The 144,179-nt window shown below is 35.1% G+C and overlaps 1 pseudogene; it reads right to left on the minus strand.

The window, feature by feature from the left end:
- Positions 1–12,159: 12,159 nt before the first annotated feature.
- LOC143400468 (heterogeneous nuclear ribonucleoprotein A1-like) lies at positions 12,160–113,619 on the minus strand (annotated as a pseudogene).
- Between the last annotated feature and the right edge of the window lie 30,560 nt (positions 113,620–144,179).

Below are 144,179 nucleotides of genomic sequence, written 5' to 3' on the forward strand. Positions count from 1 at the left end.
GCTTATGTGCCAGATCTTGGAAAATTACTTTTTCTTTGCCATAGTGGTAAGTTTCACTTTGAGCTAGAAATAAAATGCCCTCCTTTTTTTTTCCAGGCTTATTAAATATTTTATCGTAATTGTTGTATTAGTCAGTTTTTCCTCACTGTGACTGAAATACCTGACATGAACAACTTAAAGGAGGAAAGAATTATTTTGGCTCACAGACCCAGAGATATCAGTTTATGGTCCAGTAGATCATTGCTTTGGGTCTAGGTGAGGCAGAATATCATGGGAAAAGGGTGGGTCAGAGGAAAGCTACTCAGTTTATAATAGCCAGGAAGCAGGGAAAGAGGGCCAGGGACAAGATATAGTCCTCAAGGGCACACCGCCTCCCCAAGGAGGATCCACTCATTCAACCAGGTCCCATCTTTTACAGTTAAAATGCCCTCCTTTATCTCCGTGAGCTTAAATTAACCTCAAATTAATCTTTTCTATTATTATTTTATTTTCTATGCTAACAATATTACAGAAGGTATTTGGCTATTTATTTCTCCCAGGACACTGAATCACATCCCAAACATCTGAGATAGATGTATGTCTGGTGTAAAAAGAACTCTCTTCTCCTAGAGAGATCATTACAACTCTGCAGTAATTGTTCTCCAGTACTGTGAGTAAGAATCACCTGGGTAGCTTATTAAGAATTCAGATTCTGGGCCTCTTCCTTTTTGATTCTGATTCAATAGGTCAGTGGTGGACTTCAGGTATATATATATATATATTTTTCTCAGTCACCCCTTGCCATTCTGATGCAAGAGAGCAGGTCAAGGCTTACACTTCAAGAATGCTGTTAGAAGCCAAAATCTAAAATAGATTCAGTGAAAATATTTGTAACAAAACTGAAAGTTTTCTTTCTTCCCTACTCTCTTTATAATACTCCTTCTCTTTACTTCAAACGTCATGCATCAGTTCCACTACCAGTATGTTTACCCTCAAATCAATTAAACTATACATCAGATATCTTCCTTCAGTCCATATTTTTCTCATGGAAAATATTACTTTATTCTTTTGTGTTCCTCTAGTAAAGTTTGTGCAGAAATAACTGATAGTGTTTATGAATAGGGCTAGGGCTCTGTAGATTGTATTTTTCTTCTGAATGTTTTCTCTCTTAATTGCTCTGCCTTCATGAAAAAGTGATAAGGAATTAATAGCTCTATTAGTAGCCCTGCTTTATAAAGAGCTAGTTTTCAGAATGATTGATTTTTCAGCAGATGATATTGTTACTATTATAAGGGCTCTTTTCTTTGGTGGATAAACCATCTTCGTCCTTTCATTCTGGGTGTTTCTGTTTGGAGAGCCGTGCTCTTGTTTTCTCTTTATTTCAAGTATGAATTTGAAAATTAAGCATTCAGTTTTCATTGCACAAGTACTTATTCAGTGTCTTTTAACTTTCAAATTCTATCCTCAGCCCTAGGAACTTCTATGAGCAAAACAGAACTAGTCTTTGTCTTCCTGAAGCTTTCAGTCAAAATTATGGCTTAAAATAAATGGTGGTTTTAGGAAGTGATTCTGGTTGGTGAGTAAACTTGAAGTTGAAAGCCATATTAGTAAAACATGCTTGGTGAGGATTTTTAGATCTGGAAACGTATATACAAAGATGCTTTATTTTAGTCTTCTTATTTTAAAACTGACAAAACTGAGATCAGAGGAGGTCAAAAGACTTTTTGAGAAAGAAGGCAGGAAGTGGTTCAAACAGAATTTGAATTTAGCTTTATTTTAAAATGCTAGAATTTTAAAGAGCTGCACCTCATCGATCATTGATTGAGCTCTTCATTGTAAAACTGAGGATTCTGAGCCAGGTCCCAAAGCCATGTGGTTGCTCTGTGGCACAGTCAGAATCTATGGTTGAGTGTCCTTTATGCCAGATAGATTTCTTGACAGAAAACTTTGGTATTAACTCTGAGTTCAGGAGTTTTCTAACAATACCATCCTGCCAGTCTCAGGGAAAAAACATTTGGCTGAAATTACTAATCACTTAAAAACAATAAACGTTAGATTTTTAGAATAATTATAGCTTTACATAAAAATGGTGAAGGTAATACAAAGAGTCTCCATAGACTCCACAGTTTCCCTTATTATTAATATTTCAGACTATTACCATATGTAATATATTGTACTATTACTATGATGCATTCATCAAAATTAATAAACCAATAGTGACACATTATTATTAACTGAAGTCCATAGTTGATCAGCTTCTCTAAGTTCTTACCAGAATACAGGATCCCATTCAGGATACCACATTACATTCTGTTTTCTTAGGCTTTCCTTAGCTGTGACAATTTTTTAGACTTGTTTGTTTGTTTGAGGAACTCCACAGTTTTGAAAAGTATTTATTAGGTATCTTGTAGCATATTTCTTGATTGGGATTGTTTTGATTTTTTTTATCATTAGATTATAGTTATGGATTTGGGAAGAATTATCACAGGGGCTCGGATTGTGGCTCAATGGTAGAGAGCTTGTCTTGCATGTGTGAGGCACTGGGTTCGATCCTTAGCACCACCTAAAAAAAATCAATAAAACAGTATGCATGTGAGCTCTGAGCTCATTAAAAAAAAGAATGATCACAAAGGCTTTCTCATCATATTATATCAAGGATACATACTATCAATGTGATCTATCATTGTGGACTTTAATCTCAATCACCTGGCTGGGGTAGTGTTCATCAGGTTTCTTCACTGTAAAATTAAGCTTTTTCTTTTCTTTCCATATTGTTCCATTTGAAAGATAGTGACAATGTGCATCTCACACGTAGAGGGTGGGAAATTATGCTTCATGTCTTTGCAGTTGGAGTATCTACATAAATAATTTGGAATTTTTCTGCATGGGAGAATTGTTTATATTTCCCATTTTTCATTTTTTCTATAATTTCAATAATTTATACATAATCTAAATGTATGCATATTGTAAATATATAAACATTTGTGTATATATATTATTGGAAATTACTGAATAAATGAATAGATAGAACATTTTGATAGTATTTTAGTAAATGAGAGAAGCATAATTCAATAGAACTTTATTTGTTGTACTTTATTTTGTTGCTCAAATTGTTCCAGCTTTGGCCATGGTGGCTCTTTCACTTGTCTTCTGTTTCCCTTGACATACCTCATCTGTGTGTGTGTGTGTGTGGGTGGGGGGGGGGGTGTATGTATGTATTGTATAGTTTAATTATCAGCACTCCCTGATGATCTAGGGTCATCTTTTTTTCTGCCTGAGTTCTAGATTCAAACATTCCTCCAAGGAGCTGAGATTCCTTTTATTGGAAGATGGTATTAGAAACCAAAATTTAGGGACCAGTTGTGCTTATTGTTACTAAAATGTCATTGCTTCTAGGCTCTCTTAGCTAAAAATGTAAGACAATATATGTGTGTATGTTAACCTCTATATTTCCACATATTTATAAATTTTTGTATGTTTCCATCAGTATCTGTATTAAGCTAACAGAAAGTCCTACTAATGTCTTCAGTTTTGATCCTTTGCTACAAAGATCATTTTAGTCATTTCCCTTTGCTTATCTGTAATTTCCTATCCCAATGTGAGAAATGTGCCTTCTCCTATTTGTCAGCCATTTATTTAATTTTTCAATTCCAGTATGTGTGTATAATATCTGTACCACTTTACCAAGTAGAGTGCAGTATTTATGTTCAATTCCTTTGCCTTTGGTCTGATAGATTCCATTCCTAAGTAACTTAGGTCAACACCTTTTCTCCCATCACTTTCAGTGAGGTTGTTTCTTGCATTTGTAATATAGTTAGATTATTTTGCCACACTCTGCATTCCTTCCAAATGATTTTTAAAAAATGTTTGCATATATTAATGCCCATTTTTGGTTCTGTAATGTTCTATAGGTTTTGACATTGTGTAATATCATGGATTCATCATTTCAATATTATCACCACCTCCTAAAACATTCCCTGTTCTTAATAAACTCTCCCCTTTGGCCGAAATCTCTGACAATTATGTATTATTTCTATACATTATGTATTATTTCTATATTTTGTCTTTTGCATAATGTGTTATGAATGGAATGACAAAGCATGTAACCTTTTCAGATTGGATTCTTTCACTTGGCAATTTACTTTTTAATCAAATAGGATATTAGAATATATTTCATTGTTTGTGATTTCAGTTGCATTGTAATTAGCATATACTAATTGTATAATAGAAGTAAAGAAAGAATAATACTTGTAGATGAAAGTGATTCATTTTGTTGAGGGGAAAAGACAGATTCAACTTTATATTTTATCCATGTTCAATGTAAGCAATATTAGATATATATGTAAACATAAAATCTTACTTTAACACAAAAGGGTGTGGTCATTTTGGTGTATAGATTACCATGGAGATGAATAAGTTATTTTATTTATTTATTTATTTATTTATTTATTTATTTGTGTGTGTGTGTGTGTGGTGCTGGGGATCGAATCCAGAACCTTGTGCATGTGAGGCAAGAATTCTACCAACTGAGCTATGTTCCCAGCCCGTGGAGATGAATAAGTATCTTCAGGAATTGTTAGTAAAAATCTATACTTTTTTAGTTGCTAATATTGCTGAAATATTTCTGAAGTGTTTCCATATACGCTTCAAAATTATAATCTTGAAAATGTTTTTAGCTTATTTTTATAAAAACCATATATATCATTATAGGTAATTATGTTAATTCAAAAAAGCATAAACAACAAAAAAATTTATAATACTATTACACATCTACAAAGACTACATTTTAGTATATTTCCCACTAGACTTTAAATGGATTTTAAAATATTTTGAATTTTAATTTTAGTTAACATTATGACATCCTATGTTAAGATAGTTCAGAGCATAAATTTAATGGCTGCAAAACCACTTGGATAGTCTCTTATATTCATATGTTTTGTTTTCCACTATTGTAAGTAATTGTGATAATACAGTAACAAACACTTTCATAAATAAATTTTTCTACATATATCAATTTTCTTCAGAAAGGTTTTTAGGAGGAAAAATAAAGCCAAAATCTTGCATCAGTTAGGGTAATTTCAGCTGTAAATGACAATAATCTGCAACTAAAGAGACTTAAATGATAAGAAATTTGCTCTCATAGAAAAAGCAACCCAGCATTAGAGTTCAGAGCTGCTTCACTCACTGACACAGTGATATGATATAATCAAGAGTCTTTGTGTTCTTATTTCAGCCATATATTCTTTTTTTGTATCAGACCTTATGCCTTCATTGGTTGTAATACAGTGGCTATAGTTCCAGGTATCATGCCATCACCCACTGCCACTAGAAGCATGAAGTTTTCCTTTTGTCAGTTTTTATCAAAAAGTAAAATATTCTCAGAAATCCCCAGTATATACTCCTTGTATTTCATTGTCTAGATTTCCGCTCATGTCTGGCAAATGGGGATGGTATTATCATGATTGACTCAACCCACATAAATAATCCCCTGTAACTGGTGAATGATCTAGGCTGATTTATATCAGAGTTTTTGTTGGCAAGAAGAAAATGGCAGTTGGTTTACAACAAAAAATGTCTTACATATATATTTATAGTTATTGAGATCTTTGTTTTGATACAATTTTTAATCATCTAGAGAACAATTTCAGGTAAGTTTTTAGAGAAATACAGAAATTTTCATTTCATTTCAAGAATATCTTTGTGTTTCACACATGAAAAGATAATACCATTGAATACAATATTCATGGATCATAGATATTTTGCCTCAAAATATATAGATGTTGCTTCACTGGCTTCTGGATATTAATGGGGGAAAATACAACACACAGACAATGAAAACTCTGAGACCAAATTGATCATTTATTGTTAAGTAAGTCTTTTCCTTTCTGAAGGCTTGTAGGAATTTTTCTTTTTGCCTACATTTAAGTAAATTTCTTCTTATGTTTCTCCTGATCTTGTTGTGTATTAATTGATTTCTTCTGAATACCACAAATCCATTTTATTTGCATGGTCAGACTTCTCTTTTTTTTTAAGAGAGAGAGAGAGAGAAAGAGAAAGAGAGAGAGAGAGAGAGAGAGAGAGAGAGAGAGAGAGAGAGAGAGAATTTTAATATTTATTTCTTAGTTTTCAGCGGACACAATACCTTTGTTTGCATGTGGTGCTGAGGATCGAACCTGGGCCGCACGCATGCCAGGCGAGCGCGCTACCGCTTGAACCACATCCCCAGCCCCAGACTTCTCTTTTTAAATTTAACAATTTTTTTCCTATAGATAATCTTTTGTTCAGGTTTTGGTTCTTTATTCTATTTCAAATATTGTGTTTCCTTCCCTAGAAGCACTTAGTTTTATTGTGTTGGATCTTTATTTTCTATTTTCAATTTCCATATTTTATTTTTCCTATTTCTTATTGTCTCAATATTTTTCTATTTGATTGAGGTATAACTGAAAAAAATGGTTTGCATTCAAGTGGTACAAGGTGATCTTATAGTACATGTATAATACACATACACACACACACATTATAAAATGATTGCCACAATCAGACAAACATTTATAGTGGTGATGAGTACATTTTGTGGCAAGATTACTTAAGATATACTCTCAACACATTTCCTGCACATCTATGTTGTACAGTAGGTTTCCAGTCTTATTGATTTTAAAGCTGAAAATTTGTATCTTTTGACTAACATTCTCCGAAATTTCCTTCATCCTTAACATTTCTTAGGCTGGACTCTGTTTTCTGCTATATTTTTATTTCTCATATTTTTCTCTATATTCTTTCCCCCATGAAAACAGGGCAATCAAATTTACATTTTACTTTTATTAATTTATTCATTGAAAAAATATTTATTTAACACTGTACTATTATCCAATGCCACCAGAAACAGACAGATATTCTTCTGTTTGTCAGTTGTTATCAAGAGGGAAAATGTTTCTCAGACATCTTCAGTGATATAAGATTTGAGACCTCCTATGTGCTAAATATTATTTCAGTTGCTGGAGATATATTCATGAAAAAAGAAGACAAAGTGCTAATTCCACTGAAGAGACAGAATATAAATAGGTGCATAATGTCAAGTAATAAGTGTTATAAATAAAAAATAAAGCTGAATTGGAAAATAGAGAGTAATGGAAAGTGCTATTGTAGTTGTAGTGCTCAGAAAAGTCCCACCAAAAGAGGTGAGGTTTACACAGGAAATAAAGAAAGGTAGTCTCACAGAACATGGGTAAGAGCTTTCTGGGAGGAAAAAAGTTGAAAGGCATGGAGAAAGAACATGCTTGTTGAGTTGGAAGACTGGCAAGGAAACTGGAATGTCTGGGAGCACTAAGAAAAGATACAAGAAGATGAGGGTTAGGCACCAGGTATCAAATGACCATACCTTTATAAGGGCTTTGGATTTCCCTTCTGTCATCCCCTTTCTGTTTAATTTTTTTCTTTAGTCATTATTTTAGAACAGGTATGCCAGTGAAAAATTCTTGGATTCATTCTGAGAACATCTTTTTATTTCATCTTCATTTCTGAAGAAAGTTTTGATTGATATAGAGTTCTGGATTGATTTTTTTTTTCTTTCCTCATGTAATAAATGTTGTACCATTTTCTTCTGAACTTCATAGTTTCTGGTGTGAAATCCTTTGTCAGTCCAATAATTTGCTGACTATAAGCAATATATCATCTTTCTCTAACTGCCTTCAAGATTTCTTCTAAGTATTTAGTTTTCAAAAATTTAAGCATGATGTACTTGGACCTGGGTTTCCCTGAGTTCATTGTGTTAGGACTTTGCTTACTTTCTTGAATCTGTAGGTTTGTGTCTTTGGACAAATTTGGAAAGTTTTTAACCATTATTTATACAATTTTTAAAAGTCTTGCTCTCTTCTGTACTCTCTCTCTTTCCTTCTAGAACTTAGAAGATATAAATATTATATCTTTTTATTATTTTTCTGTGGGTCTCTGTGCTCTGTTCATTTTATTTTAATCTATATTTTCTATAGTTCAGATTGGATAGTTTTTACCAATATATCTTCAAATGCACTGATTTTTAACTCTGTCATCTCCTTTCTGCTCTTAACTACTATGCCATATCTTCAGCCCTTTTTTAAAAATTTTATTTAGAGATAGGGTCTCACTGAGTTGTTTAGGGACTAAGCTCAGTTGCTGAGGCTGGCTTTGAACTTGATATTCCCCTGCCCAGCCTCCTGAGCCACTGGGATTATATATGTGCACCACTGCACCCTGCAGTTTATGATTTCTTTTTCTTTATTTTATTTTAAGTTGTAGGTGAACACAGTGTCTTTACTTATTTATTTTTATGTGGTGCTGAGGATGGAACCCAGTGCTTCACATATGCCAGGTGAGTGTTCTACCACTGAGCCACAACCTCAGCCCTGTTTATGATTTCTTATTGAGACACTTTACAGTAGCTGCTTCACACTTTTTTTTTTTTTTTTTTTTTGCAGTGCTGGGGACTGAACTCAGGGACTTGCACATGCTAAGCAAGCACTCTACCACTGAGCTACTCCCCCAGGCTGCTTCAAACTTGACAGATAATTCCCATATCTGTGTCTTCTCAGCATAGAAGTGTTTTAATTTTCCTTTTCTTATTCAAGTTGAGATATTTATTTTTTAACCATAATTAATAATTTTATATTGTATTTTCAACATTATAATACTAGGTATGAGATTCTGATTCCTATTTAAATATTTTATTTTATCAGGGATTTAGTCTGTTTATATTAAAAATGCACATCCTAGCCTGCATTTGTGGGTTGTGGTTCAAATGTCAATATAGATTTCAAAACTCTTTGCAGTTTTATTCAGAGCTGCCCCTCATGTGTGGTTCCCAGAGACCAAGCTAATTCTAGTGTTTCAAAACAGAACACTTAATTTGCAAACACTTTGCTGTGTTGTTCCTGGAGTTACATGGATGGGCTTCTCAGATGCCTTCTCAGGATTCTGTAGCTTCTTCTTCTACTTGGACGAAGGAGGAACGTCATTTCAATATTGTACAGCAGAGATAGAAGACAAGGCACTACCAACAGTCTCAGGATGCAGCATCTGGTGATGAGGAGAAGGTGCATGTGTATGGTTTTCACACAGAGACATTGTGGTCAAAATGTTTATGTCTTGCTAGATAGACTTTCTTTTCCTCTATCCTTTGGCTACAGAGAGTGGATCTTTTTGAGGAGATTGTGTGTGTATGTGTGCACATGTGCATGTGCTTGTTGGTGTTTTGGTTTTGGCCTCTTCAGAGCCCATTCTTGGATACATAGGACACAAAATGAAACAAAGTCTAAGAGATTCACAGCTGGGTCATTCTTCAAATCTTCAGGTCTCTGCTTTCTTTTCTCTAGCTTTCTCTCATTTTGATCATTTTTATGAATTTTGTTAAGTGTTTTTTGTTTGTTTTGTACATAGTGATAGAGATAGAATGGATGGATATATTGATACCATGTAGTCCAGACTGGAGGCTCAGGAGGTTAGATTATATTCTTTGGGTAATGGAACACATCTAAATGAATTTGGATAAGGGTGGGGCATCATCTAACTTACATGTTAGAAACATTAGGATGATTATTGTATAGAGAATAGATGGCAGAGAAATACTAAAATCAAAGAAACTAGTTAGGAGACTGATACAATGATCCATGTGGAGAAGATAGTGGATAGGGATAGAGAAGGAACAATGGAAGTGGAAATGGGAGGAACTGACAGAATCTTGAGAGAATTTGCTGATGAGAGAGGAATCATAGTCTTTCTAAGTTTTTGACTAGAGAAATTGAATGAATGATTGTGTCATTGACTAAAATAGGGAAACCAGGGAAGAAGCAGGTGTGGGATTAGGCATGAAAAACAAGAACCCAAACTTTACATGTTGAACTCAAGATGCTTGCTAAGTATCCAAATGTAGATGTTGAATAAGGAGTTGGCTGTTCAAGTCAAGAGATTAGAGGAGAGGTCAGGAGTGGTTATATGTAAGTTTAGAAGAAGGCCTAATTTAGAAGAAGGCATTGAAAACAAACAAAAAAAGATGAGATCATCTAGGAAATGAGTAGAAATTGAAAGGAAAACAGGTCTAAAATTTACAAAGTCCTTTGGTTTTCCTAATTTCAAATTTCTAATGGAATTTGATGTAGCTCAATTCCATTAGAAATTTCGAATTTTCTAATTCCAAATTAGAAAAATTTGTCTTAAAATATTTGTCTTAAAATACTCTCTCCCCCTCATTTTTTGACATCATATGTTCTCTTGGTTTTGCTCCAGTCTCACGATATCCTTTCTCATTCTTATTTCGTTGTTGTCACCCTGCCTTCATGACCCATCCCTTAAAGATTGTTTTGTTTTGTGTTTTTTCTCCTATTGATTGTGTTCTCTACATGCCATTTTCCACTGGGACTTAAATTTATATCATACAAATAAAAAATGTCTTCCAACTAATAAACAGGGAAGTTATGATGTTTTCCAGTTCTATCCATATTCCAGCAAATGAAATAATTTTGTTCTTCTTTGAGGCTGAATAAAACCCCATTGTGTACATATGACATATTTTCTTTTATTCATTAATCTGTTGACAGACACCTGGACTGGTTCAATAACTTGACTATTGTGAGTTTTGCTGCTACAAACATGAGTATGTATGTATTGCTGCCATATGCTAAAACATTCTTTTGAATAAATACTGTGGAATGGTATAGCTGGATCATATGGTGATTCCATTCCTAATCTTTTGAGGAACCTCCATACTGACTTCCATAGTGGCTGTACTAATTTATATTCCCACCAACAGTGTATAAGTGTACCCCCTCCATACCACATACTTGCCAGCATTTATTGCTATTTGAATTCTTAATGATTGGCATTCTAACTGGAGCAAGAGGAAAGCTCAGTGTGATTTTATTTGTATTTCCCTGATGGCTAACAATGTTGAAAATTTTCTCATGTATTTGTTTGCCATTTGTACTTTTTCTCTTGAAAAGTGTCTGTTTAGTTCACTTGCCCATTTATTGATTGAGTTCTTTGTTGTCGTTTTTTTTTTTTTTTTTTTTTTGGTAGTAAGTTTTTCCCAGTTCTTTATATATTCTGGATGTTAATCATCTGTGGAAGAGTAGCTGGCAAAGATTTTTCTTCCATTCTGTCGGCTCTCTTTTTTATGCTATTGTTTCCTTTTCTGTGCAGAAGCATTTTAGTTTGATGCCAGCCTACTTATTGATTTGGGGTATTATTGAGCTATAGGAGTCCTATTGAGGGAACCATTGCCTGCACCTATATGTTTATTTCCCCTGTGTCTTCTAGCAGAGGCAGTTTATGGTCTTATTCTTTAGATAATTTTTCCTTAACCCAATCAACTCTGTCTTAGTCTGTTTCAGCTGCTATAAGAAGCTACCACAGGGTGGGTGGCATGGCTTATAGATAACAAATACCTATTTCTCACAGTTCTGGAGTCTAGAAAGTTCTCAGATCAAAGTACCATTTAGTTCAGTGTCTGCTGAGTGCCTGCTTCCTGGTTTATGGAAAATCACCTTCTTTTTTTATGGTTTTCATTCTATTCAAGAGAATTGAATTGTTTATTGATTATACATGATAATGGATGATACACAAGCTTTAGTCCCATTTTAACTTATCAGATTCCATTATTCAATGCAGATATTGCATAGGATGTACCAACAGTCATTTTTATAACCAAATAATTCTACAGGGGTGCTTGGGTGACCCTTTCAGTAGTGAACTTCAGAAAGTCACAACAACCATACCAAGATTTTTGAACCTGGCATCATCCTGAATAAATTCTATCTTCACACCATCTTTTACAAAGATGGCTTCAGAGTAGACTAACTTTACACAGCACATTTTTAAAAAGGCACATTTATTCAGTCTCATGATCAGACTATTACATTTAGCAATCAACAGCATGGGTGAAAAAAAGTCTATATTAAAACACTTTATTGGAATGCTTTACAATTTCCACAGAACAGAAACTAAAACAACCTGTTATCCTGTCATACAATTAGTCACAAATATAGTCCTCAAGTTTTTTGCCTGTACATATGAGTATTGTTTAAATCATATCTTCTTTGTAACAGCTAGACCCTGCCACTACTGTGCTTGGCTGAGTTCACAAATCTGTTGTAAACTTCCTTGTCACTTCTTTGGCTCTCCTCTCCTGTGAAGCTTTGTTTCCTGGTAGTATTAAAACCTTCTGCCACTGCCATAGCTATTGCTGCTGTGGGAACTACCATAGCCACCTTGGTTTTGTGGTTTGGCAAAATATTGGCCTCCACCATCATAAGGTCCAGAGCTTCTGCCTCCAAACTTTCCACCCTTCATGGGTCCAAAATTTCATGATTGATTGTTGTAATTGCCAAAATCATTGTAGCTCCCACCACCTCCAAAATTGCTTCCATCATTACCAAATCCATTGTAGCCATCCCTGCTGCTACCATATCCACCACCACCATGGGCTGCCACCAAAGCCACCACGACCACTAAAGTTTCCTCCATGACCAAAATTGTCATTTCCACCAAAACCATTTCCAAGACCACCACCAAAGTTTCCAGAACCACCTTGGCCTCTTTGGCTAGATGAAGTACTAGCCATCTCTAGCTTTGACAACACTTTCCTCACTTCATAATTGTGGCCATTCACAGTATGGTATTTCTGAATGAAAGTCTTGTCTACAGAGTCATGGTCATCAAAACTTACAAAAGCAAAGCCCCTCTTCTTTCCACTGCCTTGGTCAGTCATGATTTCAATAATTTCAATTTTCCTGTATTGTTCAAAATAATTTCAGAGGTAGTGTTCTTCAGGGTTTTCTTTAATGCCCAACAAAGATCTTTTTCACAGTTTAGTAGGCCCCTTGTCTTTGAGCATTCTCTCTTAAGACAGCTGTCTTTGGTTCCACAACTCTTCCATCCACCTTATGTAGTGCTGCATTCATGGCTGCATCCACTGCCTCCACAGTGGCAGACGTGACAAACCAAAGCCCCAGGAGAGCTTGGTGTTTGAGTCTTCATTACCACACAGTCTGTGAGTGTTCCCCATTGCTCAGAATGGCTTCTCAGATTCTCATCAGTTGTTTCAAAGCTCAGTCCCCAATGAGTAACTTCCGTACCTGTTCGGGTTCTTTAGGGGACTCTGATTTAGACAGGACAGCAGTAGGAAGAGAGACTTTAATGATGCTTTCTTGGCAGTACCCATGGGCAGAAAAAGGAACACCCCCCTTCTTGCTGTGTCCTCACATGGCACAAAGACTGAGGGAGTTCTCTGGTGTCTCTTTCATAAAGACACAATCACATTTACGAGTGCTCTACCCTCATGGCCTCATCATATTCCATGTTTTTTAACACCTTCCCAGTAGAGGAGAGGATTTCAACATATGAATTTGGGAAGGACTCAAACATTCAGTTTGTAGCACTCTCTTTTCCCCAAATTAAAAGCTTAATCATTAGAATTTTTCTTGTGTTAATTATTTAATAAAATATTATGATTGACCAGAGCAGGTTTTGAAGACATTTACTGATAGTAGCCACACTTTAATACCTACATGTAATCTAAAGCCTATTAAAAGATTTTCTAATTCTTAGTGCTTAAAAAGCTCAGTTTATTGATAATATGAGATATAAATGGTAATTTCATTAATGTAGCATTTATCATATTTTAGATTTTTTTAAAAAAAGATTTAAGAGATATTCTCAAGAGAATAGAGCAGGTAGCTGGAAGATTTTTGAGAAAGGAGCCAAGGGGTGAGAGATGTGTGTGGATCACCTATTACGCAGCACATTCTCACATTCAGTAAATATTAATCCTTTTAGTGTGACTGTCAATGATTTCTTAGAAAAGTTTAGCATTCATAAAATAGGATATAGTCTTTGGAATATAAATATAAAGTTGTATTACAAAAACATTTTACATTATCCATCTTCTTGTTTTTTCTGCAGAACTCAAAACGTTCCCCCTCTTTTCTTACATGGCAATTCTCAAAAGTTTGCCTCAGGAACTCAGCTAGATAATTAACTAATCCTCAAATCAATTGAAGTTTATATTATATATATAGGGAGTAATTTTTTTATTTTATAGGGGTCTTTAAACACAGTTGTTTCCTGTGAAGCAGCATATTACTGCCAAATTATTATTGGTAAGAGGTAATTTGGACTGCCTTACATTTCATTCCCGATGTTTATAGGCACTGGTGTTTAGACTGTCCCATGTCTAGTTGCCCCAGGGCTGTCTTCATCTGCTTACATCAGGTGCACATGCAAGAAAACAACTACAATTGCATAAACTTGACTCCAGAGTTTATAATGAGCTCTCTTGCAGCACCTGTGTATATTTGAGTATAGTATCCTAGTTCTGTGGTCTGATTGCTTGGATTTTAATCTGGGGCAGAGTACTTACCCTTCGTGTGACACTGGGTAAATTATTTCACTGCTTTGGACTTGTTTCTTCTTCTATAAAACTGATAAAATTGTGCATCCATCTCAAAAGAGATTCAGCACGTTAATGACTGTCAAGTGCTTAGAATAGTTCCAGGTCTTTGGTAAGTATTTTGTAGTATTTGTTATTATTATATGACAAATATTAATATAATATGTCTGGACTTTTTATGTGGGTAACCTCAGATCTAATTCATCCATTTAGTTCTGCCATATTATAGTCAACTTAGAAGCAATTTTAAACTTGACCTAAATTAAGTATTACATTATCAATGTTGGTTAGATATTTAATTATGGTTTTTCATATTATGCTATGGAGTTGAAATATAGGACATGATATCTGGGTTATAATAATGTAAAGGTATTACAAATTATAATTGTTAAAAATAATCAATTTTAAGGATAAATTTTGTAAAAATTTCCTCTATGAATTTTAGCACTAGAATATGTGAGATTATGTTGCACAAAACAAAACCACTCTCACTATTTCTATAATAAAAAAGAATATAAATAAAAACTTAATATTTATTGTATACAATTATGCTTTTTATGAATCAAGATATTTAGTATAGTTCCACCTTTTTGAGTTTCTTGCCTCAGAGATACCTGGGTTACTTAGTTATAAATTTAAGTGTGTGAGTCAGGACTCTGAGTTTTCAGCAACCAAGACATAAGACAGAAAGGCAATCCGAAAAGAAATGACTAGTTCATGTGCAACTCAGAAATCTAAGGGACTGGCTTCAAGTATGGCCATTATATTCTTTCAATTCCTTTTTCCTCTTTATATACCCATGTTCAAGTAGATTTCTAAGTTCTGATTAAATATTTTTTAGCTTACATTCTCACACCTAAAAAGTCATAGCTAAAAGGTCACTGAAGTGATTTACTTTGAGTAAACTGACTGACTTCACATACCCATATTTGAAAATTCACTATGGCCAACAGATGAATTCACCTGAAGGATCAGGCCTGGGTCACATTTTTGTCTTTGGAATGTGGGAGAAACTGAGACAACAGGAACAGTGCACAGACACTGCTGTAAAAGCAACACAAATTCCTGAGCAACATCATCATTAATATCATAAATCTGAAAAGCCAGTTAAGACCTGAGCCATCAGAGAGATGGTTGCAACACAGGTGAAAATAGTTAAAGGATACTTCCCAAAACATCCCTAATAAATCTGAGTGACATTTTGTTCATGCAAATAATAGCAAAATCCTGGGCTAGGGCTGTAGCTCAGTGGCAGCATGCATGAGGCATCCATCCTTAGCACCACATAAAAATAAACAAATAAAATAAAGCCATGCTGTCCGTCTACAATTACCTAAAATAAAATAAAATAAAAAGAATAGCAAAAGCACCAAGCTAAGCATGGATGGCAAGTGGGATAAACTCCGATGAAATAAGCAAAATAGTATCTTAACAGTAGCATTTATGTTAGACTGAAGAGAGGTAGAAAACACATTCAGAGTGGTTACATGAGTTATTTAAGATCAGTGATAAAGACTAGATTAAAAACTGATGAAAATATACCTAGTGTGAGCTCAGTGCCTGTCACTGTGAAAGAGAGCAAAACTGTGCCGCCTCTCCTGTCCTCAAGTTTGATGTTTGTCAGGACAAACTTGTAGTTCACCTTAGCTTGGCAATTCAGGTGCCCAAAATGGAGGGAAAGGAAATTATCTAGCCTCTTAATGTTTACATGTTCTTTACAAACTCTACTTCTTTCTGAACTATGTCCAGAAATAGAAATAGATGACCTCAAAAGTGTTGGGGATTGATAGGTATACTTAGAATTTTGAGTGTTAATTATTTTTTTTTCCCTTTATGGATTCTTTTGGGCCCAGAAGTCAAATCCATCTCTCTCTCTCTCTCTCTCTCTCTCTCTCTCTCTCTCTCTCTCTCTCTCACACACACACACACACACACACACACACACACACACACACACACACCAGTGTCCCAAATTGAAATTTTCAGCCTGACTCTTACTTGAGAAATATAGTAAGTTTGAAGCTATGTTAATGATGGTCAGTGAATTTTTAAATTGGGAACATGGGCAGAAGGATCATCTATGAATATTTGTGAAGAAAGAGAAAAGATCTCTGGTTTGGGAAGCCAGTAATTTATACATGTTTTTATGATGTGAGAAAATTTTAAATGCTTTGAAAATTTGATTTACTAGAGTTCATTTATTTATTCTTTCATTTACAAATATTTATTAAGGCTATGCATTTTTCTAGAAGCCAAGAACCTAGCAGTGAACCCAACAGACATAAAGATCTTCCTTTAGTCAGTTCATATTCTAGTTAAGGTAGGAGACAGAGTAGACAAAGAAATTAAACATGCAAGTGCTATAGAGCAAAGGGATCAGGGCTTGCTATTTTAAATCATGTATGAGAAGTTGACATTAAGGGAAAATGAAAGGAGGCCAGCTCTGTAGCTGTTTGGGGAAGCAATGTACCTGGTGGAATAGGAAACAGCAAGTGCAAAGGTCCTGATTTGGAATATGCCAATGTAGCTAGAGCTGAATGGGTTTGGGATAGAACTGGAGATAAGGTCAAAGGAGAAATGGAGACTCACATCATATAGACCTTTAAGTTTTTGAGGATTTTGACTTCTATCAAGGTTTTGATGAGAAGTTATTGGAAGGTTTTGAGCAGGATAGTGTCATTGTCTGGCATATACATTAAAAAAATAATTGTGGTTGCTGTGCTGAGAATGCCCTGTGCTGGTCTGGGGAAGAGGTGGGACACCAGTTAGGAGGCTATTGCAGTAAGTTAAGAAAGGACAGTGGCTGGAAACCGACTGGTAGCAACTGAGATATGGAGAGGTTGTCAGACCTGTATTTGCTCTGTAAGTAGAGCTGAACCGTCTTGTTAATGGGTTAGGTAGGAGAAGTGAGCAAAAGAGAGAACCCAGGATGACTTTGAGATCTTTGCCTTGAATAACTGTAAGGCTGGATTTGCCATTTACTTTGTTGGGGGCACTGGGAGGGGCAGTAGGTGGGGACAGAAGGCTAGAAGTTTGGCTATCAACTTAATTCACTGCTATTTTTAATATGATTTGAGATTTACTGTATGTGTAATTATGTGAAAAATCAGCAATCTTAAAGAATTGAAATAAATTAACTTCTTATCAATTTTGGTCAAAACAACAACCAAAAGCTTTTATTTATTTATTCAATTTTTTATGACTGCATATTAATTACACATAATAATGGAATGCAGTGTAAGTTTTCCAGACACAGGCAGTACACACTGATGAAATCCAGCCACCCTTTTTCCAGGCTGTTCCCACTGATCCCTCTCAATCTTTTGTAAGTCACCGTTTTACTTCTAGGTTCACTTTTTAAGAGAAATTTTTATTTTTTGATCTGGAAAATGTAACGAAGTACTTGGTAAACATTTCTTTACAATGTTTAGTATATATTTAAATTGAAAGATTTATACTTTATGCAAATCAATGACATCTTTTTACCTAGAATTCCAGGAGACTTTTCACAATGTACCAGATTCAGTTGAATGTTAATAGATTTAATGATTGATTAATTTTTAATGCATGATTTTAAAGCAAATCCAGATAGTATATATTTTCACTCATAAATGCTTCTGTGAAAATGCTTATGACTAAAGGATATGTTTTCTTTTTTTTCCATTATAAAAAAAGATGTAAAAATTTTATTTTATGAAATCCAGCAATACATAAAACAAATAATTTCTTTTTTATTCTAATTTGTTATATATGACAGCAGAATGCATTACAATTCATATTACACATATAGAGCACAATTTTTAATCTGGTTATATATAAAGTATATTCACTCCAATTTGTGTCTTCATACATGTACTTTGAATAATAATGACCATCACATTCCACCATCGTTTCTAACCCCATGCCTCCTCCCTTTCCTTCCAATACCTCTGCCCTATCTAGAGTTTGTCTAATCTTCACAGGCTTCTCCTCCCAACCCTGATATGAATCAGCCTCCTTATATCAGAGAAAACATTGAGCATTTGGTTTTTTGGGATTGGCTAACTTAGAGTATCTTCCATTATCATCCATCTACCTGCAAATGCCATGACTTTATTCTCTTTTATGGCTGAGTAATATTCCATTGTGTATATATGCTACATTTTTTTTATCCATTCATCTATTGAATGGGCATTTAGGTTGGTTCCACAGTTTACCTATTGTGAATTGTGCTGCTATAAACATTGATTTGGCTGTGTCCCTGTAGTATGCTGTTTTTAAGTCCTTTGGGTATAGACTGAGGAGAAGCTGGGTCAAATGGTGGTTCCATTACTAATTTTCCAAGAACTCTCCATACTGCTTTCCAGATTGGTTGCACCAATTTGCAGTCCCACCAGCAGTGTATGAGTGTACCTTTTCCCGCACATCCTTGCCAACACTTATTGTTGTTTGTATTCATAATAGGTGCCATTCTGACTGGACTTAGATGAAGTCTTAGAGTGGTTTTGATTTGCATTTCTGTAATTGCTAGCAATGATGAACATTTTTTCCTATATTTGTTGATTGATTGTATATCATCTTCTGAGAAGTGTCTGTTCAGGTCCTTGGCTCATTTATTGATTGGGTTATTTTTTTTTTTTTTTTGGTGTTTAGCTTTTTGAGTTCTTTACATATCCTAGAGTTTAGTGCTCTATCTGATGTGCAAGTGGAAAAAATTTGCTCCCAAGCTGTAAGCTCTCTATTCACCTCACTGATTTTTTTTTTCTGAGACTTTTAGTTTGACTTGTTGTATCCACTTATTTATAAAGCTTTAGTTTCCACTTATAATCCACGCACTATATCACACGGAAGGTCTCTCCTGTCACAGTATAGGTATGAGCTCAAAGTGGTCCAGGTGCAGTGGCACACACATAGCTCGGGAGCTTGAGACAGGAGGATCTAGAGTTCAAAGCTAGCCTCAGGAAGAATGAGGCACTAAGCAACTCAGTGAGACCCTGTCTCTAAATAAATAAAATTCAAAATAGGGCTGGGATGTGGCTTAGTGGTTGAGTGCCCCTGAATTCAATCCCTGGTACCGAAAAAAAAAAAAAAAAAGTTGCTCAAAGTGACAGTAGTAAAGTTAAATAAAATTCCTCAGTGACTTACACTATGCATATTAAGCAGAACATTTTCTTTTCTTCATTCAACCTTGTGAGAAGTGTTTCTATAGAATCATTTATATGTAAACAAAAGTTACATACCTCTTTGATAAAGTATAGTTTCTGCACACTTAACTGATATGCAGCTCAGCCTATGTCTGCAAATGAACTGAACTGATAACTTTCCTGGGAGATTAAAAACATTTTAATATTCTGTGTAAAAAAGCAAGAGATTTAAAGGATCTGAAGGGAAGTTTCTAGATGAATTATATTTTGAAAGTATTTAAGTATACATGAACTTTACACTATTTATAACATTGGGATATTTAAGGGATTAAATACCTAAGAAATATTTTGATTAATAGATTTATTAATGTGTATTTGTCTCTCAGCTACCTCCAGAATTCAACCTCACAGATTATCATTACGTTTTATAAAGCTTACAGTAAAAATTTATTTTAGCCAAAAATATTCTGCAAGATACTGAAAGAAGGGCACAGATTTCAGCTGTTCTCAGATACTTCAAACTGGTCTTTGTGGTGTATCAAGGATTCATTTTGGAAAGGACATCATAGGCTTCCAGGTCTGGAAGTGCCTGTAAGGGTTCATCTGGTTCATCATGCACCCTAAGGATTATTAAAATCGCCAGATGCAAAACCAGTTATAATGGCTGGTTTTCCAACCTGTGAACTCTGGAGAACTCTTCTAAAGGCAGAATCTCCTTTTCAAAGGTATTAAAAATAGGGTTCCTCCTCATTTCACTTTTGCTGAGTTCCCAACAGTGGTGGTGTGTTTTAAAGGGTCTCCTCATAATACTTTAAACCCTTAAAAGAGTTTAGAACTTAAACTTCAAATAATCTTCTCTTTGTCACAGTCTTTTGGTGTTCTTCAAATAATAGTCCTTTGTTTAAAGAAAATCAGACTTAAACTTGTGTATTAAGTGATTAAAGTAAAAGCTCATTATGATGTTTTCCCTGTTCCTTCACCTCTGATCTTTCAACTATGACCTCTGCTTTTGATCCATTTCCAAAGTATTAAAATATAACCTCTATAAAGAACTAGCCTTTATAATAGCACAATCACCAACATGGCCCTTGGTTATTTCCAATTATTCAGGCCTTGTTCTTCAGTTTTGATTCTACCTAGTGGGTTTTTTTTTTTTTTTGGTTCGCTTTGTATCAGTGATTACCCAACATGCTCTTTCAAAAGTCTCTATCAACAACTAATTACTTTGACTATTAAAAATCATTAAAAGGTTAAAAACATTATTTGGAAAACTATTTTTGTTACTATAAGTATAGAAGGAAATAAGCAAAAAATGAAAAACTGTGTTAGGGTAGAGCATGATAGGTGATGATTTCCAAAATATTCTTGAATACTGTTGCTATATTATTTATACTAATATATACATATATGATGGGCTTACACATAAACATATAAGATGGGCTAAAATATCAAGTATGTTCAAATCTCTGTTAATAATAGTATTTTTAAAGCATAGCTCTTTGGTCACTTTTGGGAACCAAGTCATTATTCTGAAAACTGATCAATAAAGTTAAAAATATTTTTGAGAACAATTTTTAAATCCCAGACATTTAAAAATATCTTTTGTTATTTGTCCAGACAGTGAAAATTTTTCTTTCTCTTCATCCTTAGCATTCCAGATGCATTTTATATTTGCCACTATTGTAATATACTGGGGTCCCAAGTTTTACAAAAGTCAATTTTGGAACATTTAGGAACTTAGTAAGTAATATTCTTTTCGGTGATAGGTTTCAATAAAAAATTAGTGGTGCTGTTTAAACAAAATAAAGAAATGTTTGTTTGTTTGTTTGTTTTAATAACCATTAGTGGATAAAAAGTCGAGTCAAGATTTCACTGGTGCTTTCTACCAGAACTCATGAGGCTCTCTGAAGGCCTTCTTCATCCCATGGAGCCTGGAGCTATCTCAAAATATCTCAAGAGCTCCTTAGCATCTTGTGGAGGAATGTGGTTTTAAATTCAGTTTCTAACAGAATGTGACACATTAATTAGTGGTTCCAGGTCATTGCTCTGATTGCTTTGTACGTTTTCACTTTTATACTTGGGTAATGAGTGAGGGTGACACCTCCTACCTCAAAGTCAAATTCTCCCTAGGATGAATTCCAACCCAAACGTTTCTCTGCCCTGACCCACCTGCTACCAATACTTTCTCTATATTGTTCTCTTTGCTGGTTTTGGCTCTTATTTCAACAGGATTCTATGACAAACTTTTTCTAGGATACTTTTTTTTTTTCCTAGAAGGAAAAGACAAGTTCCTACCTTTCTCTTCTTGATGGTGAACACATTCACTTATATTCAGCAAGCATATTTGTTCAAAACAGTCACTTCTACAAACATGCAGATGAAGCTAAAATGTTCCTATCTTCAAGGAATCTTCCTCCAACCTCCCAGATGGAATTAACTGCTCCATTCTCTTGTATGTTCATGGAACTTGCTTTATAACTTTATTGTAGCACTGACTGTGTTTTATAGTCACTTACTCACTTAATGGTGTGGATCTCCCTGGATATGAGCATTACAGGAGAAGAGGCTATGTCTTATTTATCCTTCTCTCTAACATAGTTTCTGGTCCTTGGTAAATATTCAATAAAAATTTGTTGAAAAGTAAAAAAAGAAAAAAAAAAAGAAAGAATAAACAAATATTCTTGTGTACTTTTTTGTCCCTCTACCAAACAATTTCTTGCTTGTGCTTATGGAATTTTTTGTTTATTTGTTTTCAAGGATACTGTGCTTTTACATACATTAAGTGGAAATTTGATTTTTAACTAAGTAATCTTAATTCTTAATTTTCCTTTAAATTCAACTTGAATAACCCATGCATTAGTGAAACACTGTGGGAACTTCATTTTATATTTGAAGTGAAACACTGGAAAATCCTGACTGAATTATTTCAAAAAAGCAAAAATTTTGGTTAGTCCAATCATTTGAATTACCCTGTTAGGACCTGCCATCAACACACAACACTTGCCATCAATGATTTCTAATATTTTGGCAGCAGTATTCTTTCCTTTGGCAACCTTCTCTTTACTCTGCTTCACCACCCTGCTGTCCTGGCTCTGCTTTATCTAGCACTCCACTCCCCACCCCCCCTCACTTCAAAGGGCCTTGTTTTGGTTTAGGGATAGTGTGGATTAAGAGGTTTCCTGGGTAAGTCACAGTTTCTTCATTTTTAGAGAGGGATAATAAGGTCTAGGTTCTTTGCAAAAATCAAATACATAATACAGGTGAAAATTGCCTGTGAACTCTAAGAAGCTATGTAAAAGATTGTTACTTTTAATTTATGAGTGGTGTTATGTGTAGTACCAGAATTCAGTACTTTTACTTATGTCTCTATGTCCTGTATGATAACAAGTAAGTAAAACAATAATCCAGTCTTCTTGTAATTTGGACGTACTTAGGTCATCCCCAGGGGCCATTTTAACAATAGCCATTTAAGAGAATGTCCCTTTTTCTGTTGACTAATCCTGCAAAGCTGGGCCCCAGGTAGAACCTGGAGGGCAGGTGGATGAGAAAGAGCATGGATCTGGGAAGACTGGCAGTGAGGGACAAGGACACTGAGTAGGAAACCATAGAATACATGGTTGCATTATAGAGATGACCCTATAATCAGAGTACCAAAGTAGCAATTATAAATTATAAAATTTTCTTTTAAACAAAATTATATTTAAATATGGATTTAAAAGAAAATCTGTGATGTAAACAGAGTCATTTAAAAACCATTAGGTGGTGAAAATTTTCCAAATTAACAAAACAGAGGTTTTAACTCTCACTTTGTTAATAAGTCTGGCTGGGCATAGTGATACATGCCTGTAATCCCAGTGACTTGGGAAGCTGAGGCAGAAGGATAGCAAAGTCAAGGCCAGCCTCAGCAACATTAGTGAGACCCTGTCTTAAAATAAAAAATAAAAAAAGAATTGGGATGTAGTTCAGTGGAGCTTAGAGCACTCAGAGCACTCCTAGATTCAATCCTCAGTACCTTGCCTGCCCCCCCACCAAAAGCATTCCAAACCAGTATATCTGAAGAAAGATGTTACTGTAGGTTACCTATCAAGACATAAGAAACCAAGGTCAAAGTTTGATATACCAAGTTGTTAGCCTACTTGTATTTATAGTGATGTTTTCACTCTTAGGGGAGAAACTGCATAAAGATAAATGTTAAACAAACCTATGGTGAACACCTGCACACATACTCACATATATAACATCCTTGTTTAAGGATATGGAGTGACTGAAATTTCATGTTAATCAAACTTGTCTTTTATGGTCTTCCAGGTAACTTTGATTATTTATGTACTACAAAATTCATAATATTTCTAATGTTAATTTAAAAACAAGTATGCTGTAAAAAACTTAAGAAGGTTACAGAATATCATGAAAAAGACATTAATTAAACCTCAGTATCACACAGTTCCAGAGAGGTGAAATAGCAAGATGATGTGGGTGATAAATACAAATAGGGAATGGGGAAATTGGAGGAATCTTGTCTAAATTGTCAAGAAACAGTTTACCTGTAGAAACTCCCCTGGGATGATTCATATGCTACCATTATGTTTTCTAGCACATTTACTTTAGCTTTACCATCTTCAAAAATAAGTGCTATATGTTTTTCCAAAATTAAAGGCAAGTGGAAAAGCAGGAAGAATAACTTAAACAAATTTCCTGGTTTCCAGGTAAGATCCAGGAGAAGTTGCTTACTCCAGTGTTGTCCTTTGTTCACTTTATTGCATTGCAGTTAGGTGTCTTGCTAAATAATTTTGTTTCTAGATTCTAGCTCTTGGATGATAAATGGTTAGACATTATTCAGTCATTATCTGAGATGAGAGTTCTGACTAAAATTAGTTCAGGTTAACCCCAGAGTAGGCTGTTGTTTGGTCTCAGAGGAGACAGACACATCTTCTGTGGGCCATCTCAGCCACCCTTCCTTTCTCTCTTCCTGTGGTCTGACCTCCCCTGCCCCCAATTCCTTTTTTTTAATATATGTTTTTAATATTTATTTTTTAGTTTTAGGTGGACACAGTATCTTTATATTTATGTGGTGCTCAGGATCAAACCCAGTGCCTCATGCGTGCTAGGCGAGCAATCTACCACTGAGCCACAATTTCCCACCCCCCAATTCCTTTTTGAGCTCACCTTCTTCAACTATTCCTCTTTATCACACAGTTCCACCTACACTGGCCTCCTGGCTGTTCCTGAAACAATACACGTATGCTCTGCATTTTGACCTTTGCATTAGCTGCTTCTCCTGCCTGGGACATTCTTGTTATAGATATATACTTAATTAACTCTCTCAGTGATCATTTTCTCAACCTAACAGTCTAGTAGACATCATTATCAATCACCCAAAGCCAGGTCTCTACCACAGGACTGATCACATTTCCGTCCTCCCCTGAAGTTAGACATGGCCATATGACTTGTTCTAGCCAAAGAAATATTAGCAGAAGTGACATGTTTTACTTCCAGGTAGCTAGGTTTATCTTAATTTATTGGAGAACAAATACTTCTTTCTTCTCTGATCTTCAGCTGTTTGGGGATAACAACATGAGCAATATTTATTATGGCCTGTTACATGGGAGGATTTAAAAAAATTATTGGTACATTACAATTATACCTAATAGTAGGATTCACTGTTATATATAAAGTCCTGTGTGAAATTTTTCATGTTCCCTTCCCTATGTCACTGCAAATGGGAACTTTTGTCATTCTGGATCTCTGAGTGAGGACAGCATGGACAGAATGTCCAACAACTATAATGGACATGTTGTATGAGCCATAAGTAAGCCTTTGCTGTTTTAGAGCAACTGCTGAGATGTGGAAGTCATTATTACTGCAAAATAACATACCCAATCCTGAACATTACAGCTATTACTATTCAGTACTGGAACCTATCCACCACCCCTACTCCTGAGCACCCCTTTTTCTTTGCTCTATGTTACCTTTCATAGCACTTATCATCTTCTAACCAGACACTACATAATTTGCTTACTATGTTTATTTTCTATTTTCTTTATCACCCTATTTGCTTCCCTCCACTAGAATGTAACTGCATGGTCAGGGTTTTTGTTTTGTTTAATTATGTGAACATAAGAATGTTGATAAATATTTATTGAAATAATGAGTGAACAAATGAATACTAAGTACCACCATACACATTCTGTGTGTTGGGGATGCAGAGATGAATAGACTATCCCTGCTCTGACCGATTCTATGACTGACATATAGTTATTTGAGGAAGGTGTTGAAAGAGCAGAGGGACAGCCATAGTACTATAGAGATTCTGTATTCATAGTCCAGGATTAAGAAGGAGAACCACAGAGAATGAATCTGCAAAAGCCAAGAGAGGAGTGTGTGGCAAGGGTTCAATATGTCAAATTCTGCATGGAAGTTAAGAACTTGAAACGAGCCCACTGGATTTGACTTGTGCGACATTGGGGACTTCAGGGAAAGTAGCTTGTAAACTTGGTTTTGCTTACCAATGTGCAAACAAATCCTTAAATCCTGCTTCAATGATTTGGGTTCTCTGAAGGTGCCGATGAAACCAGAGTGACTTGCTCAGGATCACACACACAGATAATTTGTAGCAAAATGGAGCTCAAATGCTCTCTACATTTCTTGTTCATTCTTTGCCTCAGGACTGTTTTTAGGTATATGAAAGGTCCTGGTAAACCAGGCCTAATAGATCAGCAATAAGATACATCCTTGTTTCCCTTCTTTTCCTCCCCTGTCCTCAGTTAATTCATTAGCCAGTCCTCCTAATTCTTTTTCCAAAATGTATCTCCTTTCTATTCTGTCACCCCCTCCACGTCCACCACTGCCGCTCAATCCAGCCATCATCTTCTGCCCATGCTACTGCAGGAGCCTTGTGCCCTGATGCTTCCACCAACTCCCCCACTACAGTCCATTTTTCGCAGCACAATTTCAACTCTCTTTAAAAATCAGATCATGTCATTATCTTGCTTGGACATTCCAAAACTGTTTCCCATAACACTGATAATGACATCCAGCACATTCCTATAAGGCCCATGTACTATAAATGTTGCCCACATTTTGGATTGAGCCACCCTCTACCTTCTGCATCATTACTGGTTTGGGCACTGTCCTTTCTTTCCTTAGAGAAGTCAGCACACTCTTGCCTTGTGGTCTTTGCACTTCTGTATCCTTTTCCTAGATGATTTCTCCCCTGATTTTCACTTGGCTAGCTCTTCCTTCTCACTCAGCTCTCAGCTCAAATGCCAGCTCCTTAGAGGTCTTCCTTCCCATTCTAACCAAAGGACCTTCCCTCATTCTGTCTTTATTACCACAAAACCTATAGTGTTGGCGGTGGGCACTGGGGATGGAACCTAGTGCTTCATATGTTAAGAAAGTTCTCTGGGGCTGGGGCTGGGGCTCAGCTGTAGGGGGCTTGTCTTGCATGTGTGAGGCCCTGGGTTTTATCCTTAGCACCACATAAAAATAAATAAGATAAAGGTATTGTGTCCATCTACAACTAAAAAAAAAAAAAGAAAGTCCTCTGCCACTGAACTACAATGCCAATGACATTAATTATCACTTTTTGAAATTGTATTGCTTATTTATGTGTCTATTATGTCCTTGAGAATAAGGACGTCTTGTTTTCCTTAATATTTCCAGGGCCTAGAAGAGTGTTTGGATCAAGAATAGTAGCTCTTATATGCAACACTTGTGTGACACCGTTCTAAGCACTTTACAGATATTAATTAATTTAATCTTCACATGTATTCTTTGAGCCAGGGACAGAGCAAATCTTCATTTACAGGTGAGGAAATCAAGGCCAAGACATAGATCATTAAAGTTCTTCTTAAGCCAGTAAACAGGCAATGTTTCAGAACAGAACTGCTCAAACTTCGACACCCGTCAGAACCACATGCCCAAATTCAACATTTCTCTTTCAGTAGATCTGGGATGGGTCCTAAGAATTTTCATTTTCAAAGTTTTCAAAGGTGGCTGTTGCTGCTTTGAGAACTAATGCAGTAGAATTAACAAAGCATTTTCCTATATTATGCATATTAATGCTCATATTCCCATGAAAAATTATTATGCCCATTTTGTGGATGAGGAAACAGAAGCTCAGAGAAGTTCATCGGTTTTCCAACAACCACAGAGGCAGTGAGTGGAAAAGTTGCTTAGACCCAAGTCTTTTGGCTGTAAATCAAGAGCTCTTGGCATTGCCCTAAGAGGCTTCTGCCTGGTATTGAATTTTTCATAGTGATGCTTCAGTAGGTAAATTGTAAAGACTTCATGGAGTTGGCAGATAAACAAAGGAAGCTCATGGGAACAGAGGGAATTTACATCTTCTGCTCTGTTTTGACTTAATTAATTTGAATGACCAAGATGGTTTCTAAACAAGCTGACTTGATTGTAATTTATTTTTTGTCTAATTTAGACATGCCATAAATATGATCCAACCATTTTTCCTTTGTGTTTGCTATAATATGAGGTGTATGATAACATTGCAAATGAGGCCTTCCTCGATTTTTTTGCTATTAAAGAAGCTTTGGTGCAGAAAGAAAGTAGAAATTCAAGAGTACTTATTGGAAAATTTACAATATTTTAACACATTTAATCCTTTTTTTATAAATAAAAATTGTTCTGAAAGGATTTTTAAAAAATCTTACACAAGACAATTTTTGCTAAAATTTCCTAAAAAGTACTGAATTTTTTTTTTCTTGGATAGTGACTCAACTGCACAACAGAGATTTGAAGCTACAAAACTTGGTTTTCCTCAGGTTCTCTCTGGCATTAACATTCTGATGCCATATTCTTATGACAAAGACTAATAAGAAGAGAAAATGGCACACCCTGGAACTATTTTAGTGATAAAGATAGGAGTGGGAAATGGTAAAAACCTACCTTGTTCTCATTACTACTGTGCTAAAACTGTCATCAATTATAATCACTCACCACATCCCTTGCGGGAGACTTTGTTGCTAACTTCTCTTCAATACAAACTCAGTCTCCTTTAATCCAGTCTGGATGTGAAATATATATGGAAATATATTGATAGTGCTTACATCAAGGGCATTTTCTCCACTTATAAAAGCATGTGTTGAGAAAGCAGTGATGTCAGCACATAATAGCCGGGTTTCTAGAAGACAGTTATTTCTGTTTTATTGCCCATCATCTTATAGGCAAAATAGAAAACGTTTCAAGCATTTACCTTGACCTATATTTCATAGTCATAGTTATGCAGAACATTTCTTTTGTCTTTGCCCAGTGCACAAAAGTATCAGTTCACTTTCCCCACCTTTGCCCATGGCCTTATGCTCCCCCTGCTTCCTTTTCTTTTATTCAACAAAGAATTATTGGGTCCATGATTCTCCATAGTTTGAATGGTAAGACATTGACAGTCATGCTGGAGATGAAACCATGAACATGTGAGAACACCTATGATTCAAGATGATACATTATATGAAGAAGCAAGAAAATAGTATCCAGGAGGTGACACAAGTATGCAGTGGGGATAGAGATCTCTGTGGAACTGTTATTTTTGAGGATGGCTTCATAAAAACGTTTTGAGTATCTATGGCTGCATGATAACTGTCTCAAAATGTAGTAGCCTAAAACAATAGTAACCTATTATTTATCTTAATTATACCATCTGGGCCAGGCTCAGCTGTCTTCTGCTTCATCTGTTGTCTGCTAGTGTTGGATGTCCAGGATGGCTTCTTTATTCGCATGTCTGGCACCTCCTCTAAATGGCTGGAACAGGTGGCAGCTGGCTGAGCAACACCCCCACTCCTCACCCGCCTTCTGCAGTCTCCTGAATAGTTTTTTGCATGGTGGCTCAGGCTCCAAGACAGCACATCTCAAGAACACAAGTCTCAGTGTGCAAGCACTTACCAAGACTGCTTGTTACCCTAGCTCATGTCCAGCTGGTCAAAGCGAGTCAGTGTGGGAACATGGTTCTTTGTGGCCACCAATCCGAATGGAGCATTTGGAGGGCCTGATGATACATGGGCATGAAGAAATGTTCTCTCCTTTCAGATATGGAGAACTGGGGCTTGAGTGATTAGAAAACATGTAGTAACACTAGCCAGGAGAGAAGAGGTTACAACGTAGGAGGGTCAGTTTCTGATATGAGGAGTTTGAGATCATGAAAATGTTCACTGGGTAGGTAGAGAAAACTTACTCGAGCAAGAATGTGAGCAGAAGACTGGAGTACTAAACTCTGGAGTCACGTATAGAACATAAGTTGTGTGAGTGGAAGAGTTCTGAGAGACAGAAGTTGCATAAATGAACTTTGAACTATGTTCCAGTTAGAAGTTGGGAAGAGGAAGACAGCCAGATTAGGAGACACAAATAGTGCATAATTTCTATATTTTGTGATACTGTTACAATTTCTTTATTTCTAGTTGAATTTGGCTCTCATTCATTCACATATGTGGATCGAGTTAAAAAAATTCAGTTTTATTTTAGTAACTTTTACTGTGGAACATCTTTAGTGCTTAAGATTACTGATTTTCAAATATGTATTTACTAATAATAACATTTCTTTTTTATATATCATGCTTACCATCCTTTTAAAAATACCTTTATTTTATTTATTTTTATGTGGTGCTGAGGATCGAACCCAGGGCCTTGCACATACTAGGTGAGTGCTCTACTGCTGAGCCACAGCCCCAACTTCTGATAATAACATTTCTTTGAGATTTTCTCATAGTTCTGAAGTAGGGTGGAATCATTATTTTTTTTTAAAAAAAGGTAACTATACAGTTTGACAGAATTAAACTTTACTTTGTTTATCAATCTACCTACATACTGTCCTGCCTTTTTTTTTTTTTTTTGGTGGTGCTGGGTATTGAACCCAGGGCCTTGTGCATGTGAGATAAGCACTCTACCAACTGAGCTATATATCTCCAACCCAACTGTCCTGCTTTTGGAAACATTAAAAAAAAAATGGTATAAAAGCTTGGTTTCAATGATTAGTCAATTTTATTCTTATGCAACGAACTTGATGTTAAGACTAGATCAACACAAGCCCAGGAGATTAAAAGTTTATTGCAGAGATATTTTCTTGGTATCCACCAAAAGAACAAAGTCAGTTTCCAGAGGAAATTAATAGTTTTCTATGAACACATTGTACACTAAATGAGAACTGTTGATTGAGGAACTAAAATCAGAAATTCCCTGGAAAGCGTTCAGGAAGTTTTGAATTGTAAAGTTTGTATAATCACTCTCTCATGTCACCAGGGTGCTCAGGGAGGCCTCAGGGAGCTCTTAAAGGTAGATTGCTGCCCAATTCAATGTGACACCAGCCCAAACCACTGTGGGCAGGCCATAGAGACCTCCCCCACAGTGACCAGAGGAATTAGACTAAACCACAGAAAGCGAGTGGAGTGCATTATCTTTACTCAGTCCTCTGCTTTTAAAGCAAAATGTGGAAGCTAAGAACTCAGTCCATTCTATTTTCTTCTTCACTTTTAAATCATTTTGGAACTATTATATGGAAAACACCTGTACAAGCTTGCTTGTCTCCAAGAATACAATGAGAAAGATATAAAATGTGATTGTAATTTTATATGTGCTGTATAACGATTTTATTAAGTACGTTACTTGGCTGACTCCACTTTTTTTTTTTTACTTTAATGGTAACATAGATACGTGTTATATAGGCCATATTTCCCCTGCATTGTGACCCAATAAAAATAGGTGACATTTATTGAGCTCCTACTATGTCTTAACTTCTTTATGTGTATTCTTTCATTTGATCCTTACCACAGTTCTATGAGGTAGGCACTATTATTATCCTTATTTTGTAGGTTAGGAAACTGAGACACAGAGAGGTTATATAAGCTGTCCAAAGTAACACAGCAAGATTTAAACATGAATTTCTGAATTTGCAGTCAGAACTTTCAACTACAATCCAGGCATCAGACATTTATGATCTTTCTCCTACTGTGTTGTAATTCCTTTATTTTCAACCTTTTAAAATCTTGAACTGTGAAACTGAGGACAAATTTGTTCAATAGAGAAAGGGAACTCATTATAATATTTTCTTGATGTTTTCTCATCATAACCTAAGTGGATACATCTGAAATCAGGTAGTTATTAGTAATAATAAATACAGGCCATTTGCTATATATCAGTACTGTTAACAACAGTGCATATTAGTTTTAGTTCATTTAATTCTCATGAGACCCTATGAAATAAGCATTCTTACTAACTTCCTTTTGGAACTATTATATGGAAAACATCTATACAAGCTTTCTTGTCTCCAAGAATAACAAAGAAAACAGAGAGAGGTTAAGTTATATGTCTGGAATCACCCAGCTATTAAGTGGCACAGTCAAGGTTCAGATCTGGCAGTCTAACCCCAGAATTCATGTGTTTAACCACTACATATATTGCCTATTTATTTTTAGTTTTTTTTTAAAAAAACAACATCTTTATTACATAATGATTTTGATAACTAACTTAACCTATGTAAAGGCTAAGATGTATTTCATCCCTCTCCCCTAATTTCTGTTAAAAAACTGATTGGTTTAGACTAGGATAATGAAGTTATTCTTTGTATTAAACAATCTTTGCAGTTTATCTTACCCTTCTAAAGTAATTTTGTTTATTAGAGGTCTACTTATTCAATCGACTATATATTCAGGGCCAGGAAACGTGAATCTTCACCCATCATTGGCACAGAAGAATATTGAACTTAGATTAAATATTGTTTAAATAAAATAAACTCCTGATCCCGTTTGAAAACAAAACTAACATTAGAATATTCCATTATCATCTCATTCACAAGTATAGAAATAGACGCATCCCTTGATATTTGCAAGTTCTTCTGCGCTAGAGGGCTTCTGTAAGGACCCACAGCAGCTGTTTCATGCTCACAAGTGAGCCTATTGATGCAATACTGACAAGTCTTTTATGGTATACCATCTAACACTATGCATTCTTGGAGAAAAGATAGCTTACTGACTATTTTACTCCAGAAAAGCAATTATCAAAATGATTGTTGGGAATAATTCTCAAAATTACACCAAGGTCCCTTCTGCAAAGCTATAGTGATACTGTTGAGAGAGAAAATGACAACAGAATAGGTCCAGGTAACTCTGTGTTGCTAGTGTTTACTAAGCAAACATTCTGATGCCTGAAACCCAGAGTCAGAGAATGTGTGAGTCTGGGGATGTCACCTTTCTATGGAACATGTTAAACACCAATCTGTTGAAAGGAACCTTACTTGATGGAGGCAGAAATTCTTTACTTCTCTCATGGCGTCCCATGACAAGCAGAATGACTAAATATTATGCCTAAAACACCGAGCATTCTTCTTAATGTTGAAATGCAAAAGAAAAGAGTTTTTGAGCAAGTTACTTAACAAATAACAAGAGCAATGTACTTACTATGCCATACTATGAGATCATCTCCTTTCTATTTATTATGTTATGAGATTTAAAAATTTTCAGTTTTCAAAATTGTTTCTTACAACACTTTGCTGATCAGTAAAATGAAGACACTTGTAAAAATTTATCTTAAAGCCACTGGAATACTTTTTAAATCCATAGGATCTAAAAAATAATGGAATACAATAGTGTCACTTATAGAATTAATGCTTATAAAGTTTTCTCTAGTCCAACTAAATTAGACCTTCCAGTGAACTTTTAATGTGAAAATAATTTTTACTGTTTCTTTAATTTTAGCCTTTTAAGTGATTTTTTTTATTTTAAAAGCATTCAAAATTGTGAAATACAGAATCACTGAGAGTATATACATAGTGACTACATATCATTCTAATACTTTTCAGGATGTGAGTATAATTATATATATTATACTGGTAGATTTGTTGTCTCATTGAAGAGTTATAATACAGCTTTAACATCATAACTGAGAATTCTTTGGGATTTTTGTTATACATGAACAACTGAATTAATATCCTTTAGTTATAGTCATTCATTCAGTGAACACAGAGTTTAGGAAATATTCTATATAGGAATATGAATCATAAAGCAGAAAGATTTTTATGTAGCTACTTGTATCCCCACAACGATAGTAAGTATTAAACCAAAGCTAGAAGGAGATTCCTTACTTTCATATGGCCTTCAAATAAACCAACTAAATTCTTTTTGAGTTTGAATTTCATGTATTTCAATAACCACAGGCTCTTTTTTTGAATCTTGTTATCACAGGATGGGTGATTTTAGAAATGTTTTTATTTAAGCCATAAAATAAAATGTACCCCTGCTATTGCATGGATATTGCATGACTTTGGATTTAACAGGAGTCAGTCTTTTCTTTGCAAACACGAAAGTCAGAATAAAAAAGGCAATACTTCTATTTTATATGAAACATTACTAACTATTCTTGCACTGGAGAAAAAGTTTTGCTGTTTCACAGTGAATTCCAAGAGAGCAGGACCCAGTAGATACCATCAACTCAAGTTCAGTAGCTGGCTATGGACTGGAAGATTAATGACAGACTTGAACTGTGGGCTGTGCCTACATTATAAAAAAAAGCCAACAAGGTTATTTGAAGATTTGATCAATATAAGCGCAGTTTTATTCTGAATTAATGACTCAGCTCTTCACTGAAGTTAATGTATTAGTTCAGTGTACATATAATCTTGTTTTTTTAATTAGCTTTAAAGCAATAGTCCATCAATAGTAATTATTTAGCTTTACTAGAATGACAGAAAGGGTTAGAAGAGAATTGTATGTAAATATATTCATTCATCCATTCATTTATTCTCTCTCATTCATTCATCCAACAAACATTTGTTACCTTCTTGGTATGTGTTAGGCCCATTCTGGCCTTCAACATACTTCAGTGTGCCCTAAATCCAATGACATGTCCCTCATATAGATAAAAGAAGAGAAGAACTACCAAGGGGAGTCCATGTGCAGATGGACCCAGGGACGGGGGGAGAAGCCATAGCCAGGGAATGCAGAGGGCCATTAGAAGCTTCAAGTGCAATCAACAGTTCCTCCCTAGAGCCTCTGGAAGAAGCCCAGACCTGGGGTACCTTGATTTTAGACTTTGACCTCCAGAACCATGAGAAAATAAACTTCTGTTGTTTTAAACCATCACGTTTGTAGCAATTGGTCATGATACTAATTCTGGGATAACAGTTAGACTCTGATTCCTGGGGTCTTATTTTGTCATGGACATTCATTCAGCAGCAGCATGTGGATATCTGACCCAAGTCAGGAAAGAGAGGACTGGAAGAAGGGACCAGGAGAGTAAGTTTTCACTTTCTTTGAAGTTAAGAATTTAGTGAGTTTCTTGATCCAGAGGATGGTGGTGGAAACAGGTTGAAGAACTAGTTAGGAGGAAAAGGTGAGAGGACTTGGTGATGGACTATATACCTGAGTGAAGAAGAGAAGCAGGTATCACTTTTAAGATTCATGTTTCCTTGTGTTTGGCAGAAATGTTATCTTTTATTCATCAAGGATTATTTACTGACCAGTATGGTCTAGCACTGTCCTAACTCTTGGAATGTTGGTCAATAACAGAATTGTGCCCCGTCAGAGATTACAGGTAAAAGAAGATGAAGACAAATTATAATTCATGAATGTGTTCATAAAGCCAAATAGAAAAACTCAGTAATTTATTAAGAACATTGACTTAGTTTATGTTGGAACCTGAGTGGTCATTATATCACAATTATGTCAGACAGAGCTGAACCAGCAGACCTCATGGGACAAGCAGACACCCTTTTAGTGTAATAAAATTTTGATAAGAGAATTCCCAACACAGTGTCCTTTTTCTGGGTTGAGATGAGAACACTGATAGTTAGATGTCATGGTAATATTCTTATATCTAAACAAAAGAATAATTATTTTCTTCTCTGAGGAGATTAGACAAACAAATTCCCTAAGGTCCTTTTTAGCTCAAAACTTTTTTGACTACACATTATGAAATTCATTGTCAAGAAATCATCTTTAGAAAGAACTAATTAAATACGACTTAAGGACAGGCAATCATTTATAAATATATCTTAATTGGAAGAAAGTGTGAAGTTTCATAGATGATAATTTTTCCCCCCTGCAATGTTGTCAGGCCAGGAATTGGGGATTCCAGTATTATCTTTGGTCTTCTCTATAGATTTTATGTATTCATAAGCAAATGTCTATCTTAGCATTTTGAAGAAAAGTTCTGAGCATTAACTTTTAACTTATGAGAACCTGAGTCTAATTTTAGGAATCATTTCTTAAAACTTCATTTCTAAAATCTTATTTCATCAGCCCCTGGTTTGATAATTTTTAATTGGCTTTCTAGCGTCAGCTAAATTTAAAACTTATGCTGACATGGCCCCATTATGTGGTATTTTTCTAAACAGGGGCAGGATATCTACTTTGTGACATTTAGAGGGAATAGAGGGACCTTAAGAGAATAGATAGAACAGAGCCCACAGCTAGAGGAGGCTGATGGTGCCTGTGTGGGAATCCTGATTTACCACTCATGCACTATAATCTGACTTCTGCATTTTTTTTCTGTTTTACAACCTATAAAATACCCACAAAATTAATTTGAGGATTAGCAAATCTGCTCGGAAATTATGTAGCACAGCTCTTAGATTGGAGTAAGGGCTGAATAAAAGGTATCGATTATCATGATTATTGCAAACGTGTTGGGAAAAATCACCTTACATCTCTGCAAAACAGTTGCCATTGTGTAGCCATCTTAATGCTCTAGATTCAAGTTTTGGTGGCTCCCCTCATCTGAAGACATGAGCTGTAGATTCTCTGAAGAAGAATGTGAGGCTTATATCCAAGAGAATGCAGAAAGGTGGAGATCTTCAGAAATTTCAAAAAGCTCTATTCAAATATGCTTAGGGAAGGAAAAATCAACAATGTGCTTAAAATAGCATTTTACTAAAGCTTCAGTATGTCATCATACATATCTATTTATTTTATCATTCTTATTTTAAGCACTGGTTTCATTACAATTTTATATGTAAAAGACAAAGATATTCTTCCAGGTTATCAACTTCCTAGATGTTCCTTGGGTGCTTCTTAAAGTTGCATTTTATTCTTTGCCTTCCTAAAAGTATTAGTTAGCAAAGCATTATTTTCTCAGCTATAACTAAATATTACCTGAGTGAAATTGAAGAGATGCCTTGTCAGATTTCCTCTGAATGGCCAAGTACAGTTGGCTCTCTGAATCCTTGGGTTCCACATCTGCAGATTCAATAATTCTGAATTGAAATATTTGGAAAGAAGAAGAAGAAATTCCAGAAAGTTCTAAAAAGCAAAACTGAAATTTTGTTAAGATGAGCACTATGTTGAATGCTCTTGAATGAAGTGATTAGCAGACACATCCTGCCCTAGCTTCTGCTGTTCCACAGACCCTGGGTTTCGTCGTCTATCTCACATCTCATGTTCTATGCTCGGTTAGGCCTCTGATGTTTGCATCTGTGCTAAACATGCACAAACTTTTTCCACCTTTTAATTTTTTTCTAAACAATAAAAAACGACAACCATTTGCTTGGACTTTATATTGTATTAGGTAATCTAGAGGTGATTTAGAGTATACAGGAAGATGTATTTGGATCATTTGCAAACACCATGACCCAGAGAAGGGACTGGAGCATCTGTGGATTTTAGTGTTGGTGGAGGTCCTAGAACCAATCTGCTGTGGATGTAGATGGACAACTGTATTTCAGTACAGATCCATTTATTTTAAAATCACCTCGATTCATATTTTCTCCCATTTTATCTGGGAAGTGCACAATGTTTATTTGTAAAATGGGAATGAATTTCAATATTGCACTTCTTACTGCTGTGGGGTGTAGAGTTGACTTCCTATCATTAAATGCATGGGTGAATTAGTGTATTTATTTGCATGTATGATATATCTGTATTTCAAAGCAAACATTTCAAAGGATCACCAAAATATGTATGTAAAGTTTGTATTTGCCTCCTAGTAATATTAATAGAGAGGGTATGCACTACACATATCGGGTTTTATAAGAAAAAATTGGACTGTTTGGAACTCTATTAACCAATTTTCATGGGCATAGATGTAGGCAGACTTATGTATGCAAATTTTGTAAGTGTTTATGACATAATTTTGAAATCTGACCATAAATAGGTAAGATCAAATTCTACCCACAGGTGACTTAATACTGGTCAAAACAGTGCCTTTGCTTTTTCATATTTGTAACACAGAGCCAAGACACACAGGGCCAAGCGAGTTTGTGAGACAGTTAACTCATACACATTTCATTTTATAACGTGGGTGCTTTACAGTAAATAATCTGAGACTGAGCACATATTGGAAATAGTGCCAGGGGGTAGGAAGCCAGTTTCGTTATCCATGGATGTAAACTCCTTTAATTAAACACAACATGGTCTCATTTTTCTCTTACACTTTCTTCTGGATTTTAGTTCTTGCTTTTTATTTTATCATGAATAGATTTTAATCATGATTTGAACATATGAGAGCCTGGTTTCACTTTGATATATGTGTATCTGATTCCCATGGAAGTTAATGGAGGTTATGAATACATACAGAGGGGAGATTGCACCCACAGCTTCCAAAACAAATTTAGAACAATTTAAAATGCCCTGGAGTAATAAAGAGCTAGTTTAAGGGGTCAATAAGAGGGTAAATATATGTTTTAAAGATTATTTTTGTGAAAACTCTCATGGCTTTGAGGCCCAAGGGAGGAATAGATGGGTGTGAACAGAAAAAAAGGGTAAACTAACAATTATGCCTAGGGTAAGAGTGTAAATTATGGTTTACCTTGGCACAAAGCACATGCATGGTAACGTTTTTTTTTTTTTTATGAGTGCTATTTATATTTCCAAGAGCCATGTAACTGTTGTTTATCCCTCAGAATGTCCTTGCGAGGTGTGCATTTTCTACCAATCAGCCTTATGTGACAGTGACACAGACAGACATTTATCATTCAGTTTCCAGGACCTAATATTTTAAGTGATGGACTAAACTACCATCACTATGACCTTGTGCAAACAAGGAAATGGAGTTAATGGGGGTTAGGAACTTTCCTCAAATATTCCAATGGCATCATATGGATTGAATTTTATAAAGAGTTCCTCTGTTGTGTTATTTAGGAGGCATGGAACATATTTGTTGCCATGTTAGTTAGCTTTTTCTCACTGTGACTAAAATACTTGACAAGAACAAGACAGAAGAGGAAAAGTTTATTTTGTGATCATAATTTCAAAGGTCTTAATCTATGGTTGACTGAATTTATTGCTCTGGGCCTGAGGTGAGGAAGAACATCACCGCAGAAGGGAAGGCAGAGGAAAGCTACTTAGCTCATGGCTCTTGGGAAGCAGAAAGAGAAAAAGCAAGACAGAAGCCAGGGACAAGACACAGTTCAAGGGCACACCCTCAGTGACAAACCTCCTCCAGCCATGCCCCACCTGCCTAAGTTGCCACACAGTAGTCCACTCCAATTACGAATTCATCAACAGATTAATGGGGTTCCAGCTCTCATAATCCAATCCATCTCTGAGCGTTGCCACTTTGCCTAATACACAAGCTCTTTGGGGGAACATTTTTAGATAATACTGCCTCCCCATTCTTTCTCTTCATTCCCTTCTTTTCTTCAGGGCTGTGAACATTGTTATTAGTTATCAAGGTGCCAGGAAAATACCTGCTTAGAAGCTCAGTCTTGAATACTACAGAAATGTTGGAAATCCTACCCTCTCTTTAAAAACCACCAGCAAATATTAATTAGCTCAGTAAAACCAAATAACAAACTTTCACCTTTACTCTCTTGAAGAAAACGTAACAAAAATAACTTATGTTAATACCACTGGTATCATATACTTTATATCACCCACGTGATTTGAGATTGCATGGTATAAAAACCATTGACTATAGTCAGAAACCTGGCTTCTGATCCAGTACTTTCAATACTGGTTGCTTATTGGAAAAATATGATGAAGTTTGGAAAACTACAGGTGATAGAGACATTCCTTATTCTAGAAGAGTCTAATTTAGGTGTTTTTAGGGTGAGGATCAGTTATCAGTATCAACAGTTATCAGATGAATCCCCTATAATGCTTTCCATTTTATAATATTTAAATTTTGTGAATTTCTCAAGAAAACATGCCCCCTCCCTTAATTAAGCTTTCATTTTTGCATCTCTAAAACTGAAGCAACATATACTAACTAGCCTATTTTTCTTAAACAGTCATGAAGACAAAATGGAGAAATGATTTTAGAACTTGTGAAAATTATGACATGTTATACAAGTGTGAGACATGATAAGATAGACAAGTTTAGCTTTCATATAATTGAAAGGAGTAAAGTTAGAAGAAAACTTCTTGAGAAAACATTTTCCCCCATTTCCAGTTTCCTTGATTTTCCATGTTGATAACTTGATAGAATTTCAGTCTATTTCTACTTGAATATATTTGGAGTATTTGTTTGTGCTTAATGTTTGCTTATTATATTTGTCAAGTCACTGGTGAAGTATAGATAGTGGGGAGTGGTAATCTGTGTGAGTATATGTGAGTGTATACAAATTTATCCACATAGATACCTGAGAAAACTCTCTTGATAGATTTAAAGAACAGATAGAAAAAACTATAAAAATGCAATCAGCCAAAGTAAGTCATAGTTTATTCATTCTTCAAAAAAAAAAAAAAAAAAAAAGAAAAGAAAAGAAAAAGCTCTTTGGAGGGATAAATACTTGCTAGGCCCTATACCAATACACAGAAATAGATGACATTGTCAATGCCCTCAAAGAATAACAAACAAATAAACCAACACTTATAATACAGTCATGAATGCTGCAGTTGAAGATTTTTCAGCATTCTTAGGAAGACTGTAGGACAGAAGAGAAGGGCATGGGAATGTGGTCAGGTTAGAAGATATAAAGTATGAATGAACTGAGTCTTCAGAGACACATAGAAGTAGGTCAGGTGGAGGAAGGGAATGGGTCTTCCAGGCAGAGATAGATATGCAGGAAAAAAAGTGAGAGAACATCACTCATTCAAGAAAGTATGTGAAGTTCATATAACTGCATGTGTGAGTACATTTTGGGAATTAGTAGTGGATGAGGGAGGAGAGGGGTAGCCATGGGCCAAAAGCAAGTGGGTTTATAATTTATTCTGAGAGTCATGGGGATACATTTTCTTTTATATAGGGCAACAACAGATTGGATTGCTTTTTGGAAAATTCACTTCAGTGACCATAAGGCGGGGGGAGAAAGAGAGAGAGAGAGAGAGAGAGAGAGAGAGAGAGAGAGAGAGAGAGAGAGAGACTAGAAGGTGGGTGACAGAACAGTATATCAGTGATGTCTTTGAGGCAAAAAAACATTGAAAGACTGAACTAAGAGCTGTGGCAGTGTGAAGAAGGGGTAATTTAGTAGACTGAGCCATTTAGGAGGGTAGAATCAATAAAATTTAGTAACATTAATAATGGCTTTAATTTCTAAAATAAAATCAACACCTGAAAAATAGGATGTTAAAATGGGACTGTGATGGGTTGATTAGTGGCTCCCAAAGATGTCTATGTCCCAATTCCTGGAACCTGTGAATATGTTACCTTATACAGAAAAAGGGACTTTGCAGATGTCATACATTAATGATTTTGAGACAGATTTTCCGGGCTCCTCAAGGTGATCCAATGTAACCACAGAGGCCTTTTAAGACAGCAGAAGGGTCAGAGTCGGTAATAGGGGATGTGACAATGGAAATGACAGGTTGCAGTGATGTGAGGAGTGGGTCATGAGCTACAGTATGAGGGTGACCTCTAGAAGCTAAGAAGGTAAAAGGTAAGACAGATCCCCCCTCAAGCCTCCAGAAGGAAATCAGCCCCACTGATACTGTGTCATTTTCTTCTATCATCAGTAAGATGCTATTCTTGTCCCCTTCATATTCTTGTTCTTCCTACTAGAAGTTTTTAAGAAATTATCTTGAAACCTTAGTGTTCAGAAAGTTTACAAGGTATGTCCAGTTGTAGGGCTTTCAAAAATTAATTCTGCTTATCTTCTTGTGATTCTTTTGTTGTAACAACTACCTTTCTCTAGCTCTGGATACACACACACACACACACACACACACACACTCCCCTCCCCCCCCCCACCCATACTGAGGATTGAATACAGGACCAATTCAACATTGAGCCACACCCAGAGTCTTATTATTTTTTTTTTTTAAATTATGGGACAGGGTCCCACTAAGTTGCTGAGATTGGCCTCAAACTTGTGGTACCCTGCCTCAGCCTCCCAAGTAGCTGGGATTATAGTTGTGCACCATCATTATGGACAAGCTACTGATATTTTGTTTTACTTGCTCCTTATTTCTCTTCCCCCTTTTTTAAAAAAATAATTGTCAGATTTAGTTGTATTAATATTAGACCTCCAAGAGTAATTTTTTTGACCTGAAAGTTTTTCCTATATTTTCATCTATTTTTTATTCTATTTTTTTGTGATATAGTCTCAACTTTCTTTTAAATTTTTATTTCAAATTTTGTATTTTAATTTTTAAATGATTATTTATTTTGCTTCTCTTTTTTTTTTTTGCAAAGCTTCATGTTTTGTTTTATATATGTTTTATGTCTTATCTCCAATCTCTCTGAGTACAAGAATTACTACTTTAAAAAATTTTTAAATAGTTGCAGATGAACATAATGTTTTATATATTTTTTTGTGGTGCTGACTATCAAACCCAGTGCCTTACACATGCTAGGCGAGTGCTCTACTACTAAGTCACACCCCAGCACCAATTACTATCAAAAACAAAATAAAAAACAACTTTTCTTCCATTTACCAAATAATCTCTTGTTGCATTGAAGTGTGTGTGGGTGTCCTTAGGATCAACATCTGGCGAAGTGGAGGGGAGGAGAAGACACAAAATGGGCAGAGGGAGAAGGTACACTGAAGTCCTGTCTCAGTGGAGCCTTCAACCAAGCTTTGGAGAGTTTGGAAGCTGGGATGTGAAGCAGTTCATTGTGTACTGGTCACAATTTATCTGAGTCCACTGAGACTGAATGTACTCATATGCAAAAAGTTACATGAAGTGAATTATTTCTTTTTCAATAAGAGCCAGTACCCCAGGACTCAGAATGCTGCATGGGGTGAATGGAGTCTTGATTGCATGTGTCCCTCCTGAACTGCAGATGAGAGACCCCAGAAAGCAACCCACCTTGGTTTTTATATCTCATGGTCACATGACTCACTGGGCTGAAGCATTTGAGGACATCCTGGCCTGGTTGGGGTGGGGAGAACTGATACAGATCCTGAACTGCCTTAGCCAGCCTGCCTCAGAATGCTACATTCCCAGTACATTTTGCACTTATTCTTGAGAACTACAAGTAAAAAGGAGAGGAGAACTGGGTCAGTTCTCTTGGAGAACTCCTGCTGACTCCTTCAGTTTCTTTAAAGGGGAGGGAAATAAATAGTTGCTGATAATGTGTTAGATGGGGACCACACTAGGAAGGGGCATGGTCATGGGTGAGGTGCATTTCTTTGGCCAGGGCAATTTCCCTGGGACTTCCTATTGGCAGCTTTCCCAGCATCTGGGGAATAAATCATTCATTTCTAAAGGGGAAGTCTATGTGGTTCATCTCCGCATCTACCATATTTCTATTTTTTTCTCCCAAGGTTTGATTTAAGTTCTACTTGTTCATTTTTTTCTTTTTCTTTGGTGCTGTTGTTTTTCTCTCAAAATATTCACTGAATTTATGTTCTCATTTATATGTAGGCATAAAAGTCTAGTGAGTTAATGCAGCCAACTCTGTATCTGTTTCTCCAAATAAGGACCATCCCTGAATGGAAGGGGGCAGCTCACAGAGGGCTGAATGTACATCGGACATGTTGGATCATACATGTTGGACTTGTATCCAGACAGGACTCACTTTCAGATGCCCAGGCAGAGAACTTTCTGGCATTTCTAAATGCCAAAATGAGGACAGACTTATTCCGGGGAGCAACTTATCTCTGCTAGTTAACCTAGACGATTTTAGAATTTCTTGACAAATTAAATATCTGATTTTTAACTGGGGGAGGGTACATGTCAATCCTGTGTGCTGCACAGATCTGTGTGGGGTGGTAGGAGTTTCTGTACAGGGAGCTCTCCATATTCCTATGTTGTTCAAACTGTTTTACCATAAAGACCACATGAAACCCTACTGCTGGACTCTCTGAACAGAGTTCTCAAGGAAAGGTCCTGAGGTTCTTTGTGTTTAACAAGAACTCCAGGTTAATCTTCAGTAAGCCAGGGTTGGCAATACTGCCTATGCACCCTTCAGTCTGTACTTCCTAATACGCTCTTACTCTCTGAATGCCTTCTCCCTTAATCTCTTTGTGTCCACAGTCAGGAAGAGTGTTTCTGTCTGTTGGTGTTATCTACTGAGTTTGTTTGTGATGGAGGCTCCCACTTTTATTTGCCTATTAATATGGGTTCAGTTGCTTCTCAAGTTAGAGAAAGTCATCAAAATCTCTGATCTTCCTGTTCTCAGGACTGTTTTGAATTTATTCCCCTTTATACTTCTGTAACTATTTTTTCAATGGGTTTTTAGTAAAGAGGGAAGGTAAACATGTGTACTCAAAATATCATCTTGAATCAAACCTCAATAATCACACTTTGGAAAAATCTCCTGAGCTAGACTATTGTTGATGTGCAAGGTAGACAGATTGGATAAGGGGATAAGGGAGATAGGGTGGTCTTGGATAATCCTCAACTATATGGCCTTACAAATTGGGAAAATTTTTATGTGAAAAGAAGAACAGAAGGAGAAGAAACCATTTTGCTGGGGAAAAATAATGAATTTAGTTTTTCACATGTCTAGTTTCATTTGAAGGCCTGTGGGGGACAGCTGACCTGAAAGCATACCTCTGTGAGTCATCCATTCATTCATTCATCAGTTTATATGAGCCACCTTTTAAATATGTGCCAGGATATGAAAATAAATATATTTTATAGGGTGTATAATAAATAAACAAGTGCAATGGTGGAGGATATAATAGTGCTACGGAAACTCCTTCAACAGGCAGAAAACCCAGACTTGGGTGATCAAAGAAGGGGCTTATTCTATTTTTTTTATTAGTTGTTCAAAACATTACATAGCTCTTGACATATCATATTTCATAATTTGATTCAAGTGGGTTATGAGCTCCCATTTTTCCCCCGTATACAGATTGCAGAATCACATCAGTTACACATCCACGTTTTTACATATTCTATTTTTTTAAAGTAGATTTCACTGATGCCCATACACAAACTTCTTAAAAAATTTTTTTCAGTTGTAGATGGACACAACACCTTTATTTTATTTATTTTTATGTGGTACTGGTGATTATACCAATGCCTCATACGTGCTAGGCAAGCACTCTACCACTGAGTTACAGTCCAGACCTAGGTTTACTCTTATAGGATGGATTGGGTGAGCTTGGACAAGAAACTTTGCTCTTTGGAGAGCAAAATTATTTTAGGAAGAATGGAAAGTTAGTAGGAAAGCTGAGAGTCACATTAGAATACTGCTAGGAATATCTGAATGACAGGTTTCTGGTAGGAAGGAAGGCAAGAGAGGAGACTGGAAAGGCAAACAAGTGTGAAGTGATGTAGGGTCTTATAAATGGGAAGCCACTGGAGAGTTTCACATACTCATCCTAAAAGTGGATTTGAAACTTTGGGAGTGGATATTTGCAGTGGTTCTCTAGCTTTGGTCTACATCAGAATCACTCAAGAAACTTGTTATGTGTGTGTGTGTGTGTGTGTGTGTGTGTATATATATATATATATATATATATATATATATATATATATATATATACTATGTGAAGCATTATGCTAAACCTTTACATGTAACATCTCATATGAAAATTATCTCTTAACCGTCACAGCCTCAGAAAATGGGTAATATTTATATTACCAAAGTCATAGAGCTATTAAATGCCCAAGCCCAAGCAATCTGGCTGTAAAGTCTCTGCCTTTTCTCTTGCTCTGTGTTGCCTTAGATACATGCAGTTTGTAAAATACACCTTGAATTTCATGGAGACATATAATGAGGCCTTGGAGATTCTTAGATTCACAATACCACCACAAGAAACAATTTATTTTCTTCCACATCCAAAAAAATTAACTCAGGAAAACAGAAATAGGTCCAGGGATCTGAATTTTAACAAGCATTAAAGATGTTGCAGATCACCCCCTGGTCCTGCTAGGAGTAACTTCAGAGAAGAGAAGTTGAGGATAGAGCCTTAGGGCAGGAAAATGAGCAAAAATGACTAGAGAAATAGGAGGTAAACTTTAGAAAAGTGTCATCAGTTCACTTATAAAACTGAGACCTTTCCCTCCAAAGCCATGATTGCTACTTGGGAAGACTTCTTACTTCTGCTTGTCTGGTTGTCTGTGTTTCAGGGAACTTAGCTTAGAGATACTGCCATATTCCTTACCATTCTCCCTTTCTTAGAGGAACAGTTAACAAGGTAGATATTGGGAAAGTTATTTCTCTATTACATGTCTTTGTAGACATTGAATTTAAATCATGGGTAGCTGTGAATGACAGATCTGCTTAAATTTCTTACAAATTCTCAGACATACTCTTGGATTTGACCATTGGTAAAATGATTATTTAATTTGTTCTATAGAAGGCTGCTCAAGCAGCAGTTGCCTTTACATTGAGGAGCCCACCACCCATGATAACTGAAGGATAGACAAACGATTTAAGAAAAACTTTGTGCCCAGTTTCAAAGGTAGGCAAACAAAATTCTAGCAATTCCAGTTTAAGCTGGAGGTATATAAGTCATTGTTCTGGAGAATTAATGCTTTCAAAATCAAAATAAACAGACTCTGCTCTAAAGCTATGTTGATTATTCAGGAACCTGATTTCTCTTCAACCTGCTGTCATGTCCGTGCCTGATTCCTGCTGGCTTTTATGGGATTCAATCTCTGTGCACAGAATTAATTAATTAAAAAAAGTGTTAGCCATACTGGGAATGTAGCTCAGCAACAGAGTATTTGAACCCTTGTTTTGCACCTTTGAGGCCCTAGGTTTCACACCAAGTACTACCAAAAATCAATCAATCAATCAATCAATCAATCAATTGATAGATCAGAAAATAGGAAAGGGGTTAAAATCTCCACATAGGGCTGGGGTTTGATCCTCTGCATCACATAAAAACAAATAAATAAAATAAAAGTATCATGCCCATCTACAACTAAAAATAATTTTCTCTTTTTAAAAAATTATTTATTTATTTTAATTAAATATATATGACAGCAGTAAAAATATTTTAAAAAAACTCCACATAACTTATTCTCAATATCTAGATGTCTATATTCTAACCTTCAACAGCTCTTATTTCTTCCTGTAACAAAAACATTTCTTCCAAACTGACTTCTAAACCTAATTTTCTGCAGCCATTCCCTTATTTTTACATTAACCAATGTGTTCTTTTAAATCAGGGTCCCAAATTCACAGCCCTAGATATTACTTAGAAATGTTATGATGAGAAAGATGAATAACAATTATCAAGTACCTGCTCTGTGTGGCATTGTGTTAAGTTCTTTATACATGTTATCTCCTTTAAGCCTCACAGTTTTGGAAAGTGAGTGATATTTATATTCCCTAGGTCATATAGCTAGTGATATTTATATCCCCCAGGTCATATAGGGGAAGACTTAAACAATCTGGCTGTAAAGTCTCTGCTCTGATTCCTGCACTGCATTATCTACTTGCATTATCTCCAGGTATAGACATTGTGTGTAAATTTCACCAAAGAAGTAGAAGAGGCCTTTGAGAATTCTAAGACTCAATGCCACCACAGGAAGCCATTGCCCTCTGAACAGCAAGTGGTTTCCTGAGAGCTTGATGACTTTTGCAGACTAGCCTCAACACACACTAAATTCAAATCTATGTCTAACAACACGGTAGGTTACACACTGTAGACCACTGAGTTCATTAGCTGTCATGTTTGATTTACTCAACAAATGTTGAACATCTGATGATTAAAACAAGATTCTTGTCTTTGCGGAGTCTCTAATACAGTGAAGGGAAACCAAGAAGGGTAAATCTATAAATATCAAGTCTAGTAGGTATTGTGGTTTTTATATACATGTGTTAGAGTCTGTAAACAAGTCTGGATGGCGCCTGGCAAAATGCCAGAGGGAGTGGTTTGTGAAGTAACAAAAGCGAGCCATTAAGTGTGGAGATTCCTTATTGGTTGACTGCTGTATCTAGTTTATGTTAATTAGATAAGCTGTGTGAAATGTATAAATACCGCTCCTGTCCTACAGTAAACAGCTCCTACTCCTGCTGTATCAATGTACACAAGTTGAAAGTTGATCGTCCCCCCCCCCACCCCCGTTATTTTGCTGCAGCTGGACTGCGGCAGGCATGTAAATGTGGTTGAGGTTGTAGAAGCCACTCAAATAAGATTTATCTGTTTTGCTTGTTTTTCCTTCCTTTTTTTCCACATTTTTATTGATGTATTTAATTGTACATGATAGTGAGATCTGTCATTATGTATTTGTACATGCACATAATATAACAATGTAATTTAGGCAATATCACTCCCCAGTACTCCCCCCAACCCACACACCCCAGTCTCTTTCCTCTACTCTTTTGGTCTCCCTTCCATTTTCATAAGACCTCTCCTCTCTACCTTTCTTTCCTTTTTTCCTCTAGCTTCCACATATGATAAGACATCTTTTGGGATGTGAAAAGAGGTTAATGAAATAGGTTGATAATGATTAAGGGATGTCTGTTTGAAAATGTCTGAGAGCAACCATTCTAATCAGGTAAAAGTACCAGGAGAAAATGTTCATAGGAAGGAAAGAAAGAAGTCTTGTCAAGGAAATGTTCTGCTATGAGTTTTGAGATACAGACATTCAGAGAGTACCATCTGGAACACCACCTTTCTTTGGCTTGCATATCCTTGTCAGATCAGAGTTAGAGCTCCCTGACAATCATTGAGCATTTCCACAGTATCTGAAGATGCTATTTCAAACTTCAGTTCTTTCTGGAACATTGCTTCTGTCTACCCTTCCTACCCTTGTCTTCCATTTCTATTCAAGTCTTCCTGTAAAGGCCTATCACTACTCCAAAAAGTTTGAGTGTTCACAGTTTTTAAATATCGAGCTCTTCAGATAAAGGACAGAAACTTATGCTTTTATGATTATTATTAGAAACCAGGCAAAAATAATTTTCTGTTCTGTTGCTTTTAATCATGGTATTGAGCTTCTAACATTAAATTACTCTGTATCCTAGATTTGGTGTAGGGATTTTGAATTTATTTCTTGCAAAATTTTCATGAGACACAAGTTGTTTTTAATAATTCACCAGAGGACCTGAATTAAAGGCCCAACAGTTATTTTTATTGTTTTATTTCCATATGTGGTATTTTGTTGAGTTCTTTACATATATTATCTCTTTTAAACCTGAAAATGCAAATGGATCAACTATTATATTAACAATCACTGTTAGCCAACCTACTAGAAGTCTTAAGATAAGTATTACCATAATATTCCTTTTCTTCTTGAAATTTGAAGCAGTATCTCTAGGTTATTTTCAAGGCAATCTATTTAGCACTGTACTTTGTTAAAATGTATAAACGGAATTATTTTTAAAGGAAGAAATTCAATTAAGGGACAGAAAAAGTAATTCAATGAAAAAAATTTTCTCAGGAACATATGCAAAAATTTCAATCATCTATATTTATGGTAGAAATATTCACCTATGTCTTCATTCACTCAAGCTGTGGAAAACAATTTTTGGGGGGCTACCAGGATTGAACTCAGGGGCATTTGACCACTGAGCCACATCCCCAGCCTTGTTTTATATTTTATTTAGAGACAGGGTCTCACTGAGTTGCTTAATGCCTCACTGTTGCTAAGGCTGGCTTTGAACTAGCAATCCTCCTGTCTCAGCCTCCCAAGCTTCTAGGATTACAAGCATGCTGGAAAAACAATTTGTCTGTACAATGCAACTTAGAAATCATTTGAGGGAAATACTACTCTAATTCTTATTAGAAGAATAGAAATGAGCTCTTCTATTAGGTTCATGTCTTATCAGTTTAAAAAGCAATGTGACTCTTGAATTTTATTCTGAATTTAAATTCTGTCTTTATTACTTACTAGACATGTGTACTTGGACAAATCCTTAACCTAGCAGAACTTTTGATTTCTTATTTACAAAATAAGGGCAAACATAACAATATCCAATTACCTAACAAATTTATCGAGAAGATCAGATGAGATAATGCATGCACTGTGGATAAGGGGTATAAACCAGGAAATCCTACACAAACTATATACACAAACAAATACTCATAAAACTTTTTTTTAAAATTTAGATTGTTTGACTGGGTTTTAAGGGAAAAACCTAGTCAGTTGATAATTATATAAAAAATATTTTATTTCCAGAAGATTACATAAGAAAGGGGAATATATTAAAATGAAAATGCACCTAGACTGAAGTTGGAATAGAGGAAAGACCTTCCAGGAGTTATCCTGGATGGCAGGAATATTTCTTCTGTGTTGGCCAGATCCACAGGTGATATCATCTTTACTTTTAAGGCCTTATAATCCAATTGAAAGAATGCACAGCAATACCTGAAACAATGGAAAACCCATTGATGGACCAACATTCCAGAAGAAGCAAATTGATAAAAAAAACTGCTGACCTAACAGAGATGACAGACCCAAACATTTTAAATTCAGATTGTTTCCTGCTTGGGGATAGTCTGTTGTGGCCACATGTGATGTGTCTGAATGGTTGTCAAAAGTGTGATCTGAAACTTTCATTTTACAACTCGTCTCTCTCTATCCCCTCTCCTGCTATCCTTGCCCTATAAATTGGACAAACTATAGTTTTGTAGAGTGATTTGTATGTTAGTCTGTGCATTTTCAGACTTACTTCAAGAAATTACATTTGCTCTCTTTAACAAAATAAAGAAAATCCACTGTCAAATCCTATCAAAAAGACAATTTATGTCTAGACTAATTACTAATAGTAGTTGCATTAGGCAGCAACTGTTCTTTTGTTATGCAACATGAAAAGTTCCATTAAATAAGTGAGTTAAGTGATGAACTGTAGCCAGACTTTTAAAGTTGTAGTTTCTATCCAGAGCTCCACAAATGACAGGGCTTAATTAGTTCTAATAAGCTATTTTCAGAGGAAACTACTATATCAGTCGGGGTAGGATAGGACAACAATTCCCAAATTTTTGGTCTTTTCGTTTCTTTACTTTAAACATTATTGAAGACTTCTAAAGAGCATTTGTTGATGTGAGTTACATTAAATTTTTATTTCAGAAACTAAAGTTAAGAATATTTAAAATTTTGTTATGCAGCATGAAAAGTTCCATTAAATTTTATTAATTTAAAGCTAATAACAACAAACCCATTATGTGCTAACATAATGACACATTTTTTTGTCTAAATTTTCTAAAACTAATGAACAAAAATTTAGTGAAGAAAGTGGCTTCTTTATTCATTTTTACAAATTATTAAATTTGGCTTAAAGAACAACCATTTATCACAGTTCTGGAGGCTGGAAGTTTTGTTTAACATGGTTGGGTTCTTGGTGAGGACCCTCTTTCTGGTTTACAGATGGCTTCCTTTTTGCTGAATCCTCAGATGGAGGAGGCAGGGGATTCTTATTTCTCTCTCTTATAAGGACAGTAATCCCATCATGGGCCTCCATCGTCATGGCCTCATCTAAACTTAATTACCTCCTCAAAAGTTAGTGTATCCAATTTATATTTTGGAAATGCCATTTAGTTTGAAATATATTGATAAAACTAGACAAATACTCAAATTATGTCATTTTATAGATTTCTATATTAGAGATGCAAATTGTCCAATACCTAAAACTTCCAAGACTCAAAAGAAAAAATAAGACAGTTTCAAAGTAATTATAAATGCAGAACTTGAAATACCTAAGCCTTGGGTATTAGGGCTTCAACATGTGGATCTGGGTACACAAATTTTCTGTCCATATGACCACTGGATTCCTATATTAGCAATGATGGTCTGTTGCAATATTACACACCATGGAGCCTTTGAAAAACTCCAGTTAACATTTGTGAGAGAATGGAATAAAAAGAGGAAATAACATTTTCATATTATTCTGAAAATAATTTTGAACACATGGATCCATTGAAAGTGCTTTAGGGACCGTGAAGTGTCCTCAAAACGCACTGTGAAAACCACTGGGCTAAGTATACCATGATAACATAAAATTCTCAAATCCTACTGACCTTAGCAGTGAAGTAGGGTTTTGTTTGTTTTGTTTTGTTTTTGCTTCTCTCTCATTCCATATCCACTGTAGATCAGTTAGATATTTTACTTCATGTCATTCCAGTCCTCACTCTGGGACCCAGTTTCTGAGATCAGAAACTATATAGAACTTTGCTGGTAACTCTAAGCACAAAAAAGGAAGAAAACATGACAAAGTATGGACAAATTCTTAAAGTTTCTTCCTACCCCTCCTACAAGATACCTATTGCCACTGCTTAAATCTCATTAGACAAAGCAATCCACATATCCTAGCCTGACTTCACTAAGGCAGAAGATCTACCCCTCTTATAGAAGAGGCACAGAATGTTAGTTAACAACATTACTGTCTGTTATCCCCACTGATATTTTTTTCCAGTGTTGGGGATTGAATCCAGGGGCACTCAACCACTGAGCTGAATCCCCAGTTCTTTTTATTTCCTCCTCAGTAGCTGGAGTTAAAGGCATGGGCCAATATGTCCCACACCACTGATATTTTTAAGCACATTGAACTGTGTTGTGTCAAGTCATTAGATGCCTTGTAGACTTCCATCCTGGTCAGAATTTGTAAGGTTACCTTTATCTTTGCCTCTAAATCTGATGCTTTTACAGGTTTTGAGAATTTAACAAGTGGCTGGCATATATTCAGTATTTAATAAATACCATTTTTGAAAAGGGAAAAAGATGGAATATTTGATAAAATACCATTTAGAATTGGGTGCTATATTTAGGTGTCTCAAATTCCAAAAATGGTCTGTCTAAATATTAGCTAGGCTAAATTTGACTCTGGAAAGAGGCTTCTTAATAATCTAGCTCAACCTCATCATTTAACAGATGACTTCATTGTAGTATCAAGAAATTAAATTACACCATTCTAATATGAAATGGAAATAGTTGTGTCCAGCTTATATTTTAAAAATGATACTGAGTTTGGGACATTTTCTAAATTAGTCTAGATAACTATTCAAATGACATAATTTTGTAGGTTTCTATATCAGAGAGGCATATTATCCAATACCTAAAATTTGTGTTACTCAAATAAAAAATTAAGATGGTTTCAGAGTAACTATAGGTACAAAACTTTTATTTACTGCTTCCCTTGAGGTTCCACGGGGAGAAGAAGTCTTTCCTGATTTCTAGTTCTGCAACAAGCTTGCAACACATTTTGAATGCCACTGTGTAGACTACTTCTATTGCAGAAGCCATTTTATAAAACCAGTTATGCTCATGGAAATATCTTGCAGGTGATAACAAGGTTATATAAAATAAATCATCAAGATGTGGTGATTGCTTCCACTTCCAAGAAATCTAATGAAACATTTGTGGTTTATTTTCATTAATTCTAAGATCAAAAGTCCCAAACTTAGGAAAAAGAGATAGGCTGGATATAGAAAAATATACAACACTGCATTTTCTCATAATATAGTAAAATTTAATCAGTGAAAAAAATGAAAGCTTGCATTTAAGATACCTTTTTCTTAGGAGTGATATTTTATCCTAATTAAACTTCACAATAACTCAGTAGGGGTAGGTAATGGACAAATATTTCCTTTCAGAGATGGAAAAAAAAAATCAAGGCACAAACAGGTTCAGGAAGACTCCAGAGGTCACACAATGAGTCATTAAAAGAGGCTAGAAAACATAATGATTTTTTTTCTTTCAAGATGGTACCCTAAACATGTAGCCACTGTCACCATGATTATACATCTTTATAAATAACAAAAAATAAGGAAAATACCTTGGTCAAAATATATGAGATGAAACCTGAATTTTATGTATGGCAATTACTTGGGAGGAAACAAGAAATTACTTACATTTTCAAAAGCCTACTTCCCAGTATTTTATTTTTTTTCCCTTTTTTATATTCAAAAATTTCTATTGTCCAACTTCAAATAAATGCAAATATAACTGTAATACAAAGTACCATTTGTGCCACTAGAACCATTAAAAACCCTCATGTGTGAATGGGTGTTTAATTAGGCTGTATTAGATTAATCCCATGTCTCCATTGGTTGTAACAAATGAAAAGATAGTGTGCACTGTCATGGGGATAGACATTTAAAGCTCAATGTAACTTTCATATTTTCTGTGTGATCGGTCAGCTAGGACTTCCCTTTAATTTAATGAAAATTTGGTTTATACATCAGAAAACCTTTTTAATTGCAAGAAATGCAAAGCAGGAATTTTTTTCAAGGATTGACATTACCTTTGTTGTTTGATACATTAAAATAAGGCCCATAAGGGACAGCTATAAACAATGAACTTCATATAAAATAGATAAAAGCTTGCTCCTTGGGCCTACATAGTAATCCAGACAGAGGCTTGGAAGGAACAACCTAATACTTCTAATAAGATAATATTGTCTAGGTAGCAGAAGAATATTTGTTATAAAAGATCTTAGATGTCATTTCTTAAGACATTTTGAGGTAATTTTTACCACTTTTAAAATAATTGCTTATAGATTATAGTTATTGTATAAGAAAAGACTTGCTTCCAATTTAAACAATGTTGGGAAGTTAAATAGAAATTTAAGTAGTGAAACCTAATTTTTGAATCAGAAAAATATTCCAGCCGACATCTAAGTTTTGCTTTGTCACTGTACTGTATTCTGTTCAGTAGAACAAAGACGGGATGCATAATGAGCCAATGTAAATGAAGTCAAATCAGCAAAAGCATAGTGGGGGAGGGGAAGGTATAAAATATGACAGTCAGTATAATGACCAGGGAGTAGAGAATTTAAATGTTTAATGCCTACACACTCAGATTCATTTTTCTATCGTTGCTTTGAATGGTAGACTGAGGTGTTTGAAAGTCTAGAATGAAAGCATCATCCTTTGGACAAAAAGAATTATTAATATTATTTAATCGCACAGATATGATCTGCAATCCTAATTTTCTTTTTCCTACAAATTCCCACTCACCTGTCCCCACTGGGGTAAGAGGGGCTTAAGAAAGGTGGTCATAATTACAGGTAATTAGAAAATGCCATCAGTATTTATTTGGGGTTTTTCTGTTTTACCCTCTCTGACTGCATGCCAGCTTCTCATCTCCCAGCCATGATGGAAGCTCAGAACACAATGGAAACACAGCAACAATATGAATTGCAAATGCATGTATATCTTTCCACACAACCTATCTTATTGACTCTTAATAAAATAAGTATCTTCCAAAAAATATCTTGAGCTGTAAATTGCTTTACTATTGATGATGGGCTTTGGAAAAATACTACACATGCCTTGAAATCAACTAGACAGAGTTGTGTTAAACAGAATTGCTTAGCTCTTGTCTGTAAATTATTCCCCTCCCTCTCCAATAAGGGAATGAATCTTGCTTAATAATCTATGCTGCTTAACATGTTTTATAACTTCACATGGGAAAATCTGAGTATTTTATATACCCCACACTTTAGGACTACAGCAAGCCTTTATTATAATGTTCTCATATTTAACATTCTTCTACATAGAGTGAAATTTCAAGAATACTGGCATAAAGACCACTTAATGCAGTGCCCCCCCATCATTCCATTTTCTCTCATATGCCATTCCAAAATATTGCTGTCTTGAAAGATATTCATAAATTAATTTCACTGTCTAGGCAGTTTAACACACAGTAATTAAACTGGAGCTATAAACAGAAAAGCATATACATGGTCTTCTTTGATTTCGATGTTATGTTAAACTAGTGAATATTAATCCCTAAAAATAAGTATACTGATAATCTGAATGTGAATTCTTTGGGGGGAGGGGAGTGGATAAGTGGGAAATTAATTGAAAATTATTGTAAAGTAAAATTCTAGTTTGGATGCAAATTAAATTAGTAAAAAAAATTGTCTTTACATATTGAAAAAAGAAAAATAAATTTCCTTGACACTGTTAACGTGTGCTAAAGGTCTTATGTTAAACTTGCTTCATATATAGGACAAGTGTGTATATTAAAGGCTAAAGGAACTTAGGAGCTTGAGTACTTTGTAAATATTTAAGCTTTTAGCAGACTAGTATCTAAAGAAGGAATAAGATTCTAGCCTTTTACCTTTGAACCCTTTTGTGAAATATCTTAATGTTGCCAAATGTGAATATAGTGAACTTAATCAGCAAATTTGACCAAGATTTATGAACTTTTTCATTTTAAATGCATTTACATATACACAAGCACATATATGTACATAAATTTATTTTATTACATCCATTTTACACAAACTGAACCTTATGCAGTTGAAGTACTAAAAAAGCCAATCAAAATACTCTTCATATATCCTTAAGTCCATAAACCTCTTTAAATTGTCTCTTTTAAAAAACAGCTAAATTATGGAAATGCAGACTGCATTACAGAATATTTGCCAGTTATATCTTGATTCTTATTTGAAATTCCCACAAGAATATAGGCATGACAGTAATATAAACCATAGAAACAGGCAAAAAAAAAAAAAAAAGTAGAACACAGGGACTTGTAAATAAATCCATGAATATCAAGAAGCACAGATGCTAAGATTATGCATTTTTACCAGTACAGTTCTGTGCTTGTAAACTATAAGGCCAGACATTTGTAAGATGCAGTGTAGCAGGCCCTGCTGAGGGAGGGAGAGGAAGGAGAGACTCTGAGAAAGCTGGGGAGGAGGGAAGAAGGGAGGGAAGAGGAGTGAGAGGGAGAGAGATTGAGGGGAGGGGGACACATAGCCAGACACAATACCGCATAATAATGTTAACATTCCTGCATGTCTAATGGCTTAAATATGCTGTGCGCCTCACTCTAGCCCCACACTGCAGCTGATGTCAAAGAACCACTTAATATTTTATCAACAGTCCTTCTTTGAACGAAAAAAAAATTTTTTTTTTTTTCCTTCATGAAAAGGATTCAGGGGTTTCCAAGCTTAGGAAAAATGAAGTCCCTTGAATGGTAAAATTTTGAGACACAACACTTGTGAATACCTCATGTTCAGCAAGATTCACATCATTCTCCAATGCATCTTACATTATTTACATCTTAGCAATGTCAACATGTCTTATTTACTAAGGAAACATAAAGTTATATTTTAGCTTCTTTTTTTTTTTTAAACAATAGGAATGGATAGCTTGATTTTTTAGTGTAAAAGAAACTCATTGAATAATATCACTTGGACTTTTAGTATTTTGTTTTTTGGTGGTTTTTTTTTTTTGGTGGAAAATATTATTTTCTTGTTTAGTGGATACTACGACTGTAACAAAGAATGACTGAATTGTCTTAACAAAGAAGATGAAGGCTGTATGTGTTGGTTACAATAGAATAACCACCTTCCAGATCTCTTAAATCCACAATATATGTAGTGTGGGTCCTGAGTGGCTTTTGTTTTCAATGTCTTTTGTAAGCTTTTAGGGTTTTTTCTGCATCAAATGTCAAGTTAATTTACAGGGCGCTATTACTGATATGTTTCCTTGGTTTGTGGTTTTCTGTGAAAGGCAGGCAGCTGAGACCAAGTCTTAGGCTGGGGGGGGGGAGGGGCAGCCAGAGCCCATAACACATACACTGTGCCAGGGTCTGTAAATTGGCTGCCTGTATGACAGCGGGCCCAGGGAAACCTCTAGTCTTCATTTGCATGCTGAAGAATATCCAGGATTAAACCGGACTGATTTTCATACAGGATTTAGACCTGACATTTATTATTCGGTTCACAGACCTCTTGAAGGAAAGTTTGTTTTCCACTCAGAGATGAAAAATCTTCTAAGATAAATAAGGACTGGCTTAGCAGTAACTGTAAATAAATATCTTTCCTGTATTTCTTATGAATTGATCATATATGATTAACAGACAGATGTTTGCCACCAAATGATTATATGTTGCTCCTTAGCAATTCTAAAGGAAAATATCTATCAAGGTCCCACTCAGTATTTATAAAATGCATTCATTTTAATTCTGGAAGCTAATTTTTCACAAATAAAATTTAGAGACAGACATTTGATTTTTTAGGAAAAATTAAAACAATATTGGAGCAGTAAATGAAATGCTGAATTTTGCATCTGCTCCATGTGTTTTTATGAGGACAGAGGAGATTTTGGTTATACTGTAAGCATCAATTACATACTTTTATATAAAACATGAAAATCATAAGTGAATGCTACACGAGTCTTATCTGCCAAATTTATAATGTGGCTAGTTCATTTTCATTGCCAAATAGGTCCATAAAATATACTAGTGTCTTTTAACATTTTAGGTATTAATTGTTTGTCCAGACAAACACTTATAATCTGATACTTCAGCAATATTTCAGTAAACAAAAATTTAATTTCTAATATTTGAACAAAACATATTTTGACACAGTGCCAGTATGAAGAAACATGATAGAGCTGCTTTACATTTTCTGGAATGCATTTTCTATGTGAGCCAGAAAAAAGACTGCAAATAGTGATTAAGCAGGCCCAGAAGAAATTTAGGTTTCCTCATGTATTAATAAACAGAACAGATTTTCAAATGCATTTAAAATATACTTTATACATTTAATAAACATAAGGTAAAATAATACAAATGTCAGCAATTAAATATATGATTGTGTCTGTCAGTGCATATGGAGAAAACACTGTAAAATCTGCTACATATTTGAATTTTTAATGTGCCAATGAAACTTTGAAAATGTGCTCTCATATTTGATTTCTTTATGAATATTAACTTATTTATGATAAATCTTAAACATGTACAGTATAGGACATATTCCTTGGAAATTTTTCCTTGTTTATTTTAATGTTGCATTTTATTATAAATGTACACATGAATCATATTTACTCCTTCAAATCAATTTATGATTATACTCAGAAATATATGCTACTAAAGTTTTAGACAGACTATACCAATGGACTTTTTATAGTGAGCTATCAGTACCATATATACAAATCTATTTATTAACCAAGTGTTTAATAAATGATCATGAATCTGTCTAGTTTTCTTTTGATTAAATCACCATATATAACATGAACACAATGATCTGACTCCACCAAAAAGTAGGTAAAACCAAAGAGTAGAAGTTACTGCTGTGAGAAGATTTTGGTCACCTTGTGTGTAGAAATAATTCTATTTTATATGTGTGTAAATTGCAAATGTTAACATAAATATTGTTGTAAAATGCATCTACACATGCAAAATGAAGAGAATCAAGGTAATTATTTGAACAATTCAGACTAAACCCTTCACTTTTGCTTGCAATAGATAATTGAGGCAAAAGTGTTTTCCCCTTGAATTATCTGGATGATTGCATCAATTCTTCACTTTGCTTTATATGTGTATACAGACGTAGCAATTGTGTGTCTTCAGAAAGTGCCATATTAAAAATATGCAAATATAGAATACATTCATTTACGACCCTACTACCCTTATGGGTTTAATATACTACCAAACTTGTTTGTTAATAAAATTGGGACCTTAAAAAAGGTTAAATATATTTTCCCAAGTAATTATTTCTAAAGCAACATACAATGATATTTAGATGTAACATACAATTATATATGCATCATACAAACTAGGTTTCTCCAACCCACTCTGGCATACTAATGCCCCCATCTCTCATTATTATTTCTATTAACAGTGTACTTCCACAGTAGGCCCTGATAATTGTATGGAGAGTATTCACGATGGTGTGTTAGCAATACAGTACTGAGCAATATTTAATTGTGAAGGTTTGACCCTCAACCTGAAATTCTGAAATTCTTGTGAAAAAGAAATTCTGTATCTAGTTAGTTGAAATAGGGAGGGTCACTTTCAATCAAGCCAATTTTTGGTGACTTTACAGTTAATACACTTAAAAAAATAAGGCTGGTATAAAGACGTGAGTGAACATGGTTATTTCATCTTTTTTAGTGACTGCATGAGAAATAGGTATTAATTGCCCCACCGTTTAAAATTCTTGATACAATTCACATTTACTCACTTTAAACTCAAGATGTCTCTCAATCAAATTGTGGTACTCTTTATATCTTCAAGGTAATTAGTATTGTACAGTATTCATGACAAACATAAAGAAGAAGGAAAAAGAATTCCTACTTGATAATCATTGTAAATATGAAATTGTCAAGCTAGTCCTAATTAGTCACTGAGATAAAGATAATATGGAAGTCTCTAAGAGGTGCAATAGACTTAGAACAATATTCAAATATGCCACAATTAGATTATTGTTTCAAATGCCTATGCTTAATAAAGTTGGTGGACCATGTTTGCCAAATAATTCTGTCAGGCAAGCAGTCATAGTTTAAAAGTAATTAAGCAATTTATCCTCATCATAAAATGGCACAGGCAAATGTCCATGCTTTTGTTGCCTTAGAAATGTGTAAGATGCTTGATAAAAAGTATTGCCTTAAAAAAAATTCAGTATATTCTACTTTTTAAACTTCAACAGGTAAAGACTCATTTTAAAACTTGCCTTTAAAAGACATTCTAGTAAACATTTGATTGTTTAACATTTTTATTATTCAAGTTCTTACCATTTCATACTACTCCCTAGAGAGAGGCCAAGGAAATATTAAAAATACTATAGAAATATAAAGGATAAGATATTTGTCACTCTCGTTTAAATTGATGTATGCTGCTGTCCTATAAACGTCACATCGGATAACCCTGAAAAATTACCATGAATCTCCATAATTACGCATATTCATGATGGTGTTTTGCATACTGCTAACAGCAGACTGCATGTGGGGTGGGACATGAAGGGGGGTAGGAGTGATGTGACAGATTAAAATTATTACCAGTATCATGGAAATAGACATAGCAACAGATCCATTTTGTTAGGGCTTAGAAAACAAAAGCATATCATGAAATCGCACAGTAATTAAATAACTAGAAATTTTTCTCCTACATATTTCATCATAAAAAGTTAGCAGCGATGAACTGACTAGGAAGATCATTGTTACTTGAAATGTGCTCATATTTATCATAGATCCCTAAGTATAGGACTCCATTAACTGAAAGGAGAGGGTGCTTTTTAACTTTTCTGAGGGGGGAGGGGAGAAAGTGGGGTGATAGTGAATTTTCAAGCTTGCCTAGAATCCATGGGTTGCTTACATGGTTGGGAAGCTCTTGGTGACCTGAGTGCAAATCATGTAGGTACATTTCTTTTCTTCTGATAAATATGAGGGCTGAGTCATATTTGGTAAACTGTAAAAAGGCTCTATGAGAGAGAAAAGTTGTCTGGTGTCTATCTCAATAGCTTTTTTGTGCTGAGGCAGAGAGCAGAGTTAATCAGGGACTCTAGAAGTAATTATCGACGGAGTTTGGGTAATACAAATGCTTGGGTAAACAGCGATTGTTCTTTCCACAAGATTGCGAGTGGAAACAACAATACTGGTATTGTCCTCCACTTCTCATTAGGGGGACTTGGGAGGGAGTGCTGCACTGCCAGGCGGATGGGAAACTGACAGGCGAACAGTGCTGGGAACGACTCTCTCCTGATCCCACTACCACAAGCTCTGGCTTTTGGCATCAGGAGTGCCAGCTGCATCGGGAGAAGCCAAGCCTGTCATACCATCTTCACATCAAATCTTCAGGGTACAAGAGCTAGAGCATAGTTAGAGCTTAATGAAGAAACAAATACAAAAGGGAAGATTAAGCCTTGTTAACACTTGCATTCATTTGTTCTTATGGAAACTGCACTGGAAGGGTTGCTTTATAGGACCCATTCTTTTTTCTCTTAAGTAGAAAAGTTACATTGAGGGTGCATTTTTAAAATATATTTTAAATATGCATGGGAAAAAAATTCTTTCAGTTCCCCTGTAACTATCAGCCAGCAAATTGTTTTGTCAAAAATGCCACTTGAAATAGTGATGCCCATGACAACTGTCAAAATTGGTAAATAAATACTTTTCATTTTTTATATTAATAATATTGTACTTGTTTCCAATTCTTTCCATACTTAAGTGGAACCATATCATTCTTTTGAAAAATCGGGATGTGAAACTTTATCTATTGTTATGGGATAACAAACAATCTCCTCTTTGGGTGAAACATTTATGTTTCATGGCACCACTTACTTTCATCTTCAAATTAATTGTATTTGATAAAAAGGAACCATATTTTTGAAGTTCACTATAAACTATCCAGAAAGTTTGACAGCAGAATGCTACAATTATTTTTTATTGTTGTAAGCAATCAGTCAACTATACAAAGGTGTATTGTGTACAGCTGCAATGTAAAACCTATTTTTGTTTATGCTATCTGTCAACCACTTAATATGCTAAGGTGCATTTTAAATTCCAAAGGAAAGAGGGACACGTCAATGGAATAATGTACCTTCTATTCCACACTTCGTATTTAGAGTCTACCCAAGAAGGGTTTAAACATATCTGTGGCTCAAACTTTAGACCTATGTTGAAACAAGACATGTTACTTCTTAAAGACTGAAATAGAATCATGCAATACTTATATTAGGACTGAAATATTTGACTTTTAAATATTTCACACATTTTAGACTCAAGCTTGTTGAAGAGACCCTTCAGTACTTTGCTTTGCCTATGATAAACAGAAATATGGACATCTTGATATGATTTTCTCTACTTTCTGTTGAAAGGTATTACTTTCTGGAAGTTACTTTCGGTAGAAGTAGGAAAAGATACATACCCAGACACAATGCAGTCTAATTAAATGAATTATATTATGAAAAAGGCACTAAAATAAAGTATACTATAGAAAAAGCCAAGTCACTTTTATATAAATTGAGTCCACTCAAGGCAAATTTACATCTGTACTCAATTAATGATGACAAAGAAAAACATAAGAAGTTAAGTTTTATACTGTATAAATCAAACTGACAGTTTCACAGAAAGCATCTCAGATATTACTGCCCAATTATCCCTTACATTTTGAAGGTATTACTTGAGTTTACATTGGCCTAGTATGAATGAGTCCTTCTGTTTTATATGGCCTAAAGACAACCAGCAATTTCAGTAGCTACAAGTGAATCCTCTTTATTCTGCTGGTGTCTCAAGGTACCACCAAATCAACGTCAGGTGCTGTGTTCCACTGAACTTTCACTGGTTGTAATTATTATTTTTGCAAGATGTGGTGTAGTCCATGGTGTACACATACCTGAATAACAGTGGGCCTTGAAATACTAAAAGTAGCTCAGATTTTCTAGTCTACATAGTTCTCAGTGCTCTGCCATTGTGGATGTCACGCTTGAAGATGACTATATCCTAAAATGCTGGGTCATGCTATAGGGAGCTGATCTCATCACAGACTCTTCTCAGAGACTTTATTACAATGAATTCATTGATTATTTAAATAGTACTTGGTATTTGTAAGTGGTGATTCGCCTATGCTTTCAGGCCAAGAGCAGTTAAATAAAGAATATTGATATTTTTATTTTCTAATATTTTAAGCAATCTCCTCAATCACTTGTAATTAAACATGACAGGTAGATCTGCATGGTGTCTTCAAACACAAATACTATATGGTAACTACTATATGATAGTGTTAACATAACTCTGTAATAACAAGTAAAAATTAGACTACATTTTTCTTTCTGATCAATACAACTCCTTTGTAAGATTTTATGAATAATTTCTTTAGTCATTAATTCAGCAACAATATAATATTTATTTCTAAAACTGCCCAACTATGTTTAGCCCATGCTAAATTATGTAGCATATTTGTTATGCATAATTATTTAGCAGCAGGACAAAACTTTATGTAACTAGATTTACAAGAGAATCTTTACCTCTTCAATTCATTATATCTTCAGTAGAACAATGTAAAATAAATGTTTGTTTGGATTGTTTTAAGACAACAGAGTGATGGAATATAGTAAAATAAGTTCACATTGCAAAGAAAAATCCCAGAAGCAAAATTTATAAAAGTATTTGTTTATCCTTCTATATATGTCATGTGTAAATATTATATACATTTAAATATTTTTCTGATGAAAACAAATACAAGACAATTTTCTGTTTGAAAATGTATTGCTGGATTAAAACTTTAGAGATTAGGTGACAGTGGATAGTACTATGACTATTAGTACATGCATTTAATTGACAGTGATCTGGTCCTATTTTTGATTACAAAACATTATTCAAAGAAGAATACATTTTTATAAAGTTTAATGATAATTTGCATAATTCATAATTTAATTGATCAGAAATCGAAGGATAAAATGTTCTGTCATTTATATCAGGAAGAATTCACCATGAATTTAATTAAAATTTTCTTTAATATGGGCTGGTCTTTGGGTGAAACCTTAGCTACCATGTGAAGAATCAACTTTTCTTTTTAAAATATTGAAAATTTTGTTTAGTAAGAAGAGAAAACATAAGAAGTTAAGTTATTCAACTTATTCTTATTTTGTAAGTTTCTTTTTTCTTTTTGGTGATTGAACCAGACCCTATTCATGTTAGGCAAGTGTAGCATCACTGAGCTATATCCTCTCCCAACTTCTTTCTTTGAGAGACCGCATCCTTGTTCAGAACTTTAAGGAGAATGAAACTGTAGCATTTCTCTGGCCTTCCTGCTGGCCTCCAGTAGAGTGGGACCAGTATTTAGAGGGGAAAGGAACCTGTAAGAGAAATTTCCAGAATCATGGCTCATCCTCAGAGCAACTCAGTTTCTACTACAGTATCCTAACTGCAAGTTTTACTAAAAGGAGACCTGCAATCTCATTAAGAATATCTTCTGGTCTCTACTTCCAGCCAAGCAATGAAAAGCATAGTTTTCTTTGAGAGAAAATTGACTGAAGGTGGGAGTGGGTTGGTGTCAGAGTTCTTTCAATCTGAGCCCATGCTTGTTTGTACTGATATGTTTATCTTTGTTTATTATCTTTTCCACAGCTTTCACTACCTAGGGATTTTAAAAAATATTCAGCCAAATTTTAGTCTAATATTTTAGTCTAACTAATATTTAGTCTAAGTAATATTTTTACTCAATATGCAAGTTGCTTGCCTCTTGTGGGTCAGGTGGTTATTTTGGCCTATTGAATCCCTAAGAAGGCTGATTTAGGAATGAGAAAGTATGCATCAGAAATGTAGCTCCTTTTCACATGGAGCTAGTTGCATCTCCTTTGAGCCTAAGGAATTTCTTCTTTATACCGTGACCCTAAAAATCACATAAAATATCATATAACAAAATAACTAGTGCTGGGTCTATAATGCAAGAGATGCCCCAACTTAGTGACTGAATTTACATATGAATGTGCAGAGTTCAGGACAAATTCAGAGCTGAGTGTGTTTTTTTTTTTTTTTTTTTTTTTTTTTTTTTTTTTAAAGAGAGAGTGAGAGAGGGAGAGAGAGAATTTTAATATTTTATTTTTTAGTTTTCGGCGAACACAACATCTTTGTTTGTATGTGGTGCTGAGGATTGAACCCGGGCCACACGCATGCCAGGCAAGCGCGCTACCGCTGGAGCCACATCCCCAGCCCGATGAGTGTGTTCTTAAAAATGGTTATTTTATCCTGAGAGGTGCATGAGGGTTGGGGGACTAGGGACCACAGAGCCCTTCATCACCTATAAAAAGTGACAGGGTGCTATGTGGTGCTGCTACTTGATTCTCAGATCAGGCTTTCATATTTTTTTAGAAAATTTTATTAGTTATTGATGGACTTTTATTCATTTATTTGTTTATATGTGGTGCTGAGGATTGAACCCAGTGCCTCAAACATGCTAGGCAAGCACTCTACCACTGAGCCACAACCCCAGCCCCCAGGCTTTAATATTTTATCAAGTCACATGAAACTTTGCTACAATGCAGGCAAGACTTGAGACACTGGACACTTAAAAAAGAAGAAGAATGAAAGTTGACACAAAAATCCAGTACTATTTTTTCTCTTCTTTTTAACATGAAAACTTGCACATAATAAATGAAAACCATTTGCTGAATAATTACAGGTGAATTTTAAAGCCACTGAAATTTGAAAGTGAGTAATTTATTATTATTATTATTATTATTATTATTATTATTATTATTTTGGAAAATAAAAAGTTCAGGAGACTTTAAGAGAGTGAAAGGTACTTCTTATATTGATGCATCTTGAAGAATTATTTGGCACACATATTTATTTATTGGAATTTACCTTGAAGTACAAGCATCAGACTCATATCAATAGATGCTTCTATACAACTTAGTTTACCACAAATTCTATCATAGTCACATGCTTATTCACAGAATGGTCTATCATTTCTTCAGAGTATAAGCATTTATTCAAAATGTTTACTTAAATAGCATGGCCAATATTTACTGGATATACCTTTTAACTATTTCATGAAGAACAATATATTTTCAGACATTACATTTAGGTCTCATCAAGATTGCTGACGTATGTAGGCCAACAAAAATGAGAGTGGCTCAGCTGTAGGCACTGTGTTGACCTGTTAACCTGAATTTCATTCTAACTGCTATTGTATTTAAACTTAAATTCCACAACCTACATATGCATGGGGAATTAATTCTCATCTGAGAATTACCATTCTACTTTAAAATAACTATAACAGCAAAAATAGGTGTTCATGCCAACCATCAACTTTTTTAAAGATTTGGAGCTTGTCTCCTTGAAAGTGAGTGCTTCCATACCACAGAGTGAAGAGGTGGCTTAAGAGTGATGTCAGTGGGAGAGGTGTACAGAGATCCTGCTCCATGATGAGTGGAGGCCCTTCATTCTATGTTGTTCGTAGACATTATACCACACCTCTACCCATTTTAAGTTTCAATGTAAATATACAAAACTTTCTACTGAATATAATTCAAGTAAATATCAATGATTTGAAATAAAATTGGTGATGCTAATATTTTCTATCTGGTATAAAATTTGTTTGTAAAAACATAGAGTCATTGTAAACTAAAAATAAACAGATGAGAGGTTTTATTATAGTTGCCATATATGCCCACTTCTAAATGGTAGTAATATTGTAAAAAAAAAAAAAAAATACATGGATGTTTAACTCAGCAGATGCATCCATATAAATTAGGAAGAATATTATCTTTGAATCTATTAATCAAAGGACACTCTTTACATAAAAGTTAATATAAGAAAATATTTCCATTTCACTCTCTATTCTCTCATTGTGTATTGATTTTAAGTCCCCAAGAAACCTCTTTATCGAGTATAATAAGTTTAATTTTGTCCATTTTTATCCCAAGAAAGCTGATCATGATTTTACGTTATTACTTGAATATATGATTGGGTGCCAAGTTGGTTATTTTTTGTTCACTTTAAAATGATTTTCACATGATGAATATTTTAACTGAAATATAAAATCAAGATGATGCATTTACCTATGCTCCTGGAGTACTATATGATCTGATAAAGCATACTTATAATCACTATTATAATAAAAAATGAACAGTAAGTTTTATGTCCAGCATTTTGGGATAATAAGCACTTCTCACAGTAGCTTATTTTAAGAAATCTTCTTATTGTGTAAATAAATGAACTTATCTTTTTAGAAAAATTTTTAGATATTTTTTGAAAAATCTTTGCCAACATTAAGCTTTTTCAAGTAAAAAGCACAAATATCTCCTTCAAGCATTATTTCTCCTCAGTGTGTTTTAAAGAGCTTAGGAGGACAAATCTGATGAGGTAGTTCACTATTGCATAAGAACTTGAGATAACCATATATAAACCAGAAGGCAGTTGTGTCCAATTTTTATTTTGAGAACTAATAGATAATACCACAGTTTTTACTGGTGATTAGGACTCAGAGATGTACTCATTAAGTGCTTTGTCTGTGTCACACTTCACATCCGTCTGCAATGACTTTCTAATAATAAATTTGCATTTATAAATCTTGTTAATTATAAGGTTTATTTTTCCTTTATGTTGTTCAGTTTTAGCAAATATTACATTTTCCTTAAGATGAACTGTAGTGAGTTTATAGTAATACCACACTCATAATACATTCTAACACCAAAAAATATATTTACCATCCTTCCTACAAAACACACATGCCAATTTTTAGTATTTTTGCTCTTTGCAGTATACTCATGGTTATATATTTCTCACCGGTTGAATTCCTTTCTCTTCCTCCCTCTCTTTCTCTCTGACTCTCTCTGTCTTTCTTCACTTCCTCTCTTCTTCCCTCCCTCCACAGTTCCCTTCCTCCCTGCCCTCAGTTCCTCACTGCAGAGTACAGTGAACATATTAAGAGCGTTCAGTTGTAGTTGGGCTTCTAACCTTGCTCAACTCCAGCATTAGCAAAGGGATTCAGTTTCTTGAATTCATTAATAGTGTTTTGCCACAAAAGGCTTTGTAGTTCTCTCCTGAATATTGAGCCTAGCTTAATAACATTCCATTTATGTTAAAGACACATTTAATCTGTAAATGTGACCTTTAGAAGAATTCTCTTGTTTTTCATTAAAGAAACACTGCATTACAAATATTAATTATTCCTTGATGCCGTATTTTAATTAACTAATCATGTGCTATTTGCAGCAATAAAGAGTGTAGTAATGTATGTGCAGTAATGCTATGTAATGCAAGATCAATATCAAAGAATCCACTGCTGCAGAAAAGACAAGTTTTGGGCATCTCCTCTGGTTGAATTTGCTTATATGAAACACTTAGTCTAGAATGATGCTTTGTTTTGCTTTGTGTTTTGTATTTTTAAATGCCAACGCAAGTCTGATTAAAATGCTGAACATATCGTTAGCCCCATCACTAATAAGTGAACGTTCACTGATGCATATTAGCAGGGTCTAGCAATGTGGTGAAATTGTCACTTAAGTGTTTGGAATCTGAACACAGAAAATGACAGGCAATGCCGAAGGTCCGGCTCCAGTGCATGTCTTCACTGTAGCTGGAGTCACTGGAATGGTGAAACCAGTTTAGGTTCAAGGTCGCTGCTGACATTCAGCTGTCATGGCTTCATTGTCTGCAGGCCTTCTCTCCATTGACACATTCAAGAGTACTTTATAGCAACCACAAAGAGCCAGTCAATTGATACCATTACACTTCATGCACACACAAACCACAAGCCTGTTCAAGACTGTTGATACAGTCTAACATTTATTCATTAAGGGATCTATTGAAAATGCAATTTGCCCAGCCCCACTCTTAACAACATAGACTTACTTGTTTAGTCCAAACATTTAGCTACGTCTTTTTCAAGTTTTGCACAGCATTCTCTAATTGAGGTAACATTATCTGCATTTTAATGCTACACCATTTATGTCCAATGAAAGATTACCTGAAGAACCCTGCCATTACCACACTAGTTCAAATACGGGCAGTTGTATAGAAAAAATATACACAAAAGATGTAAGCAGGGGGAAAAGGGAGATATTTATTTGTTCTGGGAGTGCCACGGAAATCCAATTGCTCAGAAATGAAATAAGAGTCTGGAGTGAAAGGAGGGAAAACCTAAGCTTGGGTCAGGGAAGAGGCAGTGATTAGCTCCATTGTTAGGAGCTCTTTGAGCTTCGTTGCTTATAAAGAAAAACCCACTAATGAATCTATTGAAGCTTGCCAGAACTTTGTGTGGAAGACAACTTAAGTTATGGTGCTTATCTAAAAAATGGTGGTAAAGCATGTGGATAAATAAAATAGCACATATGTCTCTTTATTAACAGCTTGCTCATAAAACAAAAAAAAAATTGTTTAAAGATTGTATGTTGTACAAATGACCTATTTAACACACATATGTTTGATTCAATATTCATAGGTCTTGAAAAAATCACCTATTTGATGATGAGATGTAAGAAAATATGTCCTGTTTAATAGTAAAAGGGCAGGAAGTACGCAGAAATAAAATGTAGCTAAGGTTTTCTTGGTTTTCCACCAGTATTTGTAAAGAAAGATGGATTTTAAAGTCAACTTTGAGGGCTTTTTCATGGTTAGCATATCTTAAATATGCAGAAACATTTCATTAAGGAACATAATCAACTGACATTAAAAATAATAGACTTTTGGAAAAAAGACCATGTACTGTGCATAGGAAAAACGTTTGCCATTCTTCCATCATATATGGCATTTCTAACATAGAATTGAATCAATTTCTTTTGCAGTTTGATAAAATATTTAATTATATACACCTATTTAACTCTACAAAATACATTACACTGTCTAAAATAAGGCTAATATTAATGTAAGAAGAATTTAGTTGGGCAGAAGTATATTAGAAAAAAAACAATTTGAGCCAATCACTTGGTCAAGATCATTGCTACTAGCTAGAAATGCATACTGTATAGTAAGTAGTGGTAGAAAATATTCTTCAGAATATGTCATCCTATGTTAAGTTTTGCCAAATACATTTAAATGTTGTATTGATAAAGCAAAGTTCAAACACTAAATGAGAAGAGATCCTCATACCCACCAAAACTCAACCATTAAACATATGTATAGTTCTATGATTTTTTTTTCTCATAAGAATGAACTTTGTTACTTGGGAAGCATAATTCTCTATCTCTGAGAACTTGTTTTTATAAATAAATGAGTGTTATGTCAATTAATTTGCTGTCAATTAATTTGCTGTCAATTAATTTCCATGAGCATATATACATTATTCCTTTAAAACATACAATTTTGGGGCAACAGGACCAACTGCTAAGCAAAATTCTTTCTGACAATGTCAGGGTTCTCTACTTTGACATTCCAGATTCCTAACGAAGGCCATAGGAAAATTTGGGGGGAGATTATCTTGTAGTTATCATGGTATTGTCTCTTAAAAACAGTGTCCACATAAGGGAAGATAACATTGCCACAAAAGATAGGAGCCACTTTTCTTCAGTGATGGCTGTTAATGTGCTTCAGTGTTTGAACTAGCCAAAGTGAAAGCTAAATATGACCAAATAAAATTTTGATTCATGGTTCAAATTTTCCTTAGGTTCAAACTATCAAGAATCCAGTATGTCAATATTTGTTACCAATAATCTCTTTTTCTATATTATTTTAGGTCAGGCAATTTGACTTATTTTCTATATTATTTTAGGTCAGGCAATTTGACTTACAGACTAACAGAAATTTTGGATAAGAATTGCAAGATCTATATCAAAAGATTGAGGGAGTAAAAGGAATTAATATTTATAGAATAGGTACATATTTTAGACGCTGTATTGGACAATTTACCTACTTTTTAAAAGTTTCCACAACACTTCTATGTACCCTGGGATTGTTATTATTATTTGTTTTCATGGATGAGGAGACAGAAGATGTAGGATCTTTAAGAACTTACCTGAAGCTCTTAAGCAAGACAGTGGAAAAGATGCTATTTAAATCAAAGCTCATATTCTCTTGAAGTTTATGCTTTCTTGGAAACTTGTTTCACTCAAGGAATTTTAAAGACCTTGGTTAAGTTTGCCTGATATTGCTGATGCCATCTACGGTGAATACTACTTCTTCTCTTTATTTATATTACCTTGCTTCTTTTCTAATTAACTCCTTATAATGAGCTTTTTACTTTGCCTTTCTTTCTGTTCCCTCTTTCCTTCACTAGTAGAGAACACTGAAGACCAATCATCTTCTATTTGGGACTTCTTTCATCTCAGACATATTCCATATCAGCTTAATAGAAGCAGCTTCACTAATAACTGAAGATGATCTAGCCGCTCATAATTGTTTCCCCTGAAGTTTTTTCCCCCCTCAAGAATACAAACAATACTGTCAGCCCCAAAATTGGGTCTCTGTGAAGCATTATGTTATAACCCTTAAAGCTTCCTTTCAAAATTTGTTTTTATTTCCTTTTATTAATTTAACATTCGTTTCTAAGAAATTTCTTTGAGTTGAGGAAGCATATTTTCATGGTAAGTTACCCTGTATTTCCAGTGAGGAGAAGTGTGATAGCCCGTCCCACAGTGGCCTTCTGCACATGCGCGGTGCACGTGTGTGTGTGCATGGACTCCCAGGTGGATTCATTCTCTCTAACATCTAATCATTCTCTGTTCACACTACTGTTGTATGGAGGAATTTTTTTTTATTATATGCTTCTGACATATTTCTTCAAGACAAATAAAAGACTGTTGAAGTGCACATTATCAGTTAAATAGCTTGGTCAATTTTTGGAGTATTCACTCATTTGAATGGCAAAGAAATTATCCCATTTGAAAATTAGAAAGGGTATAGTGCTTTTATCACAGATACATTTACTGTCTCTCATAATGCAGTTTTTCTTTGTCTGTTCAGCTGTATTCCCAAAAACTATTCAAAACAGGGACTTGAAAAAAATGCCTTTCTAAAAATAACACCAAATAATATTCAAATAATAGCAGATGGAGAGAGATGACCGGAGCAAACCATTGACTTTCTTTCTCTAAAACTTTGCTGAAATTAGATATCAATTTCTATTTTCCATGATGTAACCTGATCAAAAAAGATTTTGAAATTCTATTTACATTAGGGAAAAACCCCTATTTTTCACAGATTTTCTCCATGGTATAATTTTTATTTTGTATAATTCTTTACTAATGTATAGTTAAAGCAAATCTTTTATGGCATGGTTACTGTTACTATTTCACCTTTTTTGGTCAAAAATTTTAAAGTTTTAACTTAAAAATGAGCTCAGGAAAGTGAAATGTGCTTTTAAGAAATGCTTTCAGTTAATTTCTAATCTAGAAGGAGGCTTATTTGATGGTTGTATCCTATAATTAGCAAGATTAGTAATCAAGACAAGTGTGATTTATTTTCCTGGAAGAGCTTAGAGAGTGAAGACATCTGGCCTAGACAACCGCAGTGGTAAAAATTCACAGTACACCAAATTTGCTTTGTTACATGATACTCTTCAGAGAGACAAGAGATGTTAGATTCTCTGCAAGAGGACAATTCTGCAGTGTCAAAGTTGAATATTTGTTTTATGGCAGCAGAATTTTATATAATATTTCTAAAGACAGTAAGCACTTGGGTGGACATCAATGAATACCAAACACTAATTGATGTGATATATCCATATGCACACATGCAAGTACTCGTGGTGGCATGTAATGGTTGAAAAAATTACGTTTTGGTTCTATTAAAAGATCTGTCACTTTTAGGCTAGAGCGGGATTTTGGAGGGGTAGTCCCTCACAATAGAGAATGAGCTTGACAATGGTGGTGTTTTAGAGTTGTTTGTTGTTTGGGTTGTTGATGATGCTTAGCCAAGGAGACACTTCCTTTCAGATTCTGTCTTCCAAACCCCAGGGCTCTGTTCTGGGCAGTTCAGCCTAATGGAATTAAGCCTGACATGTTTCAACTCTATTTCTTTATAAAATAAACATAAAACAATGGTTCAGATTTCCAATAAAACTCTTGAAGCATGGGGGACTCCAACTTACCCTGTTCTTTACACATCTGTAAATAAAGCACATAAAAGAGGAACACAACAGGATAAATCAACATAAATTTGAAATCCACTGCAGCATATTAAATGGCGAAGTCTCAGTCAAAGAGAGGCTGACCCCGAGGCTTCGTGCAGTTTGAAGCTAATTGTTTTCGTCAGGATGGGAACGTCTGGAAGTCCATGGCTGTGTCCCACCAGTAAGGCTCCAGTAACTGAGCTGGCCCACAGAGAATGGACCCACTTTGTAGCGACACAGCGGGCTCAGACACCACCTATTCTGCTCTCCAAACTGTCATGCATAACAACTTTATTGTGCTAAATTGAACTTGAAAGCAACCAAAGGCTATGAGAAGGAGAGGCTATGAGAAAAGCGTGCTGTCAGCGCTGGCAAAGGCTGACCTGGAAAGTAGGCTCAGAGACAGGGGAATAAAAGACCAGGCCCCATGAACACAGCATATTGTTTCATTTTAAAGTATGATTCCCATACCAGAGAAAGTAGCAAATGTGATGTAAATTTATTTAAATAGATTCGACCGCTTAAAAGTTTGCCAGCCGCTCTTATCCAACTTTCCCAGCTCTCTGATTCGTTACTTACAGTGGGAATATAATGACATATAGTCATCATTGTAACAGCTTCTTTGCAGGGGCACAATGATGATTAATAGCCAGCAGCAAATTTTCACATGGGCTCTGAAGCACTATGGCATTAAGCAGCCAAACAGTCCCAAATCCCCCTTTTCTGTTCCGCTGAAAAGTCCCCTCCTTGTACCTTGCAGATAGGAACAAAGCCTATCTTAATTCCAATCAGCTTTTCCTCATTCAAAGGGACCTTCTCTTTTTCATAATTGATTCATGTGCATTTTTTAGTGTTCCACTGAGCTGAAGCCACTTTTCTCCTATTTTCTGTTCCGTCTCCACACCCGCACCCCTCTTTTTTTGAAGGGGTGAGGAGTGGGAAACATTTTAACAACAACAACAACAATAAAAATCAGTGTTTTTTTTTTCTTATCCAAATATTTGCTAAATTGATTTGTCAATTAGTATCTTACATTTCAAGAGTTTAAAACAAAAATCTACTCCTTCATTTCTGCATCACTGGAAATGGTTTTAGTTATAAAAAGCCTGGACTTAACTGCAGTGACTCCAGTGGGAGCCCGGCATTGATTCCCTGTTCCACTGGGGGAGTCTGCGTAGCATGCATTCCCATGAGAGACTCACAGCTGGAGCAAGGACAGAGTCTCTGGCTCCAGACAGATTCTTTTTTTCTCCTCTGTGCTGGTAGCCATCAAAAAAAAAAAAAAAAAAAAAAAAAAAAAAAAGGCACAAGCGCCCAAAATGGAAGGCAGCAAATTGAAACCTCCTCACCCATTCTGTCCTTCTTAAGTATCATTTCACCCCATAGTAATCTTACATCATAATTATTAGCAGAAGCTCCTATGCTATTTGTAGAAGTGCTCTCTCATCTACAGTTTCCACCTCCTGTGATAACGACACAAATGACACCAACCAGTGCTGACTTGGAGGGGGTTTTCCACAGGCAAACTCATTTGTGTTTCTATGACAATATAATGGCCATAAAGTGCAGAGTTTTAGAGATATACTTTGCATATTTGTTTACATTTCACAAAACCCTGCTGTCATTTTTCTTTATGAGTAGGGTGACCATATGCCCCTATTTACTCAGGACAAATCTCATTTATGTCTATTGTCCTTACATAATTATTGACAGTGAGCTCTTTCACTCTCAGAAGTGTCCTGATTTGAACAATTTGAAAAACTCATGACTTTTTGCTAATAAAATGGTCCCAAAAGGCTTAAACAAACAAAAACTATGGCCTGTCTCTTACCTGATTGGCCACAGATTGCTTTATATTACCCCAGTTTAGAGGAAGGACTCAAACTTGGGAACCCTGTCACTAGTGTAGCAGCACTGAGTTCTATCTTACCCATGTCTAAAAGGTCCCTTGACCCTATATAACTTCTTTGATATGTGGCAAAAAGGAGGTCATTTGCTGAAATGAAAGACACATTATAAGCCAGATTTTAAGTGTGATACCCTCCCTCCTTCATCTGGATCACAGTTCTCACCGGGAACCACAGCAATATACTTTGCTAACCAAACAAAAATACTCTGCCATATTTTAGAATAGTAATCTGTCTTATGTTATGGTGTCTTTAGATGATTAAGATTATATCCAATTGATAGGAGTAATTCTGATCATCATTTTCATATTAGTGCTTAAATCTTTTCATAAAAAATTAACATATGAAAATAGCAATAACATCATATACTGTATAAATGCTGTATTTGTCATTCAAAAATCTCATAAACATGAGTGTAATCCAGCCTTTGGGTTAAAAGAAGTGAAATATCTCAAAGAGTGTTACAAATCCACACAGCAATGTCCCTGAGGGATTGGATTTGGATGTGGATTATGTAATTAGCTGAGAGATACAAAATATTATCTGTAGTCAGAGAATTTGCCATGGATGGGTCACTGAAGAGGTTCATACTGTTGTTTATTCCTGAAAGTATATGGAATAAATGAACTTTTGATACAGTAGCTTCAGAATTGCTATAGCAAAACCCTATAATCTCCCGCTTACCATCAAACTATAGCCACATTCAGGACAGACATAAGAATTATAACTCTGCCCAAATCGCTCCTTTAGAGGATCACAGTCTGCTGGGTGAAACCAACATCCTAAACCAAATCTGTGCCTATGCAATATTTATGCATACTTTTTACCTTCTTTGTAAGATAATTCTTTCAGAAATAAAATGAGTAGAGGGGCTGGGATTGTGGCTCAGGGGTAGAGTGCTCGCCTAGCACGCACAAGGCCCTGGGTTCAATCCTCAGCACCACATAAAAAAAATAACTTGAATCTAATGTATGAAATATGATATGTCAAGAGCTTTGTAATGTTTTGAACAACCAATAAAAAAAATTAAAAAAAGATATGTGTCCACCTATAAGTAAAAAATAAATATTAAAAAAATAAAATAAAATGAGTAGAGAATATAAAAGAGCTTTTTGGATAAAGCCTTTTAATTTTTTTTATTGTGAGTTTCTTTGTGAAGTGAATAATTGGATAACTTTAAAACCAATTCTACTGTTCTTCTTTGACGGTGATGGCAATCTGTTCTCTTCAATAACAATGGAATGAGCCGCCACTAAAATTCCAACTCTTGGAAATCACTGTGTGTGTAATCTTAGTCTCTGTGAATCTAACAAGGAGAGCTCCTTCTCCTAACAGTTCTATCATCTTGCATGTAGCTGCATCTGTTCCCAAAACTTTGACTCATCTTGCTGGGTCTTTTACAAAGGTGCAGGTGTTTCTTGAAACAAGAGATCAAAGAGAATTTTTGTGCCTAATGTGCTAGAATAAGTCTGAGTTCTACTAAATCTGATTTGAACATACTAAATAAAAACTTTCTGATGTATTCACATGCCCACATTTTCACATAATGTTACTCCTATTAGAAGTATGAGTAAGATTTGATATGAGGTATCACACTCCAAGGAGTGCTTTCGTGTCAACAATTTTGTCAGATTATTGTGATGGGTACAACTGTGAAAATCCTACATTCATGAAAGGCTCTACTTTTTTTTTGTGGCCAAGAACAATATTTTAAAATAAAGTGACTCTTAGGACTCTCAGATAAGTTGTCTCTTCAAGCTGAGGTTCTTTGATAAATTGTTGAGGACACACAGAAAGAAGGATTCATGAATACTATGCTCATCTTGTCTGGTGGCACCATTTAAGGAACTGAAGGAGGACATGGTGACTCTTTAGATTTTGGATGGAGATTACATGTTGCCTCTTACTTTACTATATTCACTATCACCCAATCTGTCACTCTCTAAAATCTTTCAATGCCAAAAAACACTTAAAGTACTTTAGAAAAAAACAATTTTTTTTTGTTTGTAGTTGGACACAATACCTTTATTTTACTTATTTATTTATTTTTTAGTTGTAGTTGTACAAATATCTTTATTTTATTTTTAATGTGGTGCTGAGGATCGAACCCAGCGCCTTGCATCCACTAGATGAGGGTTCTACTGCTGAATCACACCTCAGTCCTTAAAGTATCTTTTCTTAAGTAGAAAACCTCTTTATACAAACTATATAAACTGAGATCTACTGTCCTTACAGAGGCAGGTTCAATCACTTTTCCCTCGTCAAATCGAATTCTTCCTGGATGCCCAAGATATTCTCTCTATATATATTATCTTTATCCTGATCCCAGATGACTTAAAAAAATATGCCATACCCAAGGTGCCATATTCCACGGTGTCTACATTTGGAAGTATAAGTTCTCTTAATGATAGGGATGTCACTAGACTTGAGAAATGACTTCTAATATTCTGTAGTACAGTAGGATTTCTATAGTTGACAACAATTAGTTGGATATTACAGAATAACTAGTAGAGAGGATTTTTGAATGCTCCTACCATTCAAGAATTGGTGTTCATGAGATGATAGATCTACCCTCATCTACTCATTATACATTGTGCATGTGTACCAAAATGTCATGCTGTACCCCCTAAATACTTGTTACTATGAATCAATTAAAAATCTAGAAAAAAATAAATTTTAAAAAGAATCTCTTAATCGGTTCCTGTTCTGTTCCTTCATATGCTTTTTAGGCTTTTACTCTGCTTTTTCATTCCCCCCTCCTCTTTTTAGTTACTAATAAAACTCTGGTTTCTTTTCCAGTTATCATGTAAAAATAGGCTCAGAGAAGGCATGCATATTAGCCCATGAGATGAATCATAATGGGTCCAAATCTTCCATAATAATTACACTCTCCTGTGCCAGAGATTGCTTTAGGGAGGGGCACGTGACTCCTTTGCCAATAGATCTAAGGGGAAATCTGTTGAGAAAGATTTACTCCTTTAAGAAATGAGACAGACTCTTGAGCAGAATCCCATGCTCCTCCCTGATTTTAGGTGTTGTTTATAAGGACAGGAGGTTGGACTTGTAACAACAATGACAGAACAGCCAAGAGAATCCTAACAAAGGTGTCAGAGAACCAAAATATTGGTGAGATGTTATTTAATCCATTTGGAAATGGCTGTGTCTAAACTTTTCTAAATTTATTTTATGAAAAACAACACCTAAAATTTATTTTTATGAAAAAATAAACCCTTGATATTCAAGCCTGTCACTAGCAGTCCAAAGTACATTAACCAAATTCCTCACCTTTTCTTTCCCCAATTACTCCTTTCTTTGTACACAGATTTTCCTAGTTTCCATTAGTCAACTTAATGATGGTAGAGAGACTGTCTTCATGGAAGCACAATTGAGATTACTTCAGTTAATCTCCTCAGTTTATGCAGGCATCTCTGTGTATGCTAACTTTATCCCCATAATTATTTGTGTATCGCTTTTGTAAGGTAACTTCATTTTCTTTGGGTATACACTCAGGAGTGGTATAGTTGGATTGTATTATCTTATTTATTTTATGGTTTGGTTCTAGAAGAACCTCCATACTGTTTTTCACAGTGACTATACTAATTTGTATTTCCACCAACAGTGTATAAGTTTCCTTTTTCTTGCCAGCATTTGTTGTTGTTGCTGTTATTATTATTATAGTCATTCTGACTGGGACGAGATGAAATCTCAGTAAAGTTTTGATTTGTGTTTCCTTGTTGGCTAAAGAAGTTGAGCATTTTTTCATATTGCCTGTTAGTACTTCTTTTGAGAAGTGTCTATTCAGACCATTTGTTCATTTATTGATTGTATTACTTATTTCTTTGTTATTATTTTTTGGCTTCTTTTTGTATTCTGGATATGGTATATATCCACAGGACACTAATTTAAAAAAAGGTAAACTGTAAATAGATTGAAGAGGGATGTGTGGAGTGCGGGGGGTGGGGGATGTGCTGGGGACTCAATTGGACTGGGTTGTCTTCTATGCTTTTATGATTATGTCAGGATATATCCTGGTATTGTATATAACTAATGAGAATAAATAAAAAATATATAGAATTTTTAAAAGCTGTGAGCTAAGTAAACTTATTTTCTTTGTAACAAAAAGTTTCAGGTCTTACATTAAGGTCTGTGATCTATTTCAAATTGATTTTTATATATAGTGAGAAACAGTAATCTAGTTTCAATCTTCTACATGTTTTTCCAGCACCATCTGTTGAAGAGACTTTCTTGTCTTTAACATGTTTTTGTACTTAAGTGAATGACTGTAGATCACTGTGGATTTATGGGTTTAATTTTGGATCCTCAATTCTGTTCTTCTGGTCTATGTGTCTGTTTTTATGCCAGTACCTTGCTGTTTCTGTAACTATGGCTCTATAGTATATTTTTAAAATCAGGTATTATGATATAATCAGCATTGCTGTATTTACTCAGGCTTGCTTTGGCTATTCTGGGTCTTTTGTGATTCTATATGAATTTTAGGATTGTTTTTTCTAGTTCTGTGAAGAAAATCATTTGTATATTTATTTATTTATTTTTAGATATCTATGATGGTAGAGTGTATTTTGACATATTATACATACAGAGTATAACTCATTCTAATTAGGATTCCATTCTTGTAGTTGTACATGATATGGAGTTTCATTGGTGGTATAGTCATATATGAACATAGGAAAGTTATGTCTGATTCATTCTACTGTCCTTCCTATTCCCATCCCACCTTCCTTCCATTCATTTGCCTTTGTCTCATCCACTGAGCTTCTATTCTTTCCCCACTCTACTTGCTGTGTGTTAGCATGCACATATCAGAGAGAACATCTGACCTTTGGTTTTTTGGGATTGGCTTCTTTCACTTAACATGATAATCTCCATTTCCTGGAGCCATTATTATTTTGGTGGGTATGCATTGCATCTGTAGATTGCTTTTGGTAGTATGGCAATTTTAACAATATTAATTATCCCAATCAATGAACCTGGGAGGCCTCTTCTCCATCTTCTAGTTTCATCTTCAATTTCCTCAGTGTTTTATAATTTCTTACATATATCTTTTACCTTCTTGGCTAGGTTTATTCTTACCTATTTTATTAAATTTTTGAGGCTATCTAGGAAGGGATTGTTTTCCTTATTTCTTTCTTGTTGAGTTCATTATTGGAGTACAGAAAAGATGCACAATTTTAGGTTGATTTTGTATTCTGCTATTTTACTGAATTTATTTATCAATCTAAGAGTTCTTTGGTGGAGTATTTAGGGACTTCTAAGTATAAAGCCATATCTTCTGCAAATAGAGATAATTTTAAAAAATATTTGTTTAGTTGTAGATGAACACACAGCATCTTTATTTATTTTTATGTGATGCTGAGGATCGAACCCAGTGCTTCACACATGTGAAGCAAGTGCTTTACCACTGAGTACAGCCCCAAATAGAGATAATTTGATGTTTTAATTTCTATTTGTATCCCTTTGATTTCTTTCTCTTGCCTGATTACTCAGGCAAGCACTATGCTAATTGAGAGTGGTGAGAATGGACACTCTTTTCTCATTTCTGTTTTACAGAAAATATCCTCAGTTTTTCCCCATTCAGTATGATGTTGGCAATGATTTTGTCATATACAACCTTTATATGTTGAGGTATGATCTTTCGATCCCTAGTTTCTTCAAGGATTTTATCATGAAGGAATGTTAAACTTTGTCAAAGTTTTTGTTTGTTTGTTTTTGCATTCATTGAGGTGCTCATGTGATTTTCACCCTTGATTCCATTATAGTCTATAATATGCTTATTGATTTGCATGTTCAAACATCCTTACATCTCTAGAATAAAACCAACTTGATCTTTAAATATGTTATTAAATTAAATTTGTAGGTATTTTTGCATCTATATTCATCAAGGATATTGGTCGATAGTTTTTGTTATTGTTGTTGTTGTGCCCTTATCTGGTTTTAGTAGTAGGTTAACACTGGTTATGTACAATGAATGTGGAAGGATTTGTCCCCTTCCTGTTTTATGGGACAGTTTGAGGAGCAATGGTTTTAGTTCTTCTTTAAAAGTTTGTTAAAATTCAGCAGTAAATCTATTCCTAGGCTTTTCTGTGTTGGAAGATATCTATTACTGCTTCAATCTCATTGCTTGTTATTTCTCTGTTTAGTTTTAAAATATCCATTTGTTTCAATTTCTGATGATCATTTGTTTCTAGAAATTTTTCCATTTCATCCAAATTTTCTATTTTTTGGAATATAGTTTTTCAAAATAGTTTCCAATGTTCATCTGGATTTTAGGGTATATGTCATAATATTCCCCTCCCCTTTTTAAAAATCTTTCTTTTTTTTTTTAATTGGGTCTTCTTTCTTTTAATTTAATTAATGATTTGTCAATCTTGTTTATCTTTTTGAAGAAACAATTTTTTGTTTCATTGTTTCTTTGTGTTGTAGTCTGTATTTCATTTAGTTCAGCTCTGATCCTTTTTATTTCTTTTCTCCTACTCATTTTAGGTTTCCTTTGTTCTTGTTTCTCTAAGACCTTGAGATGTGCCAGTACGTTATTAATTCAAAGAACTATTTTCATCTTTCAAAACTGAAACTCAGTATCCATTAAACAATAATTATCCATCAACACCTATCCCAGGCCCTGGCAACCAACATTCTACTTTCTCTCTCTATAAATTTGACTATTCTATGTACATAATGTAAGTGGAATAATCCAGTGTTCATCCTTTTGTGAATGGCATAATTCACTTTGAGCATGTGTGAGAATTTTCTTCATCTTTGAGGATGAATAACATTCTATTGTATTTGTATATGTCATGTTTTGTTTATCCATTTATCCATTAATGGACACTTGGGTCACTTCCCCAGCTATTGTCAATAATGCTGTTATAAACAAGGACCTACAAAAATCTTTTTGAGTTCCTTATTTTAATTATTTTGAATACCTACTCAGAAATCTAATTGCTGTGCAATATGCTAATCTTATTATTAATTTTCTGGAGGCCCACCCTACTGTATTATATAGCAGATGCAATATTTTACATTCCTCCCAGCAGTACACAAGAGTACCATTTTCTCCACATCCTTGTCAACATTTGTTATTATATGTTTTATTTATTTATTTAACAATAGGTATCTTCATGGATATAAAATGATATTTTAATGTGGTTTTGATTTACAATTCTAATAATTATTGAGATTGAATTTTTTTGTGTGTGTGTTTTCTTTTTTGGTGCTGGTGATCTAACTTAGGACCTTGTGCATGTTAACCAAGTGCTCTACTACTGAGCTATATGCCTAGCCCCTGGCAATATATTCATATAATTATTGGTCTTGTATTCTCTTATTTGGAGAAATATATATTTAAGTGTTATGCACATTTTAAAATTGGTTTTTGATGTTTTTATTGACGACGAATCTTAGAAATTCTCTATATACTCTAGATACTAATCCCTTATCAGATATGTGATTTATGAATACTTCCCCCATTCTGTAGGCTACCATTTTCCCCTATTGAGAGCTTTCTTTGATACATAATTTTTTTCATTTTGATGAAGTACAATTTGTATTCTTTTTATTATGTATGACTTTGATGTTCAAGAACAACAAGAAATCATTGTGAAATCCAATTCAAGCTTTTCTTCTGTTTTTCCCCCCTGTTTTGTAGCTTTTTATATATGGCATTAGAATACAATTTTTTTGTGTGTAAAAGTGCTGTATACAGCATTCTTTTACATGTGGACATTCAGTTTCACTAGCAATATCTGTTGAAAAGACAGTTAATTTTTGTTTTCATGTCTTCAGAGCATATTCCTGAGAACAGAGCAAACTAGTGACAGTAGAGCAGGCATTGCAGTTAGCTACCTGTATTTGAATTCCACTTGTTGACATTGGCACTGAGTAATTCAGTTAGCTGCCTGAATCTTGGTTTGCTCATATTTATCATGCATTCATTCATATGAACTATACACTACGCTGATCACAGGGATCCAACAGTTCAAAAGATAGACTCCCAGGCTCATAAGGCTTATTTATTGTGATATATCAAACGAGAGTGGAGGGTATTACAATGCCCACTTCTTAGATTTGCTAAGAGGATGAAATGGGGGGGGAAGCACATGACAAATAATTGTATCCTAAAAATATTAATTCTCTTCACTTTGTCTCAAGAACTTATACTTATGATGACTATATGTGGTTGTTTAAAAGTTAGTCCAAGATTTTGTGACACTTTTCCCATCAAGTGGTAGGATAGTTATGTTGTAACCAAGGTGTGGTAACAAGGACTAAATTTTCCCTACCATCTGAAACAACAACAACATTTTTTTTGAAATAATAGTTTTAAGTGACAGGACATTAGGCGATGAAGAACAGAGATCCTTGAGAGATGGAGAATAAATAAGGTGTGCCCAGTGATTGTTTCAGTTTCATGAACTGAGTTTCCAAACTTTGTCACAGGAAGAAAACCTCAGCTGAGTCCACCACAGTACCCTGTTGAGGGTGTATAGTTGAGAGTCTGGATAGACCAAAGCAACATGTACAAAAGAGAAGAGTGGGAAAATGAGTGAAATACACATAGAAAGAAATTCAGATGTCTGCACAGGATGCTCGTAAGTATTTAGTACTTAGCAGAAAATTGATCAGTAAGTCCATGTGAGGAAACCCCAGAAGCCAGAGATAAAACATCCAAAAAGGTCAGAAGATATAATGCCTGGAACTTTCACAGGGCAGGGAACAGTCCCTATTTCTACCAACCAGACTAGAAAATCTCATAATTCAAAAGTTATAGGAAGACTAGTCAGAGTATCTTGCATTAGAGATGGGGAAGAGTTGCCCCTAGACTACTTGTTGCTCTGGTTCCATATAACAAACATTAAAAATTAGATCCAAAAGAATCAAACTGCTTTAAGGAATTTAACATCACCCCAGAATAAAGTTCAAGAATATTATTATTGACAAAATTATATCCAGCACCCAATAAGGGTAAATTTATAATGTCTAGTATTCAATCCAAAATTACCAGGTTAACAATAAATAAAGCCCATGACAAAAGGGAAAAGGAGTCAATTGAAACTGACTTGGAATTGACAAACTATTAGAAGTAACAGACAAAGACATGAAAATAGATATTAAATTGTATTTCAGGTGTTCAAAAATTAAGGGTAGAGAAAGGGAATATTAAAAACAAACAACAAATAAACACAACAATAATGATAAGAAAAAAACCAAACTTTCAGATAAAAAATATACCATATCTGGGATAGAAACTCTCCTGATGAGAGTGAGGATAGATTAGACATTGCAGAAGACAATATTGATTAAAATCAAAGACACGTAGTAGAAACTATTAAAAATGAAACACTTAAAAAAGAGTCATTTTTGAAAATGAAAAGAGTATAAGTGATCTGTGTGATACCTTCAGGAGACTTAATATCTGTGTAACTTAAAGTACCTCAAGAAGGGGAAGAATCAAAGAAATATTGAAAAGATAATGGTGAGATATTTTTCCAAATTTGATTAAAACTATTCAAGAATTTCAATGCACTTCAAGCAAGAAACATGAAGAAATGCACATTAATACATATCATAATCAAATTGTTCAAAACCAGCAATAAAGGAAAATTATATTAAACACAGCAATAGCAAAAGGGGGGATAATATTTTCTAGAGGAAAAAAGGTTAAGGATGACAGTGGATTCCTTTTTGGAAACAATGCACATGAGAAGACAGTGGAGCTGTCTTTACAGTATTGAAAAACAACAACAAAAAAATCAACCTTGAATTCTCTATCCGGCAAAAATAACTTTTAAAGATAAAAATATTTTAGAAATATGAAATTGAAGAGTTTATCACCCTGTGCATTAAGAAATTTAAAGAAATTCCTTAAGAAAGAGAGATCACATAGAAATAAAAATTATTAGAAGTGGCTATTTTATGAATAATCTTTTGTATTATTTAAATCTCTTTTAAAGATAACTGATCTGACAATTGACTTATATACACTATAATAAAGAGCTCTAAAAACTCAACAATGTGACTATAAAAAGGAGTACACAATTTCCAACACACAAAAATGATTGTTAAGAAATAGAAATGCTTATTATCCTGATTTGATTATTATATACTGTATACATTACCATAATGTACCCCATAAAGGTGCACAAATATTGCTCAACAAAAAGTTATTTAAAAAACCTCAACAACAAAAAAATAATTCAATAAAAATGTGCACAAGTCATGTACAAATCTCACTGAAGAGGATATAGGCAAATAGGCACATACAAAAAAAGTTTAACATCGTTAGTCATTAGGTTAAAACCACAATGAACATGTTAGAATGGCTAAAGAGAAAAAAGAAAAAAAAATCAAAGCTCCAAATTCTGGCAAAAATACAAAGAAATAATATCGCTCATACAGCGGTCCTCTGGAAAACAGTGTAGCAGTTTCTTAAACACTACACAGTCACCTACCATACAATGCATCAATCTTACTCCTGGGTTCTCCAGACAAGTGACAATGTACTTCACTACCAAAACAGTTTTGTTTATAACAGCTCCAGACTGGAAACAAACAAATAAACCTCTCAATAAATTATTATTTAAACAAACTTGGTACATCCATACCATGGAATACTAACCAGCAATTAAGGGAAAGTACTAGTGATAACAATTTAAATGACTCAACAGAACTTTGCTGAATGAAAAAAGTGTCTCAAAATGTCATATTTTATGTTTCTGTTTATGTAAAATTCCCCAAATGACAAAATCATGAAATGGAGAATAGATTAATTGTCTTCAGAGATTAGGAATGGAAAAAAAAGGGATATGGTGGCATATATGACTAAAAAAGATAGGCACACACAAAAAAACATATTTGCAATGGTGAGGTAGTTCTGTATGTTGACTGTGGCTACATTTATATTCATTTTTGATAATGGGGCAGACAACTATGCTCTGATGTCAAGTGACAGGGCTTGATATTTTGTTATCTTTCATAAGATATAACCCCTGGGGTCTGTTTGGGGGAAATGTATACGAGTACTATCTGTACTAATTTTGCAACTTACAACAAATCTAAAATTATTTCAAAATTTAAAGTTCAAAGCATTATTAAAAGAATGAGAATACAAGCCACAGACTGAAAGAAAATCTTTACAAAGTATATCTTTGAGAAGGGACTCACATACAGAACGGATGAAGATTTCTCAAAGTGCAACAAAAATATAAAAAAGGACCTAGTTTAAAAATAGTCAAGATTCAAATATTTCACTAATGAAGATGTATTGATAGCACTAAAGCATACACCAAAAAGAGGCTCAACCTTATTGGTCAGGGGAAAAGGCAAATTAGAATTACAATGAAATACCACTACTCACCTTTTATTAAAATCTGGCTGAAGCATAAATGGTATTGGTGGTAACATAAAATGGTGTGGCCACTTTGGAGAACTGTTTGGCATTTTCTTAACAGTTACACACATACTTACCACATGATCCAATCAATTCGTTCCCAGGTAAAATGAAACCCAAGAGAAATGAAAGCCATTCAAAAGTTTGTGCATGGGTGTTTGTAGCAGTTTTGTGTTAGTCACAAACTGAATACCACCCAAGTGTCCACAAGACTTTAATGGATAAACAAATGTTGAAATATCCATTCAAAGGAAATCTACTCTACAGTAACACAGAATGTATGAGAGAACTGTGGATATACACAATATGGATGAATCTCAAAATAATTTTATTGCAAGAAAGAAGCCAGACAAAGAAAACATTTGTAGTATTCAATTATATAAAAAAATCTAAAAAAAAAAAATGCAAACCAATCAACAGTGACAGAAAGTAGATCAGTAATTGTCTAGAATTGGAAAGGAAAGCAAAGAGGGAAGAAACAAAGGAACATGAGAAAAAATTTGGAACTTTTAATTATTTGGGTTATTATGATGGTTTCACAGATTTATAGATGTATCAAAACAAATCATGTAGTTCATTTGTTTCTTATATCAATTATTCTTAAATTTTTTTAAAAAAATGGTTAAAATCAAGGTGGTGTCTATTTTCCTTTCTGTTGGAACTGCTTCTACTAAGAGAATATGGCAGATGTGGATTTACATGAGCTGTGAGCTTAGGCACCGAAATTGCAGACAACTTTTCCAGGTTCATTTTTCTTGTGGAGAGTCCCAGTGGACCCCATGTCTACTGTGCTGTTAAGACCCTGAAACCATGTGCAGTTAAAGAGATGTCCAGATAGCTGCCATTGGCAGTCTGAGCTCTGGCCATCATCTGACTGCAGCTTCATGGGAGATCCCACACCAGCACCATACAATTGAATCCTGGGAGATAATATGAGTATTGCTGTTTTACACCATTAAGTTTTGATTTGATTTGCTATATAACAACAGATAACTAGTGTATCAAAGTATTTTCCATGTTAGTAGTATAACTTTTGGTCATTTCAGAAAAGACAATATGTTAGTTAATGACTAAATGTGATTGTTCTTTATATTTTGTTACAGCTCTCCATGTAAACAAATCTGCAAATCAGAAAAAAGTTGTTTTCTATTATTTATGTTCTAGTTTTAAGCTTAGAAAAAAATATAGCAACTCTATCTGTGTATTAATAGAATTTCTGGATTCAACCCAAACCCTTCAAATTTAGCTAGTCAGGAGTGAGATTGTGGCTCAGTGGTAGAGAACTTGCCTAGCATGTGTGAGACACTGGGTTCGATTCTCAGCACTGCAAATAAATAAATAAAATAAAGTCCATTGACAACTAAGAAAATATTTTAAAAATTTAGGGTTAGTCAATTAATTAATCAATCAATCAACAAACTATCAAATGTTGGACTTTGGGGAAGATAGATACAAAGGACATCTGGCCTCATGTATCCTCCAATGGTTTTCACTGGATTGGTGAAACAAGGCATTTTTTGCAACAGGATGCTGGGGAACACCTTCATGGAAAAGGAAGAATTTGGGCTATAAATAATAAATTATGCACATCAGTTATTTAAATGATTTTGAATTACTTTATTGTGTATCAAAAGAAAAAAATTTGTGCATGATTATTCTATTAACATTGAACCTCAGAAAATACAACCTAAAAACTCTTACTTGCTAATCAAGCAATTTCCCTCCCATAGTTTATCCAATTCTTTCAATTTAGGATTATTCTTGAGTGTATATTTTTCAAACACTTTGTCAGCTTTAATTTGAAATAATCTTAGCAATGGGACCATTGTAATCCAGCTAATGTGAGGATGAGCAGGGGTGCTGCTTAATGTAATAATGTTGTGAGGTGATGGATTGATATAAACAGTGACTAAGAGCATTAACCTGTATTGGGTCTTCAACATGATTTCCAATGTTTCATATTCAAAATGTGTCTGATTTGTATTCAGTTCATCCATTGCCATTGCAGGAAGCAAAGGCCTTTAGTGGGTCTCAAAACTTATGGGTGGCTCCATAAAGAAATTTGTGTCTTCTGATACCTCTGAAATCTGTTATCTGCACTTAAATAATTTTTTTTTCTTTTTTCTTTTTCTTTGTATCCAGTGTTAAACCCAGAGACACTCAATCACTGAGCCACACCCCCAGGCCTTTATTTTTTATTTTGAGACAGGGCCTAAGGAGGTTGCTTAGGGCTTAGGGCTTGGTTAAGTTGCTGAGGTTGGCTTTGAACTTGTGATTCTCTTCAGCATCCCCAGCTGCTGGGATTACAAGTGTATGCCATAGTGCCTGGACAGTTAAATGCATTTTTAAAGTCTGTGTCTAGTAACTGGATCCAGTGGAAGTAGAAGTTTATAAACTAAGATTTCATGTTGTAAGATACACACTTGTTAAGCTTATGGGATAGAAGAGTTAAAATAATGAATTAATTTTAAAAAAGGTAAAAATGAACACAGGACACCTGTAATCCCAGCTCAGGAGGCTGAGACAGTAAGATCCAAGTTCAAAGCCCAGTCTCAGCAATGGCGAGTTGCTTAGAAACTCAATGAGACCCTGTCTCTAAGTAAAATACAAAATAGGGCTGGGGATTGGGCTCCGTGGTTGAGTGCTCCCAAGTTTAATTCCTGGCACCCCCCTCCCCCCAAAAAAAGTTTGTGTCTAGTAAACTGAGTATTCTAGAGAAGTCTTCTTGGAGTGGCCTGCAGGGAGCAATTGTTATCACCTCTCTCCAGTATTACAATCAGTGACATCACATTGGAAGCTTCAAACCTGCCATAATGGTAGTATTGCACTATGGAAAGATGAATGCTACAAGGCAAGCCTCTCTACTATCCTTGCTCCTCCCATCTCAGAACAGATTGTTAAACATTTACCAGCAGAACACATGATATACCTCCAACTCAGGTGATATAATCAATTTCAGTAGCTACTTGAATCAAATGTATGAAATGTGATATGTCAAGAGCTATGTAATGTTTTGAACAACTAATAATAAAAAGAAAAAAGAAAAGAAAAAAAATGGGTCTGGTTTGAAAGGTGATGAACTGTGTCTGCAGATGAGGCTAGGGCCAAATAGGTTGGGATGAGAGTACATAGCTGGGTGCAAGTAGTCAGGTTTCAAGATGGTATTTATCACACAGATTTTTTTTTTCCTTTTCTTTTCCAGCCACTATCAATCCTCATGGGACAAAACTGTGGCTTCCTGACTGCTTCAACATAGCAAAGGAAATAATGTTCAGTTAGGTAGTGAGAGTTCTCCGCACAACAGTGGCAAACTGGAGTGTTCTGCACCAAAGTGTCGCACAGAAGACAGGTTTGGCCCCCCAAATCCCAAAGTGAGGAGAATGCTTGTCCTGGAGATTCTAACACCAGGAAAAGTTTCACGTAGTTTGGTGAGAAGATAGAATCAGTCAATGTTGACAATAGCTAAACTGTAGAACCAACCTAGATGCCCTTCAGTAGTTGAATGGATAAAAAATGTGGCATGTATACACAATGGAAAATGAAAGCTTTGGGAGAACTGCAGCTATGTGAGACTTTCTATAGGTGGGTGATGGGGATCTTGGATTTTAGATCAGAGAGATCCACTTCTCATAATCAACATGTTTGAATTTTTAAAATGTAAAACCTAGTGATACTCATTGTATTGCCATCCAACTCCCTTGTATTTGATTCCCCATTAACTAGTTTATCAACTCCCAGGTCCTTCTTGAATAAATATATCTGTTACACTATTGAAATTTATTCATCTCTAGGTGTATCAGAAGATTAAAATTTTTGAGCATGAAAGTATATACTATATGTTTCAATGAGTGGACAAAAGTAAGTATGCAGTTTGCAATCCTAAATTTAGATACAGTTTGATGGACCCAGTAGACAACATTAGTCCTTTTTATCTGTGGCATGTTTCCCAAGCAGAGCTTCTCTGGCCGATTACCTCCTGATGTATGCTACTTCCTTATACCTCTGCACTATTTCCTCTTCTCATTGGCATTTACAGTTTCCAGGTTTGTATCACTTATGGATTTTATTCATGAGTCATTTACCATTTTTTTTCCAAATAATTAAGCCCAAAATTACATTAGAGTTTGCTCAAGCTGCTTGCCACTTGGATAAATTACACATTATGGCTTCTCCAGTCAATCACTATCTAGTACTTGCGACATTCTACAAGTCCCTTAACTTTAGTCATTGTCTTCTCTGGCAGCCCTCAGAAGGACCAGTCTTGTTAGAGAATTGCAATGAGAAAAACAAAAGTAGATCTTTTCTGTTTTTTTTTTTTTTTTAACATTTTAATTCGAATGTTCTTCTACTATCTTTTTTTTTGGGGGGGGGGAAACAATGTTATTAACCTCTTATTATATAATGTTTGGTTAGCTCTACCATTTTGAAACCAGTAAGATGGAAAATATTTTCTTTAATTTGAGTTTTAAGATACAAATCATGCATCACTTAACAATACAGTCTGAGAAATGTGTTGTTAGATGATTTCATCACTGTGTAAACACCATAGCATGAAAACACAAGCCTAGATGGTATAGGTGAATTACCTGAGTAGACAAAATCAAGAGGCACAGTTAACATGCCTTAAATTTTATTATATGTTTGCATATTTGCAAATTTTATATTAAATAATAAATGTAAAATTAATATTAATTACAAAATAATATTTTGTAACAAAATTTCCAGAGAAATATATCCAATGATATTTATAATAATAATATTATTATATTTCAGACTGATGATATAAAAGTCATATAAAAGTATATCCTTTACAATTTTGTATAACATACAACAATATTTCAGACTGACACTTCATTCAAGTTAGCAATACATTTTTGTCATTTCAAAACAATACAGAGAATTGATAAATTTTATCCCATTTTACTTAATACATCTTTAACCATTTCTTTCTAACCCCAAATATTCAATGTGCTCAATATTAAGGAAAGATGTGCAAAATGAGCTGTGGCTTAAATACCCAGTTGATGGTGGCACTCACCATCAACTCCAGAGTAGCCAAATTTAGAAACCATCATTTCATAAATGCATTTTTTAATTTTTGGTACCAGGGATTGAAACCAGGGGCACTTAACTACTGAATCACATTCTCAGCCCTTTTTTATTTTTATTTTGGGACAGGGTCTCAATTAGTTGCTTAGGGCCTTGCTAGTTTTCTGAGGCTGGCTTTGAACTTGCTATCCACCTCAGCCATGCTTCACTGGGATGACAGGCTGTGTGTGCTACCACACCCAGCCCAGTTCTCACTCTTGAACACCTCAGTCATGTTTTCTTAACATACTGCACCAGGTAGCTTCCACTACTCAGCCCCAGCTTTTCCCTATCATATGACCTTGTCTTTTAAAAAATTTTCTGTTTCTCTTACTAGAAAATAAGCTCCCTGAAGCAGGAAAAGTGTCTTTATTCATTATTTTATTCTTAGTGGTTAACTAATGACTGACACTCGGTAGGAATTCAGTAAATATTTTTGAAAAAAAAAATGAGTGAGTAAATGAATGAAAAAGATGAAGAAATTCCATTAATAATTCCACTGTAGTGACTTAATGCCCCATTTTTTGATATTTAGATTACTTAAATCTCATATTACTATAAATATCACTTGTATATATTTCTCTGGAAATTTTGTGCATATTTATTTTCTTAAATTCTTAGAAGAAAACTCGTTTGGCCTAAAGATAAGTGAAATTTTAAGATTTTAATATATATTATAAGAAAGTCTGGCAATTCACACTCTCATCAATGATATTTCAGACTGACACTTCATTCAAGTTGGCAATACATTTTTGTTGTTTCAAAACAACGTAGTTAGCTAATAAATTTTATCCCATTTTAAATGAAATATTTTTGATTTTTAAATATATGTATTGCTACATATGCATATAATTATTTTCATTTCTCCTTTTCCTTTGGTGAATTGTCTGTTCATATACTTTGCCAATTTAATTTTGAAAACTGATTTATGAGTATTTTATATGCTAAGGGTCTATTTAATTTCCTGTTATTCATTTTGCAAATATTTCCTGCTCATCACAGTTTCTCTGTCATCTTTGTGTATGGTATTAAAAATTTATACTATGTTAACTTTAAAATATATACAAAAGTAGAGATAAAATGTATTAATTCCATTTATTCATCATCCAGCTTCAACAATTATCAACTCTTGTCTAATCTTGTTTTATTTCCCTCCACTCGATTTTTCTTTTTTTTCTTCCCAACTTCTGATTAAGTTGAAGAAAATCCCATGCATTGTAGCATTTAATCTGTAAATACTTAAATACATATATCTAAATGACAAAGAGCTTCTTTCTCAACATAGACTCAAAACTCAAGTTATAGATAATGGTATGAAAGAGAAAAATTTAACTTCTAAAAACTATAATCTTTTCACTTGTGGTTTCTGCTTTTGTTGTTATCCTTAGAAAAATTTTCCTTACTTTATGACTATGAAAATTCATTTATTTTGTTCTAATTACCCTATTAATATATAGCTTTTGTACGAAGTTTTGAAAATACAGATGAATAAAAAGATTTGAACCTCATATATATCATTACTACACTGAATACGAATATGGACTATATTCTGGAAATATTTTACAATTTATGTTTTCAAAAATAGAATGACACCATACTTTGTAACATGATTCTTATTGTAAACATCGTTCTACGTCAAAACATATGGATGGATGGCATTATTATTTCCTAAAGCACATAGTATTCTATTGTAAAATTATACCATAGTTTACTTTGCTCAATGCCTTAATGTTATTTGGGTAACAGGCAATTTTTTTATACCTTTATTTATTTAATTTTATGTGGTACTTACGTTCAAACCCAGGGCCGCGCACCTGCTAGGTGAGCGCTCTACCACTGAGTCACAATCCCAGCAAGAGAAATTTTTTGACAATGTAAATAACTGATTAAGTGCATAATAAATCCCTTTAATATTCTAAACATGATAATTGATGATATTAAAGATACAAAGATAAGGAAAACAAACACATTAGCTTCCTATGTGTAGCACACTGTAGTTATGAACATTTTTGCTCAAATATTTTTGCACCACTTTCAACTGCTCCCTTTGAAGAAATTCCTAAAAATGAAAAATACTTTTAAGAGAATGAGTTTTATAAATACTGTCCAATTCTCCTGAAGAATTATCGTGACATTTACATTTCTAAACATACTATGTTAACATTAATACTAGGCATCACTGCTCTTTTCAATCTTTGGTAATGTGAGAGATGAAAAATGGTTTGTCACTGTTGTTTACATAGCATTTCATTTATTACTAGGACGTTTACTACTTGCTCAGATTTTATTGAACATTTGTATTATTTCTTTTGTGAATTGTCTGTTCATGCTCTTTGCACATTTTTTTCTCTCATTCAGATGTTGTCTTCTTTTACAATTTTGCTTTTAAAATTTAAACAATACTTCACAACAATCATTATAAGAGGAGGTCATTATTGTAAGACATTACATTTGATGTATATTTACAATAATAGTACCAACCCAATTGGGAGACTTTTCTATATTGCCCAACACGGTAGGTAAATATTCTTATACTGGAAGACTCAATTTAAGGTACAAATTCATGAACAGGTCAAATGCTTCTTTATAAATAAGTGTAAAACAATTATGTTTTTGTGTTAAAAGGGCCTTCAGTGGTTGTGAAATTACTAATAGATTATAGTATCTTCTGGTTCAAACGTGGTAGTTTTGGCAGTGACAAAAAGTCATTGCAACTTCCAGTTGTTGGATCATGCAAAATGGAATGGAGAACTTAGAATAATTTTAATGTTAGTGTAAGAAAAGTCATCAATGCTGGGACAGGGATGTAGCTCAATGGTACAGTGCTTTACTAGCATGCATGAGGCCCTGGGTTTGATCCTTAACGTGCATGCACACACACACACACACACACACACACACACACACAGACACACACACAAATCACCACCACCGACAACAAAACATCAGTGCATGCAGTTAGCACCCTTGTGGGCAATCTCAAAGGAATAGCCATGGACTAAAGTAATGAGTAGAAAATACATTCTTAACTTTAACACAAATTGGCATGAAAACAGTTTCCTAGAGGAGACTAAGAAATTATACCACAGGGAATGAATGAATGATTGGAAATTGATTTCAATTTCTAATACCATTTTAAACCTCCTATCTTTTATGGGTATTAAATTATCTTTAAATTAAAACAAATAAATAGTATAACTGTCAGACTAGGTGTCAGGATAAACATAGTTTCTCTACAACTAGTAATTAGAAACTCTAACCTGATTTACTTAAGTGGCTTTGACAAACAGGGGAATATAAAACCGATTTTTGTTTCCAAAGAGAAAAATAACTTTTAATCAAAATTTTGAAAAAAAATGACAATTTTTACATTTTTTCTACGAGTAGTGTATTACATTGATTTTCTTTAATCACAGCAGTTTTAAAAACAGGCTGAGAAATATCGCTTGTGTTTATGCCACATTTTTTGTTTTGTTTTTATTTTTGCTTTAATTCTCATATTCAAGAAAGTCTGGGGTTGGGGATGTAGCTCAGTGGTGTAGTGCTTGCCTAACCTGTGCAAAGTCCTTGGTTAGGTTCCCAGCAACACACATGTGATGTCTGTGTATGCGCACACACACACACACACACACACACACACACACACAAAGTGGTTGGAATGTAAGTCACTATCACTCTTGTTTTCCAACATGTAAAGTCAGTAACACATTTCTAACCAAATTAAGTGCCAGCTTGAATGAGTAGTGTCTTGAGAATATGCTGATATTCTGCTTGTCCCCTACCCAGAATTCTGTGGTAAAAGATCTTTAGTCTGTGGGAAACCACTAACAGAAAAACTGAAACTATAAAGGGTGGCAGAAATAATGTTATACATAGGGTAAAGGTTATTAAGTTTATTATTTGAGTATTTCCATTGAATAGAATAGTTTTAATTCTCCCTGTGAGTTCATTTTTAAAAAAATTAATAAACCAAGCCTATGGTACGGAGTCAGGATCCTTTCTGTAGGCTGTGGTGGGATAGGAAACCTGACTTAAGCTTGAGTTCCATAACTCAAATGCCAGAGGCACCCTGGCTGCAGGTATGATGATATGGGGATCAAATTGATTTCAATAGGATCTCATTTCTCTTTCCCAGGATTTAATCTCTACATTATCCTCTTTAGCTCTATTCACAGGCATTCTCTACCTCATTTCCTTTCAAAATTCTCAGCCTTTACCCCACCAGGACTGGCTGAATTCAGGAAATACTTGACTTAACCTTAGCCAAGGCTCCATCCACAGAGCAGGAGGGAGGAAGCCCCTGCCCTGCCAAAGGGAGCAGATTGGGGAAGGGGAGAATATCTAAGTGAGTGGATGCAGGAGAAAAGGGAAATCAGGGCTGTAGAAGAAAACCTCAAAGTTCTGCTATTCCTGGGAATGCAGCAATTTTCACTACTGGGCTTTTTCTTTCCTTTTTGGTTGCTTCTTAGCCAAAAAAAATCCTTAAGAATAAGTACAGAGAATCCTTGTCACAAACTCTGAAGGAGTGAGAGATAGATAGCAGCATTGAGAGATGAGCCTAAGAGACATGGACATCTAGATAGAATATTATATGCTAGGGATGTTGTCCAGATCACCTTAATATCTATCAACCTTTTAAAAAAAATTATGCACAATAACTTTAGTGAACTATTTCCCTCTTCCTAAATAACACTGAAACTAACCTGATTGTATATACATATTATTTTGTGGAGCCACCTTTAATCAATTAGCTATCTTTGAAAAATTGCACATATTTTGTTGTAGCTGCCTATATATTCAAGGAGTACATGATTTATAAATGAGAATGATTATTTTATTTCCTGAAAATTTCCCAATTGTAGGCATAAAATTATTTTTGAGACCATTATACAATTTACACAAGAACTTAAACAAAAAAACCTGACTATATCTTCTTTATAACACCAGTAGGAAGTCCTCAAGAGTTATATCGGTTTTCTTGCAAAACATAGAATGACATTCTAAACAAATAGGTGACATTTGATCTAGAAATACTGGGGTATAGATGTTTTCTGCAGGGTGAACTAGAATGGCCAACTATTTCAGTAAACTTCTACTTATTGTTACCAATTAAGATATTTCAGTTTTGTACAATTTTCAGGATAAGAGCTGCAAAACTTTCAATTACACCACATAAAGAATATTTGCATATATATGAATACACCCCAGTGAATCTGAATATTGTGTACATCCACAAGACTGGGATCCTAATTAGAATAAGATATATTCCATACTTGTATAAATATATCAAAATAGATTCTACTGTTATATATAACAAAAAGAAAAAATAAGATTTTTTTTCAAAAAGAATATTTACCATGAGTAAGAGATGTCAAATAGACATACAAGAGCCCAGTAGAAAATTGGGGGACTTTTTCTAAGATTATTTCTGTTCTTAGTGAGAATCGGGGAAAAAAGAGCAAGCAGGTAAAGGAGAGCTCTTCTCTGAAAATGAATCCTTTGAAAAAGAGGTTGCAATTGTAGTATTTTTCCCTGAGCCACGAAGAGCTCATGGGAGTGAAATAGGTGTACATGTATTCTTGATGGATAAGTTTAAAATAGAGGAAAATGGAAAAACTTAGATTTCTCCCCCATTAGTATCTGATTATAAAATTATTATTTCAGATAATTAAAAATGCTTGTTTTGACTATTCATTGTACCAAGCTATAACAAACATTAAATCATTCTCTGAGTAGATTTTTCCCACCCAGTAGAAAATGTGTTATATGCTTTCAAGAGAAACTTGTTGTTCCTTGTAGAGACCAAGATAGATTTGGCAATGTATCTAAGGTTGTAAAAATACAAGTATTACTTTAGCAGTTACTTTTCCCTTATTTTTAACAACATTATTGTAAATATAGTGAACAAACAATGTTCTAATTCATTTTTTATTTTTTCTAGGATTGTGTGTTATATATTTTTTGGGTTGTCATTAATTTTTATAATGAACTCCTACCAATGAATTACTAAATCTGAAGACTCCAAGATGGAATTTGTTGTGGTGGTTTTCCTCAAATTATTATGCCACTTGTCTATCTTATGCCTATCCCACCACCATATTTTTGAAACACAAAACTTGTTTGGTTTTACAACTTAATGTCTAGAGGAGACATTTCCATAGGGGTATATTTTACTTCTAGTCTCAACTACATCTGATTTAGATTATATTTAAATGAGACTTTGGGTTTGGTCTTTAGAATTGATGTTGAAATGAATGAAGACCTTTGGAAAAAAATGTATTTTGCACATGAGATGGACACGAATTTGGGGGGTGGCAAGGAGGGATATTATGGACTGAATATTTGTGTACCACCAAAATTCATATGTTAAAAGCCTAACCCTCAATGTGATGATATTTGGAGGTAAGACCTTTTGGGGTAATTAGGTCATGAAAATAGAATCCTCGTGAGTGGGGTCACTGTTCTTATAACAGGCATGAAAGCTGACCCTCTTTTTCTACTCCTTGCCATGAGAGGTTACAACAAGAAGAAGATCATCTGCAAACCTAACTGGGATTTGACCAGATGACAATTTGCAGGTAATTGATCTTGGAATTTCCATTCTCTAGAAATGTGAGAAAAACATATTTGTCCTTTAATCCATTTAGTCTATGGTAACTTATGATAACAGCCCAAACTTACCAAAACACTGCCCAATGGAAAAATCAAGCACAGATGCAAAACTATATTTAAGATATTTTATTCATTTTCCTCATTTTGTTTTCTTCTTGGGTGTGATTCAAGTAATGTGTTTTAGGGTATACCTTTCCAATTTAAGGAGTTGACATAGTTTGTGGCCTTAAGAAGCTAAGGGAAAAGAAATAACCATGGTGTAATGGGAAGAATACAGGCTGGTGGAGAAAGACATGGTGTCAATATCAGCTCTGCCACTTGGTAGCTCTCTGACTATGGGTAACTTTCCATAGCTCTGGTTCTCTCATACTGGAGGGCACCCTAGTTTATTCCAGCTAAGAGGTTAATAGAGAGAATTTAACATGCTCATGTACATGAGATGAGATGCCTAGCATACCACTGTTAGTGACTGCCAGTAGATCCTCAACAAATACTATTTGCTATCTTCTATTAAAATGGTTGTTTTCACAAACATTTATTCAGTAGCAAAATACGTCTTTTTACCATACTGAAAGACATTTAATCTATAGTGCATACAAAGTATATATCGTATAATGAATTACTATGGATTATACACTGTAGGCACTCATGTAAGTCAAAAGTAGGTTTTCCTATTGATGGGCTAAGTGATTCAGGGTGCTAGACTCTTTTTAGCTAGTGGACTACACCATTTTCAATGCTTGACCTCCCAGGAGATCATGTTCATCTGTACAAATCTATCAGAAAGAAAGAATGTGGAAAATGGTACATGAAAAGTTTCTATGGGCCTTATCTGGAAGGGCACATCACTTCTAGTCACATTCCACCAGCCAGAATGCCATTATATGACTATATCTAACTTTAAGGCAGCATTAGGAATGAAATCCAACTGTATGCCCAGAAAGAAAAGAAGATGTGTATGAAGAGCAGTCAACTAGTCTGCCACATCAAGCAGTTAATAATATGAAAAGTTGACATGAAAATTATATTATGAATAGACAAATACATTCATTCAGAGGCTATATTTATAATTATATTATGGATTATATTGTGCAATTCGCCTGGCAGAAAAAGAAATGTATTTTTAAAATAACAAAATTTTTATGGGAATAAGGTATATTTGAGGAAGTTTGTGAAATGTGTAGTGCAGAAAAGGAGGTGGATATAGATGGGAAAATCATCCTACATTCTGAGAAATAGTCTGGGAATATTTTTGGAATTGATAAGGGACAGCAACATTTATGAGAATGGAAAGGTTAGAGAGGAGTGAGATACGAAGATTAAATAAGTAGCAGTCAATTAGCTCTCATTCCAATTGGTCACTTGAAATCATAGTAATCATTTTGAAGCACATGAGATTGACCCACAATTGCTCAATTGTTGGTGAAATTACAAGTGTTTACTCTATATCCATGAGTAATTGCACATGCAATACACATCTATGCCAAAATTATGTGTACAGAATGGGTTTTACTAGGCAACTTTATAGCCTTTATCTTTTACTCGATTATAGCTCTCTAAACTATGCATAGGGAACACTTGTAGAACTGTGGTTAACTGCTTCTTTTAATCCCTCAATATATCCTGAAACAGTGATTTAAAGGGTGGGGGGAGAAAGCAACTGTAATTTCACCTACACAAGTCACACCACTGAATTTGTTCCTTTGGCTAAGGTGATGGTATTAGGAGGTGGAAAGAGGCTTTTTGAGTGATTAAGTTATGAGGGCAGAGCCCTCAAAAGTAGGATTTGTGTCCTCATAAAAGACACCCCCGAGAGACCCCTGACTCCTTTCACCATGGAGGTTACAGTGAGAAGACATCCATGAGGAAGTATGCACTCATCAGATTCTGAATCTGCCAGTGCTTTAATCCTGGGCTTTCACTCTCCAGAATGAGTAGAAATATATTTCTGTTTTTAAAAAGCCATTTAGACCATGACATTTTGTTACAGCAGCCAAATTAGACTAGGACCCAATATATATGTTAAGGACCCTGGCTTGTTATGATACACTAAGTTTCTACAAAATGAAATTTTAGTTGTAGAGCCAGCTCTTATTCTCTTATTTATTTTACTAGCGTAGTTCCTGAAATCAAATTTTTATGCTTTTCTAATATGAACATTTGGACCTGTATTTACTTAAGCTGTATTGATTTGCCCATGTGAATGACTTCTGCTCAGAGAAATATTTTAATGACATCAACATTTAAGAGCTTAATATGTGAAGCCTTCATGAATGGAATTAGGGCCCTTATAGAAGAGGCCCCGGAGAGTTGCCTTGTCCCTTTCATTATGTGAGAATGCAATGAGAAGACATCATCTATGAACCAGAAAGCCAACACTCAGCTGAAACCTAGTCTTGCCAGTGCCTGGATCTGGGACTTTCCAGCCTCCAGAACAGTGAGAAATAAATTTCTGTTGTTCATTAGCCATTCAGTCTGTGGTAATTTGTTATAGCATCTAAGCTGTGTAAGATACCAGGTTTTTAACCTTAAGCAAATTGCACAGCCACTCTAAGCCATAGTTTGCTCACTCATAAGGAGGGGGTCCTGATACTTTGTGAGGAATAAATGAAAAGGGATATGTGAATAGAGTCTTTAACAAAGTGTCTGATGCACAGCAAATCACACAAAAAGGATAGAAGTATTAGAATTATATATTTTATGTGAATTACATGGAAAATGAATATCAATTTTATGAAACATACATAATTTAAGTGGAATAAGAGTTTTAGGTACTACTGTTTTTATCAAGTCTATGAAGATTGAGGTTTATGTACTCCAGTGCAGTTAGATGTTATATGATCTTTTCCTTCCTTCCTCTCTTCTTTCCTCTCTTCTTTCTTTCTTTCTCTCTCCCCTCCTTCCTCTTCCCTGTTCTCCTCTCCTTTGCCTTTCCTGTTCCTCCTATAAAGTCTTATTTTAAGTAGTCTTGGAAGGGGAAAAAAAGAACATGTAAGGCAGATGATTGCAAGGTGTTCTGACTGGTGAGGAAGTGCAGTGCCCACAACTCAGCCCACTCAGTCACCCCTCCCTCCTTCTCATTCCCTAACGGCCTGCGAAAGGCACCAAAGAAATTCCAATGGGTTTCTAGAAAAATTCAAAATCATTCCCAGTTCTCTGCTTCTTGGGTTAAAGTGACTGGTGGAGAACTAGGATGACTTCCAAAGGTACTGATCTTTGCACTATTTCAAACTGCCTTATTAATCCACTATTTAAGTACCTGAGGGGAGGGAGGCATCCGAATTGTTGAGACAACCCGTCCAAAAATGACCCTTAGACAAGTCCTGTATAACTGACAAGAGAAAACTCATTCTGCACCTTAACATTATCAAGCAGTATTGGAGACTTTAGAGGCCCCATGACTGTCATTGATATTTTCGACATCAAGTCCCAGAGGGTTTTAAGGTAAGCATAGAAGTGAGATAGAATGTTAAAGAAGAAGGTCCTGGAGGGAATTTAAAGAACTGAGAGGTGGGCTCTTTTTGAGAGAACACTGCAATAGGTTTCATTGATTTGTGGGCTGAGAAAACAAAATCAGTTCAAGCTAAACTTCTTAATATGTCCAATACTAATTAAGACCTGCTTAAAATAATACATTCAAGGTAGAAACCTAAAAACCACCATCTTTTTAGATTATTTTTTATAATGAAAATAACAAAGAAATGAGGTGATACTAAAACAGTGTTATCTCAGACTAGAGAGGCAAAGACTGAGAGAAGATAAAGCTGAATCTCATGACATCAGAAAAGATATTGACAGGGCTGGGGATATAGCCCAGTTGGTAGAGTGCTTGCCTCACATTTACAAGGCCCTGGATTCAATCTCCAGTACCACACACACAAAAAAAAGATATTGAAAAAGGAAGACCAGCACAACTTCTCCCCTGGTTGTAGTTTCACTGAAATATTTTGAGAAGATGCCCAAGATTTTTTTTCTTTTGTGTGTGTGTGTAGTAATTTCTTCTCATTTTTCATTTTAATATATATGTCTCTGTTTCATACTTATGGAACAAAATTATAAGTCAAATTTTCCAATTAACCCTTATGATGTCAGGTACTTGAACAATAAAAATGATTTTTGGGGGACTGTTCGGATATTCAAGTCTCAAGTCCCAATTGCCATTCTCTGCACTGAATTTAATCATTTGAAGGGGTACTATATTCTAAGAAAAATGTTTTCCGTAGTTGCTGACTTCCAAAGCTAATCTTTTTTTTTCTTTTTTACTTTTTAGTTATTACTCAGTCCTGATTATGTCAAGAGAAAGACTGAGGTTTGTGTTAATATTTCCTTAACATGTAACACTTGTTCACATCCTTCTAACAGAGAATGAGAGTTCAGTAAATAACTGAATTTACAAGGAAGATGCGTGGGTTTGACAAAGTTTGAGGTGAAAAAAAGGAAACACTGAATTCATATCAGAGACACCATAGATATTTGCAATAACAGATCTGAAATTCACAAATCCAAGGTGTTCATTATGTTAGTTTACTCAAAGAGCAGCATATAAGTGGAACTCTGTATCATGAAAACCTGAAACATAGACTTTAAGAAAGGTTAATCTAAATTCACAGATGACAGGAAAATATCAAGAAGTCTTGAGTATATCCCTAATCTTTTGAGTTTCACATGACATGCCCCTTTATGCTTTTAGAATAGACAGAATATTGGATGGACCATGGCTCAAACCCACTGAACTAATTCTTGTGCCTTTAACTAAAATCCTCTATTTCTTTGAAAAGACCTCTTTTAAATTGCAGATGAAGCTGGTCTGGGGAAAGGTGTCCCTAAAGAGAAAGTAGCGTAAGTGCCCATGTTAGTGCTATCTTACTGTGTGCACAGGATAAATCTAATGCAGATTGAACTAATCTAAAGTTCAACATCTGTTTCATTCAAAGTGGAACATTTGAAATTCAATGCAAAGAAGGACTTTCAAGCCTGGCTTTTATTCTGAACAACTAATTGCTGTAGTCAGTTTCCAATTTTTGAGTCCATAAAACCCTTTAGCTAGTCCCAATGAAAGTCCCATAAAGTAGCATTGTAATTTGATAAATGTATTACAGGTTTCATTCTGTCTTAAAAAGAGCCATTGTATATAACTTAAAAAATTTTTGAATTTAGTAATATTGAATATCAATGATATTGAATGTCATGGTTAAGAGCCTGCATTTTTGGAACTGGACAGACTTGGAACAAAATTTCACATGTGATATTGAATGATTCTGGATGAGTTTTTTTTTCCTATAGAATGAGGATGAAAATAATACCTACCACACGGGTAGCATTAATGAACTAGTGTTTGTTAGGGGCATTGAACAAAATAATTTAAGTAAGCTCGTAGTGCAGTGCCTGGCAAAAGGTGAGGGGTCAAAACACATTAACTATAATTAATCATCATCAGAATAGTAGCTTTATTCAGCATTGATCTTTTGATTTAATAACCTGGTTTATAGAACATAAACACCCAGGTTAAATGCCTATTTACAAAGTATCACTTGAAATTTTCAAACATGCAGATGTTTGGCACAATGAAAATTAAAAAAAACAGTTTTTCTTTTTATCTGGGGTTTTTGATATTTCAACATCTATAACACTGGCAGCACAACATCTATTCTAGTCTTCATGTATTCATATTTTCTAAGATACTCACTTGAACTCCGCTCTAGGCTGGGTTCTATCCCCACTCCCTCAGGTAGTAGAATGCTTAGAACTAGAGAGTGAGAGCTGATAAGCTCACCTACTACATCCTTACCAACCCTACCACCTTCTATGAAAAGAGAAGAAGGAATCTCAAGTCTCAGGGGTGGGGATTGTTAGTGGTTTGCATACGTTCTACTGAGTCAGAATTTAAACTCTAACACTATGCTCATTTCATTGCATATATGGGTCTTCAAAACTGCAAAGGCTCAATGTTGTTCCTATATGTTACATTTCTTGGGTCTGATTAAAAGCTACATTTCAGATGATCCCTAAAGTTCCAAACAAGTCTTGATTTATATGCAAATATTATTTTTTCAAGATTTTGAAATAAATTTTACATGCTTTACAGATTTTTTGGTCTCTAGACTGATTTTATTTTTAATACATAAATATTCTATATTCTGTCTGAGGTGTGCTAAGAGACTGAAGCTATTATAGTCCACTTGTACACAGGAAAGTAGATTTGACAAATAATCTTCTGCCAAGGTTATTGCTAAACATAACTTAGTTAAGAGGTTTTGTTAATCACATTCTTTCAAATGCCAGACAAAAGTTTTTTTGTGTTTACGTAGCGTTGTGTGTAAATGTAAAATACCCATTTATAATGCACACATTTTACATCTATCATGGAGAAAAATCATCATACATGGTAAGTACTCATTTATTACTCAAAATAATTTATTTGTGAACTCTTGCATGTCTGTGTTGATGGTGTCCAGAACCTAGAATAGTGCCTGGCACACAGGCATTCAGAGAGAGATTTCTTGACATAGTGAGTGCTGTCTCTCCTACAGAGAATGTGCTATTACCTATCACTGTGCTTTATACAGCATTTTACCATGGCACAAAATTCAGATGCACACCAATTTTGGGTCTTGAAAATACTGTCGGAAATTAAAAATAAAAAAGTGTAACTCAGTTATTCCACATACTCTAATAGTACTTTTAAATTTTAAAGTTGTAATTATCTTATTTTAATGTTATAAGTAAGCTTCTTTTTGAGAATATATATTAATATTGCCATGCATATAGCTAACCATCATACAGTGGCAGAGTGAAAACTCTGCTGGCTCCACAAAACTTTTCAAAATGGTTAAAGAAGAATTTCTGAGCAAATAGGAATATTAGGTATCCTGAGCCAAAGCGGCTCAACTGTGTAAATTTTGTGAGGGGCACTGAAATCATTGTGGCCCATTTAAGAAAAGAAGATGACCATGAAGAGTAATGTGATAAATAATGAAAGAACAGGAGCATATTTCAGTTTTTTTAAATTGAATAATAATAATAATTATCATTATTTTTTTTTTTTGCAAAACACTGCTCCTAAGGTTGTGTCCAGAAGACAGTTTATAAATATATACATACATGAAAATTTTCTTTACAGGTAAAGTATTGTTATGATATCACCAAAGAGCACACCATTTGTTCTAAAAAAGTTCAACCAATATTTAGTTGGAAAAAGTGCTTTTTCAGATGATATATTAAACCTTAGGAAAAATCAGTAGCTAAAACCTAAAATGGCATGGAAAAAAGTCCTGTTCTGTAATTCTGTATATGATGCTGGGATTAGGCACGCAAGTGATGGCTTGATCTGTCAGGGGTAACCTGAAAACTGCTGACTTCCTGGATGTGAGCCAAAGGTTGCCCTTGGGGTTCAGATAAGCCAGTTAATCTCCTGACGGAAACAACTAGTCTAGACGTTGAATTGCTCTGGCACAGTACTTGTCAGGGATGCTGTGGAGTGACTACATTCTAATTTTGCCTACTGTGGAGTCCTGGAATTGTAAGGGTGTTTGGGGCAGGAGTATGACACAGTTGCTATGACTTGACAATTCAGCTGCTGAGAGAATGTTATATATAAGGTGAGGTATTGGGTTTGCTTGATGTATTTTTTTAAAGAACAATTCTCAGTTACCAATGGAGAGAAAATAGCTGCATAATAGGTCTAGCTTGTTTTATTCATGTGTAAGGATGTAATAAGGAATCTGTAAGCCGGTATTAGACTGTGCTTCTGATCCTCTGAGAGGTTCTTCTGACTGTGAGGATCCTTAACAGTTGTTGAGAGAGTCACTTGGGACTACTGTATGCTGATGACTGAATTGGAAGACACGTCCAAAATGAAAAGAGGACTTTCTAAAGAGCCAGCACAGAATATAGGCAGCGATTGGACATTGAGCAAAAATCTGACATAAAATTCTACCATTACCTGATTTTTTGATAATAATAATAATAAAAAACTGAAACAGATTACATAGCAGAATGGGTGTTTCTCAGGCTTGGAAGGCTTCAGAGCTAACATCTTCAGCCTGGAGAGAGCTGAAGACTCCAATGCGTGGTTGGATGTCACACACTGACATGTTTTGCACCATATCCTATTCAATATTGAGGACTTCCTTCTTTCAGGATGCTCAGAACTAGAAAGATGGACAAAACAGGTACTTCTTTTAATGATGTTACATTCCATCAAACAGGGCTAGATCAAATAAGGAAAGAATATTACCAAGAGGAAGTTGAACAGCCACCATTACATGGTACTTGGAGTTTGTATCTGTTAGCGGAAATGGGTAAGATTCTCTACCTTTCTAGAAGTCTGACTTCCCTAATTGTCTTATATTATTCTACATATTCTTCTTCTTATACTCACTTAAACCTGTGACTACTAGTTTTAGTCTGTAGACACCAAAGTTTTCTTTCTAGCCCTACGCTTATTCATGTTTTTGTAGCCAAATGTATCCTGTATTCTTATGAAAATGATGTAGGGGAACTTTGAAGAAAACAGTTCTTTTCTCCTCTAAACATGTCCTTCAGATGTGACCCACTTAGGTTTGTTGCATCATATTCCTCCAAAGACCAATCTGAATCTTGGAGTCTTCTGAGATCCCTTCATCTCCTTCAGTTTCACATCTAATTTGCTTCTATTCCTCTTGATTCCTCTATTATGGGCTGGGTTCTCTAGGATGAAGATTCCACCTAAAATCAACATCTTATGGAAGGGTGATGAAGGAAGCAGGATTAATAGAGCAGAGAGTCAAGCTGTGATGTAGGCCCAGTACCTTCAGCCAACTTACAAGGACCTTGGAACTAACACGGCTTCTGAGTAGTCCCACATGATACAGACATGTTGAGGCCTTCGGAAGGGGTTGTGGGCTGTTCATTTCCATGTATTATGTTATACTTTACTTTGGGATCACCTTTTTTTTTTTTTTTTTTAGATTTTCAAAACGTTTTATTTGAAATTTTCCAGAAAATTTCTAGCTATGCCCCATCCCCTATTCTATGTAGCCCTCTTCAATCTAAAACAAACATCATGCCACTTTGCTACTTTAGAATCCTCTACTAATTCACCATGATCTGAAGTCCTGGTTTCATAAAAGGACTATGAAGAAGCTTCATGAGTTCAGATTTCTCAATCTTATTAGGATCATTGCTGAAAACTGCTCCTGAACCAATCACAGGTGCCAGAGATATGGAGCTCTCTGCAGTTTTCAAAATGTACTGCATTCTTCTTCATGTCTCTACTTTTCTATCCAACTTTCCTGGAAAATCTTTTTCTCACCTTTATCTGCCTGCTGAATTCATTCTGATCATTCCTCAGAGTCAACTCAAGTTCATTTTCTGTTAAAGCACTCTCCCCCATTTCTAGATAAATTCAAGCACTTTCATTTCTGTGGACTCTCACCCATGAGCTATAATTATTTGTTTTCTCTTTGTCTCATTCTCTAGGATGTGAAAACTTAAAGGGTCAATAACATATGCTTTTGTATGTATGTAATAAATATATAAAATCACCTTGTGTTCCTAATGCTTAGTACAATTAAGGCAGGAAAATCCTGACTTCTACCCCATTCTGGACAATTTAGTAATACCCTATATACAAAATAAATATATAAAAATATAAGATATGGGGAGACAGGGAAAGAACAAAGAATTTCTATATTGACTATGCACTGTATCTTAATTAAATCTTTGATTTCTTCATTAAGGCCTTTATGAGACCCTTAGATAATTATTTGTCAATTTAGAAACATTAAGATTTTGTGAAATTTATTCTTAATGTACTTAAGCTTTTGCATGACTTTTACACACCTGTGGGATAAAAAACCCCACATGCTTGTAATTATCAAACACAGCTATTTGATCAGTGATAAAATGGTCCTGCCTGGTAAGGCGTAGAACTGAGAACCCAAACAAACCCTTAGGGTAGCCTCCTAAGATATTAAGAGGCATTTGAGACAGTCCTTGTGAGAATAACTCACAAGCAGGCAGGAAGTGCGTCAGGAGGTGAGTAGAGCAAGACATGGCAGGAGGGAGAGGACAAGGGCTGGTTTTTGACTAACATTGAAAGAAGTGATTAAGCAGATACATGAAAACTTTGAGGTGGTCCATCCAGAATTAGTGGGCACTGACTCACAGAAACTTGTATTCAAAGGCAGTTGACAACTGTCAGAAGCCTGGCACGAGAGGCGAATCAAACTTCTAGCTTTGTGGATGTTAGGATAGAAGCAGAGGATCAAGGAGAAAACTGGCACAGCAGGATGGAGATCCAGGGTATCAGAAGAGGACTGTGTGGCAGAGACTGTCTCACTGTGGACAAAACAAGAACTTACAGAAGTAGTAGCAAGATCATGGTAGGGCTGCCAGGAGATCCTGCTGATGCTGGGGATATTGAATGCAGTCTCTGTCTCTACAGGCTCAGAGCTGGAAACCACTGGGGAGGAGGAAGTTGTGTCTTTGAGAATGACTCTCAATGTTAGAGAGATTATGGATGATAAATTAAACTTCGTTTTAGTCAGCTATAGTGTCTAAGTTCTAATAAACACTATGAATTGCCAAGAAATAACCTAAGGTCTATTTAGGGAATATATTTGTGACTACACTAAAAAAAAGAATTCCTTAACTAGCCCTTCCCTACTGTACTTTAACCTGTGTGCTCTCTATAATTCAGTGAAGAAACGGTGAAGGAGAGCATGTATTTAAAAATATACATTTAATCTGTTCTTCAAAGTCAAAGCCTAAGGGGGTAAAGACACTGTAAGAAAGTAGGAGGGCCCAGTATCACTTTTTTTCGCCAATTTTTAAAACTGATGCATTTTAGTTGTACATAATAGTGGGATTTGTTGCTACATATTCATACATGTACACAATATAACAATGTAGTTTGGCTCATATCATTCCCCTGCAGGATGACTCCCAAAGGAGAAAGAAAAGCATCTTTTGTCCAAAACTAAAGCAAAAATGAGGTCATAAGACAACGTTGTTTCATGTTCATAAGCAGGTCATAACTAAATGACTACACGTCTTAGAATACTTAGATCAGGATCAACAGAAATCAGGGAGGGGAAGGCAAGTCTCCCTCAGTGTGCTCCACATCTGCTGGGGACAGTTAACCATGTAGGGGCATCGGGGAACAGAGAGTGAATCCCTACGTCATCTCTGCATTTGCAGAGTAGGATGCTTATTTTGATTTCTAGGACAGAAATTATTTTTATCAATACCCATACCTTGGATGGTTCTGTGATGTGTCATCTTGGTGAAGCTTGACTCTCTCTAGAGTTCAACACACTTTCTCAACTGTGCTTCTTGCTAGGGTGGGCCTCAAAGAAGATTATAAAAGTTGGAGGTCAGGAATGTGGCAACAGCACTTAGTAGGCACACAGACCTTCTTCTATGTCTTCAAGTGTTAGTCCAGGTATTGTTCTGAAAGAGGTTTCAAGATGAACTTGTAGTCCCAAGCCATTGATTTTTGAGTCAAGTAAAATGGAGAGTAACCAGGAAAGTTCTAACTTAATCAGGAGGAAGTCACTTAAAGAGGGACGAGGCCAATCTAGAGAAGGCAAGACTCCAAGAAGCACAGGGTAGAGAGAAACAGTTCTACATTCACATCTTTGGAATAAAGCAGCAGTCAGACCTACAGTTGTTCTTTCTTCCTGCTGATCATCCATCAGTTTCCCTGAGTCCAGAGCCTAGAATGTATTCATCTCCATGTTGAAGCTGCTCCAGATTCTGCAGAATATCCTTGTTGAATTGACAAATGCCTTGGTCTATCCTTATGGGGTTCTAGTCCATTCTTGTTGGATTCCCACTGGCCTGTGCACTCTAGGCTGTCTCTAGGAGAGACAGCCTTACAAAGGCTGCAGAGCCAAGAATTCCATGTAATAAATCCACACAAGTGCACACACACACATAGTTATATGTGTATGTATGAATAACAATGTATACATATTTATGCATATTTATGTATCTGTATCAGTATTTATAAACATATACAGAAATGCATCTAGAGTATTCATATTGGTTCTTCACTGGTGGAAACTTAACTTTATTTTTACTATTTTTGTATATTACTTTATGGTTTGTGAAGCCCATCTACATGTTTTATTATATTATGTCATAGATAAAAAACTGTGGCCCAGAAACATTAAAAGACTTAACTGATGGCACACAGTGTGTAGGGAACCCCATGGGTCATCTTTGGCATTTGTAGAGTAGGCTTAATCAAGTGTTGAATTAAAGCTCATGCACCCCAGTCTGACCACGTTGCCTATAATGGCAATGTGTTTGTAGTGCTGTGTAGAAAAATATTTATGATAGTACAATAAAAACTTATTGGGGGATAAAGGAAAAAAAACATACTGCAAATTGGGTTGGAAGAGTAAGTTCTCTTTTTATATTCCTAAAAATTATGTAGAATTCCACTTTTGAGAGAGTAAATTGTGTAATTAATTCTAATATTTACAAAAAAATTAAATCTAAATTAAGTAAATTCTTTGCTCTTTTATATTATTGTACTTGCTGCAGTAAGAGTAGAGAGGATAGGGAAGGCTGAGTGAGGAGAGATCTTAAACAAGTAACAGAAATGAAAAATCAAAGAGTAAAATAATACATCTATGCAACAGGCATTCTGTATTTGCTCATGTGTTGCTTAGATATAACCATTTCTAATTTAAATGAGTCCATAGCAGTTATGCTCTGTAGAAATATTTAGTATCTTTACCAATGAAAGTCAGTATCAAAAGGTTGTATATTTATAAATCTTTAGATATAGAATATACATATAATTTTCCCACTGTGAACAACAATAGGTATAAAACCCTGGACTAAGGGGACACTTTAGGAAATAACAGTAATTTTTAAATTGAAGGGGAAAGGTTGAAAAAGATGTGCTTGGCATGAAGAAGTAATATCTAACTCTTCACTGTTGTGCTCTTTCAATCTTCACACAAACTGAGAAAGCCACAGCCCATATAAGAGTAGAAATATATTTATTTAATCTTTTTTTTCTGGGTAAAACCCACCTCTTTCAGTGGGGGACTGCAATTCCACTCCAATCAGTCCTAGTGAGGAACACTAATTACAGAATAATTGCCCAGGCCACAGTGGGTGGCAGGGCAGTGAGGACCCACAAGGAGGGAACATCTGACTTAAGCAGGGCCAAGGAATCCCCTCTCCCAGGCCCCCCCCCCCCCCATATCTCATACATGTGTCTGAGGCAGAGGGCTGTTCCTTTCCATGTGGTGAAGGGTTGACAGTAGTCCACAGCCATGTCTTCCAGAGGAGAGAATAAAAACAAATTCTAGAGAGCTGCAGGGGACAAGGCCCAAGATGGAAACCTGATATTCCCACTGGGTGCCTCCAGCTAACTTTTGGATAACTATGCATTGCATTTCAAAGAGCAACTGAAGAGCCCTGGGGAGTTGGGATGGGAAAATGCTCTATTTCTAGTTACTTGCATGCCAAACCTGAAGTTGGCCCTGCCTGCTTCAGGGCCCATCCAGAATCTGAGGCATTTGATTAGAGCTTGCATTCTGTGGCCTGCAACATTTACATGGAATGAGTTTAATGTTCACACAAAATAGTTGGAACCATAAGAGTTGGAAGGAAAAACTAAAATGTACTTAATTGCAAAGTTTCACATATCTTTTCAGCAAAAGAAAGGAAAAATCAGGGAAAAGTTGTGAGAAAGTATTTTGAGAATTTTTTTGAATGGTCCCGGTTATTTTGTAGTCAAGGGACTTGGGCCTCATGTGAATCTGTAAGTTCTCAGAGGGCATTGGTAGCACTAAGAAAAGGGTGGTTAATTTGCAGCGGATATCAGCTTTTGTGCGAAGGCAGATGTACTGTGGCATACGACGCAGATCACTGTAGTAATTGAACCATGGCTTTTGCATGCTTTCGATCTCAGGCTTGTCTCTATCTGAAGCCTATGGAAAGTCTTTTTCCATTTACATAACAGGGCAAAAGATTATTACAACTAAAATTAGATCCATGAATTGCTATGCATAGTGCTCTGTAGCATAATCAAATTATGATAAAATAGCCTTTATTTCTTTATAGCTGTATAACATAGTTAGGGCCTTTAGCAGTTTGTTTAAAGTAAAAGGGTGGCAGTATTGTCTTATTGTACTAAAGCTTCGCTGAGTTTGAGCCAAATTGACATCCTCACTTGACTATCATATAGGGAGGCTTATTCGAAGAATGGGGAGGAGCCTGATAGTCTAATTTGTTTTTCCTTCTTGCCACCCCTTCCCCAGTCTTTTTTTTTTTAATTGGGTCATTTTGCTCATGAGTTTTTCCTGCTCATCCTTATCACTCACTGTGATGACACGATTCTGAGAAATCTGTTCCTGTCAATTTGATGTGACCAGATAAAGTAAAAAACGGTCTGCGTTTCCAACCCTGGAGAATCCTTAGCTGTTTTCCTCCAGATTCAACACAGAGCAAACCACACAAACCTTGTCCTCAGACATAAATGTAGAAGTAGGGAGGGAAAAACACACTGAGAAAGTTGAGGAAAGAGATGTGGCAGTAGAGGAGGAGAGAAAAGTGGAAATTAAACCTAACAGGGGACGATGAACAGAAAGAAAAGAACAGGTAAAATACTACAAGCAATTGATAGTAAAGAAGTAATAGAAAAGAAAAACAGAGAAAGGGCAAAATGTAAAGCCAAGGGTAGCTTATACCATGGTGTGAGATCAGATTGCCATGCTGTGTTGGGGTTCTGAAAGTTCCTCCACGACTCTGACTCCATCGAGCCGAACCCCAGCCCCCGCTCGACATTACCATTGAGGCTGAAGGTAGCTATAGCTGCAGAGGCAGCATTTTCTCCTAATTTAATTTTCAGTCCCTGAACTTAGTTACCGACTCTTCAGAGCCTGAGGGAGGATGAGCCTTTGTTAAAGCCTTGGCCATTAACTTTCACTTTTCTTTTCAACCTCATTAGATTTCCTGAGGTTTAGTTCTAGACCTAAAGCACCATGCTGTGGCTAAACTATGTAAAATAACATTTTTGGTGAAAAGAGGCACCTGCAAAAATGTCACACAAATTTTGACTTTGGTTGTATCCAGCAACGTCACCAAATGTAGTCCTTGTGCAAGTGACACAGTAATAGGGTATGAAGTTTGGCACAGGCTTCATGGAGGTCACAGTCTGTGATTTTCCTCATGACATCCTGCAGTGCAATGAAAACCCAGAAACAGTTCCTGTCTGATGGGATGGATCACTGCATTAGAGGGATAGCACACCCATGCAGACCAGATCCTGTTTGAAGCAGAATTTGAAGCAAGATTTGGGCTGCCTATGTGGCTTGGTCCTCACTAGACATCAAAATTCTGATTTCATTTTCTGTGTGTGGGAAGATTCTTTAACTCAGAACATTGAAAAAAATGGCACTTTTTGATTTCTTGAGAATGTCTAACAGCTAGAATGAAAACTATGGGTGTTTGTGAACAAGGATTTACAATGTTCTGTTTGATTAATATAATATATCCTGTGATCAGTCAGGTTCCATGTGGTTCAGGGAAGCATCTCTATGCTGTCCCAGTCTGGGAGTCCTGGGTTGGTGACTTTGTCCCCAGATCTCAGGCACAATCAGGGAGGCTTTACTGCCTCAGGACTCACTTTGCCACTTGCAGACTCTCTGTGCCTCTGGTCTCTGTGACAGCTGTTTTCTCGCCACTGGTGCTGCATTCTGACCTTTATGGGACATAGAAGGACATTTCGAAGCCATCTAAGTGGGACAAGTCCCTCCTGTGAGGAGTGTGAACCTAATTGGATACACCATCTCCTTGGTGCCTTGGCACATCTATGCAACACCCTGGAATTTCTCCAAGTGTCTAGTAACAGGGATGTACTGTGGAGTCAGTTGTCCAATATCATGTAGATCTGCCTGTCTTGAAATACCAGCTGAATAAAGATCATTCTAAAGGATATATAATGATAGATGAATTACTAAAGGAAAGCTTGGCTAAAAAGATGGCTACAATGTTTTATATCATGTTGTTCTTAGATAAAGATTTAAAATCAGATTTAATTAATAGAAAAATGTAACCAGATTTCATTTGGACTTATTCCAGAGGAGTGTTTTACAAACTTCTTTAAAAATATACAATATAAAATGCATTTTTACATTATGACCTAGTTTTTACAGTATACACAGTTTTTGCTAAGAAACAATGTTTTGTGTTCTGGTTGTTTCTATTCTATTTATATCACTTAAAAGTGTTGGTTATAACCCATCCCATGTACTTCATACTCACCAATAGGTAGAGACATACATCTTATAAACTACTTTTCTAGATTTTGGAAAAAAATAACCCAAAGGAATGAAAAAATTCAGACTTCATGAAAATTAAGCAGCAGACATGAGCCTAAGTTCAAAAAACAGAATGGATGTTTTGTTCTTACTATTTTAAGTAGTGGATTTAATTGATGATTTTTTTTTTAATCTTAATGATAACTAACTACTTGATGTTTAAAACCAGTTTTCAGGTGAATGAGCACAGCATTACAGCCCTCTATGATTGTTATCTTATTTAACCTTTAAATTAACACTGTGAGGTAAATAGTTTATTGGATGAAGAAACTGTGACTGTGAGTTAGGCGATTTGCTTCAGATCATGGCAGGGTTAGTAAGTGGTTCAGTCAGGTTATCTTAAGTTCTGTGACTCCTCCATTGCTTGCCCTTAGTGAGGAATAACCAATCAGCTTTTCCCAATGAGCCCCTTCTCCTTCCCTGTCCCAAACTACTCAGGTTCCATTCTACTCTTGGCTACTGCTTAGACCAGAGGAAAAGTGGGTTGTTAGTACTCTAAATAGACCTCATCTCTACATCTTCTGACTTGACATTTTTATACTCTAATGGTTGGCTGATATAATAAATGACTCAGAAAATGTTATAAGAAAATTGAAAAGTATACCAATTAGTAAAAATAACTAAACTAAAACTAAATTCATTATCCTTTCTAAAGACAAAATGTAATTTGGAGGTATTACTGCTTCTAATAAAGAAGACATCATTAGGTAATACAGACATCATATTGGAAATACAATGGCTAACAAAGGTCACCCCCTCCCCACTCCCTGTCTCCCTCTGTGACCCAGTTGTTGGACTGGAGCTGTAGTTTATTGCAAATGGCCTCAAGTCAGTGAATTTGGATCTGAGGTAGTGAATATGGAGTAGATGGCTAAATAAATATACACAAAAATTATATTCATTTGTAGGACATAAATGGGCACAAGCTGAAACATGAGACATATATCCAGAAAATATTTAATTTACCAAAGAACAAATTTATAGGCAAAGCAATCTAGAAAAGACCAATTCACAAGCTGAATCAGCATAAAATATGTTTAAGTATGTTAAATAGACACCTCTTTATGAATCCAAAAATTAAGTTTAAAAAATTTACATTAATAGCAGACATTGAAATGTAGGGCATTAACAAAAAAGAAAAAGGAGGAGGACAAGGAAAAAGGCAAAGAAGAAGAGGAAAGAAAAAATGTTAAGGAGCCAGGTGCAGTGGCACATGCCTGTGATCACAGCTACTTGGTAGGCTAAGGCAGAAGAATCACAAATTCAGAGGTACAGAGAGTCTGCAAGGTTAGCCTCAGCCAAGCAGTGAGATCCTTTCTCAAAATAAAAATTAGAAAGTACTGTGAATGTAATTCAGTGGTAGAACACTTGCCTGGCATGTGTGAAGCCCTGGGTTCAATCCCTACTACAGGAAAGAAAGGAAGGAGAAAAGGAACCAAGGGTACAGGAAGGAAGGCAGGAAGATGATAAGGAATATAATTTATTTTCCTTAACTTTTAATTATGAACTTCCAGAAATTTGAAAATATAGTAACTGACTTATCAATTTTAAACATTTATGTAAATTGTGTGAGGAAAGATGGCATATTTCTCCTTCATCGAATTGGGCAGAAGCCTTCATATTCCACATGCCTGGCGAGGTGGGCTGGTGTGGGTGGTGAATGCCGCTGCTGCTGATGTGTTTTTCCAACCCTCCTCTTCTCCTGGCACATGGGTGAATAAAGCTTCTGTATCTCCTTGAAGTTAGGTGTTGTTCCATGACTGCTTTGGCTAACGTGTAGAAAAGAAGTACACAAATCCCAAGTGGCATTAAAAGCTTCCATGGCATTCTTCATGTTTTCTTTTCCCTCCTGTGTCAAAGTAAGGTGTGTGCTTCATAATGCTAAGTACAGGTGGTGACTCATGGAAAACAGGCTCTAGGCCTTCAGACTGAGGGTGAGCAAGCAATAAACGTTTGGTGTGTGCTATTCGCTGAGATTTGGGGGTTGTTTGCTATCACAGCATAATCAAGCCCATGTCATTATAAGAGATAAATAGGGGAAAAAGCTGTTTAAAGGAAGAAATCTTTAAAACATTATAATAAGTAGTTATCTATAGCATAACCAGCACTTTTGTTGTTATTAGCCAGATCTTCAGTGATGAATTCACTGACTGGACCGGACTTCCACATTACGTTTTGTGCATTACCACAAAGGTCACACTCTGTATGATTTCTCCACCAGAGGCATAGATGAAGCGACGGGTGCTGGTTCTTCTGGCTCTTTAACATGTCTCTTGAAAGTATTTTACCATTGTCTCTCTTACTAGGCCTACATCAACAGCACTTTTTTCAAGAGACTTACTCTCCTTAAATTTTTCAAAACACTCTTCTCATTTTCATATGAATACTTCTCATTCTTTTCACACTCACATTTTATTAGCTTATGTGGTATTTAATTAAATTAGATAATTCGAATAACAAGTACAGATGGAAAAAACAATTTAGGAATGAATGTAACTGATTTTAATTCTGATGAAATAATTCATCAGGCGAGAGCAGATCAGGGAATTCTAGGGAATAGCCTATCCGTCATGGATTTGGAACCTTTAACAGGGCCCTAGAGAATTAGTTTACTGAACACAAATCCAGTGTACCCTCTCAGATTCCCTAGATGACATTGCCCTCTTTCTCTTGGGTGGCATCAAATTCATACCATGTTACCATTCCACTTTGGATTTGAATGAAATGCCTATCACAGCCCTGGGATCTGACTTCCTGAGTGGTTCCCAAGAGTCCAAGTGAGGCCAAAGAAAGAGCTGGGAAGACAACTCAGGTGAATCATGACCAATAGGAAATGAGAGATGGGAGGGATCTGGCAGGCAGATCTCTCTTCCTTTCTTCCCTCCATGGACAAGGTAAGCTTCTCTTTCAGCCTTTCAGGAGAAGGCCTTTGTGTGGAATAAACGTCTGCCTAGGGAACCGTCCTTATCTCTCTTGAACCCTGTGTGACATGGTGACCATCACCATAATGACATGTATTACTTGATGTCTTTTGTGGTCTCACTTCTCTCTTCCTCCTCATCGTCATTACTTTGGGTTTACAAGTCCCTCCAGCCAGCACTCTAATCGCTGCCCCAGGCTCTGCCTTCTAGAAGAAATGTACAAAGATAGTCAGTTAATTGGATGCGTGTCAGAGCTTTATTTAAAGAGATTCCATGGCATAGAGTTAGTGCTAGGTGAAGAGAGATGAGGAACCCAGAGGACTGGGGGGAATATCTAGAGCTATTTATAGTCTATTGGGCTTAGCTAGGCAATACAACACACATTGAGATGTCTGGAATTAGTAAGTACCAAAGGACAAAAATGAAAAAAATATAGATCACTGGAGGAAACAACGCTCACAATCTGATAGAAAAGTAGAGGTATAAACAAGAAAAAATTATAAGACTATTAATAAAAGTAACAACTAACATTTACTGCTCTGTACTGTGTCCCAGGTATTATGTTAAGTAATTTACAAAGGATTTTAAGTATTATAACAACCCCCTGAACTAGGCTCCAGTCAGATGAAGAAACTGAGACTTAGGAAACTTGAGATGTTTTCATATAGTTACCCAGCTAAGAAATGGTGGAGCTTAGATTAAAATCTAAGTAGTTTGGCACTTAACCACAGAACAAAAGAGAAGGGGAAAATATTTAAATGGAACCTGATTGGCCAGCTTTTTTTGCTCCTGTAACTAAAAGGATCTGACCAGCACAATTATAGAGGAGGAAAAGTTCATTTGAGGGTTCACAGTTTCAGAGACTGCCTCTATTCTTCAGGACTCAAGTCGAGGCAGAACATCATGGTGGAAGACTGTGGCAGAGGGAAGTAGCTCACATGGTGAATAGGAAGCAAAGAGAGAGTTCTCTACTTGCCAGATACAATATATATCCCAAAGCTATGCTCCAATTCCCACCTCCTCCAACCATACCCTACCACTGCAGTTACCACTCTGTTAATCCCTATCAGGGGCGCTAATTCACTGATTGGGTTAAGACTCTTATAACCCAATCATTTTTCCTCTGAACCTTCTTATGTTTTCTCACACATGAGCTTTGGGGTGGGGGGCATCTCACACCCAAACTATAACAGCGCCTGAGGAACATGGTAGAAATAAAGTCCAGAAAAATGGGAACAATATCTCAGATTCTAAATAGGAGAACCATTTCATAAAACAGGACAGCCTGGGTATGACTACTGGTGCAAAGTCAATTGTGTAAGCTCTACACAATTGTACAGTTTCTCTGTACAATTGTGTAGAACTTAAGCAGCCACCAGGTAAAGTAAGTGAAAGGTAGCAGGTGAAATCCTGTTCTTTTTGAAAGGAGCCACTTCTACTTTTTCCATTAATTGCTGCAAATAGCTAGAACTCTTAATTTGTATTATTTCATTTATTCCGTCATTCAACAAATATTTAATAAACATTTGCTTAGGGCCAGACAAAATTGTAAGCACCATGGATATACAAAAATTAAGGTACAGTCCAAATTTTAAAAAATTCTTGGGCTGGTAAAGAACCCAACCAAATACTCAAAAAATTATGGAAAAATAGCTGTGAACACAGAGTGTGCAAAGAAGAGAGAAGTGTAATTAACACCGCCCTGATAATAGAGGAATAGAGAGACTTCCCAGAACCCAGAGAACTGGCCAGCTGCTCCAGAAGACAAATGAAAGAAAAAACATTCTAAGCAGAAGGCAGAGCAGGGAAAGAAATGGAATCATGAATAAGTATGGCACCTTCCCAAAACAGCTGGTAGCATGGTGGATTTGGAGGACAGGCATAGTGGCCATGCAATTCACCAACAAAACCAAAATGAGGTCTTTGAAAATGAAAAGGAATGCTTTTCAGAGTTACTGGGATGACAGAAATAAATAGGAATTGTCCCAGGTGATCCAGGGTATTCTGTCACCCCAAGGTAGGAGGAAAAGGTTTTGGATCACTTAGAGTGGGCTATGAATATTGGCTTGGATGGTAGGAAGCAGATATCCATTTTCAGTCAGTTAAGAAGTTGATTATGCCTCAATTTCTTCCTTTTAATTGAATTAATTGATTGAAGTCAGGGATGTCTTCCTTGGAGATTTGTGTGATGACTTAATGACATTGAGAACACATAACAATACCACTAGTACAATGCTGACCTATAAGAGGTATGTTTCCTTATGTCTACTCCCACCATAAAATAAAATGGGGTATGAGACTGGGGGATTAGGTAAGTGCGAGATTACTGTGAATCTTGTATGTGATGTGCTAAGAATTTCAACCTGAAAAAAAAAAAAAAACCAATCAAAGACATTTCCCAACTATGTTTGCATTTGAGAAACAGGAGTCTGACAGCAGTGTTTAAGACGTCTATCCAAGCAGTGAAATAAATCCAGAAGCTCCTGGTGACCTCTGGCATCATGAAGCTTTGAGATTTGAGTGTGATACTAGTTTTAAAATAATATGGATCCCTGTTTCTGAGACCCCTCCTCTGTTGATGTTGGAAAATTGGGGTGGAGAAAGTCATCACTGTCTGGGGGAGTGAGGTTGAGCATCTCCATGTGTGTCTCTCCCTTCATGTATCTTCTCCATGTTCTCATAAGGGCAGCAGTCATATTGGATTATGGCTCACCCGAATGATTCCATCTTAACTAATTATATCTGCAAAAACCCTAGTACCAAATAAGGTCACAATCTGTGGTATTGGTGGTTAGGACTTAAACATGTTTTGGAGGTGGTCAGGGGGACATTAATCAATTCATAATATAACCCATCATTCATTCTTACATAACTGACACTGTATAGTTTTGATTTTCCTAGAAGTCAACTCTTAAGCAAAAAGCCATGTTTAAGTAGTTTATTTAGTAGGTGATTCCAGAAAACTCCCTAGGAAAAGCATGATGGGGCTTAGGAGGCGTACTGTGAAGGGTGTGGGTGACATGCTTCATTCCACCAGGGAACTCTGGGACTGCTGATGGCCCTGTGCTGCAGAGGGAGCAGGTGTTTGCACAGTCTTGAATGAAGGCTACTCCAGGAGGGCCACTAATTCTTAGGCATTTCCAATCAGTTGCATGAGTAGGAGGGACAGGCCTCACTGGTCAAAGAAAGCCCTCAGGTAAAGAGTGGCTGGCAGTTGTAAGTCAGTTCAGTGTGCACTAAAATGATGAAGGCTGAAGGTCACTGAGCACCAAAGACATCTACTGTGAGTGGGAGGGTGGGCCTTAGGAAAGCAGGAGAGAAGGAGGAAATAAATAAATGCAAACCCCATGTGCAATTCAGAAGAATAATTATTTGGGAAGTCTGTACCATATAAAATGGAAAATCTGATTTAAAAATTTAGGATAGGAAAGGTAGCAGAATACAACAGTCACTAGTATGGCAATATGTAAAAACGTGGATGTGTAACCGATGTGATTCTGCAATCTGTATACGGGGTAAAAATGGGAGTTCATAACCCACTTGAATCAAATGTATGAAATATGATATGTCAAGAGCTTTGTAATGTTTTGAAAAACCAATAAAAAATTTTCTCAATAAACTGAGTAGATTTTGCTTAGTACAGTTCAAACCTTTTTTGTGGCCACTGACATGTTAAAAAAAAAACTTGTATTACTTTAATTATTGTAAATTTACTGGCAAGACTATTTGTTGTTTTTCTGGAACTTCATTTTCCAGGCTTTTGAGAATTAAAAAAAAAAAAAAAAAAAAAAAGCCAGACAGTTCCCTGATACCACAGGGCAACCCTAAACAGAGAGACTCTAAGCTTTCTGTGATCATTTAGTGAGGTATAGTAAGATCTGGAAAGAGCATTTCCTGCCTTGACCTATTCTCTGCCTCTTTAGCTATCCACTTCATCTACCTTCTCTAAAGATTCGCATAAATTACAGGTTATAAGGTGCTCTTTCCAAGGAGGCCTGGAGAGTTTCTTAGTATGAAGATTTCTTTTGGAGGTTAGATACCAACATTTTCATGTAGGTGGAGGTTAACACCATTTTTGTTTGCTTGCTTGTTTTGTGTATCTGGGACTGAACCCAGGGGTATTTAACCACTGAGTCATATCCCCAGTCCTTTTTATTTTTTATTTTGAGTCAGAGTCTCTCTAAATTGCTTAGACTGGCCTCAAACTTGTGATCCTCCTGCCTCATCCTCTGGAGTTGCTGGGATTACAGGCATGCACCACTTTGGCTGAGGTCAACACCAATTTTATTTTATATAAAAAAAGAAAAGATAGTTTCAAAGAGCTTCTTGCTTAAGGTCATGCTGCAAGTTTTTGACAGAATCAGGATTATAATACAGGATTTTTTTCTTTCCTACATGTATATTATTTATTTTCCCATAAGTACAGATATTTTCCAATTATTTAGGAGCTATGTATGCAAAGTGATCTAGTCATTGAGATTGCTACATCAACTAATAATAAAAAACAACTAATAATAAAAAAAGAGATTGCTACATTAACTTGTATTTTACTGGAGATAGAGGTATTCCAACATAATTTGATCTTCTCATTTATTAACTGTGTACCAAAAAAAGAAAAACCTGGCTTAGCTCAAAAAGAAATGTTTTCCCCTGTATATGTGGTGCTTTTAATTCAGAGACTTTGTAGGAAGTATATATGACCAATGATATTCCTTTTTATATCTAACATAGTAATGTAAGACATGCTGTTTTATTAAAGTACTGTAACTTTGGATAATAAGCTAATTGAAGTTATATGTTAAAAAGTTTAGCCAGGGGTTGGGATTGTGGCTCAGTGGCAAAGTGCTTACCTAGCATGCATGAGGCACTGGGTTTAATCCTTGGCACCACATAAAAATAGACAAAGGTATTGTGTAAGTCTACATCTAAAAAAAAGATATTAAAAAAAGTTTAGTCAGCAAGAATCATATGAATATCTAACTGGTCATCAAATAGTCAAGGGAGAAAGGAGAGTCCAATTATTACTTTTCCAACATAGGACTTACTGGGAAATCAAAGCTTCATAGGTCCATAATCTATAATGGTCTCATGGAAAAAAAATTGTGCAAATTTTACTTGTGAGAAATGTAACCCCAAACAAAAATTTTAAGTGAAGTTATAGAGTGGATGAGAATTTTATATTTTATTTTGGCCATGATTAAAATTAGAAAGAGGATTATATATTAATTATTTCTTTGGATTCTGGATGATTTGGTTTCAAATCCTGTCTTCCACTTATTGTAATATGATTGGACAATTTATTTAATTGTTCTCTGTTTTGTCCTCTGTAAAGTATTTCAGACTTTGATGCCCATCTGTTAATATAATGCCTGCTACATATTAAGTGCAATTAAAGACTCTTATTCTAAAGAAAATGACTTTAAACTATTATCTTTAAGATAACTGACAAAGCCTGACATAGAGACACTCACTAAAAATATTTTTGTTCCCAGTCATGGTATATGCTATTTGCATTACATCATGGAACATGTTGGAACAAGTATGAAAACAATCAGAAAATTTGGAATTGGGTAAATTGAGATCTACAAATCCCTACGAGATGTTTGCCAGTACGATGACTATGTTTTCACAAGTTCCATGACATGTTTTTCAAACTCTCATAGCTTCAGTTCATTTTTTTTCTCTAAAATAAATAAGAGGAACAACTACCCTTCAGCATTGAGAATCAAATAAATTAATAAATTAATAAATACATAACATTATTCAGTTTTAGTTTTCATCTCTAAAATGGCAATTTTATTTATTACATATCTTAAAATGTTGATATGAAGGCCAATTTAGATAATACTTTTGAGAATATTTTCTTTTAAAAGCTGCTAGTTATTATACAAATGTTAATTTTTGTTATCATTAAAGTTCTAAAAACATTAAATTTATCTCTGATCAGTAATTTTTACATTTATCCTATAAAGAAACACTATGAAGTATTTGCTTCACTCCCAAACTTAATCAAGCCATTAAGTTGGTGAATATTATAAATCATGGTACAACATTTTTAAAATCTTATTTGTGAATATTTAAATTTCTAGCAAACCAAACATACCTGCTAATGATTATTAATTTTACAATTTCTTTAATTTTAAAAGTAGTTCTTACAAACTTCCTTTAATCAGTAAGCTCTACTCATGTTAACTATGTGAATTGATTAGTAAATTTCCATTTTACATTACTTTTTAGGGTCTCACTGCTTTTCAAATAATAGTGTAAAATTATTTCCTGTAATTAAAATGATCAAATTAGAAACATTGATTAATTCCTGCACATGAAGCCCCCTGCAAGGTAATCTCTGAATTGCAAGATTCAAGCTTAGGTAGGAAGTAAAGCTGAAGACAGAAGACTGACATTGTCAACAAAAGATAGAAAGAATTGGTATTCCAGTTAGATTTGGAGGCTAAGGAGATGGGAAAGGAGACAAGAGTGGCCAGTGTAAAGGAAAGCAGGAAATGGTGAGATGTTTTCAAAGAATAATAGAGATTGTGAGTTAAATTCAGTCATTGGTGATGAGAAGCAATAGGAAATAAGTTGCTTGTGGGAATCACTGTTTTCAGGCTAAGGAGGGAGTGGGCTGACATTGAGTGTTTTTAGCAAGAGTTACCAACTTGAAAGTAAAGTTCTGGAAAATTAACTTGTCAGTGGATCTCAGAGCTGAAGGTAGTGGAAAACAGACAGAAAAACTTATTAGGAGCATATCAGTTGTCTAGGTATGATTTGTTAAGGACCTAGAATTGAGTATAATAACAGTAATAGATAAAAGGTTGTGAAGTGAAATATTATGAAAAAATTTAAACATTGTACTTGCCAACTGATCCAACTGGAACACATGGAAGTCAGAAAGGAAAAGTGTTTGGATTTTTTTTCTGTTTGGCAGATATGTATAACATGGCCAGCTCAGGTATAGGAATGTGTTAATCTGATAGGGCATCCAATTAAATTTATCATGTAGCAAACTAAAGCTAGAGTCTTGAGGCCAAAATAGTTGTACAAAGAAGAAAGTATGAGCTTGTATGGTCTGACTAGGGTCTCAGATATAGAGCTCAGATAATTAGGTTCACTACTCCATAAATCTTCCATTCCTACTGTATTTACATTGTACCAAAAATCAAGATGCACTTACAGTTCAAATTATCAGGTAAACTTCAGTTATGAGGGATGTTTTAGCTTTTACACTGTCAACCAACACGCTTATATCCTGTTAAGTTGAACACTAGGAAAAGTTGTAGATATTCACATTTATTGTAATGGAATGTTCCTTGCAAAGCTTTAGCTATGGCTACTTAAATGTCAACATTGTTAACAATGCTGTCTCTAAATTAGATACCTACAGAAAAGCTCCGAGTTGAAAGACCTTGCATGTTATAATGCTTCTTAGGTTTGAAAGCACTATTAATAAGAAGTCACTTCCAAAGTATATGTGATTCTAGCCTCAGAAAGACATTTCTGCTATTCTAATCAGTGGAGTTTAAATTTACTTTTAAAAAAACAACAACTTTATGATTAGTTAGGAAAATCATCCCCAAAGTAAACACATCAAGAAAGAATTGTAGGATCTTAGGTAGGATCTTTTGTATCTTTCACCAGTCTTAAAACTGATTTTAATAGAACACAGCTTCAGACAATTATCTACATAACATGTAGCTATCTCAAGCTTATCAGTTTAGTAAGGGATCACATTTCTTATTTCCCTAAAATGCTGCTCTGGCTTTGTACCTATCTCCCGACCCTGTTGTGTCTCTCATGGAACCTACTTTAGAAAGTTAAGTGTGAAGATATTGGGGCTGACTGTTTGGTGATGGAAGATGATTGAGAGCATGGGCTCCATTCTCCTTTCTGCAGCATTCACGTCACTCACATATTTAGCTTTCATGATCACTCCCTTACTCCTCCTCATTTCCTCTTTGTGCCTCCCCTAGTGTACATTCTTGTAACTAAGAAAAGTGTCCCCTATGAGTTGGAGTGTTCCTCTTTCAAATATTCATAATGTAACTTAACAGTTCTTTTGAATCTTACTATAGAATTTCCTAATTTTATTGTTATCTTTCAAGACCTTTTTTTTTTTTTTTTTTTTTTTTTGCCACCACGAGAAAGGTCCAAGGGAAATTTATTTGTGCTCTCTCAAAGTCGTATGATCCTTTGATTCTTTAAACTTATGAGCTTTCAAAGTTACAATCTTCCCTCACAATAGCAGGAAGTTCACACTTACAGTTGCTAGCATTATCCTAACGCTAGGATTATAATAAACATTTGCATATCTAAAACATAATACAGTGCATATTTTGATTGTTCAGGCATTAGTTGGAATAGGATTTCTCACCAGCACTCACACAAACATGCATACCAAGTAGCAACTAATCCAAGTTTTAGGAACTCAGTAGGAATTTATTTCCTAAATAAAAAATAATCAATCATTGCTGATTTTCTTCCTTTTTACATATACACTGATTTTCTTCCTTTTTGAAAAGATTTTAAAATACATAATTGGAACAAAATCTCTAGTTCAAGCTTATATATAACAAAGATATAAGCTTAGAATTATACTAAGCATAAGATATAATACAAAAGCATTTAAATTATATGTAGAGATATAGCTACATATATAAAGTAGGTACATATAGATTTTATATGCATATGTGTACATATCTACAACTATCTACTTATTTATGTTTCTATCTACTATCCACATATTTTTCTATGTATGTGTATATATACGTATGTGTGTGTATATATATATACATATATATATACACAAATGTCTGTCTTGCTCTATCTATATATGTGTGTGTGTGTGTGTGTGTGTGTGTATATATATATATATATATATTTGCATATATATATATATATATTTGCATATATATATATATATATATATAGCTATAATTGTATGTATATATAGACACATATTATGTTGACTTTATCAGCATTCAGTTTATTCTTTTGGTCTTCCCAATGTTCAGGAGGCAACATATTTTAAAGATTGATTAAATATTTTTTTCTTAATATGAAAACTGAAAATTCACCTGAAGTTAAAAATTGGAAAGTGTTACATCTAGAGTCTTCGTTGATGCCTCTTTTTAAATTATGGTAAAATGTAAATTGCAAAATAACGACTGAATATTTCATTCGGTCATGTTTCACATTGCCCTGAGAATGCGTGCATACTGAGTTGGTATAAGAATGCTGCTAAATAAGTGCTAACGATTAACCACTTTCACTTTCTAATGTAGTTGCAACCTCTCCTACCTGGAGGTAGCCTGGTAAGGCGGAATTCCAGCAGCAGCCCCTGGTAGACAGGGCAGCACTCTTTTTCTTTGGATATACTTAGAAGCTTATCAGAAAATGAACACAATTGAGCAATACCTAAAGAATTATTTTTAACAATAATATTTTAAGATGTTTTCAATTTAAAACTATTTTATAAAGGATCTATCTGCATTTCATATTCTCATCATATGTTCTCACTCCCAGTTTGCTCTAGTTCACTGTTCATTAGCCAAACTTCAACAATGAAAAAACAAGAATCCATCTGTAAATCATTTATATTGGGGTAACCAGCCCCCAATAGCAGGTGCTTAACTTATTCACCAACTGAATCCATAAGATGCTTTTTGCAAAATACATTGCTTTATCACTTGAGATTTCACCATGTGAGACCACCATAATGACTTATGCCTTCTACTTTTAGTTAACTTGAAAACCTTTGCAGGAATTTTTATTAGCTCCACAAAGTTTACAACTCTTCAGCACAATTCTTCAGAATGTCTCCCTATCCACCTCTAATAATTACCATTATTTTCAAGTTATTGTAAATCAAGCAGAGCGTCATTGATTCAGGAAAGCTTTCCTTGCTGGTGTCATTTTAGCCATATTGTTCTTTTTTGGCAGTAAGACTAATCCTATGGCTTTTTGGTTTCAAACTTAAAAGACAAAAGCAGCATAGCCAAGACACAAAGAAATATAGTTCATTTCACTCAAAGGGCCATGTTGCTTTTACAGTAATGCAGTCACAGAGGCTCTGCCTCATGTTCCTGGGCTTTCTTTTTATTTGAGAGTAATTTCTGTTTTCACACATTAACACTCCATGCCAAAATCCAGCTGGTGACTTCCCCCTCCCACAGAATTGTGGGCAAAGTTGTAATTATTGCTTAGTTAGGTGCCTGCTCCATTAGACATACATGAGTCACTTTTATTCTTTTCTTTTTTTGTCGCTAGGCTCCTATTCCTTTAGTTTCCTTTTTTTCCCTTTGTAAATGGGGAAGTCTCTCCAGACTATTCCCACAGTATCCTCAGTCCAATAGGTTACAAAGGTACTAACACATTAAATAGAAGTGGTACCCTTGGGAAAATCCATTCCTTCTGAGTTGTCCCTGTTCCAGTGAATGAAGACGTCTTTGAGGTCACAAATATGTTTAGCAACATCTTCATACAAATGATTACAGGTTGTTTCATTAAGACTCCAAGGAGAAAGCCCTCCTATCCTGGATAGGCATGAGGTGATGAATACACTCTTGGAACAAGGAAGCCTTATTTAAAAGACCCATTGTGCTCTTCTGAGTACCCTAATGAGCTATCCAGGATGGTGCATCAATGTGGGGGCAATCAGAGAAGTTCCGCACCCTCTTTTCATTAGTCCTGCTCTCCTTTGTAACTGTGCTTGTTGTTGACTCAGTACTCATCATCCCTCTCTGACTGAATAAAAGAAAAGGCATGACTTTCATTTTTATGGCCCAAATCACCAAAACCATCAGGTTTTGCATATGGTTAACACCCTATATTTCTGTTCTCCTGTTCTCCTGCTTTTGTGCCTATGAGAGGTAGAGAATTATTATTTCAAAGATGGATGACAAAAACAAAACAAAAACAAAACCACGAATCTGAAAGCTTCAGAGATACAGTTTGTTGAATTTGCTGGGTGATGGCTCAATCTGAATACAGTCATTCAAGTTTAAATTACAAAGAAAATGAATAGTGAAGATCTATGTCCAGGTAACTTGGGCCCCAATTCATATTCCAAGAGTAAGTAACTGGTGCTCACTTTATTCAGATTATGGATCAATTCTTCAACTTATATAAAATATGTACATTCAGTCTTCTGATAGTGTTTTCTTATCCTAATAAATTCACACTGCAGTTCATTTATCTGAGATATGATTTATAATTACACATTCACAATTTCATAATATTTAGTAATGTAGAGACTGTGGAAAAGTTCAGAATTAAACCCGTTTCTAGATGAAGGTGAAATAAAGTTCTTGCTTAAAATATGCAGGTATTTAAGGCCAGATGTAACATTTTTCTCCCATGATTTTGTTGATCATTACTTGAGTCTTCATTTCCTTTTGTGTATACATAGGCACCATATTTTGAAACAGTGCTACATCTGCAGAAATCCAAGAAATATATTTCTTAGACCACATGGTACAGGTAATATTTTTGTAGAAGATCATTTTTACCATAATATCATGAAACACCTCATGATTGATTTGATTACAAGAAGAAAAAAAAAGTAAGTGTGTCACTCTCTCATTCAGCTGGTGGTTGCAGACAGATGTAGGCAATTCAAGGCAGAGAGCATCCTCAGTTCTTGAGCATAATTTTACTGATGGAACTGAGAAGCTCAGGGACTTTGTATGGCACTTAACCATCCCTTCATGTTTTGCACATCCTTTCTGTGTAATATTCTTTCCTTTAAATAGCAGGCTGAAAACTTTTGGAAGAATGTAGAAATGCATTAGAAAAGTTGGTGTTTGGTAATTTAAAATTTCAAAATGCATAATTCTCATAGTTCTTGAAAAAGAAAACTACAATTCTTACTCAAAATTAGTCAATCAGTACAAACTGCAGGGTGTTTTATAACATATACTTAAAGTTTGCATCATTTGAGGCAAAAAAAGACAAAGGCCTTATTTCCAAGTTTTGCTTGTACTAGCCCATTTGCAGCCCCTTGGCAATTGGGCACTTCATTCAATTTATTTTTAATTGAAACCTCAGTTATAATTAAACTGTCTGGAGTGAGGGTAGAATGCCACTACCTTAACTCAGATCAATTTGCCTGGAGTTCATGGGCATGGCATAGTGTGAAAGAGTATTATGTGCAGCAGACACATTCTATACAGCTCCTACATGTTCACTGTATACCTGTGTGTCCAAGGTATAAATTTTGAGGCAGTGATCTAAACCTCAACACTTAAAAAAGCAACTCCCAAAGCAATTGAAAATGGTGCTTGAGGGTGAAGTGACAGAAGCTGACAGAAGCAATACCAAAATAGGCAGTGAAAGTAAACTCCCCATGTGTATTCCCAGGTTTGTGCCCAAGGTGCTAATTACACTAAGGACAAGAATTAAAAGAGAGAAAACAAAGATCCAGAGCTCTAAGTGAGGCCTAATTGTATTTACTTAGATAAAGAGAGACTAGATGGTGGGAGGGTGGGGAGAAACAATGAGTAAAAAGTTCTCCCTTTAGTCTTGTAATTAGTTGAGAAACATTTAAATTAATAACACAATCTGAGTTATACAGTATATGTGGCATATATCATATTTTAAATTAATTCTTGAAATAGTTACTAGTGTCCTACTTTATTTCAATTTTGATAAATTAGCTTACAGTCACTTTTTGATGGGTGTCCCATAAAGTAAAAATTAGTATTTCAACTGCCATTAAACTATTCTTCCTGTAGAAAAAAAAATTACATGTAAAAAGGCAGGATTGAAAATAGATATTTGAAGCTGATTGTAAGTTTAACAATGTTTTTGAGGGAACAGGTTTTATTAGGTTATTTGTATAGCCTTATAGTAGAAAAATCTCTTGATTGTCTATATTTGATTTAATTGGTCACTTGCATTCATTATTCTTCATTGATATGATATAATCAGCATCCCTCATTTTGGAGTTCAAATAAAAAACAGAGATTATAAAACTGCTTTTAAAAGTCTGGCTTTCATGCTATAATTATATAAAAAAATACAATCTGCTGATTACACTATTAGGGAGCTGCAGCCTCATGAACCTGATATAATAGTTACCTTTGGAATCCTTCGTGTCTCAAGGCAGACTTCTGCATGGTCAAGGGTGTGCCTCTAAACATTCTCTAAATTGATTTTGTCTGCATTTGTGTATATGTGTGTGTATACACTTAATTTTGAGCAATTGGTGGGGAGCCTTTTGTATGACCCACTTTTAAAAACCATGCTCTTTCAGTCTAGCGGTGAATTGAGCTACCTTGCTTCATGTTTATTTTGAATACTTTCCCAACAAAACAAGCAATTAAACCAAGCATATGTGACAATTGCAGAGGATCAAATATAAACTCAAAAATGCTCATATTATAAAGCTCAGACAAAAGAGTTGCTAAATTCACAATAAAGTGAATTTAAGTAGTTGAAAGAATGAATCTGCAGCTTTATTTATAAGTTGTTTTAATTGTTGTCCCTAGAAAGAAAGTATGAGAACTTGAGTGCACAAGCACATTTTGTCAAGTTGATAAAAAATAAATCATAAATGTTTCTTTTGGCTTATAACTCTGTCATCAACACATGCTTGTTCATGGTATTTTCTTTCTGAAATATTTCTAAAGGACTGGTTAATTATTTCTCCTAGTCTGATTCCACTCCCCACCCCCAGCCTTGCCTTTGCATTAATTTGTCTATCCCAACAATAAATGTATGTTTTAATTACATATATTTAACCAACTCAGCCTTTTTAAAAGTATGTATTTATGTCTTAGAAAGCCAAAGTGATTCCACTTTGTTCTGACACAACAACTTACATTTCATTCAAGTGTCTTTCTTTAGGTGATACTCTTAGCAAAGGATTTTATTTACTAAATGACATTTCTGCTAACCTGGAAAGGAAGATATCCATTCTTCAAATACTGTCATTACCAAGCTTTAAAAAGACTTGATTGTACCATGTTAGGGAAACAGTGTCAGATTTTCCATCAAACTTTCTCCCTCTCTAATAACTGAGCATAAAAATGAACTTTGAGTGATGAAATGACTAGAAAGCAAATTAATGCAATCAAGTCATTAGTAACAACTCTGTCCATATCTGTTAAATATTTTCAAACTATTCTAAAAAAACACACCCAGAAGGCAAACTAACGGTGAATAGAAACAAAATGGTCAGCAGCGTGTGTCGCATGTTATTTGAATGGAAAGTAATTTATCGCGTCTGAAATAAAAGCTGTTTATTCTTGTGTTTCACTGTCTGTAACAATCTTTACCATTTATCTGTGAAAAAGTGAGAAACTGTACCGTTATTAGCATATGAATACTTGACACATCAAATTGGCTGTACAATAACAGAAGGACATTTGCTATTGGTGTATGCACACAGACAAAGCAGCCATTTTGAAAAAAAAATTGAAATGGTGTGGGTGGTTTAACCCCTTACTTATCTTTTAGGTTTCCCATTTCTGATTTTGACTAGAACAGTTTGGCAGTTAGAACCAGAATATTTTTATAAAGAATAAAAGTAATCAGGGTCCATTATGCCTATGATAATTATATTGATACATTCAGTCTACTAAAAAAATAGAAGCAGAATGGAAATAAAGGAGCGTGTGTGAGTGTGTGTATGTGTGTACATGCATACGCAGAGTGGGGGAAGGGAGTGGTGTCTGGCAGTGTGTAGAGGGTGCTGAAATGAAACAATGCCTACGTACAGTTTTATTTCATGGCAACAACATAGTGGTCCTTGGGTCAGATGTGTGAAACTATTTCTCAAAGAAGCTGCATACATAATTGAGGCCCTCCAAAGGGTTCCCAGTTGAAGTTGCCAGGCTACATTCATTTCAAAAGCAGAGCCATTTGTTATCAAATTTAAATTAACTCTCTGCACACTGAACTTGAATTTTAGAGGTCTGCTTACTTAAGACACTTAAAATAGTTGAGAAAGTGGAAAATGTATCTGGAGAATGGAAATAAGACAGTCCTCACAAGGATCTGCAGTGGTTCTCATGTAGGCCTGCAGTGTAACCAGCCTTTTACAGACTAAATTTAGAAAATTCTATTTGCAATAACTAGAAACAAGTCTGCATTTTGTTATGCAATCTCTTTGTAGATACAGATTTATTGCAAAATCTTTTCAATTAGAATCTGTAATTCAACTAGGTTTTTACCTTTATGAGGGTATTAACCCATCTTCTTCCTTATTTCTCCATATTAATTAGTCTTTGCTGGAAGATTCAGAGTAACATTTCATACGGTTGCACAAAATTTATACTTTTAAATCTAATATGTTGATTTCTGTTCTTGGCTGTTTTGAAGTGGAGTTATTTCCCCCTAGTTTGTTTGGATTTATTCATTTTTCTTAAAAGCTTATGCAATTCACTAGATAAGTTTTTATTTTTTGACAATTTTGCCAATTGCTGATATAGCCATTTATTCAAACAATCAAACTCAGTGGAGATTCGAAACATGTAAAATGACTGGCATTGGAACTTTCCTCCAACTGCATTAGAGGAGAACTTCCCAAGTGAGAATGTTGTGAATGGTTGCACACAAGATGCACATAGAAATAATTATACTTTATTCTGTACACCTGTTTTTTAAAAAGTTTAAAATTTAAAGTATCTACATTATCAATTTATTTTTTACTCTATAAGTTGGTAAAATTAATTGTGGAACAGAATTTTATTGCTGCTAAATTTAATATACAGAACTAATACCCCATTCTGAATAATCCATGTATTTTTTTTTTCATCTGAAATGCAATTTTAAAGGTTTTAATCACCATTCCTTTATCATTATAAGACACTGATTTGCTATAATCAAGCAAACCTATTTTCCTTGTAATGAAATAATAACTTTTTAGTCTGAAATGTACAGCAGAATTTGCTTTGAAGGCAATAGAAATAAACAAAAAATAAAATTAAACAAAGCAAAAATATACAACAAATCTGAAATACCATTAAAAGGTATGATGTAAAATGTAATCATTCAAATGCCTGCTGGAAGACCCTCATATAACATAAAGATTATTTCATTGTCCTTTTTAGAAATAATTAGTACTTGTAAAGTACTACAATTGCCTTAGAAAACAGGAACTGATCATCCTAATGATGATTTCTATTAATAATATAACAATTGATATGCAATATGAAAGGAAGTTTACAATTTTAAATTCCTCCAATATTGTTGAACACATACAAAAATTGCCCATTAATCTTTTTTTTAATAATAGTATGTATTCTTTTAAAACCATAAACTGTTTGCTTTAGGTTCTCTGTAGCCAACAATACTGCAAGGTTAGTGTGTCCTACCAAGTGCTCTTTGAGAATCTTATTTGCTTACTGGTAGAAGTGATGTTCCATCCTTGTGTATCCATGACAACACTGCAAAATGCCAGAGCAATACTAGATCTTTTTTTTTTTTGAAACTGCAATGTGAGATTAAAAGTAAGAATCTAAAACTTATTAAATAGCAGAATCTTTTCAAAAAGTAAAGCAAACTCTCTGGGAATACATGAGAGTTGTTGGTAGTGCTATATTTCTGCTATTTCAAAGCTTTATCCAGATCTATCCATTGACTCTAAATAGTTCTGAATGGTATATAAATTAGAAAAATATCTGTGTCAAGAATGAATCTGTAACCATATCAGTTTCATACCAGATAATCATATCAAACTTTTGTCCTTTTGAATGTTTTACATTATATTTTTTATTTAAAGTAACTTTAAATAAAATTATTACATGTCCCAGGGGATTATTAATGTATTTTTCTATTAGCATTTATATCATACTTATGACCAACAGTTTGTTCATTTGTATTTTATATTTTTATTAAAATATTTTAATTAATGTGCAGAACAAAAACATTTGAAAAATAAAATATATAATGTCCTTGTTTGCTTGCTAAAAGAGTTTTTAATTCTGTACAATTATTTTAAAATTTGTATTTATTTCAATAAATCTAAGTAATCATGTCCTTTTTTTTCATTGATGGATAATATTACTCATTGGATCTAGATGATCTTACATTTAAGATTCTATTTTGAAATTTTTCTAAATCTGAAAGTAAAATTTGAAATCAAATGATTTTTAATATTTGTTTTATTAGAGAAATCTCCTGTTATTCATCATAGAAAAAAACTTAGAGAAGACTAGATATCAAATTTTCTCAGTCTTATGGCTCACCTATTTTGTACCCATTATCTTGACATTCAGTACCTTTGAAAATTATCGAGCAGTAGAAAAACTACTGTGAAATGACTGGAAAATGTCTCATCAATATTTACTGCAAAATCAAGAGATTAAGTTTAAAAAATAAAATGAGAAGTACTCTCTCCCTCCCTCACTATCCCCAGCCCTGATCTCTCCTCCTATGTTTTACTTCTTTCTCAATATCTGTTTGCTGCTTGTTTCTCGTTTCTGAATCTCTTAAGCTAAACCAATCAACTCACATGCAGCATGCTCTGGAGAAACTGGCACACATATGGTAGTGAACTGGTTTGGTAAACATATGTCTTTGCAGGCATTGGATGTCTTGCCAGGAATGAGATATTCCATTTTGGGGAATGAGGGTGGGAAATGCTTAACCACCTACAGATGTTTTGCAGCAAAAGCTAAAGAACTGCAGTCAAAGAGCTGCAAAATGTGTAATTTGGAATTTTTCCAGGTTTCTTTTTTTTTTTTTTAATAAGAAAAAAGTTAACAGCTTTCCTATTCATCTCTTTTGAGAAAATTTACAGTCGTTTCCCAGTTCTGCCCCATTCTGAAGTAAGGACAAAAGCCTGAAACCGAAGCTGTCCATCTGCTCCATAACAGTAATGTTATAATGGGTGCTGTCTATTTTTATGCTATTGCTCATGTGTGCCCAGGGGACTGGAACTATTTAATTCACTGATTTCACAGCTCTGTTGTGTGTCACAAAAGGTTAAAAAAAATCCAACACACTTTTTAGCACCCTGTTTACAAGGACTCCCTGTAAATCTAACTGAAGTAACAGATTCCCACCCTGCCCCCCATACCAGCCCCCCTAGTTTTACTTCTAATTTGGTGCATTCAGATAACAGGTAATAGATGAAACTCACACCACTGATTTGTCCTCTATAAATAGTGCATATTTCAAATATGCTGTGAATGTTACTTTTGAAAGCCCACAAATTCCAGAAGTAGATTTGAAAAGAAAGATGTTTGCCTTTAAGATTTTAGGATTAGACAACTCTGTTTTCCCAGAAGTCCAAGAATTAATGCTCTAGATTAGAAGAGAGTTAATGAAAACCTGCAGAGGAAGACTGACGACTTCTGTTCCTTTCTGCTGGGCAGGGGGCTGAGCAGTCCCACACGCAGCTGGTGCATGCTGGTGTTTTGCCAAGGCCGAAATGAAGCCTGTGCACTCCAGGGCATTTTCCTGGAAAGACAGAGGTGGCCAGGAAATACCCACTTGGGTCTACTCTGTGGTCTTCTCAGAGCAGTGGTGTGGGGTGTTGAAACTGGCACTCACTCATGTTTGCCTTCAAAGAGAGAATGTGAACATGAAGTCAAAGGGATTTCTCTATTTCCCAACAAAGAGGGCCTCAATTGGATTGTTGCAGCATATCATTTCCTTCCTGTAGCCCATTTGTGATCACACATTTCTGTGATATTTTGGATAGTCAAAATATTAACCATACACAGTGTGCTAGTGTACTATGCTTTTATAATTGTCACTTTCGTTTTGATACCATTGACCAAACTCACTTCCAACTGTAGTGGCTGTGAAGACACCTATATCGTCTTTGAAAGCTAGCTTGTGAGAGAACAGGTTTAAAGGGCAGTAGTGCTCTCCTCACAGGCCATTTTAAAAAATATTATTAACAAGCCACATCTCTTGATTTCTTTTTCCAACAATAAAAGCAAATATTTATCATGTGTTTATCAGTTTCATGAAACCATCAGATGGTACAGGAATCTAAAAAACATAAATTACAAATGTACTCTGACCTTAGGAAAATTTCATAAAATAACATGCTTTTCAGTTAGCACTTTTCAAACTCATTTTTTTTCATTTGTTCATTCATTCACTCATTCATTCAGACATTTCTTGAGAATATACTGTGTGCTTAGCACTGATTCTGAGATATTAATAGGAGAATCTCAAAAGAAGTTTGGGAATTAAGTTTGGGAAATGCTATGTATTATATTTCACTTCTTTGAACTATAATAAGCATGTTCTATTTACCAAGGAGGAGCTACCAATATATTACAACATCTGAGATAGTCCTTGTTTCATTCATATTTTCCATAGTTATTGGAATTTTTGTTTTCTCCAAGCTCCCTTTACAAAATGAAACCAACTAAGGACATCTGAAATCCTAGAGTACTAAAAGATGAAGTTCAGCAATTATTGGTGTAATATCGAGAAAAGAAAGGAGTTAGGAAGATTCTTGTTGAATAAATTTCCAATGATAATACTAGAAGACTTTAAACCAGAGTAACACTAATAGTAAGCAAGTACATTACACTTCTTGAACATGGAATCCTTAAAGAATCAAAGTTTTGAATGTACCAAGTTTAAAGCCTATAATGCTAGAACTGATGAGCACAAAATTGATTTTTAAATGTACAAAAACTGATCAAATGATTCAATCAGGTAGATATAAAGGTAGAATTTATTTCTTGAATAAATTGATACATGTTTTCCACTAAGACATAGACTCTTTCAAAAAATATTTTGAACTCTTCTTAAAAATGTGTTTAATGTCCAGATTTATAGAGGTGTCTGAAGTTTTTAGAAATTGAAATCTGGCTAGTCAATAAGAAAATCCTGAAACTGATTAAGCCAATGCCTAGATATAGACTAGGAAAATAGGATATTCCCAATATTTTATTTTAAATCTTGAAGTTTTGTTTTTACTCTATAAGAGTTAATGTTACAGTGAAATATGTTGTCTTCGAGCATAACTACTTTTTATGAACCACATAAATTGGTGCTCAGAACAAGTGACAGTTTGGCTGTCAATTCAACCTCTGATGTTAGACTGAAAGGAAATTTAAATATGTACTCAACAGAAAATGACAATAACCATGGTATTCTATAGATCTGTGTCATTATTCAAGGAAGAAGGACCCAAATGGGGAAGTTTATGAATCTCCTCCCCCAAAAAAGGCCTCCATGATGGAACTATTACTATTATCTTTCTGATATTGTACTGAAAACAAAACATAGTCACCAATTCTCCAAAGGTAATTTTTCTTCACCTCAAATAAATCTTCCTTATAGGCCACATAAATAGAATTAAACTCGTTTATAATGTTTCCATTTGTTTTCCTACAGAATAAACTCATTATAGTCAGCCCATTAGAAAATGATATTAAAGGATTTAATTGTCTGTGCATATTAAATATGCTTAAAATTTATGAAAATAAACATTTTGAAATTGAGTAAATATTCTGGAATAATAGAAGTGTGAATGTGGACTTAATACAAATATTTAAGGTGATACAGATACATAGCGTAGAGAGTGGAAGCATACGGAAATTCCAGAGTCTAGAATCTAAATCAGACAAGGATAAAAATCCATTTTGTGAAACACATGTGGAATTGCTAATAGATTATAAATGGCAATTTAGTTTATTTAGACAATATCTTTGGATGAAATATTGCATTTATGATAATGAGAGGCGATTTACAACAATTGACATGGTTGGTGTTCTCTGAGCCTGGGCATTCATCCCAAGGGAAAATGTGTATTTGACCTTGTGTCCTTACACTTTCAGAATAGCTTGTTCCACATTGCCTGACTGACAGTTGCCGATTACCAGAAGTTTGTATGAAATGAAGAATCAAGTTAACAATTTAACCCTAATTAGGAGTATAAATGAAACTGAGTATCAAGAAAAGTTAACCAAGTCCCCCAATCCTAGAGCTGCTAAGAAACTTATTTTTTCCTTAGTTCTGATTTCTCAAACGCTTCTGGAAGGGGTCTTTAGCTTTTAGATGTCATGGTCAGACAATAGCAAGGAGGAAAACTTTGAAAGAATATACTTGGGGAAATTTTGAATTACAAATAAGTCACTTTTCTATAAACATCAAACCACAGAAACTTTAAAAGATGTGTTTTTTTTTAAAAAAACATTATGTTTTCTCTTCAGTTAATCTTAATTTCTTTTTTTTTTTTTTTTGAAGTAAAATGAGCTACTTATTGGCCATTTCTACCCTCTTCTAACATCCAGTCTAATTCAAGAGGCACAAGTTTCTGTTAACACAGGGGATCTGGATCTTGAAATCGATGAGTGCTCCTTTGGTTTAAACATTGCTGGATTATCTTTATATTTCTTTATCGTCTTTTTTCTGTATTGCCTTTCCCCAAGTGGAATTCAAATGCTTTGCCCAAGGTTACTTAGCTGTAAGTGCGGGGTAGATTTCGGCTGTGAGAACTTCACCTGATTTCACCAGGCATCTATAGCTGTGTGGCCACAGAACCTCTCTCACAGTGCTGGTGGCTGTTTGGTGACAAAACTGTTCCTTGTTCACTTCTGATTTCCCAATAATTCACATGGCACACGGAACATAGTGAGTGCTCAATGATTTCTGAATATATCAGATAGATTTAACAGTGGTTGTGGAGTTTGGCTCTTGAACCTGGGCTGAGGATTGAGGATTCCTTGCTCCAGACAGGGTTACTAATAGAAACTTCAGGATGTGCCTGATGAGGTGGCGCTGGGCTGTAATTCCAGGTACTGGGGAGGTTGAGGCAGAAGGATCACAAGTTCCGAGCCATCCTGGGCATCTCAGGAAGACCCTGTCTCAAAAAAATACTTTTAAAAAGGCTGGGAATATAGCTCATTGGTAGAATGACACTGGGTTCAATCCCCAGTATCAAAAGGAAAAGAAAAAGAAAGATGGGCTGGGGATATAGCTCAGTTTGTAGAGTGTTTGCCTTGCATCTTGCATGCACAAGGCCCTGGGTTTGATCCTAAGCACCAGAAAAATAAAACCAAACCAAACCAAACCAAACCAAAACAAAAAACCACTTTTGATTAAATGTTCTGTCACTACATAGTGACTTACAAGATTACCACTAGTCACATATAGCTATGGAACACTTCAAATGTAATCATTAAAATTGATGAAATAAATTTTTAGTTTCACGAAATTTTTATTAATTCAAACTTTAACTTAAATAGCCATAGTGACTGACTAATAGTTCTCACTCTGCTCCAGTCATACTCCTCCCCTTGCCAGAGAACCTGTGCATGACAGGCTATGATCCCTATGAGAGACCATGCCTCAGACATCTAGAACTCTGGATTTGCCTGCCCAGTTGTGTTTACTTCCTGGCCCATACAGTCCTCTTTCCTGAATAGACTTGCTTCTGGAGTAAAAATCCTAAACCAAAGGAGTGTGTAAGGGGTGTTTGCTGCAATGGTGGCAAGAATGTTCAGGGCATAGACATGCACCTACATTTTTCCATACAGGTATATGAGGCCTCCCAAAATGCCGGAGGATGGGACAGGATACTGGGGATAGAAAAGGAGAGGGTGCGACTCCCTCAGTTGCCATGTTCTGGGTTATAGATTTTGTTACAAAACATTAGCGAGAAATAAATCAATGAGTAGAATACCATATGTGCAATGATCCAATGATCAATCATTCATTCATTCACAAATTATTTTTGAGCAGCTACTATATTTCATGCATTTTGGGGGGAAGGGTACCAGGGAGTGAACTCAGGAGCACTTGACCACTGAGTCACATCCCCAGCCTATTTAAAAAAAAAAAAAAAAAAAAATATATATATATATATATATATATATATATATATAGTTGTCAATGGATCTTTTATTTTATTTATTTATATGTAGTATTGAGGATAGAACCCAGGACCTCATACATGCCAGGCAAACACTCAACTACTGAGCCACAATTCCAGTCCCCCAGCCCTATTTTGTATTTTATTTAGAGACAGGGTCTCACTGAGTTGCTTAGTGACTTGTTTTTGCTGAGGCTAGCTTTGAACTTGTGATCCTCCTGCCTCAGCCTCCCAAGCCACTGGGATTACAGAAGTGTGCCACCGTGCCTGGCTATTCCATGTGATTTTGTTCTAGGCATAATAGATTTAACAGTGAAAAATATAAAGCCTTTGCCTTCATGAAGCTTTTATTTTTGTAAGGAAGAAAAGAAAAGTCAAATAAATGTTTATGTATGTGCTATAAAAAATGAATGCATCTTGAAGGAAAAAGATGTGATTTTATGTAGATTATTCAAAGAATAATATGTGGATATGACATTTGAAGAAAGACCTAGATGAAAGGAAGAAGCAAGCCATTTAAGTATCTGAGCAGAAAAGTTTTCCAAGCAAAGCTAACAGCAAGTGCAAAGGCCCTGAGATGGGACATCCCTGCCCTTTTCAAGGAATAGCCTGGTTCTTAGTCTGGTTGGAATGCAGTGAAATTGATTGGAAAGAAGTAGTGTTAGTTAAAGTTCAGATCATGTAGGGTTATGCAGGCTATATTGAGGGTTTAGGACTTATTCTAGGTTTGATGGGAATACACTGGAAGGTTGTGATCAGGATCATGCCATTTGCATTTTTAAAATATCACTCTGGTTGCTCTTTGGAGAATAGGTGGTAGGGTTGTGGAAACTGAAACAGGGAATACCTTTGAGAGGTTTCTGAAGTCAAGGTGGGACATGCTGGGAGTTTGATTCCGGCTGTCAGCAGTGACGGGTCAGAGGCAAGGCAAGAGTTTAAAGGAATACAATGGACTTCTTTCAGTCCTGTCAGTGTGGCTCAGCCACTGCACGCATGACCTCATTTGGAAATAATGTCCAGTCTGAATTTGAGATTATTGTGATTGTGAGTCCAGTATTTTGAAAGGACCCTCTGCTCACTCCTCATGATGCTCCTGCCACTGGCTGGATAAGCTTCATGAAAGCTTGTCCACATGTCATGGTGGTTTCATATCCCTCAGTGGTGTCCTCAATGCACTATGACACCAGTCACTCCTGTGGCAACTGCTGCTTATAGTGAAGACTCTGGGTTTTCTTGGTTAGAACACAGATGTCTTTTCATGTAGACATAGGTACAAAGTGCCTTCAGGAGCTCCTCCTGCCCCATACATCCTTCCTCTGTCTGAGCTTTCTGATCCAATTGGATGCTGTGGTTAGACTTTGTGGAGGATGAGAAAGATAAAACTATTCCAGTCCCATATTTTTCCACTGCAAAATCTCAGTACTCCAAACATCTCAAAGTGGCTTAGAAACAGAAAAGTCTTTCTCTCAATCTTTTCAAAATTTCCCACAAAAGAAAAGTAAACCCACTTTAAAAAAGGAAAATAGCAGTTTTATACAAACATTTCTATCCCTTTTCTACAGGTTTTGTTATATTAATTTTTTATAATTTTTGAGTCACTCACTGTGATGCGGAATTTTTTTCCCCTTCCCACTTTCCTCCAAGGACATAATATTCTTGAAGGCTTTTTACTGAAAGATAAAATTACTCCCATAAGTAGTAGAAAATCAGAGAGAGAGATCATATTCCAGATTGAATAGTTTCTGAACAAAGAGGATACTTATTAAAGATTCTACTAAATGTGACTTTTCAGGGACCAGTGCAGGCAGCCTTGGTGCCATAATTACCCAGCCCATCTACATACAGGAGGGAGCCATGCTTCCTTGGATGACCTACCACCGCACAGAGGGCTGTCTGTTGACATTTGGAAATAACTTACCAAGGGTCAAACCTCAGAAACAGCAGTTTGATTTCCTGTCCTATCACCTTGATTCTCAGTGACTTTGTATATGAAATATTATATGGGAAATAAAAAAGTGTTCTTACCTTATAGTTTCAAAATTTCAAAGTACTCTCATATTTTTACTAACAGAAAACATATGTGAAAATATCTTGGAAATTGTAAAGCACTATAGAAACGGAAGTTGTTAGGATTGTTACTGCCACATTGTATTTCCTCATAAATCCCAGGAAAGACAAGTTTAAACACAACACTTAGCATATGAAGAAGTAGTCAGGTACAAGACCAATCCAGATTCAGTATTTTCAGTGAATGATTTTTGGGTGACAAGAGAGTCAGTTAAACATTCCATGTGTAAATTCTCTTCTAACTAAAAAATATGTTGAATGCTAGATCTCTATGAATAGGTTCTCTGTTATATTGTCGTTTCAACACAATTCTACTCGTCCTCAAAACCTTACTGTAATTGCTATAAATAACTTTTTAAAAATATATAAATTGGGCTGGGGATGTGGCTCAAGCGGTAGCGCGCTCGCCTGCCATGCTTGCGGCCCGGGTTCTATCCTCAGCACCACATACAAAACAAAGATGTTGTGTCCACCGATAACTAATAAATAAATAAATATTAAAAATTCTCTCTCTCTCTCCCTCTCTCTTAAAAAAAAAAAAAAATATATATATATATATATATATATATATATATATATATATATATATATATATATATAAATTGTGAGTGTCAGGAAAGAGCAAGACAGGAGATAATAGGAACAAAAATTTGGAATCTGGAAAGCAAGAAGAGACTACTTACTTAAGCAGCTACAAGAAAACTGGATCCTGAGCTACTAATAGGGAAAATAAGAACCAAGGGTAAGGAGCTAGAATCCAGGAGGGGTTGAGGGAGAAAAGAAGAAAAGGTGGGGGTCAAGGGAAGAAGAGAAAATACTGAGATCCCCAGAAGAGGAAGGAACTCTGCCTGCAGACTGTCCCTGAACTCAACACTGCAGCATTGACTTGTGCTAGAAATTCCAACTTGTCAGCTGCCACAATTGAATTAGGAAATTTATTAAACACACACACTCTTCCCCACTCTCTATGTTTGTATAGATACATGTACTGTTGGCCCTCCATATGAATGGATTCCACATTTCAACCAATTGGAGATTGAAAATGGTTTTTAAAAAATACATTTGTACTGGACATGTGCAGACTTTTTTTCTCATCATTTATTCTCTAAACAATACAGCATGACAATTATTTACATAGCACATTCATTGTATTAGGTATGATAAATACTATCAAAGGTGATTTAAAGTGTATGAGATGTGTGGCACCATTTTATATAGGGGATGTGAGCATCAGTGAATTTTGGTATCTGAAGCGAGTCATAGAGTCAGTCTTCTATGGATCTAAGAGATATATACATATGTAATAGAAAGCAGAATATCCACACAAGAGAATCTCATAGATGTTTTTTTACTTTCTTGGAGATGCCAAGATAAAATTTGTGTACCAATTGTGGAGGGCAACTAGTACATATTAAGCAATATGACTGGCACAGTGACGTGTCTAATCCTCATAATCTATACCTCTTTTCAACCTACAAAAGTTCAAAAGAACATCTTCAATCACAATAAAGGAACAGACCCAGAAAGAGAAAAAACTAAATAAAGGAAACGGGTAATACTACAGGAGAAGACAAAGAGGATTCTATAGATAACAGCAAAGGAACAGCTAAGAAGACAGCATAAACAGCAGCCAGCTCAGGTGAAAGAAGAATGTTTGTTCCAAGCCCAGAAATAATATGAGCTACTAGAAATGTTATGATATAATTGAACTTGAGGATAATTGTACTAAGAATTTATTTTAAAAGCGGTGGGGATATGTGAAAAAAATAAGGCAATCAATAACTTCAGGCACATTTAAAATAAGAAAAAAAAACAGTAATCATACTCTATGATTTGACTGTGAAACATTTGAATGGCTATTATAAAGTATTAAATATTGTATTTTTTGGAAGATAGTGAAGACAAAGTATGACAAGGTAAGCTTTAAATAATCATCTATATTAATAGAAATAAGAGACAACATCTAAAAATGATGCATCAAAAGATAGCATTCATCATTTACACGTTATTTAGAAATACATGCTGGGAATGTGGCTCTCTGGTAGAGTGCTTGCTGACATGCATAAGGCCCTGGGTTTGATTCCCAGCACCACACACACAAAAATAATAGAAATATATCAATCCCCTTAAAGTATGTGCATGTACTAATTAACAAACT

This window comes from Callospermophilus lateralis, chromosome 5 (assembly GCF_048772815.1).
Source record: "Callospermophilus lateralis isolate mCalLat2 chromosome 5, mCalLat2.hap1, whole genome shotgun sequence".
NCBI lineage: Eukaryota > Metazoa > Chordata > Mammalia > Rodentia > Sciuridae > Callospermophilus > Callospermophilus lateralis.